The 122820-nt window shown below is 42.3% G+C and overlaps 4 protein-coding genes and 1 long non-coding RNA gene across 14 annotated transcripts; 3 read left to right on the top strand and 2 right to left on the bottom strand.

Annotated features, from left to right (window-relative positions):
• The first annotated feature begins 24782 nt into the window (after positions 1-24782).
• LOC117667916 (butyrophilin subfamily 1 member A1-like) lies at positions 24783-37319 on the top strand. 2 transcript variants are annotated; one of them, XM_034421533.3, is made up of 5 exons: positions 24783-24952; positions 25132-25213; positions 30563-30649; positions 32951-33025; positions 35266-37319. In XM_034421533.3, the coding sequence occupies exons 2-5, from the start codon at positions 25135-25137 to the stop codon at positions 35787-35789; spliced, it is 765 nt and encodes a 254-aa protein (XP_034277424.2). In that variant the 5' UTR covers positions 24783-24952; positions 25132-25134; the 3' UTR covers positions 35790-37319. The 2 variants fall into 2 exon arrangements, with proteins under 2 accessions (XP_034277424.2, XP_034277423.2); XM_034421532.3 differs by lacking the exon at positions 24783-24952 and having other exon boundaries at positions 24996-25213.
• LOC117667918 (uncharacterized) lies at positions 34867-43595 on the bottom strand. The gene is made up of 2 exons (XR_004592172.3): positions 43480-43595; positions 34867-37477 (listed from the first exon to the last, which is right to left on the bottom strand). It is a non-coding gene; the product is annotated as an uncharacterized LOC117667918 (long non-coding RNA).
• A 3524-nt stretch (positions 43596-47119) lies between these two features.
• Positions 47120-55378, top strand: LOC117667919 (H-2 class II histocompatibility antigen, E-S beta chain-like). Its single transcript, XM_034421534.3, has 6 exons — positions 47120-47316; positions 49739-50008; positions 52421-52702; positions 52846-52959; positions 53174-53197; positions 54155-55378. Exons 1-6 carry the CDS (start codon positions 47226-47228, stop codon positions 54166-54168), a joined length of 795 nt encoding a protein of 264 aa, XP_034277425.2. The 5' UTR covers positions 47120-47225; the 3' UTR covers positions 54169-55378.
• A 10899-nt stretch (positions 55379-66277) lies between these two features.
• On the top strand, positions 66278-78159 carry LOC117667921 (16 kDa beta-galactoside-binding lectin-like). The gene is made up of 4 exons (XM_034421536.2): positions 66278-66333; positions 70887-70966; positions 75042-75213; positions 77934-78159. Exons 2-4 carry the CDS (start codon positions 70890-70892, stop codon positions 78081-78083), a joined length of 399 nt encoding a protein of 132 aa, XP_034277427.2. The 5' UTR covers positions 66278-66333; positions 70887-70889; the 3' UTR covers positions 78084-78159.
• Positions 77758-120968, bottom strand: LOC117667920 (uncharacterized). 9 transcript variants are annotated; one of them, XM_060690776.2, is made up of 7 exons: positions 120836-120968; positions 119359-119473; positions 108814-108888; positions 104922-105023; positions 102159-102306; positions 100799-100902; positions 87886-95331 (listed from the first exon to the last, which is right to left on the bottom strand). In XM_060690776.2, exon 7 carries the CDS (start codon positions 95103-95105, stop codon positions 93816-93818), a length of 1290 nt encoding a protein of 429 aa, XP_060546759.2. In that variant the 5' UTR covers positions 95106-95331; positions 100799-100902; positions 102159-102306; positions 104922-105023; positions 108814-108888; positions 119359-119473; positions 120836-120968; the 3' UTR covers positions 87886-93815. The 9 variants fall into 9 exon arrangements, 7 of the variants coding, with proteins under 7 accessions (XP_060546759.2, XP_087744265.1, XP_087744264.1 ...); XR_015732713.1 differs by lacking the exons at positions 87886-95331; positions 119359-119473; positions 120836-120968 and adding exons at positions 77758-78118; positions 109836-110253; XM_087888139.1 differs by lacking the exons at positions 119359-119473; positions 120836-120968 and adding an exon at positions 113278-113462.
• Positions 120969-122820: the final 1852 nt, after the last annotated feature.

The raw sequence follows: 122820 nt of genomic DNA, 5'->3' as shown, positions 1-122820 counted from the left end.
ATTGACTCAATAAAAACTTAAAAATGTCTAAGAAAGATAGGCCCAACACCAGGGCCTACAGCAAAGAAATAGAAACAGAACAAGAAATAATCAACGAATCCACAAACGCAATTTCGAGAGAATCCGAAGAATACATCACTGAAGACGAAGAAATAAGAGATGAAAATGATGACCAGGAAGAAATCGAAATGGAGAATAACGAACTCAGGTCAGAGATATTAAAACTATTAAAAAGCCAGAAGAATGATGAAAGCCTCATCGCGAACCTCCAAGAAATGCTAAAGAACAGCAGAGCAGTGAGAGAGAAAAACATCACTAATGAGAAATCTAAAGACACAAAAATAGTGAGTAATACGACTGCAGAGAAAGTCATTACGAAGAAGAAAAAATGTGCTCCGGCGCGAAATTTTCAATGGCAGCCATCTTGGTTTCAACAGACCTCCGAGATGAGCGAAGCAGAGCCAATCAAAATGCTCAGTTCAAAATTTCTGGCGCGAAAAACGTTATCAGACAACGAAAATGAAAAAGAGGGTTCAAACTCATCGGAAGAGTCAGAAACAGAAAGTGAAGGTGACCCAACAAGATCCCAAGTAAAGTCAGCAATGAAAACGCTTTTTGCTGCATTTGGGCCAAAACTAAAAATTACCAAAGAGCCACCGAAGAAGCGAGCGAGCAAGCCGACACCTCAAGACCTGCCCGCTCCCATCCTGACTTCGAGAGCGACGACGCCCGAACCCAGAGAGCCTTGTCGATTCCGTCCTACACCACAGACCGAAGCAAATGCCAACGCCCCCAAAAGAAAAAGAAGAGCAGCCGCCGTCGTCAGAACTCCCAAGGCCGAACCAGAGACCGACTCGTCTGAAGAGGAGCGGAGCGAACGAGCCGCAATGGAGAGAACCTTCCACGACGACGCCGAAGAAGAAATGAACAACGCGCATGCGCGAAACTATGCAGACGGTCCGGGAAGACATGAACTGGCGAGAGAACCGCGCAGACTCGTTGCGAGCATCCCCATGCCGTTTTGCAATTTTCTACACTTGCGAGACCACGGACTACCTCAGGTTGTAAGTAATGGACAAAATAATGTGGGAAACTTACCCAGCGACTTCCCAAAACTAAGGGTTGATGGCATTAATTTGCAAGAATGGTATCAACAGCTCCAGGTTATATTTATGAAAGAAAATTTACTATTTTTTATCACTAGTCCCCCAAAAAGACCTTGGACTTTAAAAATAGATTGTTTACACCATAGGGCATTTTTCTTAATAATATCTAGTGTGTCTCCTGCAATGTATCATAGCATCAAACCAAACCTAACTGTTTCAGAAATTATTCAATGCATGTTTAATTTGTTTCACAGCGACAGTGTAGCCACCACCACAAGAATGTCTAAGGATTTCTTTTCATCTAGGGTGAAACCAGGGGTTTCTATAAGTGAGCATTTGATATCTTTAAACAAAATAAGAGCTGAACTGCATTTGAGGGGGGAGGTGATTTCAGACCAAACAATGAAAAGTGTTATTATCAATTCACTTGATTCATCATGGGATAGTTTTATGTCACATTTAGACACTATCAATCTAGGATATTTATCCATAGAAAGTCTATCCAACAAATTGATAGCAGAAGACAATTCAAGAAAAAATCGTACTAGCAATCACACAGAGCACAAACCTTTTAGGAAAGTAGCTTTCCAAGACAAATATAATGAAACACTTAAATGTCACAATTGTGGATCCAGGGAACACAATAGAAGAGATTGTCCCAAAATTTCAAAGGAAAGACATAGGTCAGAATATAGGAACAAATACAATTATAGACAGTCTTCCATAGATAAACATAGATATAGAAGCCCACCAAATTACAGAGAAAATAGAGGGGGCAGAGAAAATTCAAAGGATAGAAAATCTGGTTCACTGAATGGACTAAATAAACAAGACAACGCTAAAATACAACAAAATGAGAACAACAATTGGCTTATTGATTCTGGAGCAACTAATCACACCACTAATAACAAAAATATATTGTCTTCATTTACAGAAGATAAATTTGTAATAAAGGTAGCTAACCAAGAAAAGGTTCAAGTATTAGGCAGAGGGAACGTAACCTTGCCTTGTCTAGGAAAAATAGAGGGGGTATTATTAATACCTGAAATACCTCATAACATACTAAGTGCCATAAAACTAAGTAGAGACTCTGACATTAATATAGTTTTCTCAAAGGGAAAAGCGACTTTAGAGAAGAATAAAATAAATGTAGGCACTGTGATGATTAAAGGAGGCCTACCTTATCTGATAACAAAGGAAGAATGGTTGCATAACATTGATTCAAATATAGAAGATTGTATTGAAGCAGATGATGAAAATATTAGCAACAGTGACAATGATGAATGTAAAATATCTCATGATCATGCAGATGCACACAAAGAAAAAAAACCAAAAATAGGTAAGCCAATTCATGATGAGTGTGCTCACATCTTACATAGGAAGTTAGGACATGCCAGTTTTCCTGTAGTGCAAAAAATGATTGAACACGCAGAAGGTGTCAAAATAAAAAATTGTGAAAACTATTTGGAATGCTCAGTATGTAAATCTACAAAACTAAAAACTAGTCCCAGGCCAAGAAAATCTACTAGAACAACTAACAAAATTTTTGACTTAGTACACATGGACCTAGTTGGCCCATTAACTCCATCAATCACTTATAGAAAACGTTACTTCCTGACAATAGTAGACGATTATAGCCGCTATGGGTTTGTTTACACATTAAAACACAAAGATGAAACCTTTCAAAAATTTAAGGAATTTTACAAACGCATAGAAACACAACACAATATCAGAATAAAACAAATTATGACAGATAGGGGATGTGAATTCATGTCCAAAGAATTCTCCCAATGGTTAAAGGATAGAGGAATGCTACATTACACGTCCAGTCCATTTTCTGCGTTCCAGAACGGGATTGTAGAGAGGAAAAATTCCACTTTACAAACCATGATTAGGTGCACATTGGAGGATGCTGGCTTAAGCAAACAATTTTGGTCAGAAGCCTTACATTATTCAAATTACACACAAAATAGAACCTGGTCCAGTATTGTAAATAAGACACCATATGAAGTAATGTATAATAGGAAACCAAAATTAGCACACATGCACATATTTGGAGTCACTGCAGACGTACACATACCTAAACAGTTGAGAAGGAAGGGAGAAAACGTATCCAGAAGACTCAGATTTATGGGATATGAAACTGGCACCAAAGGGTACAGATTCATTGATAATAATAACAAATTTATAGTTTCCAGAACAGCTGTGTTCCATGAACAGGCCAACTGGTCTAAATTACATCTTAATGAAATATTTCCAAATAAATGCAAAGATACAAAATCTCATGAGGAAGGGACCATAGAAAAACAAAATATCAACAAATATAAAAGCAAAACCAAAACTTGGACAAATAGCCAACACAAAATAAAGACAGACACACTAACAAAAAAGGAAGCAAGATATTTGCATGATAACAATAGCAAACCTGAAAGAGCCATTAGGAACAACAGAAATCAAACACCAAATAAATACAGAGATTACATAATGCATATGGATGGTGAACCAATAACACCTAATACATATGAGGAAGTGTTAAAACTTCCTCATGAAGAAAAAGAAAAATGGGAACTTGCTATGAAGAAAGAGATGGAAAGTTTACAAGGATTAAATGTATTTACACCTGCAATTGCACCTAAAGATAAAACAATTATTGGTACCAGGTGGATATATAAAATTAAGAACTTAGAAGGAGGCAATACTCTATACAAAGCTAGATTAGTTGCACAAGGTTATGCACAGAAATATCCGGAGGACTATACTGAAACGTATTCCCCCACAGTAAGAACTGAGAGTGTCAAAACAGCTCTAGTGGTAGCATCAGCACTCAACCTTGATGTATTTCAATATGACATACAGACTGCGTATCTACACGCGAAACTAGATAAGGAAATATATGTAAGAGCACCTCACAGTCAGTACACCAACAAAAATGAAATTTGGCTGTTAAACAAAAGTTTATACGGATTAAAACGATCAGGTAAAAGATGGTATGATTGTTTAGTAAAAGTACTTAAGACCATGGATTTCAATGCTACCACTGCTGATAACTGTTTCTTTGTCAAAAAGGGTGATGATTACACTGAATTTGTGTTGATTTATGTAGATGACATTTTGTATATAGGAAAACACAAAGATAGAAGAGAAACTTTTGTAAATAAGTTAAATGAACATTTTTCGTTGAAATCTCTAGGTAAAGTGAACAAATATCTTGGTGTCCAAATTAATAAGACTAGAAAGGGATTCAAACTTACTCAGAGAGATAAGATTATAGAACTTTTAAATAAATGCAATTTAAACAATGCCAAACCTTGTGATACTCCTATGCAAACTGATTTTCTTAGAAATACTGATGAATCTTCTCCTGAATTCAAAGATAACACATTTTATAGATCAATCATAGGTTCACTTCTTTATATATCTAATTGGACTAGACCAGATATCGCCTTACCACTCAATTTATTATCCAGACACGTCAGCAAACCAACAATGTATCACTGGGAAGCTGTTAAAAGGATTTTAAGATATCTGAAATGTACACTAGATTTTTGCTTAGTATTAGAACCTAGTGATAATAAAGAACCAAAGCTTGCATGTTACGCAGATGCGGACTAGGCTGGCGACACATCATGCAGAAAAAGTACATCTGGTTATATTTTTTTCTTGAATGACTGTCCAGTTTACTGGTATACTGGTAAACAAGAACTAGTAGCCACTTCAACGACAGAAGCGGAATATGTTTGTTTATCCAAAGCTGCAAATAACCTTGTATGGTTTAATGATTTAATTTCAGATGTTTGGAAAAAACCTGCTTTGCCTTTTGTTATGCATGAAGACAATAAAGCAGCCATTGAAATATCTAGATCCGACGCCATTGGACAAAGGTCCAGGCATATAGATATAAAATTTAAACATGTGAGACAATTATCTCAGGATGGATTTATTAAAGCAGTGCATTGTGATACTTCAGAACAATTAGCTGACATATTGACAAAGCCTTTACCTTCTAAACAGCACAAATATTTAACTTCTAAATTGTATGTCTTGTATTGTCCTGAATCTGAATGTAATTGGTGTTGCATAACGAATCGGCATTTAGAGGGGGATTTGTCAGATGTAAATGCCTTATTCTATAATGTGTAAATAGTATATGAATGGGATATCAGGGGTTAACTTATCCTTCTATTCTTAATGTATTCATATTTCACCACTCCCTCATATAGCTCCACCCACTGTATATATAAGGAGCCACCTTCACCCTTTTCCTTGCTTCTATCTGTGAATATTCAGTGAATATAGAATGCCTATTGTAAATAAAAGGAAGTATATTTAAACCTTTAACTCTTACTATTATTATTGAGTCTGATCCTAAAAATATTGCAACAGAGGCATTGACTCCAACAATGACCTGGGTACCTTCGAGACCGACTTCTGCCATCAGTAGTCTCACACCGGCCAATTCGCTCCCACAGAGAGGGTCTCCTCAGGGTGCCATCGGCCAAGTTATGTCGGCTGGTGACACCCAGGGGGAGGGCCTTCTCTGTGGGAGCTCCTGCCCTGTGGAACGAACTGCCCCCGGAAATACATAAGATCTCCGACCTCCGTGTGTTTCACTGTGCCCTTAAGACCCTGCTGTTCCGCCAGGCAGGGCTATCTATGTAAATGATTTTAAATTGGGTGTTTTAAATTTTGGGTTTTAAATTTGGGCCGAAATTGTTTAATACTTTTAACTATTTTAAAACTGTTGTTTGTATCTTTTGTTTTTAATTGGCTGTACACCGCCCCAAGTCCTTCAGGAGAAGGGCGTTATATAAATTAAATTATAAATAAATAAAATAAATAAATACCCTGTTTTCCCCAAAATAAGACAACCCCTAACAATAAGCCCAATCGGGCTTTTGAGTGCATGGCAATAAGGCCTAGTGCTTATTTCAGGGTTGAAAAAAATATAAAACAGGGTCTTATTTTCAGGGAAACACGGTAGAAGATTGAATTGAGAAGATGATGGAACTGGCAGAGATGGCAAAATTAACTGCATTAATTAGGGAAAAGAACGCAAATAGGTTTGTTTCCACTTGGAAACCGCTTCTGGACCTTTTGCTCAAAGGAGAAAAAAAATGAAATTTTGAGTTTGAGTTTTGACAATTAAGTAGGTCATGGTTATAGAAACAGCTAGCATTTACTGTTTTAGATAAGTAAAAAGTTGATATTGTAATTGCGTTATGTATCTTACTGGACTGAAAGAAGTTGGAAATCACTGCTTTGTGTTTCCTTCTTTTCTGTAACCTTCCACACTTTATTCACACTTCTTCTTTCCTTTCCCCCCATCTTTTTTCTATTTCTTTTTATTTCTATTTGGCCCAGTATTCTTTAATATCTTCATCAATGATTTCATCACTTTAGAAAATGGACTCAAAATCAGGAAGGATCTTGACAGACTTAAACACATGGCCCTATCCAGAGGTGTTATTCAGCAGGTTCTGACCGGTTTTGGAGAACTGGTAGCAGAAATTTTGAGCAGTTTGGAGAACCAGTAAATACCACCTCTGACTGGCCCCACCCCATTCTATTTTCTGCTTCCCGAGTCCCAGCTGATCAGGAGGGAATGGGGATTTTGCAGCAACCTTCCCCTGGAGTGGAGAGGGAATAGAGATTTTACAGTATCCTTCCCCTGGAGTATGGTGGGAATGGAGATTTTATAGTATCCTTCCCCTAGAGTGTGGTGGGAATGGAGATTTTACAGTATCCTTCCTCTGTCACGCCCACCAAGCTACGCCCACCAAGCCATGCCATGCCCACCAAGCCACGCCCACAGAACCAGTAGTAAAAAATGTTGAATCCCACCACTGCCCCTATCCAATAAAATACAATTCAGTGGTATGAAAAGTAAAGTTTTATACTTAGACAAGAAAAACCAAATGCACAGATATAAAATAGGTGGCAAGTGACTCAACAGCAGCAACTGTGAGAGGGATCTAGGAGTCCTAATGAACAACACTTAAGTATGAGCCAGCAGTGTGCTGCAGCCATCAAAAAACCCAATGCAATCCTAGGCTGTGACAACAGAGTGATAGCATCAAGGTCATGGGAAACCTTTGTACTGCTTTATACTGTTTTGATGAAATCACTGCATCCAGTTGATGGAATACTGCATCCAGTTTCGGTTACCACAATACAGAAAAATAATGTTGAGACTCTAGAAAGAGTGCAGAGAAGAGGAACAAATATGATTAGGTGGCAGAAGGCAAAAACATACAATGAATGGTTGCAGGAATTGGGTATGTGGAGTCTAATGAAGAAAGGAATAGGGGTGACATGACAACAGTCTCCCACTATTTGGGGGTGGGGGGCTGTCACAGAGAAGAAGGGATCAACTTCAAAGCACTTGAGGGCAGGACAAGAAGTAAGAGCTTGAAAACCATTAAAGAGAAGGTCCAACCTAGAACCAAGGAGAAATAGCAAGAACAAATAATCAGCGGAAGGGCTCGCCTCCAGAACTTGTGGGTGCCTCATCAGATGACTTCCAAGGTCCCTTCCAAGTATATTATTCTGTATTTATATTGTATATTATTGTAGAATAGAATAACAGAGTTGGAAGGGACCTTGGAGGTCTTCTAGTCCAACCGCCTGCTTAGGCAGGAAACCCTACACCACTTCAGACAAATGGTTATCCAATCTCTTCTTAAGAACTTCCAGTGTTGGAGCATTCACAACTTTTGGAGGCAAGTCGTTTCACTGATTAATTGTTCTAACTGTCAGGGAAGTTCTCCTTAGTTCTAGGTTGCTTCTCTCCTTGATTAGTTTCCACCCTTTGCTTCTTGTCCTGCCCTCAGATGGTTTGGAGAATAGCTTGACTCCCTCTTCTTTGTGGCAGCCCCTGAGATATTGGAACACAGCTATCATGTCTCCCTTAGTCCTTCTTTTCATCAAACTAGACATACCCAGTTCCTGCAACTGTTCTTCATATGTTTTAGCCTCCATTCTCCAGTCATCTTTGTTGCTCTTCTCTACACTCTTTCTAGAGTCTCCACATCTTTTTTATATTGTGGCAACCAAAACAGAGGCACCTCTCAGGCTGATCATAAAAAAAAAAAACCCAAAAATGAACTTTGTAGAGTAATTAACTGGACCAAAGGACTCCTTGGTATACTAACTCATCTCCTTATCATCATCCAGCTAGACTACTGTAATATTCTCTCCTCAGGACTGCCCTTAAAAACTACTCAAACCTACATCTGACAAGCAAATCAATGGGGAAGCCAGATTCACTTACCAACCATATTACTAATTTAAGAACTGCACTGATTTGTTTAAAAACAGTGGTAAGAAAGGTCATAAAATGGGGCAAAACTCATTTAACGAACGTCTCCCTTAGCAACATAAATGTTGGACTCAGTTGTGATTGTAAGTTGAGGACTATGTGTATTAGTTCTTACTATGCGGATCCTGCATTGGCTGCTGATTGCTTTCTGGATACAATTTAAAACTCTGGCTTTAACCTATAAAGCTCTTTATGGCTTGGATATCTGGGTGGGATCATCTGCTGCAACTAGAACAGGCACAACTGATCAGATCAAAGAGAGAGAAATTGTTACTGACCCCCATAGTGTTTTGTTTTGTTTTGTTTTGTTTTGTTTTGTTTTGTTTTGTTTTGTTTTTTTTGCGATATTTGGGTCGCTGAAGCATGAAGGCACTGCTTTTGGGTGGCAGAATCAATTTTGTTGAATAGTAAGAGATCAGGCACAATTCATGCTGCCACCAGTAGAGGTCAGGCTTGCTCCTTCTGGGTTGATGTTGCAGAAGCTACTAAAAACAGAGTTGTTTCATCATCACTGAGTATCATCAACTTCTATTTTTATTCTTTGTATTCTTATGTTTACTTGCTGTTTTCCTGAAAGTTTGTACTGTGGGTGTTTTGCTCGGTTTTTATATTCATGACCCGGTGGTGGGTTCCTCCCGGTTCGGTCCGGTTCGGCCGAGCCGGTAGCGGTGACGATATGACGTCACCGAACTGGTTCTCCCCCCAGAGAACCAGTTCGGTTCTCTGATACATACCTGATATATATGTGAAATATATCAGGTATATTTCACATTTAAATTGCAAAAGATAAGCATACCTTGACATCATAATCTTATCCTATTATTTAACTATTCATACCACTTTCCCCATACTACATTGTGTTTTGATTTCTCGTCGTTATTTAGCTCGTTTGTTAGTTTTGACATTTCTGCGCACTCTAAAATTTTATTTATTAAAATTTCCTCTGGTGGTATGGTTTTATCTTTCCAAAATTTCGTGTAAACTAATCTGGCCGCTGTTGTAATATGAATTATAAGTTGGATTTTATCTTTAGTAAATCCATTCCTAATTATTCCCAAGAGAAATATTTCAGGGGATAGATCTAATTCCTCATCAATTATTTCCCGTAACCAAATTCAAATTCTAGACCAAAACCTTTTTGTCATTGAACAGGTCCACCACATATGATAGAAGGTGCCAACCTCCTTACCACACTTCCAGCAAGTTGCTGAAGCATTAGGAAATATCTTCGCAAGTCTGGCTGGCACTAGGTGCCACCTATGGAACATCTTATAATGATTTTCCCTATATGTTGCAGTTTTAGTCATTTTATAGTTTCTATTCCAGGCCTCTTCCCAATCGTTAAAATTTAAGCTATATCCAATGTTTTTTTCCCAGATATTTAATTGGTTTCTAGCTATATCTTCTGCCCTATCCTTGTCTAGTAAAAGGTTATATATTTTTGCTAACATTTTCTTTTCCACTCCCCACAAAATTTTATCTAAATTTCCATGTTTTGCATCTATGCCATATTGATCCCTATCCTTCTGGTACTTTGAGTTTATCTGTAAATAATTCCACCAATCTAGGTTAAGGCCTTGGTCTCTCAATGTGTCCAGGGATTTGAGGTTCCCGTTTTCATCTAGCAAATCCTTATATGTGCCAAATTTCGTAATGTCTCTTCTATTTGGTGATGTCAGGGCCTCCATAATAGAGCGCCAGTTTGGTACTTTAGTGTAGAACCGCTGCCTAATTACCTCCCACGTTTGTATAAGAGTCTCCCTTATTTTATGTTTGTGGAAATAAGATTTTTTCTTATTTCTTGGGTCCCACAAGTGGGCATGCCATCCTTCTTGTAAATCATGACCCTCTAAGGTCAGAATTCTCCTATTTTGCAGAGTGATCCACTCCTTAATCCAAACTAATTTAGCTGCCTTTTGATAAGCTTCCCAATCAGGGAGTCCAAAACCGCCCATATTTCTTTTCCCTTGCAATATGTTATATGAAATCCTCGCCTTCTTTCCCTCCCATAGAAAATTCCTAACACTTTTATTGAAATCTAAAAAGAATTTTTTATCCAGACTCACTGGTATGCTTTGGAATAAAAATATAATTTTAGGGAGAATATTCATCTTGATTGCTGCTATTTTGCCCGTGAAAGACAATTTTAACTTTTTCCATCTATCTAAATCCTGGTATATTTTTTGTAATCGTGGGGTATAATTATCTTCTTTTAATGATGAATACCTCGGTGTAATCCATATTCCTAAATATTTTATTTTCTTCACTACCTGGAGGCCTAAAGAATCTTCCAACTCTTTCTTATATGCTTCTGTTACGTTTTTCACTATTATTTTGGTTTTTGTTTTATTAAGTTTAAAGCTGGCAACTTCTCCATACTTCTGTATTTCCTGTAGTAATTTAGGGCCAGTTTCTAATGGGTCTTCTATTATTAGAGCCACCTCATCTGCAAAGGCTTGCGTTTTGAAAATTTCTTTCCTAATCTTTAATCCTTTGATTTCTTTATTAGATCTTTATTAGATCTAATCTTCCTAAGTAACACTTCTAACGCCAAAATAAAAAGTAGAGGGGATAGGGGGCATCCCTGCCTTACTCCCTTTTGAATCTGGAATGTTCGAGACTTGTCCCCATTTATTAGTATACTCGCCCTCTGTTTGTGATAAATATTCTCAATCATTTTCCTGAAGTTTGCCCCAAATCCCATTAAGTTAATTTGATTGACCATAAAGCTCCAATTCAGGTTGTCGAACGCCTTTTGGGCGTCCACAAACACTAGTGCCAGCTGCTTTTCGGAATGTTGCTCATAGTACTCTGTGACATTTAGTACCGTTCTCAAATTGTCCCTCATTTGTCTCCCTGGAAGAAATCCATTCTGGTCTTTGTGGATCCAAAGGTTTAAAAAAATTTTCACCCTCTCTGCTATTATACTCATAAACAATTTATAATCTGAATTTAGTAAGGAGATGGGTCTATAATTTGCAATTTGTTTCGGATCGGCACCTTCTTTCAGTATAAGAGTGAGATACGCTTCCCTCCATGTGTCTGGAATTCTTGTGCCAACCAGGACCTCATTAAAGATTTTTAATAATTCTAATTGGAATGCTTCGTCGAATTTTATATAAATTTCCCCTGGTAGTCCATCTGGACCTGGGGTTTTATTCTTTTTAATTTTGGTAAGGGCAGTTTTGAGTTCCTCTATTGTAATTTTATTGTTCAACATTTCCCTCTCTTCTTCTGTTATGTGGGGTAGGCTAGCATCCATCAAATATTGTTCCACCTTAACTGGCTCGATCTCTTCATCTTTGTATAAAGCTTCATAGAATTCTCTTGTTCTTTCTAATTTATCCTCTTCATTCGTCAGGAGGTTACCCTTAGAATCTTCTAATGCGAAAATTTGGCTCTTTTCATTCTCTTTTTTTAATTTATATGCAAGCCACCTTCTGGACTTGTTAGCGTTCTCATAATAGTAATGTTTTGTTCTTTTTATTTTTTGCGCTATCTCCTCCTGATCCAACATATTCAGCCTATGTCTCGCCATCATTCACTTTTGTTTAGCCACTTCATCTCCCGGATTTTGCTGTAGTTTATTTTCCACTTCTTCTAACCTTTTGGTATGGGACTCCCTGGCCTTCCTTTTTTCTTTATTTTTAAACGCCATATACGATATAGCCACTCCTCTCACATAAGCCTTCATGGTATCCCAAACAATTTCTCTAGCCGTACCTTGATTACCGTTTTCTATAAAAAAAAATGCTTTACTTCTTCATTTAGTTTAGCTATAAACTCTTTTTCATTCAATAGGTTCATCTGTAATCTCCATTTCTGTTGTTTTCTCTTCTTCATATACTGCCAGTTTATTTCGAGGAGCTTGTGGTCTGCCCAGGCGTTTGTGTTCATATCGACCTTCTTAATTTCCAATCCTAATTTTCTAGTGGCCCATACCATATCAATTCTAGACCAGGAATTATGCGCGTTCGAATAAAAAGTGTATTGTCTGTCAGAGGGATGCAATGTTCGCCACATGTCAATCAGGTTTAATTCATCCACCAGATCAAAAAAACTTTTTGGCAAGGGTGTTCTTTTATTTTTTTTAATTTTTCCACTTTTATAGTCTCTGTCTGGGTCTACAATGCCGTTAAAATTGCCTAACATACGTATTTCATTATGCGCCCATTTTCCTAGCTGTTCATGTAATTTTCAGTAGAATTGTCCCTGTTTTTTGTTCGGGGCATATACCCCTACCAACATCATTTTAGAGTTGCCACTCATTACCTCTATCATTAGGATTCTCCCTTTAGCATCTTTATATTTTAATTCTGCCTCTATTCCTCTTCTGACATACATAACAACCCCCCTTTTTCTTTTCTCTGCTAAGGACACAAATACTTTACCGAATTTGGTATATTCTAAAAAATTGGCCTCTTCTTTTTTTATGTGAACCTCCTGTATGCAAATTATATCCGGATTTTGTTTTACCAATTTTGACAATATTATCTTTCGTTTTTTATAGTCATTTAAGCCATTAACATTTAGAGAAAGGATTTTTATACCATTCATTCCTGACATTTGTATCGAATTCCTAGTTCTTTTTTGTTTTTAAGGTTACTGCTCTTACTGGTCTAGTTTTTTTCCCTTTTTCCTCTTCTTCTTCTCTTTTCTTCTCCTCTTCTATATCTTCCTTTGTGCTTTGTTCTTGGGAAGTTTCTTCTTCTGTATTTGCTGTGTCGATTTCCTCCTTGCTATTTTGCTCTTCTTCCCCTCCCCGTAACTGATCCAGGAAGTCCTGTGCTGCACTTAACCTGTCAATTTTAATTTTCCTTCCTTGCCATGAGATTAACATCCCCTCTGGCAGGAGCCATCTAAATATTATATTTCTTCTATTCAGTTGACTCATCAAGAATCTATAGTTCTTCCTCCCTTCCCTCACTCTTCTTGGTACTTGTTTTAAGATAATCACCTCCTTTCCTCTGAATGTAATTTGTTCCTCTCGCGCTATGTTATATAAGATGTCCCTCACTTTTTTTCTGGCGAACCTTACATGGACCTCCCTAGGGAGCCTGTTCCTTCTCGCATAATTTGTTTGAACTCTATAGACCTCCTCGAGCTCTCTAATGATTTCCTGTTTATCTCGCTGGAGAGCATCCACAATCAACTCAGCCATCTTATCACCCAGATCTTCTTCTTTATCTTCACCAATATTTTGAAAACGGAGATAGAATGAGGCCTTATCCATTTCAAGATGAATCAATGAATCTTCAATTTCCTTATTCTGCACCAAAAGGGTTTGATCTACCATATCCAATTTCTTTTCATTTTGTTCAATCCTTTGTTCTGCTTTTTGGATTCTTTTCTCATTATTAACGATTGAAGCTTGGATCTCGTTCATCTTTGAGTCTAGGACATGAATATCCAACTTTAGTTCTGAGTGGTTGTTCAGCAGTTTCTCTTGCATCTCTAACATGGTTTCTTGAATTAGTGAGAGAGAGGACTGTACAGTTTGTAATGTTGGGGTTGTTGGAGGTTTATCTATTTTCTGTAGGCCTTCTAGTGACTTCTGTGTAGCTGGGGACAACATTGCTAAGGTAGGATTGGATGGTACTTTTTTGCCGGTTTTCAGAATTGTTGAAGTCATACTTGCCATTTCTTTCAAAATTGACTTTTGTTCTCTTATTATTTTTTCAATATTTCTCCAAATAATCATTCAGTGGCACTTGCCACTGTTTTCCACTATTGGATACTTCTTGGATTCCTAATCAGGTTACTTGCTTATTGAGTATGAGGGGTCTATTTATTTAAAGATTCTTCCTTAAGTTCCTACCCTTAGCCTTCTTTAATTGATCCCAATAGCTTCTTAGTATACTTATTTCACTTAACAAGTAACACCATCAAACAATAAGTCTCTTAACACTTGTCTAATATTATAAGCCTAGCCTAAATCAATTAAGTAATTAATTAAATATAGCACTTATTAATGAATTATTAAAAAACAATTGAATTTAAAATTCCTAAGAAAATATACTAAGCTTCATATATAATTAGTAAATAAATAATTAATTAGCAAGATAATCACCTAAGGAACAATTGAGTATAGAAATATCAGGCAATAAATATAGATATACAAATATAAATATGAATAGATAAATATGAATCAGTACTATGCTACCTGATAAATACTATAAACGTAAAAAAGTATACAGTTAAGTTATAGGTACAATAAAAATGGAAAAGAGTAGATTCTATTTTTCACCAAAATATAAGTAAAGAGATCTTACAATTTAATTTGTTAATTTAGCAATTAATAGAATGTATATGTTTCTCAAGAGGGTTTTTGCCAGCAATCAAGAGAAGAGAATATATATATATGTATTTATATTGATTTATAACCAGTGTCAAATTTATTATTACTATGGGGTTCTTCCCCCTCTTTTCCAAATATCGAATATATAATGTTCTTTGAAGTTCTTTAATACTCAGCTTCCACACTCTTCCAAGTCTTGCAAGTCAGTTATTCTGACTGTCAGATGTAAATGCCTTATTCTCCAATGTGTAAATAATGTATATATGGAACATCAGAGGTTAACTTATTCTTTGGACTTTAATGTATTCATAACTTACCACTCCCATTCCTAGCTCCACCCCTTGTATATATAAGGAGCCACCCTCACCATTCTCGTTGCTTCTACCTTGAATATTCAGTGAATATAGAATGCCTATCATAATTAAAAAGAAATATATTTAAAGCTCTAACTCCTATTATCTTTATTGAGTCTGATCCTGAAAATATTGCAACAATCTGGTAGCAGAGGATGGTTAATTGACTCAATAAGTAATTAAAAATGTCCAAGAAAGATAGGCCCAACACCAGGGCCTACAGCAAAGAAATAGAAACTGATCAAGAGATGATCAACGAATCCACCAATGCGATTTCGAGAGAATCCGAAGAATACACCACTGAAGAAGAAGAACTAATGAGTGAAAATAATGACCAGAAAGAAATCGAAATAGAAAATAACGAACTCAGGTCAGAGATATTAAAGATACTAAAAAGCCAAAAGAATGATGAAAGTCTCATCGCGGACCTCCAGGAGATGCTGAAGAACAGCGGAGCAGCGAGAGAGAAAAACGTCATTAAAGAAAAACCCAAAGATCAAAAAACCGTAAGTGAGATGACTACTGAGAAAATAGTTGTTAAAAAGAAAAGATGTGATCCCGCGCGAAATTTTGAATGGCAGCCATCTTGGTTTCAACGAACTTCAAAAGAGAATGGAGCAGAGCCAATCAAAACGCTCAGTTCAAAATTTCTGGCGCGAAAAACACTATCAGACGAAGAAAGTGAGAAAGAAGTCTCAAACTCTTCAGATGATCCAAAATCAGAAAGTGAAGACGATTTAACAAAATCTCAAGTAAAATCAGCAATGAAAACACTTTTTGCTGCTTTTGGGCCAAGACTGAAAATTACCAAGACATCTACGAAGAAGCAAGAAATCAAACCGGCGACTCAAGACCTGCACGCTCCCATCCTGACTTCGAAAGCGACGACGCCCGAGCCCAGAGAGCCATGCCGATTTCGCCCTACACCACAGACAAGATCGAATACCAACGCACACAAAAAGAAGAAAAGAACCGTCGCCACCACCAGAACCCCAAAAACCGAGCCAGAGACCGACTCATCTGAGGAGGAGCGGATCGAGAGAGCTGAAAGGGAGAGAACCTTCCACGACGCCACCAAAGAAGAAATGAGCAACGCGCATGTGCGAAACTACGTAGACGACCCAGAAGGACTTGAACTGGCCAGAGAACCGCGCAGACTCATTGCAAGCATCCCAATGCCGTTCTGTAATTTCCTGCACTTGAGAGATCACGGACTGCCCCAGGTTGTAAGTAATGGACAGAATAATGTAGGTAACTTACCCAGTGACTTCCCAAAACTTAGAATTGATGGCATTAATTTACAAGAGTGGTATCAACAGCTTCAGGTTATTTTCATGAGAGAAAATTTACTATTCTTTATAACTAGCCCTCCAAGAAGACCTTGGACTTTAAAAATAGATTGTTTACATCATAGAGCATTTTTCATAATAATATCTAGCGTGTCTCCTGCAATGTATCATAGCATCAAACCAAACCTAACTGTATCAGAAATAATTCAATGCATGTTTAATCTATTTCACAGCGATAGCGTAGCTACAACCACAAGAATGTCTAAGGATTTCTTTTCCTCTAGAGTAAAACCAGGGGTTTCTATAAGTGAGCATTTGATAAATCTAAACAAAATAAGAGCTGAGCTACAATTGAGGGGGGAAGTGATTTCAGATCAAACAATGAAAAGTGTTATTATCAATTCACTTGATCCATCATGGGATAGCTTTATGTCACACTTAGATACCATTAATTTGGGATATTTATCCATAGAAAGTCTATCTAACAAATTGATAGCAGAAGACAATTCAAGAAAAAATCGATCCAGTAACCAAACAGACCACAAACCTTTTAGGAAAGTAGTCTTTCAAGATAAACATAATGAGGCCTTTAGATGCTACAATTGTGGATCCAGAGAACATAGTAGAAGAGACTGTCCCAAAGTCTCAAGAGAGAGACATAGGCCAGAATATAGGAGCAAATATAATTACAGACAATCTTCCACAGATAGACACAAATATAGAAGTCCACCAAATTACAAAGAAGGTAGAGGGGGTAGAGAAAATTCAAAAGAGAGGAAATCTGGGTCACTGAATGGGCTAAATAAACAAGACAGCACCAGAACACAGCAGGATGAGAATAACAATTGGCTTATTGATTCTGGTGCAACAAATCACACCACCAACAACAAAAGTATATTATCTTCATTTATAGAAGATAAGTTTGTGATAAAGGTAGCTAATCAAGAAAAGGTTCAAGTACTAGGCAAAGGAAATGTGACCTTGCCTGGTCTAGGGAAAATAGAGGGGGTATTATTAATTCCAGAAATACCTCACAACATACTAAGTGCCATAAAATTAAGCAGAGAATCTGATATCAATATAGTTTTCTCAAAAGGGAAAGCAACTATAGAAAAGAACAAAACAAATGTAGGTACTGTAATGATAAAAGGAGGTCTACCCTATCTGATAACTAAAGAAAGATGTTTACATAACATTGATTCAAATATGGAAGATTGTATTGAAGCAGATGATGAAAATGTCAGTAACAGTGACAATGATGAGTGTAGAATAACTCATGATCACAAAAATACATACAAGGAAAAGAAACCAAAAATAGGTAAACCAATTCATGATGAGTGTGCTCACATCTTACACAGGAAGTTAGGACATGCAAGCTTTCCTGTAGTACAAAAAATGACTGAACACGCAGAAGGTGTCAAAATAAAAAATTGTGAAAATTATTTGGAATGCTCAGTATGTAAATCCACCAAACTAAAAACCAGTCCCAGACCAAAAAAATCTAACAGATCAACTAACAATATTTTTGATTTGGTACATATGGACTTAGTTGGTCCATTAAGTCCCTCAATTACCTATAGAAAACGTTACTTCCTAACAATAGTGGATGACTACAGCCGATATGGTTTTGTTTACACATTAAAGCACAAGGATGAAACATTTCAGAAATTTAAGGAATTCTACAAACGTATAGAAACACAACATAATATCAGAATAAAGCAAATTATGACAGATAGGGGATGTGAGTTCATGTCTAAAGAATTCTCCCAATGGTTAAAGGATAGAGGAATGTTACATTTCACGTCCAATCCTTTTTCTGCATTTCAAAATGGAGTTGCAGAGAGGAAAAATTCCACACTACAAACCATGATTAGGTGCACATTAGAGGATGCTGGTTTAGGCAAACAATTTTGGTCAGAGGCATTACATTATTCGAATTACACTCAAAATAGAACCTGGTCCAGTATTGTGAATAAGACACCATATGAGGTGATGTACAATAGAAAACCCAAATTATCACACATGCACATATTTGGAGTCACTGCAGACGTACACATACCTAAACAATTGAGGAGAAAGGGAGAAAACGTATCCAGGAGATTAAGATTCATGGGATACGAAACTGGAACCAAAGGGTACAGATTTATTGATAGTAATAACAAATTTATAGTATCCAGAACAGCTGTGTTCCATGAACAGGCCAATTGGTCAAAATTGCACCTTAATGAAATATTTCCTAATAAATGTAAAGATACGATATCTTGCGAGGAAGGAACAACAGAAAATCAAAATATTAACAAAAGTAAGAACAAAACCAAAACTTGGACTAATAGTCAGCATAAAATAAAGACAGACACATTAACAAAAAAGGAAGCTAGATATTTGCATGATAACCATAGCAAGCCTGAAAGAACTATTAGAAACAATAGAAACCAAATACCAAATAAATACAAAGATTACATAATGCATATGAATGGAGAACAAATAACACCTAATACATATGAAGAAGTATTGAAACTTCCACATGAAGAAAGAGAAAAATGGGAACTAGCTATGGAAAAAGAGATGGAAAGTTTACAAGGATTAAATGTATTCACACCTGCGATCGCACCTAAGGATAAAACAATTATAGGTACCAGGTGGATTTATAAAATTAAGAACTTAGAAGGAGGCAATACCTTATACAAGGCTAGACTAGTTGCACAAGGCTATGCACAAAAATATCCAGAAGACTATACTGATACATATTCACCCACAGTGAGAACAGAGAGTGTCAAAACAGCCCTTGTAGTAGCATCTGCACTCAATCTGGACGTATTCCAATATGACATACAGACCGCATACTTACATGCAAAATTAGATAAGGAAATATATGTAAGAGCACCACACAGTCAATACACTAATAAGAACGAAATTTGGTTATTAAATAAGAGTCTGTACGGATTAAAGCAATCCGGCAAAAGATGGTACGATTGCTTGGTAAAAGTACTTAAGACCATGGATTTCAACGCCACCACTGCTGATAATTGTTTCTTTGTAAAAAAGAGTAATGATCATATTGAATTTGTATTAATTTACGTGGACGATATTTTATACATTGGAAAGCATAAAGAGAGCAGGGAAATCTTTGTAAATAAGTTAAATGAACACTTCTCACTGAAATCTCTGGGTAAAGTGAATAAATACCTTGGTGTGCAAATTAACAAAACTAAAAGGGGATTCAAACTTACACAGAAAGATAAAATCATCGAACTCCTAAACAAATGTAACTTAAATAATGCCAAAACCTGTGACACCCCTATGCAAACTGATTTTCTTAGAAACACTGATGAATCTTCCCCTGAGTTTAAAGACAACACATTTTACAGATCAGTTATAGGTTCACTCCTTTATATATCTAATTGGACTAGGCCAGATATTGCATTACCTCTCAATCTATTGTCAAGATATGTTAGTAAACCAACCTTGTATCATTGGGAAGCTGTCAAAAGAATTCTAAGATATCTGAAGGGTACATTAGATTTTTGTTTAATGCTGGAACCCAATAATGACAGAGAACCAAAAATTACTTGTTATGCTGATGCAGATTGGGCTGGTGATACATCATGCAGAAAGAGTACTTCTGGTTATGTTTTTCTATTGAATGATTGTCCAGTTTACTGGTATACTGGTAAACAAGAACTAGTAGCCACTTCTACTACAGAAGCGGAATATGTTTGTTTGTCCAAGGCTGCAAATAACCTTGTATGGTTCAATGATCTGATCACTGATGTTTGGAAGAAACCCACTTTACCATTTATTATGCATGAAGACAATAAAGCGGCCATTGAAATATCCAGATCCGATGCAATTGGACAAAGGTCCAGGCATATTGATATAAAGTTTAAGCATGTGAGACAACTGTCTCAAGACGGATTCATTAAAGCAATACATTGCGATACTTCTGAACAATTAGCTGACATATTAACAAAACCCTTACCTTCTAAACAACACAAATATTTAACTTCTAAATTATATGTATTATATTGTCCTGAATCAGAATGTAATTGGTGTTGTGTAACGAACCGGCATTTAGAGGGGGATTTGTCAGATGTAAATGCCTTATTCTCCAATGTGTAAATAATGTATATATGGAACATCAGAGGTTAACTTATTCTTTGGACTTTAATGTATTCATAACTTACCACTCCCATTCCTAGCTCCACCCCTTGTATATATAAGGAGCCACCCTCACCATTCTCGTTGCTTCTACCTTGAATATTCAGTGAATATAGAATGCCTATCATAATTAAAAAGAAATATATTTAAAGCTCTAACTCCTATTATCTTTATTGAGTCTGATCCTGAAAATATTGCAACACTGACACTGTTCTCTATGGTTTTCTGCTGCTAGATTGTCCAAAGTCAGCTTCTTCGTTGTCTCCTGAGTAATCCTTATAATGCCTACACTTCCTGTTCTTCTAGGACGCTCAGATCTCTCTCCCACTTACACACTCTCCAGTCAGACTGTGGCAATAAGCAACGAAGTAAAGATACTTCAAAACTCTTGTCTCTTGCTTTACTCTGTCCACCAAGCCTCTTCTTACGCCAATAATCCCAGTGATCGCTTTCCCAAGACATTCATAGAGAACTGGATCAGGCTTTTATTCTATATCAGGGGTGTCAAACTCGTTTTCACTGAGGGCCGCATCGGGGTTGTGTTTGACCTTGGGTGGCCACAGTGGGGAAATCCAATTTTTTTACTGCCAGTTCTGTGGGCATGGCTTGGTGGGCATGGTGTAGTGTGGCTTGGTGGGCGTGGCTTGGTAGACGTGGCAGGGGAAGGATAATGCAAAATCTCCATTCCCACCACACTCCAGGGAAAGGATACTGCAAAATCCCCATTCCCTCCCACAGAAAAGAAAACACCGGGACCCACAAAACCCTTCCCGTGCCTGACTATTTCTTGAGCAGCCACAAAACTAGCATATGTAGTTGAATTCAACGTTCTGTTTTCTTCCGAAACTTCTCTTTTCTTGGATTTATCCATGGTTGGCCTACTAGGGGTTGAAAAGCTCAATAAATCATGTCTCAGCAGGTGTCGCACATTGGCAGTTGTGATACATATTTTGAGCGACAGGGAGCCACAGCACAGGGGTGAAAGAGCTACATGTGGCTCCAGAGCCACAGGTTGCTGACCCCTGCCCTAGGCTAATGACTGCCTCTGTGTATAAAATAAAAAGACAAATATGCCAAGAAGCCTTCAGAATCACTTTCATGACATTCTTGCTATCATTCTCTTTGGGCCTAGTTTTCCAACTTCCCAACTTTAGACCACCTATGCCCTGGTGGTCTCCCATTCAGGCAGCGGGTAGCTGTGGTGGCCTTTCCATATCATGTGGCTCTTATGTACCGTGTTTCTCCAAAAAGACGACCCACCTTGAAAAGAAGCCCTATCATGTTTTTGAGTACATGTGATCAAATTAAGCCCCACCGACAAAATTAGCCCTCATTAAGACCCCGCCCACCCCAGGGTGCAGGGGGTGGGGTGAGGCCCACAGGTAAAAAATAAGCTAGGGCGGGAGGTGGGGGGTGGAGCTGCCCTACTTACCAGGCCTCGCACACCCCGACACCTGCCTCACCTTCTTCTGCGGCCGTTTCTTCTATGGCCGCTTGCCGCCACTCGCACGCATCACCCTGGCCTCCATTTTGCTTTCAGATGCTTGCCAGAATACATCTTCAGCTGATAACAGAGCTCCGGATTGACTGCACATGCAGGCATCTGAAGGCAAAGCGGAGGCCAGGGAGATGCATGCAAGTGGCGGCAAGCGGCCGCAGAAGAAGTGGGCCAGTAGCGGGTTCCTGCTGGGCGGGGCTGTCGGTGCCACCGCCGCAAGGTGAGTCAATAATTAGAACCTTCCAAAAAGAAGGCCTAGCTGTTTTGGGGGGGGTTAAAAGAAAATAAGACCCAGCCTTCTTTTTGGAGAAACACAGTAAATGACAAACCCAATCAGGTATAGTAAGAATTTTAATAATCAATAATTATAGCAGATTCTTTCTGTCTCGAATAGCTGACTAGAGCAAGAAATCCATATTGCAGTCAAGAAGATACATTTTAATAAAGACAGCCACAAAGATTGCTGAAAGCATATCTCCGCTAACAATCAACTAATATATAGTAAGTACTTAGGCAAGACAAAATTAACCAGACAAAATTAACCAGACCAAAAAAAAAATCCTTGTTCATTCACACATCCCCGAGTAGCAATAGCACTTAGACTTACATACCACTTTACAGCCCCCTTTTAACTGGTTTACAGAGTCAGCATATTGCCCCCCAGAATCTGGGTCCTCATTTTACTAACCTTGGAAGGATGGAAGGCTAAGTCAACCATGAGCTGGTCAGAATCGAACTCCTGCCAGTGAACTGAATTAGCCTGCAGTACTGCATTCTAACCACTGCGCCACCACAGCTCAACCAAACCCACAAATAGGCTTCCCAGACACCATTATGCAACCATGGCAAGCCGAAAGAGACCAGGACAATTAAGGTTGACATTTTGACAGAGTTACACACTACAACCAGCAGTACACACACCAGTGCCCCTTAAGCTCACACCAGGGGTGAAATGTAAAGTTTGTTATTACCGGTTCTGTGGGCGTGGCTTGGTGGTGGTGGTAATGTGATTGGATGGGCGTGGCCAACTTTTTTTTCTTTTAAACTTTTCAAAGCATTTTTTCTAATGCTTTGAAAAGCCTCTGCCAATCAGGCAACTCAGCTGGGATCGTCAGAGAGGCTTTTTAAAAAATACCTCTCTGCCGATCAGGCAACTCAGCTGGGATCGTCAGAGACTTTTCAAAGCATTTTTTTTACCACCTCTTCGGCCAAGAGGTTGCAGAAAAAATGCTTTGAAAAGCTTCTGACTATCCCACCTGAGCCGCGCGATCATCAGAGGCTTTTTTCTTACTTTTAAAAGCATTTTTTCGTCGGAAGAGGTTGTAGAAAAAATGCTTTGAAAAGTTTTTTTAAAAAGCCTCTGATGATTGTGCGGCTCAGCTGAGCATGGTGGGGGGGGCGCAGGGATTTTTGCTAACGGTTCTCCGAACCACCCGCCGCCATCGCTACCGGATCGGGTGATCCGGTCTGAACCAGGAGCATTTCACCCCTGGCTCACACCAAGGACCAATCCCCTATAAAATTACCTCTCTGGGCCCTATTTTCTCTGTAGAGAACCCCTTGGCTTTTGGGAATAAATAAATATCCTGTCCTCGCAGTTTGTTTGGGTTTCATTTCGATTTGTTCCTGCACAACCCTGCCTCAAGTTGCAACCCCAGATTAATTATTTGACACAAGGAAGGATGCATTACTCACATCAGATTGAGACAGGCTTCAGATGACATTGTTGACAAACTTGGAAAGTCTCATTGGCTGGGTATAGGGCTTGTCCTATATTTCAGGAGTGGCTTGACAAGTCCAAAAAAGCTATTCTACCTTTAGAAGATACTAGGATTTTCTCAAGCTGGTACGAGCCAGAGACACAAAGGCCTAGCTTTAGTTTTGTTCCATTGAGGTAGTTTTATTACACAAAATTAAAGCACAACTCTTTACTTTTAATCATATTGCTAACTCTATGGCTGTGCCTATTTCCCACTTATTTTCTTCTTGCCTGCCTTAATCTCCAGTTGTCCTATTGCTAGAATTCACACTTAGTCTTCTCTCTCATCCAATCTTTGAATGTCCATCTGTTCTGTTAAGTCTACTGTATGTTCGTATTCCTGTATTCTTAGCTTGAGTGGGATGTGGTTGCTCAGTGGCTAAGACGCTCAGCTTGTCAATCGAAAAGTCGGCAGTTCAGCAGTTCGAATCCCTAGTGCCGCATAACGGGGTGAGCTCCCTTTACTTGTCCCAGCTTCTGCCTACCTAGCAGTTCGAAAGCACATAAAAAATGCAAGTAGAAAAATAGGGACAACCTTTGGTGGGAAGGTAACAGCGTTCCATGCACCTTTGGCATTTAGTCATGCCGGCCACATGACCACGGAGACGTCTTCAGACTGCGCTGGCTCTTCGGCTTTGAAACGGAGACGAGCACTGCCCCCTAGAGTTGGGAACGACTAGCACATATGTGCGAGGGGTACCTTTACCTTTACCTTTATGTTTGTATCCCTGTATTCTTAGCTTGATATTTTCCTATCTTGAAAGCCTTTAAGTCTTTCACATTTCCCCAGGTTTTTAACTCTTGTAGCAAAACAAGTCCATTTTCATTTGAAAATCCCTTTTACTTTTTTTTCTATGTACTTGTAGGATGGACTTTTTTCTCTCTCCCTTCCTATCTTTCTTTGTGCAGCTGTTTGGTGAAACTCTACACTTTTTTTTTTAAACTGTAGAATTGTTTTGGTGGCCTCTTTGCAGATGCTGTTAGGAATCTCCTCCTCCTCCTCCTCCCATGTTTTGGCTCAATCCTAGCAGATGATTGCTGTTGAATTGCTTTCCTTTGAATTTAAAGGCGTTTTCCCAGTCTGTGTAGACTTGGAGACTTCACTTCCTCTTTCTCGACACATGTGCTGGGTTTGTGGTTTATCGTGAGAGGCATTCGCCAGTTAAGAAGAAGGTAGGACCAATTTAAAATTCTTTGCCAGATGGCACTGAAACCATTTGGATTCGGGAGGGAAGGAGAAGCACCCACTCATTTGGGGGCAGTTCCACTGAAGAGGAACTGACAACTAGTATTTAGGTTTAATGTTCAGGAATTAACTCATTTGTATGACTTGCTTCCTGTGGATTGCTTAGATTATGGAAGATGCAGAAGGTTACATGGTAATAGACCCTACAAGGCATGTCTACACAGACACTATTCCCAAGAAGATGGAAGGTAATGATTGAAGTTTCTGTTGGCTTTAGCTGGCTATTTAATGATATAGATATCATTGTATAGATCTTAATAAAGGGAGACCACTTGGGATGAAGAGTTACAGAAGCCTTTTCAATTTATTTAGTTTCCTTCTGGGTATGTTGTGATTACAGTAGGACTCTGGAATGTGGGCAGGGTAGATTAGAGTTTGAATAAAATTATGAAAGATGTAGGTTGATGACTGTCTCGCCCATGAAGCTCATCTTATGCTAATTCTGCAAGCAGCACTAAATTATGCTAGCAATGTATGAAGCAGATTGGTGAGTTTGAAGCTTACCTTAGACTATCATTGGAGTGTGAAGCCCTGATCACAATCCATAATTGTGGTTTGTTCATGTTTATCTTAGCCATAGTCTGATATGTCATCTGAATCCAGGTTAATGGCTAGGGAATGATTAAACTGCTCTTAGTCTTCTTAAAAAAATCTGTAGAATTCAGAAATTTAAAACATGGTTGTGTGTTTTGTATGAAGATGTGCTTAGCCTGATGTATTCAGTTCATTGATAGACTATCATTCACCTTTTCAAGTAGATCTACAATTATTGGCATTTCAAATCTTTCCAGAACTTGCAGAATTGCCAAAAATCATTCTAACCAAAGTTATTTTTGGTGAAAGGAGAGGCAGTCATTTTTAAAGTCAGTTACCTCTTTCTATGCTAGATTAAGTTTAGGGTTTCCCACATGTTACCTTCTGACAAAAAAAAAAAAATAGTTTGCAATACATCTTCGTCTTACAAGCTAAACCTACAAACCATAGTTTACAAATTACCTTGACTGCCAACAAGAAGCCACATGATTTCTTAATGTGCTGAGTACAGGTAGTCTTCAACTTAAAAACACAATTGAGCCCAACATTTCTGTTGTTAACAGAATAACAGAGTTGAAATGGACCCCAGAGGTTTTTTTTGTTTTTTTTTTGAAAAGTTTTAAAGAAAAACAACAATTTTCCCCAACCCCTTTTCCCACCCACCCACCCCCAATCAACCCCCCCTCTCCCCCCCCACTTCCCAGAGCAAAATACAAGGTATTTCAATTAACAATTAAACTAACCAACCCCCCCTTAACCCTTAACTCCACCATAAGTAACATAACTTTAAGATTTAACATTCACTCATAAGCTATTTGATATTTTCTAGTCTGATACTTATTTTGAATATAATCAATCCCTCTGCTCCATTCCAACATATATCTTTCTTGAGTATAATCCTTCAAATATGCTGAAATTTTTGCCATTTGACCAGAGGATAAAACATATGAAGAACGGTTGCTGGAACTGGGTATGTCTAGTTTAATGAAGAGAAGGACTAAGGGAGACACGATAGTAGTGTTCCAATATCTCAGGGGCTGCCACAAAGAAAAGAGAGTTAAGCTATTCTCCAAAGCACCTGAGGGCAGGACAAGAAGCAATGGGTGGAAACTAATCAAGGAGAGAAGCAACCTAGAACTAAGAAGAAATTTCCTGACAGTTAGAACAATTAATCAGTAGAACAACTAGCCTCCAGAAGTTGTAAATGCTCCAAAACTGGAAGTTTTTAAGAAGAGATTGGACAACCATTTGCCTGAAGTGGTGTAGGGTTTCCTGCCTAAGCAGGGGGTTGGACTAGAAGACCTCCAAGTTCCCTTCCAACTCTGTTATTCTATTCTATTCTAACCACTGCGCAACCATGGATCTTTGAATGGTCACTAAATGAGCTGTTACTAAACCAAGCACTATCTGTACAGAAGTACAGAATGCAAGTACAGTCCTTTAATTATTCTGTACCCAGAATAATCACCCTTCTATTTATAGGGTTCATACGTTGTGTGTTAAACCAGAACAAACTATATAGTATTTGGCTTGTTTGTTTGTTTTTCACTACGAATATTCTGGGAAAGTAGCTGTTGTGGTTTGTAAACTATGACTTATAGTTTACTGTTACATTACTGTGTTTCACAATGTTGGCAACTTTAATATGTGTAGACTTCCATTCCCAGAAGTTACCACCTTAAAGTTGCCATGGTTGAGAAACACTGCTATAGCATGTTTTTCTATGGCTCCATTTAAGCTGCCTCCCCAAAATGGGCGGGGGAATTTATATACACACATACATACATGTGTGTGTTTGTTTGTATATATCTATATATCTACATATCTCTATCTATCTATCTATCTATCTATCTATCTATCTATCTATCTATCTATCTATCTATCAGAGGTGGTATTAAGCAAGTTCTGACCAGTTCTGGAGAACTGATAGCAGAAATTTTGAGTAGTTCGGAGAACTGGTAAATAACATTTCTGACTGGCCCTGCCCCCATCTATTCTCTGCCTCCCGAGTCCCAGCTGTTCGGGAAGGAATGGAGATTTTACAGTATCCTTCCCCTGCCACGCCCACCAAGCCACACCCACCAAGCCGCATCCACAGAACCGGTAGTAAAACTTCTGCTCATAAGAGAGAACACTATGGCAGTTTATTGGAGCAAGGGGTGGAAACAGTGGGAAACTTTTTTAAAAAAAAAACTGCAAACTTTAAAATTGGTGAATAAAATAAAAATAAAGTAAATAAAATGAATAAATAAAGGTGAATAAAATAAAAGCAAGACAGGAAACAATGAATGGAAACTAATCAAGGAGAGAAGTAATCTAGAACTAAGGAGAAATTTCCTAAGAGTGAGAACTGTTAATCAGTCGAATGACTTGCCTCCAGAAGTTGTGGGTGCTTCAACACTGGAGATTTTTGAGAAGAGACTGGACAGCCACTTATCTGGAATAAGATATAGGGACTCCTGCTTGAGCAGGGGGTTGGACTAGAAAGCCTCCAAGGTCCCTTCCAGCTGTTTTCTGTTCTGTTCTGAATAAGTAGGCCAGAGGTAGCAGCAGTAAACCAGAAAGGGTATGGTATGAATCATGCCGGCAAGGAAGAATTGGATGGAGGCAAAGGAGTGGCCAGGCAAGAGGAGTCATCTGATGAAAGAATCTCGGGCTGTTGGAGCACAAGTTCTGTCCCTCTTGTATTAGCAGAGTTTGTGGTGAAATGACACAGTGCTCTCACCAAAATAGACACCCACAGCTATGCCAAAGGATTGAGAAAAGTGGTCTTTTCATAGCTGCATCTTCTTCTTGCCTAACTTTCCAGGAAGAAATGTACCCAGTTATGCAATGTTAAGAGAAACTTGAAAGTCTGTCAGACTTGAAATGATTTTGTCAGAACTGTTTCTTCGTTGACTAATCAATTTCGGTTCTCGCAAAGTTTCCTTCCTTTATTGGAGAAGCTTCTGCTTTTTAAAGCTAATTCTCAAGGGGATGAATAATTTCTTTTATTTATACATATACATATACATATACATATACATATACATATACATATACATATACATATACATATACATATACATACACATATTATATTTACATATATATATATATATATATATATATATATATATATATATATATATATTCATATATACATACATATTTATACATACACATGTACACACACAGATATATATATATATATATACATATGCATATACACATGCACATACACATACACATACACATACATATACATATAATACAGTGGTGGGTTGCTACTGGGTCGTACCGGTTCTTGCGAACCAGTAGTAACAGCAGCAGGAGGCTCCACCCACCTGCCCGGACATCATCAAATACCCTCTGCGCATACACACACACAAACACACACACACACACACACACATGTATATATATATATATATATATATATATATATATACACCTATGGATACATACATATCTACATATATATATATACACACACACACTTATACACATATGTGTGTTCTATATATGTATAGAAATTCTTCATTCCCTTGAGATTTTATATATATATATATATATATATATATATATATATATATATATATATATATATATATATATATAAGAGAGAGAGAGAGAGAGAGAGAGAGAGAGGGAGGGAGGGAGGGAGGGAGGGAGGGAGGGAGGGAGAGATAGATTGTTGTTAAGCCATTTTATTTTATTGTTGGAGACAATTGCCCTCTGTTAAAAAGCATTTCTACTACGGGTAGTCCTTGATTTATGACCACAATTGAGTCCAAAATTTCAGTGGCCAAGCATCTGAATGCTTAGTCATTAGTCACTTTTTTTCAGAGCAACTTTAACTTCAGTCGCTAAACAAACTGTTGTAAGTCAAGGTACTTCATAGTTTTCTTTTGGCTTCTCATCCATCAGAAACAATTCCATGGTTGAAAACGCTTCCTTAGTCTTTATTAGAGCTTGTGTTGGTTTTTATGTTGTTGGTAAAACTTTTAATAACATTTAGAAAGAAAAACAGATGGCCAGTAAGTAAGAGTAGAGTAGAGTAGGGTAGGGTGGGGTAGGAGTAGGAGTAGGAGTAGGAGTAGGAATGAATAACAAATTGAACAACTACAGATGTTTCCCCCGCCCCTCCTAAACAGCAACATCTTGAATTGTTATATTAATTCTTAAATAAGCATTTGTATTTTCACATAGTAGCAAAGCCACAACATAATGTTTTGGGCTTGTCACAGGGATAGAAATATATAGTGAAGCTCATGAGCTTCAGGCCTTCAGTCTTTAACAAAACAATTGGGGTCAGCTACAGCAGTGTCCGTGTGCACCCAAGTGGTACAATGGATAGATGTGGCTGGCAGGCAGGAACTGTGAAGATAAGTGCCAACTGCCAACATTGCTCGATTAGAGACTATCTTTTCCCCAATATAGCCACAATCGCCAGATATCTCCTAACTCTTGGTGTGCACAACCTTAACGTATTTTAATAGACTGCAAAGGGATTAGGGATAAGCCATTGCTCCTTGGCTTTTGCATAGCATATTGGGTGAGGCCAGCTGTTGGGGCATACAAACCATAGTTTATAGCCTGTTGTGATAGGTAATAGAAATAGCACTTAGACTTATATACCGCTTCACAGTGTTTTTACAGCCCTCTCTAAGTGGTTTACAGAGTCAGCATATTTGCCCCCAACAGTCTGGGTCCTCATTTTACCCACCTCGGAAGGATGGAAGGCTGAATCAACTTTGAGCCTGGTGAGATTCGATCTGCCAAACTGCTGGCAGCTGGTGATCAGCAGAAGTAGCCTACAGTACTGCGCCCTAACCACTGTGCCACCGTGGCTTTTATAATCCCAACCGATCATAGTTTTTATTTAACAAATCATGTTTAAGCATACCACGGGTTAGAACACAGTGAGAACCTGGTGACTGGGAGATTTTATGACTGTTTTTACTTTTTGTAACTTTGCAAATCTTTGGTGGAAGGTCCATAATGAAAGGTTAATTCCACAGATCCTTCGAAATGCTGCAAAATCACACTCTGGGTCATACTGGGAGGAAGCATTGCTGTGAATGTGGCCCTAATTGTTCTTCTGATAGGTAAGTATCTGAGGTCAGGAGGGGTCACAGAGATGGGTTACAGAGTGAGTAATGAGTTAATAGAGATGGGGAGATAAAAGTTCAAATCTCGACTAAGCCCTAGAGCCCAGCCCCACTCTTTCCACCAAATCCACTTCCCAGAGTTGGCATTTTGGGAATAAAATCTGGGGAAACCTCATGTAGCCCTCATTAGCTCCAAGACTGTTCCCAATCCAATCCCTTAGTCAGTGATGTCTAACCTTTTTCTTGTCGTGTGCCGAAAGCGTGCGCACATGCGTGCCAGCACCTGTAATGCAACGTGCACCCCTGAGCATGTGCGCACAACCCCCCCCACACGCTCCACATTCTCCCACACACCCCGTGAATGCGTGTGTGATCCCCTGCCCCTGTTTTTGGCCTAGCAGGCCTCCCTGCAGCTTTCTGGGCCAAAAAATGGGCTGCGGGGGGGGGCACACCGTACCCCCTGTGCTCCATCCCTCCCCCTGTGCATGCATGCATGACTCCTGCCCCCCATGCATGCATGACCCTCCGGTGCATGCACACGCATCTCACACATGCGCCCCGTCCCCACAGATCCCAAAAATCAGCGTTAGGCATGTGTGCACATGCGCGGTGAAGATGAGCTGGGCGACGGCTCGTGTGCCCGCAGAGAGAGCCCTGCGTGCCAGCTGTGGCAAGCTTGCCATAGGTTCGCCATCACAGCCTTACTCCTTCAGTTCCTCAAAAGACCACAGATGACGCTTTGACCATCAATGATTCATGTCAGGAAATGCTTCGTTGGTTGCATTTCTGGATGTTAAGCTGATTCCACCAGTGGCATTTCCCTCACATGATCTTCCTGTTTTCAACAAAACCACTGTTGTATAACTGTGCCTTGAGCTCCTCCCCTTTTACACACGCTCTGATGACACATTTTCTGTACAAAGTGGACAGCATTTATAATGTAATGGCACAATGCTGCTTTGTGAATAATCTCCGCCCCCAACCCCCCATTCCATTCTGATACCCCTGGCTGATTCCCACTAGGGTAGCTACCACTTTCCCTCTTAATATCTTCCCTTTTAAAGGTTCCTATAGCCAGTGCAAGAGTAGACTACATTTTGCAGACCAGGATACATAGTTTGTTCCATCCAGCCGGGTTATCATGGAACAATTTGCTGCTTGTTCTAGTGCCATCTTCACTTGGATTGTATATCACAACCACAGTTTGTTCTATTCATATTAACTCTCAGTTTGGCTTTTAACAATTCTAGTTAGTTCTGGTTGGCTCTGGGCCCATAACCAATGTTAAGGATATTGGTGTTGTGTTACCAACCAGCAGAGAAAATGCACAAGGAAATGTTGCTGAGAGCAATGAATAAGAGATATGCAAACTGGTTTATTAAAAGCTTACTTTATAGTAGAAAAACAGTCTCATAGTCTTTAAACGAATTCCAAGTCTTTGCCAGTTAAATCAGTCCAGTAGTTACAGAATCTTCTTACCCAACAAACAGTAGTTGGTTAGAATAACAAACTCACTCTGGTTCACAAACCACGATGGTAGCAGATCCATCAAACGATGATTAGCAGATAACAACTCCTCTCAATGGTAGCTTATCATAGCAGCTTCATCATCAAACTGAATACGTTACAATACCTTGCTTAAATACTCTCACAACCAGTCATTACCTAATTACAGCATGACTCAGCATTAAAGTCACATAATACATTTACAGATTAAAGTTACAGTACACTCATATTGCCTGGACAACTGTTAGGCTCAAACCATATCCTTAGCCAGGAAGATTGTATTTCCCTGAAGGTTTGGGGGAAACCAATCATTAACCCTTTTAAGGTAGAGCAGAATACAACATCGAAGTTTTGAATGCTAATATTACTTTTATTATATGGTTACAGCAACAGAATCTTGCAAAACTGAACGCACTTTCTCCCTTTCCTCCCTTTGTTTTCATAAGAAATAGGAAGATGTTTTCTCAAATTGCATTTATGCCTGGGATTTAGATTTCTTTATCTGACCATTTCTTACTACATATTCCCCTCTGTTTAATAGCTACCAGGTCTGGGTTGCAATTTTTTTTTTTTTACTGTTTCGATTACCTTTATTGGCATCAATTTCAGATTTATAAAGTCCTTTTTTATGATTGGGCATTTCTTGTAATCTTGCAAACCAAAGTTCTATTTTGTATTTTTGTTTTATATGCAAATTGAATGATTTATGCTCTACTTCTAAACTGAAATAATGATTTTGTGTGTGTGTGTGTATATAATTTCCTATCGTATAACCTAAGCTTTTTTAAAAAGTATTACAGACACAAAGTGTTTTCTACCCATCGACTTCAACCAATTCATGCGGATGGATCCCAGGCAGCTTAATAGGTAATTTTAAATTATTTATTTTCGGGGTTTTGTTGTTTAATTTTCTGAAATCAGGATTTACAATACCGATAACCAAAACAAATCAATCTGAGTTATTCTTAATATAGAACAGGGGTGTCAAACTCAAGGACCGGGGGCCGGATCCAGCCTGCAGGGTGCTTGCATCTGACCTGCGGGGTTGCCCTGGAAACAACAAAGGACTGGACTGCGGTGCCTCTGCCAATGAAAATGGAGCTTGGGAGGGCTGAGTGAAGCCCTCACGAGCTCCGTTTTCTCTGGTAGAAGGTTGCAGGAGGCCGTCACAGTCGAAAATGGAGCTCGGGAGCCCATTTTCAGTGGCAGAGTGCTTGGGCCACACAGCCCCCCCTCCTGTCAAGCTGGCCATGCCCACCCTTGTCACAACCACCCAGGGGTGAAATCCAGCAGGTTCTGACAGGTTCTGGAGAGTGGAAATTTTGAGCAGTTTGGAGAACCGGCAAATACCACCTCTGGCTGGCCCCAGAGCGGGGTGTGAATGGAGATTTTGCAATATCCTTTCCCCAGGAGTGGGGAGGGAATAGGGATTTTGCAGTATCCTTTCCCTGGAGTGTGGTGGGAATGGAGATTTTGCAGTATCCTTCCCCTGCCACGTCTACCAAGCCATGCCCACCAAGACACACTACACCATGCCCACCAAGCCATGCCCACAGAACCGGCAGTAAAAAAAAATTGGATTTCCCCAAGGTCAAACACAACCCCGATGCGGCCCTCAGTGAAAATGAGTTTGATACCCCTGATATAGAATAAAAGGCTGATCCAGTTCTCTATGAATGTCTTGGGAAAGACAGCCACAGCAACTTACACTTTACAATACCGTAGTAAAAAGCTGTAGTCACATGACACATGACACATTATTTTACTCAAGCTACCCTAATTTTTAAGTTTACACAACACACGCAAATCCAAACATTCACATTAGGACATCATGCGGAGGTTCTGTGAACTCTGAGATATCATGATCCCAAGAATGATAAATGGATTTGTGAAATGACCTTGGCCCCATAAATACAATGATTTCATTGAGATTATTAGGCCTGGAAAAGAAATAAACCTTCTTAATACCTAGATCATAATTGAATCTATACATCTAATAAAACAACTTTAGAATTTTAACAATTTTTTTTGCTTGCTTAAAATTCCTAACAACATTCCTAATATTTTCTGACAAACACACATTGAGACTGTTTTGCTTTTTAATAAACCCGCTTAAGGAATAAAAATATACATCATTTTCATCAAATACTTTTAAACCTTAGATTTATTTTTATGAACACTATTTGTAGCTTTTCTCTTAGAATCCAATAAAATCTTGCATTATTTAAATTTAAATAATGCAACAAAACTTGAACATGTAGGGGAAGGCGTGTCCAGGAATGTCCAATGTCCATTATAATTGAAATTACATTTATCTGCATGGAATTGCATCATTTGTGGCAATTTATATAATTTATGTCAACTACACATGATGCACCTTCCTCCCCCCCAAAAATTAACTGGCTCAACAGCTCTGGAAATAATTTTTTGAGCAGTTGGAGAGCCCACCAGAATGTCGTCTGCAGCCTCCACAGTAATGGTTCCCAACGTGTGTCCCATGCCTCACAGGGGGGCAATTTATTTTTAATGGGGGCAATTGGAACCTTGTTTAAATCAAGTTAATGGCCTTTTAGGCATGACTAGGAGTTCACTTTTTGAACAGTAAGAATTATATGTCACCGGGGGGCGGGGGGGGAGGCATCAGGATTTAAAGATGCTTAGGCGGTGTTACGTCCGGACACAAAAAGAGAGGCAGGACGATCGTAGTGAAGTAAAACAACCGTTTATTTCAGGCAACAAGAACAACAAAAATAACTACAAACTGAGGATTGCCCGAGGCTCCTTTTACAGGGAGCTGCTCAGCCTGTCAGCCACTGACACTTGTTCATTTTCCCACCGTGGAAAATGAACCAATGAGTGAAGGCTGATGTAAGACTCAGTCCTACTTGCATATTCAACACTCCTCACAATGAGTGAAGGCTGATGTAAGACCCACTCCTACTTCCATATACAACAGGTAGGGCATGGCCAAAAAATGGTTGGGAACCACTGCTCCAGAATCTGCTGAACAGAGACCTGAAGAACTGAGATTGTATCATGCAGATTTTGAAAGGAAAATAGTACCGAAGGACCGCAAATAAGTTAGCTGTTTTGCTTTTCTCTTGTAGCCTCTGTGACCTTTGACCCAGACACTGCTCATCGCCGCCTTGTCATCTCCAGGGATCGGAAAACTGCAACATGGGGAAAGGAAGAACAGCCACTTCCCGATAGCGATAAAAGATTTAACCCACGGGTGTGGGTTCTGGGCCAGAATGGGTTTAGGTCAGGAAGACACTGTTGGGAGGTGGAAATAAAACACGATGGAGAATGGGCTGTGGGAGTGGCTAGGGAGTCAGTGAAGAGAAAAGGATTGACCGATTTTAGCACCAACGAAGGCATCTGGGCCATTGCAGAATATTGGGGGAAAAGAAATTACGTAGCTTTTACTGCGCCACAACCCACCAAACTTACTTTAGGAAAGAAACCCCGGCGGATTCGTGTGTTTTTGGATTACGTCTATCAAGAGGTGGAATTTTTTAACGTAGAAACAAAGACGACCATTTTCTCTTTCTCGAACGCATCCTTCTCTGGAGAAAGAATCTACCCCTGGTTCCGGGTTTGGGACGGAACTGAGCTTACGCTTCATCCCTAATGCCCAGCACTTCATTTAAAAAAGGGAGCTCCTTCTCAAGCCGCTCTGCTGGCTGGGTATGGTGGGAGCGGTGTGGTCTCGTACATTTGGAAGGTGGCCCTGTGGGATGTACTACTTGGGATGGTGTAATCCTCGCTCTTGCAGAAGTGCTTACTTCAACCATTCATACAAGAGACCCTAACCTCCTTTTGCCTAATACCTTTCGAACATTTTAGGAATTGTAGATATGTCACCAGTTTGGGGAAGGCTCGTCTAGACTGTGTAAAAGGTTGCAACCTAGTTAATTCTGGGCAGTCATAAGAGTAAGAGATGCAGATATCTCCACAGATATGAGTAAGCTTTTGTAATTTCAAACTATGAGTCTTTCCAACAGAGGTCCATTGTATTCCCACAGTATTCCCACCCCTATGGTCCATGATAATCACACAGGTTGTTTGTGGGGAAGTCTCGCACAGGTTGGTTGTGGTGCAAACGGTGGTTGAAATCTCACAATATTTTGACAGAATTGCTCAGGATTTTGGTAGAGCATAAATGTTTTATGTGCCCATGAGTGACAACATGAGATCCGTGCATCACAGCAGTAGTGGGCATTACACTACCAACTTGCTTATGTAACAATTTGTGATAAAGTTTGCATAAAGAAAAAGGTCTAGGAATTGCCAACTATTTAAGTTTCAGCACCTTGAGTATTCAAGATGGAATTCCATCCTTGAATCTTAAGTGTTGTATGAAGATTCCTAATACTATAAGCCACGTCTGATTTTTCTTGAAGTTGGGAAGATATGTATTTGAAATACATTTTACCTAAACCGAAATGAAATAAACCACATCATGACTTAGGTGATTCGTGAATTCGACCATGTTCTAGTATTGCAGTGATTTCAGTAGCTTGAACCCAATTTTTGTCATATTTTTAATAATATTAATTTAGGGTGGCTTATAATAAAACCCTACCAGTCCCTTCTCCAATCATAATCTCATTTAGTTAAGTTAGTTCAGATTCCTCATGATTCAATGGAGATTTCTCCAAGATTGACAGAACTGCTTCTCTGAATCCTTGCATGCTCAATCAGGTGTCACCAGTGATAGTATCTACCCAACTTGTATCTGTTGGCCATTTCTCTTATTGATTGCCTTCCATTTTTCCAAACATCAGGAAATACTTCCATGAAGCTTACCTTTGTGTGATGTGCCCCCCCCCCACAAACTCTTAACATAATCTTTCTAGTATTGAAACATTCTTGCAGTCCAAGGTGTTCTCAACAATTCTCTCCAGCAAAATGTGGGTTCCTGCAAATGTATTAGGGAGTGTAACTCCCATAATTCTAGCCTTCCAAACAGCTACTGAAATCTTATATATATCTTATATATATCTTTTGTGGACAACTTTTGTCCCATTTGTAACATTCATTGGGTGAATTCTCGACTGTTAACTGAGGTTCTTTGTCAAGAATCTTTTCTGCCATTGTCCAGGCTGGCTCTTTGATGTATCACAAAGTTTGTAATTGCAATAAAACTTTTTCTGGGCAACTGTGTCTTTTCTTTGGGGATGGCGATATAAAAATGCAAGAAACTAGTTCACTATAATAAGTTTCCTGAGTCAGAAGGAACCTTCATTCATGATGGAAAGAGTCTATTGAAATGTTCAGAAGAGGCAGAATTATCTGTTGAAGAGCTACCCTTTTTACCTGCAACACAACCAAAAAAGGGTGAGGTTTTGATCATGTTCTTGCTGATATTCCTGAGTTATGGGCATTATTTTCTTCAACAATGTACACAGAATTCTGGGTTTAGAAAATTTAGAACTATGCCGCCTTCGGTATGAAGTAAGCACAACTCAAAAAATTATCTGCTACAATGTCCTGCCTGTCAATGACTACTTCAGCTTCAACCACAACAATACACGAGCACACAATAGATACAAACTTAAAGTGAACTGCTCCAAACTCTATTGCAGAAAATATGACTTCAGTAACAGAGTTGTTAATGCCTGGAATGCACTACCAGACTCTGTGGTCTCATCCCAAAACCCCCAAAACTTTAACCTAAAACTGTCTACTGTTGTTGTTTTTTTTTAAATTTGATTTATATGCCGCCCTTCTCCGGAGACTCAGGGCATTTTACAATGCGTTAAGCAATAGCCTTCATACTTTTGTATATTTATACAAAGTCAGCTTATTGCCCCCACAAACTGGGTCCTCAATTTACCTACCTTAGAAAGGATGGAAGGCTGAGTCAACCTTGAGCCTGGTGAGATTCGAACTTACAGTAATTGCAGACAGCTGGAGTTAATCACAATGCATTAGTCTGCTGAGCTATCCAGGCTCTACTGTTGACCTCACCCCATTCCTAAGAGGTCTGTAAGGGGCGTGGATAAGAGCACCAGCATGCCTACCATCTCTGTCCTAATGATCCCTTTAATTGTATTCATTTTATGTATTTAATTCATGCATATATATTATCTAATATGTACTGGACAAAATAAAATAAAGATAATTTTTTTAAAAAATTGTGGAGTGGGCAGGCATAACAATACAGTGAACCCTCAATGAGCTCATAAATGCACAACAACAGACTGCCCAAACAATCCATGTAGTGGTTTTATGTGTCACCTAGTTTAGACGTGACTAATTTACCCTTTAAACTAGTCATGTCTAAATCATGTGACTAGTTTATTGAATCACAAAATCTCCAGCCACATTTCAACAGGATTGTGCAATTCCAGAGACGTATGTTTGCATTTGCATGTGTTAATATTATATGCTTATATATTTGTGGAATTGCCTGTAATGGTCTATAATAGGAATAGCTTGAGCTGTAGAAGAAAGAACAACCGCAGCATATCTGGCCAGGGAATTTGAAAGTTAAAGCCTACATGTCTTCAAGGTGCCAAGATTGAGAAACACTACTGTAATCTGACAATAAAGATTAGTACTCAGAAATTTCATTTTTTGTCTAGGCCAGGGGTCGGCAACCTTAAACACTCAAAGAGCCTCAAAGGCCCTAACTGGAAGCCCCCCGTTCAATTCTGGAGCCAACAGGAAGTCCGGTTCGCCCACCATAGTGTCTCCTCCTAGCATGGCATCCTTTTTTCTCTGCTGACCGGAAGTCCAGTTCCCCTACCATAGAGTCTCCTCCTAGCGTGGCATCCTTTTTCCTCTACCTATCCTAACTGAATTGTGGAGCTGACTGGCGACAGGGAGCCGCAGCAGAGGGATGAAAGAGCCACATGCGGCTCCAGAGCCACAGGTTGCTGACGCTGGTCTAGGCTACCTCAAAGGGTTGACACCACCTATCCTTGAGATATCTGTCAGTCCCATCATATTGGATAGGGTAGGCTTGCTCCAGATCCTTTCCCTGCAATGTTGCCATCTAATGGGACCTTGGAAGATAGCTTTTGCTATGACAGACAATACCTTGTGGAACACCTCCCTCAAGTAATCTGGAAGGCAATCGGGACCTGGTTCTGAGGTAGAATAGTGAGACCTTATGAAAGGTTGTTGGGATATCCTAGAACAATGTTTCTCAACCTGGGCTATTTGAAGATGAGTGGACTTCAATTCTCAGAATTCCATAACCAGCCATGCTGGTGATAGAATTCTGAGAATTGAAACCCACATGTCTTCAAGCAGCCAAGACTGAGAAACACCGCAAAAGAATGATTGAGATACTAGATTTTTAGTTTCCATATAGTGGTGTTATGTTTTTGCAGCTTTATTATAATGAGCCACATAGAATTGTGCTCTGATATGAATGGTGATGCAAAATTTATAAAATATCCTGAATTTTCTGCAGGAATTCGAGGAGATTTACAAATATCCCCAGAACAATATGCCTGCAAGGTAGCTCAGGCTAAGAGACAAAGGTTTAAAAGGCTGAGGATGCAGTTGAAGCTACAACAGAGTCAACCAACATTATTCTACCATGGTTTTCTGCTAAAACAGGCTGTAACTGATCCTTAAATCCAGTAATGTTTGAATTGGGTTATACTTCCTTGATCCCAATCTAGATCCCTTCATTGTTCAAATGGAATAGGTCTTTGGTTATTCGGGTTTTCTCCCGCGTAAAATTGGAGGTGTCTTGACAACGTTTCGACAAAGTCGAAACTTCATCGAAACGTTGTCAAGACACCTCCAATTTTACGCGGGAGAAAACCCGAATAACCAAAGACCTACATACAAACACCTGCGAAAACCTCAGAAAACATATGTTTTCTGATGTTTTTGCGGGTGTTTGTATGTAGGTCTTTGGTTATTCGGGTTTTCTCCCGCGTAAAATTGGAGGTTTCTTGGCAACATTTTGACGAAGTCTCATTCATCATCTTCAGGCTGATGTCTTCGGTTTCGTGCTTCTAGGAGCACGAAGCCGATTTGTTCAAGAGTTCAGCAGTGTGTTTCCACTGTGAACCACACAGGTCAACAGCACTGGGAGAATAGTTCTGTTCAACATACTTCCACAGCAAAGCTGATCTAAGCTCTGAGAGTGCCAGTATTCAATGAATATCTCACTCCTGCTAAACCCAGGTGCACCATGGTGGCCCTGCCATACAGGAAGGGAAAGGGCATGTTTTCTTTCCAAATGACTCAAGGGGCTTTCTGACTTTAAAAGGACCATCGGGTTCTCCATCAGCAGGGGTGGGCTGCTGGGGGTTCGCAGGGGTTCAGGAGAACCTCTAGCTAAGATTCTGTGCAATTTGGAGAACCCCCAAATCCCACTCCAGGCTGGCCCTGCCCACCCCTGCCCCGCCCTTCCCAGGAGTCCCCACATGGCTCATTTTAGAGGGCCTCCGGAGCCTGGGAAGGCCGTTTTCGCCATCCTGGAGGTGCAAGAGAAACCTCCAGAGCCCGTGGAGGGCAAAAACACATGCCCCCCCCGCCAACTAGGCCACACCCACCATGGCCACGCCCACCCAGCAACTGGGCAGAGAACCCCTTGCTAAAATTTTTGAAGCCCACCCCTGTCCATCACCTATCTTCATTTTCATACCACAGACACCTTCCCTCTTTTTTTAATTGATCAGTTTTGTACTTATGATTAAGGTGACCAGACGTCCCGCTTTTGGCGGGACAGTCCCGCTTTTTAGCAATTTGTCCGCGTCCCGCGGCGTTTCAAAAAAGTCCCGATTTTTCATTCTGCCTCCTCAGTCCCGCTGCCTCTTGAGCCCCAGCTGATGGCTAGAAGAAAAAAAAACTGTTTAAACTCTTGCCCGGGGCTTCAAAAGGCCGCCCTACAGGCAATCAGTGTAAAGAGTTCCTGAAGCAGTTTTTTTTTCCCCTAGCTAAGCTGCAGAAACGAAACCGAAACCAGGATCTTTGGTGGAACGTGACAAAATGAGGCAGAGAGAGATTTATTTTTATTTTTATTTTTCCTCCCCAAAAAAGGTAGGTGAAAAACTGCAAACAATGGGAAATTTAGGAGGAGAGTTCAAGATTTTAAAACACAAAAGAAAAAAAAGCTGTATTTAACTAGGGAATTGTAATAATTGAATTGAGATACTATTAATTGTATATTGTGTTGAAAGCAGAAATGTTTACGTTGTGGTTCAGAGGAATATATGGAGGAAATTATTTGGTTTATTATTATTGGTAAATATAATTAATTGATTTGTAAGAAATTGGATTGCATGGAAATAATTGGAATATTCATGTTCATATTGATTAATATACAAAAAAGATAGTTTTATAACTAATTGATATATATTAAAATGTTGAATTTGTATTAAACAACTGTATTACATAATTACATAATTAAACAATGTGAGGATGGATATAAAAATAGATGACAATGGAAAGGGGTATAATATAGAATAGAAGGGAAAAATTGAATTTGATTAAGATTAGAGATGAGGATGAAGGGTAATATTGGTTTTTTAAAAAAAATAGATGAGGAATAAATATGGCAAAAAGGAAATATAGAAATTGTAAATTTAATTGAAGTGACTAAACACTGTTTAAATTTGTGAACCGGCCAAATACTCTGTTCAAAGAAAATACATTGTATGTTTGTATGTGTGTTTCTAATTACTGCTATTTATTCATATTTGTTCTCTTTTATTCTTTAAAGTTTAACCATTCATTCTTTATCTTAATATCTTTATATTTGTTTGGGGTTGGCTTTCTTCCCTTTCATCTTTTTTATTGTACAGCAATCTTTCTCCTCAAACCTACCACCTCTCTCTTTTCTTTCCTTCTTACTTTCTCTTCACCCCCTCTTCTTCTCCTCCCTACTTCCTCTTCCTTTCTCCTTCTCCTTCTCTCTTCCTCCCCCTCTTACCCTCACTCCTACTCTAATTTCCCTTCCCTTCCTTCATCCCTCTCTATTGCTGTATCCTTTTATGCATATGGACTACTCAGAGGGCTGAAAAAGTTATTTTTGACTGGTCCTCGCACTTTTGACCAGTCATCGAACTTACGACTGTCTTCACATTTTATGTTTTTTGCCCTATCTTATCATCATGGTGAAGAGAAGCAGTTGTGAAATGAGTGACATGGTTGTTAAGGATGCTGCATGGGCATAAATGTGAGGATGGTCATAAGTGTGAGGACCAGTCAAAAGTGCGAGGACCTGTCAGAAATCACTTTTTTCAGCCCTCTGGTTAGTCCTTTTGTGCATATGGACTACTCAGAGGGCTGAAAAAGTTATTTTTGATTGATCCTCGCACTTTTGTCCAGTCCTCAAACTTACGACTGTCCTCACATTTTACATTTTTGCCCTATCTTGTCATCATGGTGAAGAGAAGCAGTTGTGAAATGAGTGACATGGTTGTTAAGAATGCTGCACGGGCATAAATGTGAGGATGGTCATAAGTGTGAGGACCAGTCAAAAGTGAGAGGACCTGTCAGAAATGACTTTTTTCAGCCCTCTGGTTAGTCCTTTTGTGCATATGGACTACTCAGAGGGCTGAAAAAGTTATTTTTGACTGGTCCTCACACTTTTGACCAGTCCTCGAACTTACGACTGTCCTCACATTTTACGTTTTTGCCCTATCTTGTCACCATGGTGAAGAGAAGCAGTTGTGAAATGAGTGACATGGTTGTTAAGAATACTGCACGGGCATAAATGTGAGGATGGTCATAAGTGTGAGGACCAGTCAAAAGTGCGAGGACCTGTCAGAAATGATTTTTTCAGCCCTCTGGTTAGTCCTTTTGTGCATATGGACTACTCAGAGGGCTGAAAAAGTTATTTTTGACTGGTCCTCACACTTTTGACCAGTCCTCGAACTTACGACTGTCCTCACATTTTACGTTTTTGCCCTATCTTGTCACCATGGTGAAGAGAAGCAGCTGTGAAATGAGTGACATGGTTGTTAAGAATACTGCACGGGCATAAATGTGAGGATGGTCATAAGTGTGAGGACCAGTCAAAAGTGTGAGGACCTGTCAGAAATGACTTTCCAGCCCTCTGAGTAGTCCCTATACACATAGCCATGGCCACCCGGTCACATGACCAGCTAGCCACGCCCACCCAGTCACATGGCCTCCAAGCCACGCCCACACAATAAGTCACGCCCACAATGGTGTCCTTCTTACCAATGTTAAAATCTGTTCACCTTACCCTATACACATAGCCATGGCCACCCGGTCACATGACCAGCTAGCCACGCCCACCCAGTCACATGACCAGCTAGCCACGCCCACAAAATAAGCCACGCCCACAATGTCCCTCTTTACCAATGTTAAAATCTGGTCACCTTACTTATGATGGGAATCCCTTAATTTGTATCCTTCAAAAGTCTCCTTGTGGCTTCATTGGAGAGACCTTGGACACTTCCCAACTGCTTTCCTTGCAAAGCCTAACTGCCCAGTTGCTTTATTTTTCTTCCCAGCCAATCAGCTACTCTTTGTGTGTGACATCACAACCGCTAACTGTCAGTGCCAAACTGTTACCCCCTTGATGGACTATGGTGGATGGCAATGATTTGTCTTTGACAGTGCCACCAAATGTTTGCTTTTGAAAATGGCAGGAAGATTTGCCCTCATTCTGGTGCCATTTCCTTTGGATATACGCAACTTTTCCTCTTGACTGAATGCTCGTTGTACATTATTTTCACAAAGGATTTGTGTCCTTGTGTTTGAAAGTGAGTGCTTTCCCCTAAAAATAGTCTAGTGGCTTGAGATCCGGCTTCAAGTCACCACTCAGAACTGATTGGACGACGGTCACATTCTCTTGGCCTGATCGACCTCACAAGGTTGTTGTTATTAGGAACTCTCACAGAAAAGGCTGCTGCCTCAGAACTCAGGCACGGAGCTGTTAAGAACTTGATCCCTGAATTTGTCCATCTGTCTGTCTGTGTATGTGTGTGTGGGATACGTTGTCTACTTTGGAAATAAACAATCACCAGGCAAAACTTCCAAGGGAAAACAATGGTAATTTTATTCTTCACTTTGCAAAGCGGGTGGACCACACACACGTAGGTACAGTGGACACACCCTAAATCATCAATATATTTGCCTTATATTCTCTAGTACCTTTACAAATTTACCTCCCACCTCTTCTTCATTGACTTAGAAATAATGATGTCACAACTTATCCAAAGTGTCTAAAATGAATACATTATCTCCGCCTTTGATCCCACTACTCTAATTCTATCTCCTCCTGCCCTTATTTACAAATTTCCTTTTATGGTCCTAGTTCCTAGTGGTTGTCTCTAGAGCAACAATTATATCAGTAAAATCTGGTTATAGCTGAAGACCTTCAACAATTTATGGATAGTTTTAGTATGGCCTGTGTTGTGGCCCGTATGTGGCCTGTGCAGCTGGTGGCTGATTCGGACAGTGAGGAGGCTGGTGTGGTGCTGCGCCAGCAGCCTGTGCAGCTGGCACTCAAGTCGGACAATGAGGAGGCTGGAGAAGATGTGGTGCCAGAGGCAGGGATTCAGCCAGGGCCTTCAGAACCTCCAGAAGCTCCCTTAAGTGAAGAGGACGAAGAGGAGGAGCATCTTCTTGATGCAAGGGCGTGCAGAGCTGCCAAAAGGCAGGAGTGGCTCCTCAGGAGGAGGTCTCCTCGAGAGTAAGGCTTGGGGCTAATTGGCCACTCCCTTAGCCTATTTAAGGAGGAATGCTGACTGAAGCTATTTGCAGGGAACATCTTCGTTCACTCTCCTTTGTGCCTTTATCTTAGTTATCTGCAAATTGCTTCTGGGCTTTCTGCCAAGCATAGTAAGATTAAGATTATTTATTCTTCGGATTCTTGCAGGCTGTTAAGAACGTTCATTAACAGCCTTTGTTTGTAAAAAAAAAGAAAACTGATTTTATTTTAGTAAACTAAGGTTTGTACAGACTTTGTCTGTGCTGCGTTCTTTGGAGTTCGTAGCTGGGGCAGAACAGCCTGCCAAGACTTTGGACTAACAATCAGCCTGAAAAAGTCAGAAGTCATGGGTCAGGACGTGGATTCACCTCCCTGTATTACAATCTCTGCACAAGAACTGAAGGTCATCCATGACTTTGTATACCTCGGCTCAACTATCTCTGACACTCTCTCTTTAGATACTGAGTTGAATAAACATATTGGTAAAGCGGCCACCACATTTTCCAGACTTACAAAGAGAGTATGGCTTAATAAGAAGCTGACGGCACATACAAAGATCCAGGTCTATAGAGCCTGCGTCCTGAGCACTCTCTTGTACTGCAGTGAGTCTTGGACCCTTTACGCATGGCAGGAGAGAAAGTTGAACACCTTTCATATGCGCTGCCTCCAGGGATGAAATGCTCCTGGTTCAGACCGGATCGCCTGATCCGGTAGTGATGGAGGCGGGTGGTTCGGAGAACCGGTAGCAAAAATCCCTGCCCCCACCCCATGCCCAGATGAGCCACACAATCATCTGAGGCTTTTTTTTTTACTTTTAAAAGCATTTTTTCTACAACCTCTTCAGCGGAAAAAAAATGCTTTTAAAAATTAAAAAAAAAAGCCTCTGATGACTGCGCGGCTCAGCTGGGATCGTCAAAGCATCGTTTAAAAAAGCCTCTGCTGATCAGGCAACTCAGCTTGGATTGTCAGAGGCATTTAAAAGAAAAAAAAACCTATTTTTCTTTTAAATGCCTCTGACGATCCAAGCTGAGTTTTTTAAACTTTTAAATGCCTCTGCCGATCAGGCAACTCAGCTGGGATCGTCAGAGCCTTTTGAAAGCATTTTTTTACAACCTCTCCACCAAAGAGGTTGTAGAAAAAAATGGTTTTAAAAGTAAAAAAAAATGGCCACACCCACCCAGTCACATTACCCACCCACCCCCAAGCCTACTACAGAACCGGTAGTAACAAATTTTAGATTTCACCACTGGCTGTCTCCAATGAATTCTTGGCATCACCTGGCAGGACAAAGTTCCAAATAGCACAGTCTTGGAACGTGCTGGAATTTCTAGCATGTATACACTATTGAAACAGCGACATCTACGCTGGCTGGGGCATGTCGTGAGAATGGCTCCTGTATGGAGAATTAGTGCAGGGAAAGTGCCTCAGAGGGAGACCACAGCTGCAATATAAGGATATCTGCAAGAGGGACCTAAAGGCCCCGGACAGTCCCAGAACCAGTGAAATCTGGGGGCTGGGCAGGGGATAGAATCTATCTGCCCTCAGTGTGGAAGGGATTGCCACTCTCGAATTGGCCTTTTTAGTCACACAAGATGCTGTTTTAGGACCTCTTTCCAGAGCACGATACCATAGTCTCTTGAGACTGTAGGATGCCAATGATGAATGGTTATAGCTGGTTTCTAATATAGTAAAGGCCTCTAATCCTAGCTCCTACGTACAATCCTCAGGCTTCTGCCTAGCTCATGAGATTAGAAACATATACAATGTATTTTTTTCACAGGCCAACATGTCTTCTTACAATTCTGTAAAAACAATACAACTCTGTTTCCCACCTGTGTGTGTGTGTGTGAGACAGAGAGAGGGGGGGGAGACTTTTACCTTTGCAAAGGAGCTTAATGCTCACCCAAAAATGAATCATCAAGTAATTCAGGCAAAGCAGAAAGAATTTATTGAAGAGGGAGGGTCAACTTTTTCTAGAGTACATTTGATATATGTGCTCCGCAAGGAAGCAGGGTGATTGAACAATAAAAACATTGGTTAATGTTGGACTTGAACAACAGAAAACGTTCTGTGAAAACGCAGCTCTCTGGAAAAATGTTGGGAAAGGTGGAAAGGATCAGAAGAAGAGGACGATGAGCAGCAAGGTGGATAGGAGCCCCGTCCCACTTTCTCCACTTCTCTCTCTACTTCGAACTATCTTCTCTTGAGATGAAGTCAAGGCAGGCTCTGCCCGGAGACTGATGACGCTGCAGAAGGGAGACTTCCGATTGGTCCTTCCGCTTTTCAGGGTACTCCCAATTCCGAAATTCGAGGAAAACGCCTCCTCCAAACCCACCGATTCCTCCTGTGGGGTTGGGAGCATCCGTGCCTTTCTCCTCTCTCTTTGGGGGCGCTTGTGGGGCAGCATCCATGGGCTCTGCTGGGGTCCCCCTGTTGCTGCTGCTGGTGGGGACGCTGGCCCGGATGCCTGGAAGCGAAGGGGGTGGGGAGGAGACCCCGGGTAAGGAAAGGGATTCGTCGTGGGGAGGGGAGGGGTTGGGAGTCAGTGCTCGGGTGGTGGGGGGGGAGAAGAAAGTAGTGTGAAAAGGGGTGGAGGGCAAGAGAAGTTGGAGCCTGCAGGAATCTCGATCTCCGCGTGGTCTCCACCCCCTCCCTCGCCACATCCCCCCCCGCAGGATGAAGAGAGCCCCCCCTCTTCCCCGGTTGTGGCAGAGGAGGGCGGGGGTGGCGGGAAAGCAACCGATGTTGGATAAGAGGTATGGGGGGGGGCTCTCGCCTCCCCCCTCCCCCGTGGCTGGGTGGGAGTGGGACCTAACGGGACCTCGAATTACCGCCTGAGCCCCAAAGTTTCTTGCATCGAAAGAGACGGAAGGCGAAAGTGAAAGAAGGAAACTGAAGCATTTTCAGCCCTGAATCCACAAATGCCACCAAGAGTATAAGAAAAAAAAAAGACGCTTTTGGGCAAAAGTATTTTTTGCAACTTCAGTTTTTCTTCCGAATCTCCATTTTTTATTTTTTTTTAAGGGGAGGGAAGAGTTGAGCTTCGATTCCTTCTTGGGGGAGACTCTGAATTTTGAGGGGAGACTCAGAAACCTCCACCTCATATTCCCCCATTGCTGAATCGGGACCTGAGGGAAAAGGATATTGGAGGAGTGGGGGGGGGTCTGAATTGCTCCTCTGTGGCTCCCCCCAACCTATCCATTTTGGTGAGGGGGCTGGAGACCTTCCCTTTGACATGGCCTTGGGGGGCTGCAGGGGGACAGAAAAGAGGGCTGAACCCCCAAATCATGCAAAGGCAGCTAGTAAGGGGAAGAAAATTTGAGGGTAACCAGGGAATCTGGGGTTCCCTTCTCTCCCGCATCCCCAGACCCCTATGCCAGTTATGTCAAAATTGAGCAGTCGTCCCTCAACAGAGGGGAAGGGAAAAGACCCCACCCGCAATAGTTCTTTCAGCAGCCCCAAGAAGGCTCCATCCACCCCCATTTGCACCCTGATTCGGGGGACCCTGAGAGCCCAGATAAACCACTGATGGTCTTCAAGGACCCTCAGAGAACCGGGGACTGACTTTCAAACTGATCAGATGACCGCAAGGAATATCAATCCTTCCATCCTCCACCCTTCAGTCAGAACTGAAGAAGCTTCTGGGATGACAAGCGAAACGTTTTCAAGGAAAAACCAAGAAAGTCCAGCTGCCTTTTGGAAAAATCCCGTTGAGCCAACCAGGACCTGCAGGATGGAGACACCTAGATCCACTTGGCCCTTTCAAAATCTCGGCAGACCCAGCCTGGACTCACTGGGGCTTTAAAAGAGCTAAAAGGGACATCTAGTCCACCCCTACAGGCAGGTAGAGAAAGAATCACAGAATTACAGAATCGGAAGGGACCTTGGAGGTCTTCTAGTCCAACCCCCTGCTCAAGCAGGAGACCCTCTACCATATCAGACAAGCGACTGTCCAGTCTCTTCTTAAAATCCTCCAGTGATGGAGCACCCACAACTTTTGGTGGCAAACTGTTCCGCTGGTTAATCGTCCTCACAGTTAGGAGGACAATTGTGCCTCAATGCCACAAAGGCAGCAATGAAAAGGACACTCACTTTGAGGATCATTGGGGGGGGGCAGGCGCAAAAGAAGTCCACACTCCACCCCTGGCACAATCCCACCCCTGAAGCTGCAGCCCCCCAAGACTGAAAATCTTCCCTTCTCTCGCCTTCTCCGCTTCTATTGGGAGAGATATTGGGGGGGGGGTCTGAGTTGCTCTTCCAAACTCTCCCTTTAGTGAAGTGGGGTGGAGCCCCTCTTTTTGAAATGGTCATGAGAGGTTTGCAGGGGGGTCTATTTGGGAGGGGAACAGGAAAGAGGCCTTGAAAATCCTCCAAAGGCAGCAAGTAAGGCTGAAGATGTGGGGAGAAGAAAAGGGAAGGTGGGGATGGAAAGGCTGGGAGAGCCCAGGAGCATTGGTGTAGATCTTATTGTGACCCCTCCACATCTCTCCCCCCCCCCCCCGCCAAAGGAAGAGGGAGAGAAAAGCAGGAAAATTATTTTCCCCCAAGCTCAGACTTGACTGCTCTGCTCACATATTTCTTGCTGTTTAGGGGGGCAAAGAGGCCTCACCGAGATCCAACGTTCCCTGCAGATTGCTGGACCAGTTGAACTTCTGCCTGCCTTATTGCACCCTTGGAAGATGGAGGAGGTCCCTCAGGAAGCTCCTCCTGTCTCTCATTATCCTCCCCCCTCCAGACCTCCACCAAGGGGGAATCCCATTTGAACGAGTTCCCCTTCTGTCCTCCAGGGGGAGCCTTCAAGCAGTCTCACTGCAGGTTTCCCGCCTTTCCTTTTGACAAGCGTGGCTCCCTATCTGGTGGTGGCTGGGAACAATGGGCTCTGAAGTCCCTACTGACGGCCTTCTTCTTCCTCCTCCCTGCAGCCCATTTCCTGGCCCAGTGGAAGTGTGAGTGCCACTACCTCAATGGGACGCAGCGGGTGCAGTTCCTGTTCAGGTACATCTACGATCAGCAGGAGATCGTCCGCTTCGATAGCGACCTCGGGAGACACGTGGCCATCACGGAGTTTGGGCGGCCAGATGCAGACAAGTGGAACAATCCACAGTTCCTGAAGATGGCAAAGGCCCAAGTGGATCAATTCTGCCGATTCAACTACAGGGCGGTCCAGAGGAATTTTCTGGTTGGCCGGAGAAGTGAGTGTGGGAGGGAGAGTTCCAGAGAGGGGATCCTGGCACCCCATTTCTTTTCCTTTCCTTTCCTTTCCTTTCCTTTCCTTTCCTTTCCTTTCCTTTCCTTTCCTTTCCTTTCCTTTCCTTTCCTTTCCTTTCCCTTTCCCTTTCCCTTTCCCTTTCCTTTCCTTTCCCCTTCCCTTCCCTTCATTAAGAGTCTCCCGGATAAAAATTTAATCCTTGCATATTTTGTCCTCTCAGATCTGTGAAATTTATTCATTTGTATTTACTGATATTTATTGATATTTCCAAACTTCCCACCTCCCTCAAAGAGGGGCTCAGGCTGGTGTACAATATAGCATAACCCCTCAACAAAAATGTATAAAAAATAAGGAAAAGGGAATCGGTGGAGTCTCTTTCGTCTAGTGTGCCTTTTCTATCCAGAGCACTCTCACAGGTCCGAACCGGTAGCGAAGGTAAGTGAAACCCACTACTGATCTGGACCCCTCCCAGTTAGGATTCAGGCCGAATTATGGGATGGAAACGGCATTGGTCACACTGGTTGGTGATCTCTGGTGAGGGAGGGACGGGGGTAGTGCAACCCTCCTCGCTCTCCTTGAGCTCTCAGCAGCCTTTGGCATCATCAATCATGATATCCTTTTGAGTTTGGGTCTGGGCAGTGCTGGTTTGGCTCCTTTGTCTATGGAGAGTCTCGGTTATCCAGGTCACAGTTGTCCCAAAGATGCTTTTTTCAAGAGGCAACTGGACTTTCTTGTTTTTTCTCTGAAGATGTTTCACTTCTCATCCAAGAAGCTTCTTCAGTTCTGACTGAACAGTGGAGGGTGGAAGGATTTATACTCCTTGCAGACAGCTGGTCATTTGCATCCTTTCATAGGGTCGTTGAAGCACTGAGTGGTGCAAATGGGTGTGGAGCAGGGGTGGGTTCTAAATTTTTTTACCACCGGTTCTGTGGGTGTGGCTTATTTTGTGGGTGTGGCTTGGAGGTCATGTGACTAGGTGGGCATGGCTAGCTGGTCAGAGTCATTTCTGGAAGATCCTCGCACTTACGACCAGTCCTCGCACTTACGACCCGACTCATTTGTTTGTTAACACTGATCAGCTGTAGGACGGCCCTTTGAAGCCCCGCGGCAAGAGTTTAAACAGTTTTTTTCCCTCTAGTCATCAGCTGGGACTCAGGAGGCAGCAATAGATTGGGGGTGGGACCAAATAAAAGGTAAGAATAACGTGGGTGGGAGGGCGTGGGAGGAGAACCGGTTCGGTGATGTCATATCGTCACCGCTACCGGCTCTGCCAAACCGGACCGAACCGGGAGGAACCCACCACTGGTATGGAGCCTTCTTGGCTGCAGATGTTTTCCTTTTCTTGGGTCCCTTTACCGTTGGAGACAGGCACAGGCTGTTGGGCATGAGTCTGAGTTGTCTCCCATCTCACACTGAAGCGCTACTGGTTCCCTTAGTCGGCAATGTTTATTTTCTAGAAGTTCACAGTCCTGCACCATTCAAAGGGTGTTCATCCCAAAGGGCATGGCTAAAAGTCTATGGAGATTCTCAGCCATCCAGGTCATGGTTGTGCCAAAGGTGCTTTTACAGGAGACCGGGTGGCTTTGAGTGCAGGGAGCTTCAAGATCCAGGACTTCACCTAACTTAATTCTGGAGGGAGTGGCACTACCCCAGACAGACCCAGTTCGCAATTTGGGTATTCTCCTGGATTCATGACTCAAGGAGCAGGTGGCAGTTGTGGGTAGAAGAGCCTTTGCACAACTTGGTAGGTACACCAGTTGTAGTCTTTCCTGGATCAGGAATCCTTGCACTCGGTCATTCAAGCTCTGGTCATCTCATGTCTGGACTACTTACAATGCACTCTACATGGGCCTACCCTTGAAGAGCATTCGGAGACTTCCACTGGTGCAGACTGTGGCAGTATGGGCACGTCTTGGAGTCCCTAGGGGGACACCACTACTCCGCGAGATCCATTGGCTGCCAGTCTGCTTCTGGGCGCAGTTCAAGGTGCTGGTCATTGCCTTCAAAGCCGTTCTGGGTTACTTTCCATCTCCACCACATCTGGAAGAAGGTTCCTTCCATCTCGGAGCACTGAAGGCAGGACAAGAAACGACGAATGGAAACCAATCAAGGAGAGAAGCAACCAAGAACTCTTTTAACTGTAAGTCAGTTAAAACTGAAAAAACCTCTTGGATGAGAAGCGAAACATCTTCAAGGAAAACTAAAGGAAGTCCAGTTGCCTTTTGAAAAAGCACTTTTGGGACAACCATGACCTGGATGATGGAGTATCTCCATAGATATTCAAAACACAGAATATTTTTAGCAGTAAAAAAATAGGACCTTGGCCTGAAATAACCAGCCTGGTCTTCTGTTCTGGATCTTGTTGTGCCTCTCATATCCTTCTCCTTCCCTCCAGTCAAGCCCACCGTCGCCATCTCCGCCACTAAGATGGACCCCGCTTCCCCCAACACCATCCTCCTCTGCACTGCAATGGGCTTTTACCCCATGGAGATCGAGATCCAGTGGCTGAAGAACGGCCGGCCGGAGAAGGAGGGTGTGGCCTTCGGGGAGGAGCTCCAGAATGGAGACTGGACCTACCAGCTCCAGGTGATTCTGGAGACCCAGCCCCAGTGGGGGGACCTCTACACTTGCAAGGTGGAGCACGCCAGCCTGGAGGCTCCCATCACTGTCCAGTGGGGTAAGGCTCTCCCTCCCTTCCTGATCTGGGGGACACCATCCTGCCCTAAGAAGGGAGAAAGACCCTCCATGTAGGGGGAGCCAGAATGGACTCTCCTGGGGTCTGATCCCCCTGCTCAGATGAGGCTTCTTCTCCTTCCCCAGAGCCCCGTTCCTCCAACTCTGCCAGGAGCAAACTCTGGACGGGGATCGTGGGGGCCGTGCTGGGGGTGGCCTTCCTGTCTGTGGGGCTCTTCTCTTACCTAAAGAGCAAGAAAGGTGAGTCTGTGGAGCTGGATAAGCGGTTGTGGGGAGGGGACCATCTAGGGGAGGCCTCTCATCCATTTTAGCAGATGGCCAAAAGGGTCCCCTTGAGAAATTTTGTTCCATAAGTGAAGATCATGCAACCTATTACGGGCTATTGGAGGGGAGAGGGACCCCCTGAGTCCTCCAGCCCATGAAGGGTTCTGATTGGGTCTTTTTCTCCTTCCAGCAACTCCCATCCAACCTCCTGCAGGTGAGTTTTTTTCTATTCGCCTCAACCGAACCCCTCCCCACAAAGTTATAAATGAAATGTTTTAAAAAGTCTTTAAATCTTCCTTTAACAAAAAAAAAAAATGGATTTGAGCTAATTGAAACAACCTTGAAGTGATCCTGCAAAGCTGCTTGGCTGTGGATGAGGCAAATTTGTCAAAACTTTAGCTATCGTTTCCTTTCAGAGACTCTCCAAAATGCAGTGCAAGGAAACACAAACACTAAAATCTCATTCAGGATGTTTCCCAGATTTGGAAAGTTGCAGAAGGGAAGGATGGGGAGGGGCATCTCTGTCATTGGAGGGAGGAAGCGCCCCAAGTTCATGGACAACCCTTCCTCCCCCCTTCTCCCCCCCCCCCCATTGCATTTCACACAATTTCTGGCAAAGTGACACCAGGCTCCCTCCTCTCCTGCCACCCCAGTCCTAGCCCCATCTTCTTGGTTCAAATTCCCCCCCGCCTCCCGGTCTCTCTGAACGCCCATCGCTGGTTCGACCCTATATGTTTCCCTTCAGAAAATATACAATGTAGTGAATGATCCCTAAAAGCTGAATCTGACCATATAAAGGACCAAAATAAACAGGAAGTGATCAAACAAAATGAAAAAGACAAAAAACACACCCACACTTCCTCCTCCTACAAGAGACAACCACAAGAAGTACACACACAACAAAGAAAGGAACTTACGGGTATAGAAAACGACAATTCAGATGTTTCGGAGGTGGGGGATATTTCCTTGACCTTCCCCGTCCAGGCAGAGGCAGTAAAGGGGGCTCCCTCCCTCCAGTCCCTGCTTATCAACCACGCCCCTGCAGTGTAGGCCTGTGACGGGGTGTGTGTGCTGAAATAGAGGGGGAGGGGAGATTTTTCCAGCAGTGTCTATTTATTCTGCAGGTTTTGCTTTATATTCTAATTTTCTTCCCCATCTCTTTTTTCCACAGAACTCCTGGGTTAATCCTGCCCTCATTCCCGCTTTCTGAATGTGAAAGATTCCTGCCTTTGAAGGACATTGAAGGTGGCCGATTGGGGAGGGGAGAATAATCACAGCCTGGACCAGTAGTGGGATTCAAATAATTTAACACTGGTTCTCTGCCCTAATGACCGGCTGAGTGGGCGTGGCCATGGTGGGCGTGGCCATGGTGGGCGTGGCCAGGGGATGTGACAGGCAGCACTTGGCCTCTTGCACCCCCCTGAGAGCAAAAACTGGCCGTGGCGGGGGGAGGTGCGCCGCCCCCCCCCCCACACTTCATTTTTGGCCTACCATGTTTCCCCGAAAATAAGACCCTGTCTTATATTTTTTTGAACCCTGAAATAAACGCTTGGCCTTACTAACATGTGCTCAAAAGCCCGATTGGGCTTATTATCAGGGGATGTCTTATTTTGGGGAAAACAGGGTAGTAGGCCTCCCTGCAGCCTGCTGGGAGCAAAAACGGACCACGAGGGAGCCACACCGCACCCCCATGCCCCATTTTGTGCCTAGTAGGCTTCCCTGCAGCCTCCTGGGTGCAAAAATGGGCCACAGTGGGGCCATGCCACACACCCTGCACCCTGTTTTGGGACTAGTAGGCCTCCCTGCACTTACCTGGGAGCCAAAACGGGGTGCGTGGGGACTTCTGGAAGGAACAGGGCAGGGCCAGACAGCAACAACTGGTTCGGCCGAAGTGGTGCAAACCGGTTGAATCCCACCATTGGCCTGGACCTTCTCCTGCTGAGATTCAACAGCTTCCTTTCAGATCCTCCCTTTTAAGGAGTGGGAGACAGGAAGAGGGTGGAGATCATCTAGTCTTCCCCCTGGAACTCTTGGCCTGCCTGTCCCTCCAGACCCCTCAACCTCTCCTGCTCAGCTGAGTCCCCCATTCACAGCCACAGCTCCAACCATCCACCAGACAGCCACTTCACCTGAAATCCATCTGGTGATTAGTCAAGTGTGGAGATCCAGTGAAATCCCAGAATTTATGCATCCTGAGATCCACACACTGCTATCTACTGCCCTGGGAAGCCACCCTTGGAATTTCTGAATCCAGTTCTGGCCACCACAATACAAATATATATATATATATATATATATTGATACTCTAGAAAGAGTCCAGAAAAGAGCAGCAAAGAGAATGAGGGGTCTGGAGGCTAAAATGTACAATAAACAATATAATAAACAGTTGAAGGAAGGGGGTGTGTCTGGTCTAACAAAGAGAAGGAATAGGGGTGACACGATAAGAGCCTTCCAATATTTGAGAGGCTGCCACAGAGAAGAGGGGGACTTAAAGGCAAGACAAGAAGGAACACATGGAAGATCATTGCAGAGAGATCGAACCTAGAAGGAAGAAGTAGCTTCCTGACAATGGATGGATTTGCCTCCAGAAGTTGTGGGTGCTCCATCACTAGAGGCTTTTAAGAAGAGATTGGACAGCTATTTCTCCGGAATGATATAGGGCAGTGGTGGCGAACCTATGGCACGCGTGCCAGAAGGGGCACTCAGAGCCCTCTCTGTGGGCACCCTAGCCGCTAGACTATCTCGCTCACCTTCCCACAAGACAAAGAAAACAAGCTCTCAATCCTCGACCAGGGTTACAAGGAAAACTCCCTCCCTTCCTCCTTAAAAGCGGAACCTTACAATAGTGGCGCAGCATACAAGGAGAAGAGTATTGAGTAGGGGTCCTCAAACTACGGCCCACAGGCCGGATATGGCCCGCCGAAGCCATTAATTCAGCCCGCGCGGGACCCACATCGCCTCACCTACCTGCCGGCCCCCGTTTGCCTTCTGGAGGCCAAGGAGGCCAAAAACAGGCCCATTTTTGGCTTTCCCGGCCTCCAGAGAGAGGGAGAGGGAGAGAGAAAGGGAGGGAGGGACACACAACACACACACACACACACACACACAAATGCAGAAGTCCCTCTCACACACCCCAAGGCAGCCGCATCCCTTCACTAACCTGATTTCCACTCCCAGGAGCATAACAAATTAAAGTTTAATTTGTGTGTATTGTTTAATGGACTGCTAAATTGGCCATGCACACCCAGTCACATGACCAGAGGTGGGTTTCCACAGGTTCTGACCAGTTCTGGAGAACCGGTAGCAGAAATTTTGAGTAGCACAGAGAACCGGTAGTAAAAATTGTGACTGGCCCCGCCCCCACCTATTCTCTGCCTCCCAAGTCCCAGCTGATTGGGAGGAAATGGGGATTTTGCAGTAACCTTCTCCTGGAGTGGGGTGGGAATGGAGATTTTACAGTATTCTTCCCCTGCCATGCCCACAAAGCCACGCCCACAAAGCCACATCCACAGAACCGGTAGTAAAAAAATTTGAAACCCACCGCTGTAATGTAAATGAAGCGGGCTCTGATAGATGACCACTGGATAACTTTCTATTCACTCTATTCTAAAAAGCAATGCATCCGGTTGGAAAAAGTACAAACTCAGCCAAAATCCTTTTGGTTCCTCTAGGAGGCCTCTAAGTTGTCAAAAGAAAGGAACATTCTAATGACATACAGCTTAAAGGTTGGTTAGGTCAAGGGGATCCATATGAGTTAAAAGTTGTCTATCGTCAGAAGATGATTTGAATCTATGCTTCAGTAATCTACAAAAAGAATTATAACTTTTGCAAAGAAACTCAGTAATTAGGAAATGTCAATTAAAAATGACAAATGTATATGACCATATGAATTGCTGAGTTAACAGAATCCTTTGTCTAGAAGGGTATAAAACCATTGTACCTAATTTCTGTCTTTGTTCAACGCTTCATGTACAGAGCTTTGAACCTATTGCGCAATATATAATTTGTCTCTGATTAATCTAAAAGTTGTGTTTGTCTTATTAAATCCACAACAACTGCACATAACCACGTAGCCACACCTAACCAGCCAGTCTGGCCCCCCAACAGTCTGAGGGACCGTGAATTGGCCCCCTGTTAAAAAAGTTTGAAGACACCCTGGTATTGAGCATCGGCCCAACACCCAAGCCACGCTTGCCAGGAACGGCCGTTTCCTCCACTCTTCTCGAGGAATTTTGCACACTGCTCTCCCCCCTCCCCTCTGGCGCACACCTTTTACGTGCCGCGGTCCTTTCCGTTGCCCCGGTGTGGAGGAGGAAGCGGCGCCTGAAAGATTCACGTGGAATCTCACCTCGAGGTTCCCTTTCATTTTCAAGTCAATTCAGTGGCGGGACTTTCCTGCAGAAACCGAATGGGGGGGGGGAGCAATTTGGCCGGCGAATTGGGAAGAGCGTGCCTAGGCTTGCCTCCCCTGTGCTGCTGCTCACAGCTCTTGGGAGCAGCCGGGAAGCCCCTGAAAAGCTTTGGGAGAAAGAAGGTGAATGCTCCATTTCCACTCAGGTGGGTGGGTGGGTGGGTGGGAAGAGGTGGTGAAATAATGACTCTTCTTCCCCCACTGTCTCTCCATGTGCCCAGCTTGGCTCTTGTGTTATTCAATAAGGTTGTGAGGAGGAGTCCCAGTTATTGGTTAGCCGAATTACCCTCCTGATCAGTAACTTGGTTTTTCCCCGCCTGCTCATAAGCCCGTCCTGAAAGTTACCTGCAAAGCCTGAATCAAAACTGTTCATAGCTTGTCTCTAAAAGTCTACGGTTCGCTGCGTTATCTTACATACACCACACCTATAACACAGAAGCCTTGACTCTTTTAACTTTGCCAAGTTCAAAAGCATGGCAAAGGCAAACTTTTACCTTTCAATAAAAAGTTGTTTGTACCATTGAAAGCTCTGTTACTGTGTTTTTCTTTTAAAGACAAAAGATGTTAATGTATTGAGTTGTTTTTTTCTAAACTAAAACCTCAGTATTCAGGTTAAATTCCCCCTGCTTAGACAGGAAACCCTACATCACTTCAGACAAATGGTTATCCAATTTCTTCTTAGAAACTTCCAGTGTTGGAGCATTTATAGCTTCCGAAGGCAAGTTATTCCACTGATTAATTGTTCTGTCAGAAATGTTATCTTAGTTCTAGGTTGCTTCTCTCCTTGATTAGTTTCCACCAGTGGTGGGTTTCAAAAATTTTTTACTACTGGTTCTGTGGGCATGGCATGGCTTGATGGGCATGGCAGGGGAAGGATACTATAAAATCTCCATTCCCACCCCACTCCGGGGGAAGGATATTGCAAAATCCCCATTTCCTCCTGATCAGCTGGGACTTGGGAGGCAGAGAATAGATGTGGGTGGGGCCAGTCAGAATTTTTACTACCGGTTCTCCGAACTACTCAAAATTTCCACTACAGTTCTCCAGAACTGGTCAGAACCTGCTGAAACCTCTGGTTTCCGCCCATTGCTTCTTGTCCTGTCCTCAGATGCTTTGGAGAATAGCTTGACTCCCTCTTCTTTGTGGCAGCCCCTGAGATATTGGAACACTGCTATCATGTCTCCCCTAGTCCTTCTTTTCATGAAACTAGACATACCCAGTTCCTGCAACCGTTCTTCATATGTTTTAGCCTCCAGTCCCTTAATCATCTTTGTTGCTCTTCTTTACACTCTTTCTAGAGTCTCCACATCTTTTTTACATCGTGGCGACCAAAACCGGATTCAGTATTTCAAGTGTGGCCTTACCAAGGAATTATAAAGTGGTATTCACTACTTTGGATGCAGCAGGCCTCTTATTATTACAAAGGGATGCAAAATGGTTTGGTCTGTTGCATCCAAAGTCTTTTAAATGAGATCCATTGACTCCAAGTCTCACTTGTATATGGTTCTGTGTGCCTAGCTGACTGTGCATTTCATTGAAGCAGGTGGCATCCACCAACGAAGTATATGCAATAAATTCATTTGATAAGTCATTTCTTAACGTTAGCCTGCAAAGCAGCTGCTCTAGGCAGGCCTAAATGTGTATTGTATTTCATCCAATTGCTGATACTGTGCCATCTGGGTAGCAAGGAAGACAAGGCAATTTATCTGTTATGCAGTGTGAAATGTTTGGCCTTTTGCCATTATTTATTTTAATTTCAGCCATATTCCCTTAAGGCTTTGTGTCACTACCTCCTCACAGCTTATTAAGAACTCCGTATACCTTTAGAAGGGGGAATATGAAGAATCAAAGAAGCAACCACTTAATTATTATGATTATAAGTGTCTCAACTTTCTCAAGGAGAAGAAAAGAAAGTTGGAAAAGAACAAAGCAATCAGCCGCCCCTGGCAACTTTGAAACGCGCTGGAGGCCCCAGGGATTGTTTTAAGCACCAGGTTCTTCATTTCAGTCATTATATTGTCATTACTGCAGGTGTCAAAGGAAATTGCTGTCCCGGGGGAATGTCAGTTTGAGAGCACAGAATTTACAAATGCAGAATGAGGATCATTATTATTTTTTTTAAAGACCTTAAAACACCTGATCAGTGTCTGGCTCAACTTTTGTTAATATAGTTTGTTAATGCAGGGAATGTAATTGCACCATCAGGTTGACATAATCATAAGAAATATAGTGATGGATCTCTGGAAAGACAGATATTTTGTTCCCTTTGGCGCCAATCAAAACTGCCTCTGGGAAATCTATGGATGCTCAATTGTACCTCCTGCTGGTGTAACTCCAGAAACTGCACCAAAAGGCACACTTTCTTGGACCGGAGTAAAATAACAACAACCATAAACAGAATCATATATTGGGAATCACAATGGATTTATCTCTTTGGGGTTGCATGGAATCCCTGAAAGAGTTGGGGAATTCCTCAAGGGGTCTCCAAAAATTCCTGTTGAATTGTAATTTTTTTTAAACTAAATTACATTAAATATTTATCCTGCTCTTACTGCTTTTTGGAGTTCACTCCCCACTATCGCCCCCCCCCTCAAAAAAAAGTTTGGTTTTAGTCTAAGCCAGGGGTGGGCAACTGTGGCCCTTTTACAACCTGTGGACTTCAACTCCCAGAATTCCTGAGCCAGCCAAGCTAGTTCAGGAATTCTGGGAGTTGAAGTCCACAGGTTGTAAAAGGGCCACAGTTGCCCACCCCTGGTCTAAACTGTAGACCATCACAGTACAAGTAATCCTTGCCTTATGACCATAACTGAGCCCAACATTTCTGTTGCTAAGTGAGACAATTGTTCAGTGAATTTTGCCCCATTTTATGACCTTTCTTTCCACAATTGTTAAGTGAATCATTGCCGTTGTTCAGTTAGTAACACAGTTGTTAAGTGAATCTGACTTCCTCATTAACTTTGCATGTCAGAAGGTGGCAAAAAGTGATCATGTGACTCCGGGACATTGCAACTGTCATAAATATGAGTCAATTGCCAAACATCTGAATATTGATCACGTGGCCATGGGGATGCTGTAATGGTTCATCCTTAATCCTTCAAGTCTCACATATCCATCATGCCTTATAATCGTCAGTGTGAATAAATGCTTACATGGCTAATATTCCTTATTATAAAAATTCTCACCCTGGTCATCACTTCTTTACCCTCCTACCATTGGGAAGGAGATATAGAAGCATAGCCAGCTGCACAAACAGGCTGAAGAACAGTTTTTATCCGTGGGCTGTCAGACTCCTGAATGAGAAAAAACATCATAACTACATAGAATGATGGAATGCAGGGCCGGCGCAATGTATAACATGTTCACGCTGGTATAATAGAACTAGGTGTTTTGTTAATATGATTTATTGGGTTAGGGCAGGGGTGGGCAACTGTGGCCCTTTTACAACCTGTGGACTTCAACTCCCAGAATTCCTGAGCCAGCTTGGCTGTCTCAGGAATTCTGGGAGTTGAAGTCCACAGGTTGTAAAAGGGCCACAATTGCCCACCCCTGGGTTAGGGATTTTCTGTCTTCACTGTGAGTTGTATTGTGTTGGGGTGTGTGTGTGTGTGCACTGAGGGAGCTCAACCAATCTCATTATATATATGTTGTGCACTGACAATAAAGATTTGAATTGAATTGAATTCAGTACATGCTTACTGAAATTGAAAACCTGCAGTTTTGAGTCTAGTACAGGTAATCCTCAACTTACAACCATTTGTTCAATGAACTTTTGAAGTTCTGAAAAAGTGGATCAGTCCTTATGACCATTGCAGCATCCCCATCATCCTCTGATCAAAACCTGGGTGCTTGGTAACCGGCATGTATTTACAATGGTTGCAGTGTTCTGGGGGGTCACAGCATGGCCATTTGCGACCTTTCCAACTGGCTTCCAACGAACAAAATCAGCTTAGGAATCCAGACTCATTTAATGACCACACGGTTCATTTATCAACCATGACAAAAAAAAGAAAAAGACCGTAAAACAGGGCTCAACTCACTGAACAACCAACCACCTTGCTTAGCACTTAAAAATTCTGGTCCCAAATGTGATCGTAAATCGAGGACTGCCTGCGCTTTATTTATGAGATTTGCCTACCGTTTTTTTTTTAGCAGCTCTCATATAAAACGCAACACAAAAGCAATGTAATAATTAAAATAAGAGCTCCAGTCTCATTGGCTACTAAATTGAATAGTAAAAGAAGCCACCAGCTAGAATTCATTTGATAGAATTTGGCACTCTTGGTTGCGGTTAATCCCCAAAGGCCTTCTAGCACAGCTATGTTTTCACTTCTTTCTAAAAGCCCACAAAGGGGTTGTCAGGCCTGGAAGCCATCTTTTGTATTAGGCCTTCAGACTTGCCACGTTTACTACTGTGGGAAACTGGGAGGAGGGATTGTATGGAGCCAAGGTGATATATACCCTGTTTCCCCGAAAATAAGACATCCCCTGATAATAAATCCAATCGGGCTTTTGAGTGCATGTGCTAAAATAAGCCTCCCTCCCAAAATAAGCCCTCCCCAAAAATATTTAAACGCAAAGCTGGAAATCCGGTAAGACGGCAAGAGGAGTCCCATCTTGCTCCACGCGCCCCAAAATAATAAGATCTCCCCGAAAATAAGACCAAGCACTTATTTTGGGGTTTAAAAAAATATAAGACAGGGTCTTATTGTCGGGGAAACAACGGTAATCATAATAACATTCCTTTCTCAAGAAGTCAAGGACAACTTGCCCTGCACCTGGAAGACTGGAGCTGGGAGGCATCTCCAGTTAGAAAGATGTTTGATTGGACCAAGTGATGGACTTGTGGGTGTTGGGCAGAGACTTGAACTCTTTTTTTTTTTATTGCAAAAGTTTTACAATTACATTTTCACCCCATTTTTCCCCCCAACCCACCCCATACTCCCCACCCTAACCCCCCCAAACCCCCCCTAACCCTCCCCCCTGACTTCTACAGAATATAATCCCATCAAAATCCCCTTTTTATAAAACCTGAACCCCTCAAAGAGTTCAGACTTGAACTCTTGAGAAAGGAATGTTATTATGACTATATATCACCCGTGCTCCATACGATCCCCACTCCCAGTTTATTTTTATTTATTTATTTTATTTTATTGTCAAGCATATATAACAGGTAAAAGTATAAACATAAGTTGAATACATGAAAAGAGTAAGAGTGAAAAGGAATATTAGGACAGGGATGGTAGGCATGCTGGTGCACTTATGCACGCCCCTTACAGACCTCTTAGGAACGGGGTGAGGTCAACAGTAGAATCTTTCAGATAGAATCAGTGGTGGGATTCAAAAATTTTTACTACCGGTTCTGTGGGCGTGGCTTGGTTGGCGTAGCAGGGGAAGGATACTCTAAAATCTCCATTCCCTCCCCACTCCAGCGGAAGGATACTGCAAAATCCCCATTTCCTCCCGATCAGCCGGGACTTGGGAGGCAGAGAATTGATGGGGGCGGGGCCAGTCAGAGGTGGTATTTACTGGTTCTCCGAACTACTCATAATTTCCGCTACCTGTTCTTCAGAACTGGTCAGAACCTGCTGAATACAACCTCTGGAAAGAATAGACAGAAACATTTGGAAAAGGCAGTCCCAAAAAACCCGTCTTGAGTCATGGTAGCAACCACAGACTTGGTTCTCATTCTTACAATCTAATAAACTAACACACGGTTTAATTGTTTGGCTGAACCCTATTAGCATTTGCATCAATTGGGATTTACAGTTTAAGGGCTGTATCAGAACCCAGACAATTCTGACTTAGCCAGAAAACTGTGTGTTAACAAAAACATGGTTCAGTGTGAACGTATGAATGTGGAATAACACTACGATCCTTACTTGTCTTTCAAAAGTAAATCCCATTGACCTTAGCTTCTTCCCCCAGTAAGGCAGCCCTCCAGATGTGGTGAGGCCCAAACTCCGAGAGCTTACATGATCATTTGCTTTGCTGGCTGGGAAGTTAGGAAACAGTTGTTCCAGTATAGGTGGAAATCCACCTGGTTGAAAAAGCTTTTAGAAAAAAGCTCCACATTAAGGACTATAATCTTGGGAATAAATGCCAGGGAATACAGAAGGATTTGCCACTAGCTAGGTTGGCCTAAAGTACTAACCATTAGCAAACCTAATTTTAGCCTAGAACTGTGATGGTGAATCTATGGCATGCATGCCAGAGGTGGCACACAGTGTCCTCTCTGTGGGGACGCGAGCTGTCGCCCCAATTCAGCTGCGCCGCGCATGCGTGCACACCTCCCGCAGGCCAGCTGATCTTCGGGTCTCTGTCAGGCATTCGTGGGGGGGCGGGGTGCATGCAGGAGGTGCCTGCAGATGTGCAGGGTGTAAAGACGTGTGCGGTGGTATGTGCATGCACGGGGGCAGGGCACATGCACAGGGGGTGGGCTGCATGCACGGGAGGAGCCCGCACATTGCATTTTGGGAGTTTGGCCACCTCTCACCAGCCAGCTGGTTGCGCCTCCCGCCAGCCAGCTGGTCTTTGGGTCTCTGTTGTGCATGTACAGGGGCGGAATGCATGCGGGGGGGGGCACACGAGTGCATGTGGGGGCAGGGCACATGCAGGGAGCCGTGTGTGCATGCGGGGGGCTCATGCAGGGGGCTGCGCACACCTGCATGGGGTGGGGCACATGCATGGGGGTGGGGCGCATGTGCAGGGGGCATTGCATTTGGGGGGTTCGGGCACCTGTGCATGCATTCACATACATGCACACACACTTTTGGGCAGTTAGTCCGAAAAAGCTTAGCCATCACTGGCCTAGAATGTTGTACAGAATAAGCCAGCATGCCTAGTTTAAGTTTCAGTGCAAACTCGGAATTAACGCTGATTTAAATAAAGGACAAGTATGTGCATTGTAGAAAGATAGTTATAAGAATATCCAATGAGTTATAGTTCCTGCTCAAAAATATCACTGAAAAACATGCTTCCGCGGTACCTGGATGAAGCTGTCTATCTAGATCCGCTCCAGTCCGGCTTGAGGCCTGGGCACAGCACGAAAACGGCATTGGTCGCATTGGTGGATGATCTCTGGAGGGCTCGGGATAGGGGTTGTTCCTCTATCCTAGTCCTGTTAGATATCTCAGCGGCTTTTGATACCATTGACCATGGTATCATGCTGCGCCGGTTCGAGGGGTTGGGGGTGGGGGGCACCGTTTTACGGTGGTTCTCCTCCTATCTCTCTGGCCTGTCGCAGTCAGTGTTGGCAGGGGGGCAGAGGTCAACCCTGAGGCGCCTTACTTGTGGGGTGCCGCAGAGATTGGTCCTCTCACCCCTCCTATTCAACATTTATGTGAAGCCACTGGGCGAGATCATCTGTGGTTTTGGACTGGAGTTCCATCAGTACGCTGATGATACTCAGCTGTACACCCCAGGTCATCCCAATGATGTCCTTGAAGTGATGTCTCGGTGCCTAGAGGCCCTGCTGGTCTGGATGGGGAGAAACAGGCTCCGACTCAACCCCTCCAAGACCGAGTGGCTGTGGCTTCCGGCGTCCCAATATAGCCAGCTGGTGCCATCGCTGGCTATTGGGGGCAAGTTACTGGCCCCCATGGAGAGGGCTCGCAACTTGGGCGTCCTCCTGGACGCATGGCTGTTTTTAGAAGAGCATATGAAGGCCGTGGCCAGGGGGGCTTTTTATCAGGTTCGCCTGATTCGCCAATTGCGTCCCTTTCTGGATCGGGACTCCTTACGCACAGTCACTCAGGCACTCGTCATTTCCCGCCTGGACTACTGTAATGCTCTCTACATGGGGCTCCCCTTGAGGAGCATCCAGAGGCTCCAACTGGTGCAGAATGCGCTGCGCAGGGGATTATGGGAGCGATGGGGCACTCCCATGTGACACCCCTCCTGCGCAAGCTGCATTGGCTTCCGGTGGTCTTCCGGGTGCGCTTCAAGGTGTTGGTCACCTTTAAAGCGCTCTATGGCTTAGGGCCTGGGTACTTACGCGACCGCTTTCTGCCACCGATAGCCTCCCACTGGCCTGTACGCTCCCACACAGAGGGACTCCTCAGGGTGCCGTCGGCCAGACAATGTCGGCTGGCGACCCCCAAGGTGAGGGCCTTCTCTATGGCAGCACCTGCCCTCTGGAATGACCTGCCCCCGGAGATATGTAAGCTACCAGATCTCCGTGCTTTTTGCCGTGCCCTTAAAACTTTTTTATTTCATCAAGCTGAGCTGGCGTAACACCCCCCCCCTTAGATATTTTTAGATATTTTTAGATATTTTTAATTGTAAATTGATTTTACTTGGGCAGTTTTAAATTTATTGGGCCAAAATTTGTTTAATTCTTTTAAAAATTTTAAATTTTGTATGTGATGTTTTTATTCTTGGCTGTTCACCGCCCTGAGTCCAGTAGGAGAAGGGTGGTATAAAAATTTAATAAAATAAATAAAAATAAATAAATATCTTCTTTTTTTTAATGGCTTTTCTTCCTTGTTCTACACTTGACTTGTACCTGCCCTTATGTCGGGCATAATAAACCAGGAGTCAGAGCATATATGAAATTCCAATTAAACTGATTTATCAGTAATCATGCCTATGCTCAAGAATCTAATCATTAATATCTTGGCATTAGATAAGAACCAACAGAATTCAAGAGCAGTTGGATCCAGTCCATTTATGGGTACTTATTGACTCTAGGCTGAGTCCATCCAGGTTCCACCACTCCTTCTTCCACACCTTGTCTGCAAATGACATAAACTATTAAGCCATATGGTAGAATGAATTCAGTTTTTCAAGGGTCAGCCCATTTTCTCCTGATTGTCTATGGACTTACATCTCATTGGCTGGGGAAATGGCAATGCCCCTTCAAGCCATTATTTAAAATTTAGACAGGGGACACACCTTGGTCATTCCTGGACTCTTCCTAGAACTGAATCATCAAGCAATCAGTAAGTTGTCTTTAACTGGGCAGATAGGCTGTTGGGTATAGCAGACCGTTGAGTACTTAGTAAGCTTCCCTTCCCTTAATATATTTGTATAATGATAGGATAGATTGCATGCAGTTGATATTATGCCGGGAGACCTAGAGATCAGATGCTCTTGAGACAAAGTTTTGTGATTCTTCAGATTTCTGGGGCATAGAAAATGATAACTTTTTGCAGTTCATTCTAAGAATTCATTTTTTTAAACTATAATGTTTTATTTTGGGATGATGTGGTAGTAAAATATTCTTATTAAATAGCTAAAATTCCTACTGGAAAAATACAAGTAAGTGATACACTCTTAGTCATTTGTATATTTTCAAGGACACTCCAAGCATAATGTGATAAACCAGATTTTAACTAGCTTGTACTTTGTTCACAATGCTAAGGCAAAAATCATGGTTTACGAACCATAATAGCCAGATTCACAGATCCTGCTATGCCATAATATAGTCTGTTTGTTTTTGGAGTATATACGTCGTTAGCCAAATGTCAGCTTCTATAGGCTATCACAATATGTTTTATTGGTATTTTTTTCATGTTACAATACTTGAGAATTTTCAGATGAGTTAGGAAGCACAAGTTAGGAAGCATAAGTTAGGAAGCATTTAGAAGAAAAAGGTAACCAATTGTGATATTTAATACATGTATATAATACTCTGTCTATGGCACCTGACTTTTGGTCCAGTCTGTATATGAATCCATTGTACTGTGTTATGACTAAAGCCTATAGATTGGTTGGTCATTATGAGCAAGAATGAAACTTCCTACTAGCTCCGTATTACCTACAATGTTTATTGTGATCAATAATCCATCTAAAATAAGATATGAAATTATATAAAGACCAATAAGAATATGGTAATCATGGATGTTTGATTACATGTCCAAGCTGCTTCCATGAAAAATTATCATGATATTGGTGATACTGTCCTTGGGATCAGAAATTAAGAACTTTGTATGTTAAAGTTCTTAACATACAAAGGGATGTTATGAAGGGATGTGGTGGCTCAGTGGCTAAGATGCTGAGCTTGTCGATCGAAAGATCGGCAGTTCAGCGGTTCAAATCCCTAGTGTTGCATAATGGGGTGAGCTCCTGTTACTTGTCCCAGCTTCTGCCAACCTAGCAGTTCAGAAGCATGTAAAAATGCAAGTAGAAAAATAGGGACCATCTTTGGTGGGAAGGTAACAGGGTTCCGTGCACCTTTGGCCTTTAGTCATGCCGGCCACATGACCACAGAGATGCCTTTGGACAGTGCTGGCTCTTCGGCTTTGAAATGGAGAGGAGCACCGTCCCCTAGAGTTGGGAATGACTAGCACATATGTGCGAGGGGAACCTTTACCTTTACCTTTTATGTTAAAGTTCTGTCTGGGTGTTGTTGCACGATGGGTAAAATGAATGAGTTCCTCTATAAAAATTACAATACATGAATGGTGGTTTTGATTTTTCCTGAAATGCCTAGACAAGTCTGTTCAGATAAGGGTTTTTAGAATATCTGTTCAGCACAAAAGCTGATGTTTTACCAAAAAGCTAGGAATCACCATTCTTGATCTGCAAAGCCAGACTTTCTTGCAGTTGACAGAGGGGTCTGTCATGAGAGGACAGCAAAGTATTCATTCATTGTTGGAATAATTGAATCAGTAGGCGACTCAACCAGCCAGCCTTGGATATTATAATATTTGGGATGATTGCAGTGCTAATGGTCTCATTTCCCTCAGGGCAAAATATCTGACCTAACCCAGCCCAAATTTACTTTTGCATGTAAGATGCATTCCCTCAGACCAATGACGTTTTTCTAGGTCATTAACTCTTGCCTGGCATCTGCCTCCTAGTTGGAATGACAGATTGTTCATGCGAAGGGCAACTATATCTGAAGATAGATATTTAAACTTCTAAAAGATGTGGCTCTACCTAGGATTCCCATAACCGGACTGTAAAATTCTTAATGGACAATAGATGACAGCAAAGAGTTAGATGATCATCTAACAATCCCACTCAAACGTACTTTGCGTGACATGTAAGAGATTCTAGAATTTTCAGACTTAGTAGTTCTTTTGTCTAGTAGTGGTTGCACAAGGCTGTATTGGCATAGATTAACAAACTTGACCTTGAGGTGTAGCTCTGAATTTCAGGCTACAACTATAACTTCAAAGACCAAGATGAGCTAAGCATTTCTCGAAACAAAGTCTATTGTGTGAGAAACCTTGCTGATGATGCGTAGTGTCAAAGGCCGTCAAGCAAATTGATGGTTCTTTACTGATTAACCATTTGGAGATAAGGTTTATTACAAAGACCATTTGGAGATAAGGTTCATTGCAAAGTCCAAATAGAAGTTGGAATCTTACCTAAGCCAGGCAAATTTCACTCCTCAAATTTCAAATTAACCCAATTCACACATTCACAACGATTAGATTTCCTTGGTTGGGTTTACTGCTTGTTGCATGAATTCAGTTAATTATAAGGTTTTCAGAAAATCATGGGTAACAAAACATGCTTAGTATTAGAGGTAGTCCTCGATTAACGACCACAAGTGAACCCAACATTTTTGCTGCTAAGCAAGACAGTTGAGTTGTGCCCCATTTTACAATCTTCCTTGCCACAGTTGTTAAGTAAACCACTGCAGTTGTTACGCTAGTAACACAGTTGCAAAGTGAATCTGGCTTCCCCATTGACTTTGCTTGTCAGGAGGTCAAAAAAAGTGATCACACGAACCCCAGATACTGCAACCATCATAAATATGAGTCAGTTGCCAATAGTCCAAATTTTGATCTCATGGCCATGGGGATGCTGCAATGGTTGTGTGAAAAACAGTCATAAGTCATTTTTTCAGTGCCGTTGTAAATTCAGTCACCAAACTAACTGTTGTAAGTCAAGGACTACCTGTACAGAACATACTTCACACATTATCCTAGTACAGGTTTCAGTACAATACTAGTATACAGTACGGTACATTATATAGATGTACAGAATCCGGATGTAATCTGGCTTCACACACTATATACTAAGCTATGAATTGTTGAATAGGTGGGATTCAGGTATTTCAGTAACATAGTGAAAAATCTGAAATTGGTTTGAAAGTTTACACGGGCCTTTCACTTTCATCAACGCCCTTCAGATCCTAAGGATCTGGGGATGAGATAAGGGACATTGCACCATGATACATATGACATGTGTCAACTCGCAAAGCATCCCTGGCCTCAGGGGTGAAATGCTCCTGGTTCGGACTGGATCGCCCGAACCGGTAGCAATGGTGGTGGGTGGTTCGGAGAACTGGTAGCAAAAATCCCTGCCCCCCCATGCCCCCATGCCCAGCTGCGCAATCACCAGAGGCTTTTTTTTAAAAGCGTTTTTTCTACAACTTCTTTCGCTGAAAAAATGCTTTTAAAAGTAAAAAAAAAAGTCTCTGATGATCATGCGGCTCAGCTGGGATTGTCAGAAGCTTTTAAAAGCATTTTTTCTACAACTTCTTCGGACAAAAAGGTTGTAGAAAAAAATGTTTTTAAAAGAAAAAAAGCCTCTGCCGATCAGACAACTCAGCTAGGATCGTCAGAGGCTAAAAAAAAAGAAAAAAAAAGCCTCTGCTGATCAGGAAAGTCAGCTGCAAACTTCAGAGGCTTAAAAGAAAAGAAAAAGCCTCTGCCGATCAGGCAAGTCAGCTGGGATCATCAGAGGCTTTTTAAAGCATTTTTTTTACAACCTCTTCAGCTGAAGAGGTTGTAGAAAAAATGGTTTTAAAAGTAAAAAAAAAGTTGACCACGCCCACTCAGTCATATTACCCACCACCACCACCAAGCCACACCCATAGAACTGGTAGTAACAAATTTTAGATTTCACCACCGCCTGGCCTGCTCTCGAGTTGTCATAAGCAAGGGAGGGGAGGTGGGAAACCGGCAAAATGGCACAGCAGCCAAAGACAGATGCACATTCTATGCTTATCTCTCTCAAGGCTGTATCCCAGTCTTACTTACAGCAGCGATGGGAATGACCGCTACAACCTGCAAAATTGCTTCATTGGCGAATGTGATTGATGACACACCCTGGGGGGAAGGGGGAAACAGGGTCATGATTGGAGCATAGGACACACAAGGAACAAGACAAATTCCTTCTGTGTCCAATCACACTTGGCCAATAAAAAATTCTATTCTATTCTATTCAATAAATTACGTAGGGTCAGAGCTGGCTTCATTTGGGAACGTGCCGACATGAAGCTCCTAATAAATATCTGGATTTCTTCTGAAACTTGGCTTGAGATTCATGATTTCATTAGGGCATCTGTAGGAACCCTGACAACATGATTTTGACATCATGATGTTTACCAGATCTACCAATACTCACATTCCTTGACATTTTTTGCAACAAGTTCTGGGTGGAGAGGTCCCAACACACCTGAAGACATCCAGGGGATTTCTTGGTAGAGCATTCATAGTGGAAGATGTTTCCTATTGAATTTGTAGGGATTAAGTGTTTTGGTCCTAAAAGCCATGGACATCACAACACACACACTTGTTCGTTTCTCTTTCAGATCATGAGAGTCTTTGATTTGTCGGTGAAACCTGGTGACTGCATCAAACTGAAAGGGAAAATCCATCAAGGGGCCAAGAGGTTTGTATGATTAATTGGCTTTAGGCAGGTCTGAAATGACATTAAGTCAGTGATGAAATTAATTTTTTTTACTACTGGTTCTGTGGGTGTGGCTTGGTGGGTGTGGTATGGCTTGGTGGGCGTAGCTTGGTGGGCATGGCAGGGGAAGGATACTGCAAAATCTCCATTCCCACTCCACTCCAGGGGTAGGATACTGCAAAATCCCCATTCCCACCCTACTCTGCAGCCAGCCAGAGGTGATATTTGCTGGTTCTACAAACTACTCAAAATTTCTGCTACTGGTTCTCTGAACTGCTCAAAATTTCCACTACCGGTTCTCCAGAACCTGTCAGAACCTGCTGGATTTCAGCCCTGCATTAAGTCCTTTCTGGCTTTGGGTAAATTTAAAAGTCTTCCTTTCCCACTTCTGTTGCTCATATAAATATTATTAATGCAGTGTTTTCATTGGCAGTGAGCTTAAGAAATTCCGTTTGTGAACAGAATATCTTAAAATGACCAACAATTGATATGAAATGACTTTGGAATGACTGAAGCAGGATTCCAGCACCATGACAGGCAACATGGTTTGCTGGTGTGGAGATAGATAATGAGCCACATTCAATCTGTTTTCAACAATGCAGCCTTTTTTAATATCCCAAGGTTTCCCCAAAGTCATTTTTGTCTTGCAAATCCTTGTAAACATTGGGGGGACGGGGGGCGGGGGGGGGAGGAGAGAAAATGTGATTGAGTTCACATACTGTACTGTGATTTGGTGAATAAACTATAATACCAGGGGTGAAATTCAGCAGGTTCTGGAGAACTGGTAGTGGAAATCTTGAGTAGCTCGGAGAACCGGCAAATACCATTTCTGGCTGGCCCCAGAGTGGGGAGGGAATGGGGATTTTGCAGTATCCTTCCCCTGGAGTGGGGTGGGAATGGAAATTTTGCAGTATCCTTCCCCTGCCACACCACACCACGCCTACCAAGCCACGCCCACAGAACCAGTAGTAAAAAAAAAATGAATTTCACCACTGTACAATACCCACAACACTGATCTATCTTCAGCAGGAAGTTATCCCCTAAATTTAATTTTGGCCCCATCCACTGCAATTCATGGTGAAATGTCTGAAGTTGACTTAGGAAACTGCTAGTAGTATAGTGTTTCTCAACCTGAATAATTTTAAGATGCATGGCTGTCAACTCTCAGAATTTGGAATTCATATCCCAGAATTCAGCCAGCATCAATGGGAATTGAAATCCACAAGTCTTCACATTCAGTGGCCCCTAACCTTTGGGGCACCAGGGACCGTTACATGGATTTTTTTTCTGCGGACTTGGGGGGGGTCATGATTGTGTATATTGTCTGTATCCTGCATGTACGCAGATGGGGCTTCGTTCGCTTGTGTGGCCCAGTTCCTGGTGGGCTATGGACTGGAGCTAGGCCTGGGAGGTTGGGGACCCCTGTTAACATAGGATAATCAGCCTAACACTCCAGTGTAGAATTTCCGTTGGGAGATTCCCTGGGAGCAAACCTCACTTTCAGCTTGCCTGATTATGAAGGGCAGCAATATTCATGGCTAAAGCTGAACCTCCCCATCCACAAACCATTCTTCACCATAGTAAGTTTCTCTCACATTCAAATTGATGGTTCTTCTCCTTCAACCGAGACATAGCCAACTCACAATCTTCAGACTCTACATTATGTTCAGCCCAACTTCTGTGCCCCGTTTTTTAAGGGCAGATCCAGACACTCTGCTCTGCCCATCAGTAATATGCCCCCTATCTCCTAAATGCAGAAAAAGATGTCCTTCTTCCAACCCCAGACCACTGCAAAGGTACTTCCCACTTCCCCTGCTCCAGTTGAATTTTCTAGCTCTGATTCAAAATGGATGCTTTTCAACAGGAGCCATTTTAAGCCCCTCAGGTTGGATAGTGTGTAGGGCTTCCTTCTGACTGAGATTCATTTACAGCATCAGTTGGCTGTTGTCAGGCTCTAAAAACTAAGAAAGACACACTAAACCAGGGCTGTCAAACTGGATTTCTTCGAGGGCTGGATCAGCATTGTAGTTCTCTGCGGGCCGGCCGGGGTGGAGTGTGGTGGGGTGAAAGAGATGGCTGCCTCCTGCAGCACCCTGCTGGCAAAAATGGAGTGGGGAAGAGGCTGCACATGGCCCCTCTTGCGCCCCATTTTTGGCCTGGATTGCCTCATGCAGTACCCTGCTGGCCAAAACAGGATGTGGGGGGGGGCATATGCACCCCCGCGTGCCCCGTTTTCGGCCTAGATGGCCTCCTGCAGCACTCTGCCAGCCGTTTTGACCAGCAGGGTGCTGCAGAGGCTGTCCAGGATGAAGAGAGGTCACAGGGGGGCCGTGCGCGCTTCCCCTGTGCCCCATTTTGGCTGCCAGAGGCACCATGGGCTGGTCCTTTGCTATTTCCAGGGTGGCCCTCTGGGCCAGATTTAAGCACCCCATGGGCCGAATCTGGCCCGCGGGCTTTGAGTTTGACACCCCTGCACTAAATCTATACTCTGAGAACTTCTAGGGAGGTGCTTTCTTAACTTTCTTTCTTCTACATTAAACTTTGCTGTCTTTTATTCCTCTGGAATACACTCCCTTTCTCCTGGGAATCTGGACTACATTCCACCACAGCTCCAGGGCTTGTAATATCCCTTCTCCACCAGCAGCTGGTCACTGCCCTGAGTAGCCATTTTGTGCTGGGTTGCTCTAAAGTTGCGCTATTATCTTTTTTAAAAAAAAATATTGTATTTAATAATGCCCATTAAGTCAACCAACTTTCCTTACCAATGATTCTAGACCCTGTCTAAAAACTCTATTCAGCATGCCCAATGGGCATTCCCCCCCCCCCCCATTTTAGGCAAGAGATTTAGTCCCAGTATTTTCCTTTGGTTTTGCAATTAAGAAGAAGTGGATGTAATGTAGGCTTGATGTTTCGAAGGTTTGTTAACCAAAGTCCTGCTGAATCTACTGCCATCATGGTGGTAAAACGCTTGAGGTATACTAGGGTCTGCTGCAATGAAATTATGATGTTTCAGAAGAAAATGAAAAGAAAATTAAGGGGATTATATCCGGGTTAAGTGAGAGAATGCAGGAAGGAAGACATGCAGGGCCTCCATCAGGGAACCACAATGGACCTGGTGAGAAGAGAACACTTCCTAGAAGGAAAAGCAGGCACTGGTAGACCAGTTCCTCCAGGAGTCAACCCCAAGGCTTGCCTTATCTCCACGCAGGGGTGGAATTCAGCCAGTTCATACTGGTTCGGGCGAACCGGATGTTAATTTTAATCTGGTTCGCCAAACTGGGAGTTGCAAGGATTGGCTGACCCCGCCCACCACTCCCTGCCCCTCCCAGGAGTCTCCATGCAGCCTGTTTTGGATGCAAAACAGCCTCAGCCCATGTGGAGACTCTTGGAGGGCGAAAAATGGGCCTACCGGAAGTTCTGGAAGTCCAGAAACGGGCCCATTTCCGCCCTTCAGAGCGCTTCCGGAGCCCAGGGAGGACATTTTTGCCCTCCTGAAGGCTAGAGAAAAGTCTTCAGAGCCTGGGGAGGGTGAAAAATGGGCCTACCGGAAGTTTGAAGTCTGTTTCTGGCCTCCAGAGCCCAGGGAGGCCATTTTCGCTCTTCCGGAGGCTCAAGGAAAGCCTTTGGAGTATGGGGAGGGTGAAAAACGGGCCTATTGGAAGTCTGAAAACGGGCCCGTTTCCGGCCTCTGGAGAGTCTCCAGAGACCTGGGGAGGCCGTTTTCGCCCTCCCAGAGGCTCGAGAAAAGCTTCCAGAGTCTGGGGGGGGGGCAAAAACACCACCCACCCCGTGGTACAGGCCGAGTAGGCCACGCCCACCCAGCAACCAGGCAGAGAACCGGTTGCTAAAATTTCTGAATCCCACCCCTGCCTACATGAATGGGAAAGGCAAGAAACAGGGAAAGAATGAATCCAACCTTGTGATGGACAAAGTCCAGTCTGAACACCAGCCCAAGCACCAGCCCAGCCTTGCTGCCAAACCACTGAAAAATGGGACTGCAATGTTTGAAATTGGCTTACGCAACGTGTGTTCAATGTGTCGCCCTTCCCTCTCTTAGTTTTGTCATCAACTTAGGTCGTGATGATTCAAATCTGGCCATTCACTTGAGCATTCGCTTTCAAGCCCATGGAGACGTCAAGAAGGTGGTGTGTAATTCCAAATCGAATGGCCAGTGGGGTGCGGAGGTACGGCCATCGATATTCCCGTTCCAGGAAGGAGCTGAAATCAAGGTCAGGAAGAACATTTAAGGCACTGAAGTGTCAGTTCAAAAGATGTGGGATCTCTTTAAAAAAAAAAACATGGCTGGGTGTTAAAAGAGTTACCTTTTCTCAATCACTTTTTTTTTTCCTCCCAAGGTAGTGAGGACTCTTAGGTTGTATCCACTGCTTAGATTAAAGTGAAGTTGAATAGCAATAGCAATAGCAATTAGATTTATATACCACTTCACAGCCCTCTCTAAGCGGTTTACAGAGTCAGCCTATTGTCCCCCAATAATCTGGGTCCTCATTTTCCCAATCTCGGAAGGATGGAAGGCTGAGTCAACCTTGAGCCGGGCAGGATTGAACTCCTGGCAGTGGGCAGAGTCAGCCTGCAATACTGCATTCTAACCACTGAACCACCGCGGCTGTTCATATTGCCCTTTTAGTCATGCAATTCGATTGGTTCTTTTTATCCATTAGAGTTATGTCCCATTTATTTAATCTGGGCTTCTCCATAGAATCTGAGTGCTGCATTATAGCCTCCTTGAATCTGGGAAGGATAGATAATTCCTAAACGGCAAGTACAGGTAGTCCTTGACTTACGATCAAAATGGAGGCCAACACTTCTGTTGTTAAGTGAGACCCATTTATGATCTTTCTTGCCACAGTTGTTAAGTGAATCATTGCAGGTATTAAGTTACTAAAACGGTTGTTAAGTGGATCTGACTTCCCCATTGACTTTGCTTGCCAGAAGGTCCCAAAAAGGGTTCACATCACCCCATTACACTGCAATCGTCATAAATATGAATCAGTTGCCAAACGTCTGAATTTTGATCACGTGACTGTGGGGAAGCTGCAATGGTCATAAGCAGTGATGGGATTCTGCTGGTTCTAGGCGGTTCGGCCGAACCGTTTGTTAAATTGTTGGCTCGCCCTGCCCCTTGCCCCGTCCCTCCACACCAATTGGCAATAAATAGTGGTGGGCGGAGCGGGGCAAGCGAGCCAGCAATTTAACAAACAGTTTGGTGTTTTTTTGTAATTTATTGGCCTTGCAGCACACCGAACCATTAATTAAATTGCTGGTTCGCCTGCCTCTCACCTGACCCCGCCTCCCACCGCACGGCGCCAGCCTACCCTAGCCAGGGGTGGGCAATTGTGACTCTTTTACAACCTGTGGACTTCAACTCCCAGAATTCCTGAGACAGCTGTCTCAGGAATTCTGGGAGTTGAATCCACAGGTTGTAAAACAGCCACAATTGCCCACCCCTGCCCTAGCCCATCCAGTCGCTGGGAGAGACGCGCAAGTTTTCTCCGCCCTGGAACACTGGCTGCCCAGGCTGCAGCCGAAGCTCCGCATCGTAATGGCCTCCAGGAGGAGGAAGGGCGCTGTCTGCCCCATTGCGAAGCTCAGTAGGAGCAACAAGAGCCGGGCAGGCGCATGCGCAGTGGGGCGCAGGCTTAAGGTGCCGCCTCCAAGCCGAGGGGTGACCCGATGGTGTGGTAGGTTCACTGCTGCCACTGCCCAGACGGGAGAGGAGAAAGAGAAATGAAGGAGAGAAAGGGGGGGGAGAAAGAGAGGTGAAGGAGAGAAGGGGGCGAAACAGATGAAGGGGAGAAAGGGGGAAGGAGAAAGAGATGGAGAGAAAAAGAAATGAAGAAGAGAAAGTGGGGGGGAGAAAGAGATGAAGGGGAGAAAGAAAGAGATGAGAGAGATGAAAGAGACACACAGAGATACCTGTTTAAAAGAAAATACTGGGAGCCACAAAACCTGGGTGGGAGTAAGTGATATGGAGTTGGTAATGCCCACCCAGGTTTAAGGTTGTGTTTAAGTGTTTACATGTGTTTAAGATTGAGTGTTTAAAGTTGCAGACCCCTGACCTACCCCATCCGATCGCTTCACCCTGCAGCCAGCCCTGTAGGCCTGTGCCCGCCTCCCACCTGGGCAGCAGCAGCCTACCTACCCCGGTTGTATCACCTTGCCCTGCAGCCGGCCCGAACGCCTGCCTCGGACTGCTCCAGCAGGTCATTTTTATTTAATTAATTTAATTAAGAATGCTGCAATGGGCATAAATGACCGGTCAAAAGTGTGAGGACCTGTCAGAAATGACTTTTTTCAGCCCTCTGGGTAGTCCCTATGTGCATATGGACTACTCAGAGGGCTGAAAAAGTTATTTTTGACCGGTCCTCGGACTTTTGGCCAGTCCTTGAACTTACGACTGTCCTCACATTTTACGTTTTGCGTCCTATCTTGTCACCATGGTGAAGAGAAGTAGTGGTGAAATGACTGACACGGTTGTTAAGAATGCCGCAACGGGCATAAATGTGAGGATGGTCATAAGTGCGAGGACCGGTCAAAAATGACTTTTTTCAGCCCTCTGAGTAGTCCCTATACACATAGCCAGGCCCACCCGGTCACATGACCACCAAGCCACACCCCCAACTAAGCCAGGTCCACAGAACCGGTTGTTTAAAAAATTGAATAACACCACTAGTCATAAGTGTGAAAAGCAATTGTAAGTCACTTTTTCCAGTGTCGTCGTAACTTAGAATGGTCATTAAATGAACTGTTGTAAATCAAGGAATATCTATATATTTATTCCCATAACTGGAGCAATGGTGACTATGTATTTAGTCATCCATAGGCAAAACTATGTATATATTTCAAATATATGGAGTGGTGGAGGAAGAATCTGGATTTTTCACTTCCTGTAGCTCATGAAGGAATTAACTCGTTGGCCTGTTCTTAACAGATGTGCCTCTGCTACCAATCTGGGGAGATAAAGGTGAAGATCGATGGACAGGAAATCAGCTTCCCCAATCGTCTTGGCCTGAATTCTGCCCAATTCTTCTCTGTTGATGGAGACATGACCCTTCTGTCTTTCAAGTGTACCAAGTGTTGATGAAACATAGTCATAACTTCCACCCTGTAGATTTCCTGAATAAGATACAGAAAGGGCGAATAAATAAGTCATCTGACTTCTGTCTCAGTTTCTTTTTTATTCCTTTTAAAATAATAATATAAAAGAAATAGCACATTAATATAATTATCGTAAAAATGTATACATTGTCAAAAAGAAAAAGCTTTTAAAAAGTGGGAAAAAATACAACAGAAAAGAACAAAAAATGTATCATAATAGTAAATTTATTACTCTAAATATACTTATATAATTCCAATATTCAGGTCTATATTTCTAATATATACCTATATGTGTGTGTGTGTGTATACATATTTATGTATATGTATGTATGTAAGTATGTGTGCATGTATATATATATATATACACTGTGTTTCCCCGAAAATAAAACCCTGTCTTATATTTTTTTGAACCCTGAAATAAGGGCTTGGCCTTATTTTCGGGGGGGGGGTGTCTTATTATTTTGGGGCCCAATTTGGGGTGGCACAGGGGTGAAATGCTCCCGGTTCGGACCGGCTAGGGCGAGTAGGTAGTGATGGCGGAGGGCAATTTGGGGAACATCCCCCATGCCCAGCTGAGCCGCGCGTTCATCAGAGGCTTTTTTCTCTTTTAAATGGCTCTGACCAGCCAAGCTCTGACAATCCCAGCTGAGTTGCCTGCTAATCAGCTTGGATCGCCAGAATCATGTAAAAGAAAAAAAAAATTTCTCCCTTACCTTAGCTGCGGGTCGTAACGCAATCCATTGCATCAGCAAGCAACTGAATCTCCCTGCCTGCAATCAAGCTCATCGGTGAGCAGCTCTATCTGCAACTTTAAGACTTGTGGACTTCAACTCCCAGCAAAGCTGGCTGAAGAATTCTGGGAGTTGAAGTCCACAAGTCTTAAAGTTGCCAAGGTTGGAGACCCCTGTTCTATTGGGTAAGTTTTTTTCCCCTTTGAGAGCTTTAAAAAAATAGTTAATTGGGTTTTTTTTAGTTGTTCTTTTTTTAGACCTAGCCATTTAAAGTTTAGGAAGTTTTAAATTTAGCTGCTTTTATATAAAAATAAAAATAAATAAAAATAAAATAATATTTGTGCAGCTTTCTGAGATTTAGTGTGTTTCTGTAGTGTTTCACTCTAACTACACAAACACACAAAATCTCACAAAGCTGTATGTGGAATTTTGTGTGTGTAAAGTGTGAAAGTTGGTTTTTTGGGCTTTTTGTGGCTGTGTGAGGTTCTTGCTTGTTGCGGGGCCATTTTGGGTCTAGCACAGCTGCTTTTACATTATGGGTGAGCCAGTTGTGTTGTGTTGTGTTTTGTAGGTTAAAAAAAGGCAAAGAAGTGACATTGACTTGGCCACGCCCACCAAGTCACCTTACCACCAAGCCATGCCCACTAATTAAGCCATGGGTGGCAGGTGGGGTGGGGAGGAGTAGAAGCGAGGGGCAAGAAGCCCTGCCGTGCCCAGTGAGGGAAGAGACGGCAAGAATCACGGCTGCTTTTGCAGCTGATTGAGGCTGCAAAAGCAGCAAGAGAAACAGTGGAAGGGAACCAGGAAGATAGGGTAGATGAGATGCCAGGCAGTGAGGGCGGTGGCTGTGGAAGTACCCACTGTGCAGGGGCGGCTGAGCCTGCATCGCGCAGCTGGCCGGGGTGGCCACAGTTTCCTGAGAGTGAGCCTTTCCCGGTCACTGGAAACCAGGCCCTCCCCACCCTCCGCTTCTGAGCCAGGAGGCTGTCCTTGGCGGGCAGAGTGGCAGCTTCCTCCTCCTCCCCGAAGGCCCGCCCCGCTTAAAGGCCCAGTGCGGCACTTCCCCTAGCTCGCCCGCCCCTCTCCAAGTGCTCCGATCACACAGCCTCCCCACCCTTGAGATAAACTGGCCAAGAGGCGCACAGCAGCGAGCTGAACCCATCCTGAGCCTCGCCGCTTTCGGTCGCTGCCTCCCTGGCCCGAGGCTCCCGCAGCACGCCCGTTCACGGAGGCCAGGAGCCCTTTACCCAGCGGTGGGATTCAGCCAGTTCGCACCACTTCGGGAGAACCGGTTGTTTAACTTTCTGGCAAACTGGTTGTTGGAAGAAATCATTAGGGCAGAGAACCGGTTGTTAAATTACTTGAATCCCACTACTGCCTTTACCCCTGGTTCTGCCTTCCGGGCTCTTATCGGCTGGCCCCCTCCCCACACATCCCTGGCCTGCCTGTCAATGTTACAGAAGATGCAACGCTGCACACTGCCCATAAGCAAAGTGCAGCCTCTCACAGTAACGAGAATTGCCTGCAATTCTCCTTACTGTGAGAGGCTGCATGTTGCAAAGAAGAACGAAGCAAGGCGGGGGGGGATGGAGGACAAAGCAAGGCAGGGCCTGCGGAGCTGCCCCAAGGCCCCGCATCGGCTTACCTGAAGGCCCTTCAGCCAGGCCACCCATGCCAAACCCTCCCCCTTCCCCCCCCCAGGGCAGCCACATCCCTTTACTAACCTGCTTTCCAACTCCATTCTCCCCTGCCCATAGTCTGTTGGACTACGGTAAAAAAAAAACAACAAAAAAAAACCCAGACCTTCCAACTTCTGATGAAGAAAAAAAAAGGCTCGCGAAGTTGGAAGGTGTTTTTACCGTAGTCCCACAGTACTGTTTTTACCGGTGAAGAACGGAGCTGGAAAGCAGGTTAGTGAAGGGATGTGGCTGCTTTGAGAGGTTGGGGAGGGTGTGTGTGTAGAGAGAGGGAGGGACGGACGGACGGAGAGAACGTTGCTGCCAGCCCTGGATAACTCTCTGAGGTTGGATAGGATCTCTCTCTTTCTCTCTCTCTCTCTCTCTCTCTCTCACATACACACACACTGTTCTTTCTCTGGGATCACAGCACAGACGGTCCTTCCAGGATGGCAAGGCTGAAAACTTCGGATGAAGCATTTTGGGGATGTGTGTCTGTGCTGCGATCCCAAGTAAAGAAAGTGGCAGGAAAAGAGGGAGGAGGCCGGCAGCTGGGGAGGTGCTCTGGAGATCAGGGCCGAGTTGCACAGCCCTCGCTGGCTCAGCGGGCAGCAATTAAGGGGCTGAAACTCCAGGTGGTGACCAGGGAAGGGCTGCCTCCTGTGCTGGCCACGCCCACCCGTCACTAGGGCTTATTTTCAGGGGAGGGCCTATATTTATGCCCACCCCAAAAATCAGGCTTGGCCTTATTTTCAGGACATGTCCTATTTTGGGGGAAACACTGTATATAGCCACGATGGCAAACCTATAGCATATTCGTGGGCACATGACCGTTGCCCTAGCTCAGCTCCAGCACGCATGCATATGCTGGCCAGCTGATTTTTGGGCCTTCTGGGCCCACCAGAAGTTGGCAAATGGGCTTTTTTCTGGCCTCCAGAGGGCCTCCGGGGGGGAGGCTGTTTTCACCCTCCCCAGGCTCCTAGAAAGCCTCTGGAACCTGGGGAGGGCAAAAAACAGGCCTACTGGGCCATCACATGCCAAAAGCAAGGGGAGCATGGGGGGGGGAGGTCGTGCGTGCATGCGTGGGGGGCACGGCGCATAGAATTATGGGTTTGGGCACACACGCGTATGACCACCCCACACTCCCCCAGCTTTTGGCACGCGATGGCAAAAAGGTTAGCCATCACTGGTATATAGCAATAGCAATAGTACTTAAGACTTATATACCGCTTTACAGTGCTTGACAGCCCTCTCTAAGCAGTTTATAGTCAGTATATTTCCCCCAACAATCTGGATCCTCATTTTACTGACTTCAGAAGGGTGGAAGGCTTAGTCAACCTTCAGCCTGGTGAGATTTGAACTGCCAAATTGCAGGCAGCCAACAGTTAGCAGAACTATAAACATATCATATCTATAACTTATTGTGTTTTATATAAATGAGTTCCATATGTCATACATTTATCTATACAAGGTCTACATCTATTGTCAATGCACTCATAAGAAGCAGGTGCAATCAAGTCTTCGATCCATCAAGTTAATAGGATCATATATTTTTTCGATATTGCAAAATCAGTCTTTTGGCCATAGTAAGGGTGCACACAATTCATTTACCTTAACCAGCTGTCAAATCCCATGCACCACACATATAGCTCAAGAGAAAACTGAAAATGTTATTTCTTTATTTGTATCCTTCCTTTATTATTTGTAGAAACAACTTCAGGCAGTGAATAGGTTTTACATATCTTCCTCCTCCTATTTTCCCTACTACTACAACAACAACCCTGTGAGGTGGACTGGACTGAGAAAAAGTGACTGGCCCAAAGTCACCCAGTTGATTTTGATGGCTAAGGTGGGACTTGAACTCACAGTCTCCTGCTTCCTAGCCTGGTACCTTAACCACTAGACCAAACTATCTTTTTTTAATCTTTTGTCACTCAGTCAAATTTATATAATCCACCACTTTCCCCACAAATCTAGCAAGTATAGGACATTGTAAAAACAGGTGCTTGAAAGATCTTCACACTTTCCGACCTGCCCTGAAGACCTTTCTGTTTCAACAAGCAGGGCTAGCATAAACATCTAAATTCTATGCCAAGGTCTTAGCAGATACACTAAGTTGACTCAATTTATTATTTACTGTTTATAAAAAAAAAAATATTATATGTATATGAAATCTTATTCTGTTCACCGCCCTGAGTCCTTCGGGAGAAGGGTGGTATAGAAATTCAATAAATAATAATAATAATAATAATAATAATAATAATAATAATAATAATAATAATAATAATAATAATAATAATAATTACATCTCCAATAAAATGCTACTGCTGACAATCCTTTTTTATATATACCAAACGAAGTCCAATAAATTCTAAATATTTTGTTTTGTTATATAAGTCATAGAACTTATAGCCACTGACACTCTTGTTACAGATATCCTCAATTTACCATCACAACTGGAGCCAGAATCTCCGTCATTGAGCAAAGCGATTGTTAAGCAATTGTGCAACGGTGCTGGGCTGGGGAGAGGTCCTGGGAGGCCTGAAAACTGTCACAAGCCCATAGGCCTTCGCTGGCTACAGGGTCCACTGAAGACCATGTGGGATGGACTTTGCAATATTTGAAAAATTGAAGGTCTCAGGTTGGAATTAGGGAAGTTTGTTAAAGGAATAGCCAAGGCAGAAAGTTGCAGCCAAGATGAGTGTAATAAGACCAATGGCAACAAAAAAGCTATAAAAGTTAGAAAGACGCTATTAGAAGGATACAAGCTAAGGCACGTAGACATAAACTTTGCTAACTCTTAGAGCTGTGGCGGTGCAATGGTTAGAGTGCAGTATTGCAGGCTACTTCTGCTGCCTCCTGCCAGCAATTTGGCAGTTCGAATCTCACCAGGCTCAAGGTTGACTCACCCTTCCATCCTTCTGAGGTTGGTAAAACGAGGACCCAGATTGTTGGGGACAAAATGCTGACTCTGTAAAGCCGCTTAGAGAGGGTAGTAAAGCACTGTGAAGCGGTATATAAGTCTAAGTGCCATTGCTATTGCTGTTGCTTCTAGAAACTAGGACTTGGCCAAGGGTAAAAATGTGCAAGAATGTAACTGTGTTTATTAGTCCTATGTTGGAAATACTTTAATTAACAGTATGCTAAAATATATTATAAATAAAAAAAAAAATCCTTACTACTGCTCCTTATTTTCCCAGCCCTCAGAGATCAAAGTGGTACACAGGGGGCTGTATTTATCCATTTTTGATGCTTTTTTTATGTACAAAATGGTTCCTATTGATTTTATAGCCAAATACGGATCTGATGGATACCTGTGTAGCTTAGAGGTTAGGAAGTTGGTCTATGAAGCCATTAGATGATTGTCTTGATTTTCATTAAGTAAATTGGATGCAAAACCTTCCAATTTGCGGGCAAACTTTTATTTCTCATAAAAGCCAAATTCAGCATTAATGAACCTTTACCTTTATTTGTATAATTTAATCATAAGAGACTGCCATCTACTGGGAAGATTTTAGAACTGTGATCAATCAAAAAGCTTTCCCCCCAAATGATCAAATCTGCAAAAAAGGCAGAGAATATAACTATGTCTTAGAAATATTAATACAGAAGAATATGCAAAGTGTGTTCTCTGGATGGTTTAAAGTAAAACATTTATTACCTCTGACCATTAGCCATCTCTGGAGGATCTAATTTGATTAATTGCTTTTATAGCTTGCCTTTCCTGCAGAAGTAAAATCTCTCAAACAAAACACTCCTTTATTTTAACAATTAATTGGGTACAATATATTAAGCTGGGAGATAATCTTCCTTTCTCAGATGTATATTTTCTTCCCCTTTCCTAACAGTTCAGTGTGATTACACTGCCATTTCCTTTATTTTATTCCCATAAAAGCAAACGGGTGAAATTATGGATAGAGATTGGAGGACCAAAACCACCCAGTGAGTTGCTCAAGTAGAGATGCTCCTTGATTTATGACTACAATTGAGTTCAAAATTTCTGTTGCAAAGCAAGAAAGTTGTTAAATGAATTGTGCTGTCCAACTCTGTAAAGGGGCTCATCAATCAGTCAATCAATAAACCAAAAAGGGAGGAAGATTTAAAGTCTTCTCATGAGCTGAAATATAAAATAAATTCTGTAGGATTCTCAGCTTCTGAACTTTTTTAGCTCTAATGCTATTACACGTTGTATTAGAGAAAAGGAGAAATAATGTACATTGTACATAATATTAATTTAATTAATGATATATTAATTATGTGATCCATTATATAATCATGTGTATTGGTAGCTCCCTATGAGGCTCAGTGGTTAAGACACTGAGCTTGTCGATCAGAAAGGTCGGCGGTTCGAATCCCTAGTATAGGTCTCCTGCATGAGCCAGGGGGGTTAGACTAGATGACCTCTAAGGTACCTTCCAACTGTTACTGTTACTTATCCTGGGTCTCACTTATAAATGTTAGTGTTGAACTACAGCTGTAAAACAACCTATCTAACATTTAGTATGCTTATTATCTATACGACCACAATAAACTGGAATAGAATAATTCTATCAGTACTTAAAATGCTGTTCACACAATGCAGCTGCCTGCATTTGCATAAAAATGAATATACATCCTCAGATCGTAACCCCGAGAATATCCAGCATCCCACTTGCAAAATCCGGGAATCACCTTCTCATTGCGAACCCTGGAACACCTGGCATTCGTCCAGCTTCCAAATGGAACTGAGCATGCGCTCCATGCCGGTTAGCATTGGCTGATAGACGGAGAGGACGTGTGCTACGTAAGGGGAGTAATAGAGGCGGGGAGAGGAAACCATGATCGTCCGCTGGAATTTCTCCTGTCTAGGAAGAAGCGCTCTTTTATTTTAACCCTTCGAATGACCGGCCCCGTGAGAAAAGAAGAAAGAGTAAGAGAAAGAAAAAGAAAAAAAAAGAGTAAAGTCGCGGTGTGTCTTTGCTTTCAAAACAAGTGACTGCCGCGTTGGCTCTCCGGAAAGAAAATACCAAAAATTAAGTGAAGGCGAATATTTAAAGGGAATCTGGATGGTGGGAGAGCTTGGGAGGGGAGAAATCCTCTTAAGTTCTCTTTCCATGTGTGGTGCAAGAAAGAAAAGCGCAGGGTGCAAAGTCAAAATCTGCACGTTCAGGCAGCCCCATAGAAGGGAGAGGATCCCTCCGTTTCTTAGAAAAAGAGGAAGAGATTTTCCCTTGCCAAGTCCCCAAGGAGCAAAAAAGGGGGAGAGGAAACTCCTTGTGACTGTTATAACTAATTTGCAGGCTTCGTGCATGTTCACTCTGGTGCAAATAGGACTGGGTGTTTTTGTTAATATGATTTATTCGGTTAGGGATTTTCTGTCTTCAGTGTAAATTGTATTGTGTTGTGGGTGGGGGTGCACTGAGGGAGCTCAACCAATCTCATTGTACATATGTTGTGCACTGACAATAAAGATTTGAGTTTGAATTTGAATTCATAGTAAGATCAGCTAAAAGCGTCCCTGAAACTGAGGGGGGGGCCTCCCCGAATTACTTTGGCGTTTGCAGCGAAACTAACTTTTGTGGATTTGATTCAGGCGCACTGCAATGTTTATTCTTTCCTGCCGCAAACTCTTAATTCGTAAAGCTATACAGATCGATCCCTTGATTGTCTACAGCAGGGGTCTTCAAACTTGGCAACTTTAAGATTTGTGGACTTCAACTCCCAGAATTCTCCAGCCAGCATAGCTTAAAAGAATTAAGAGACTGTGTCTCTGCAACATAAAACAGATTTTTTTAAGGTCTCTGAATCTAAAAAGTCGTTTAGCCTCCCCCCCCCCTCCTTGTATGGATATTTATCTCTGTGTTGACAGTGTGAATGTTCATGGAATGGGGGAAGAGGAGAAACTATGCGGCCAGAAATTATATTTTCCAAAACTCTCAAGTTTTAAATCTCAATGTGTTGGATCGTTGAATTTTTTTAATGTCAGGGAAAGACTTATTACCATAACAAAACTATTTGCAACTATTTGCAACTATTGAATACTATTTGAGTTCAAAGGCCCTGAATGACAACTCCGGAAAAAATATCAACTCGTTTGTTCCCCAATGTTTGTTTTTTTTTCCCCAAGAGGCAAGTGGAAAAAAACCCCTTTGGGGACAACCGTGACCTGGATGACTGAGAATCTCCATTTACCAACTCGTTTCGCTTTTAATGTAGCTAAACCGAATAAAAAGTCTGTAGAGATTTTCAGTCATCCAGGTCATGGTTGTCCCCAAAGGTGCTTTTTTTTTTTTTCCCAAGAGTCAACTGGACTTTCTTGTTTTTTTTTCTTTGAAGACGTTTCGCTTCTCATCCAAGAAGCTTCTTCAGTTCCGACAGAATTCAGAGCTTCCATTCCCCACTATCCTGTTAGAGCTGAACAAACTTCTTGGATGAGAAGCGAAACGTCTCCAAAGAAAAAAAAACCAAGAAAGCCCAGTTGCCTCCTGAAAAAAAGAAAAAGCATATTTTGGGTAAACCGAATTAAGCTGCTACCGTAGTTCTCCTCTTTTGAACCCTAAAGTCCTGGCAGCAGTCTAGCTTCAAAGTCGAACGGCGCATGCGCTCTTCTGCCAGGCTGAAGTGGGATTTTGAAGGCGAGGGCAGGAAGTGAGTTACACTAGGAGTGTTGCCGCTCTAGGGCGAAGCCCTCTCGTTTCATCCCCTGGAGTGGAATGGTAGCTCGGGAAGTTGCTGCGGGAATAAGCTTGAGTGAGCGTAGATTTTCTCTTCTCGAAGCCATGCGCCCGTCCTGGTGCCTCCGAGGGAGCAATATCCCCAACGATCAAATGCTCATCTCCAAACATAAAAATTATCAACATATATAAAATATGGTTTTTTATCTTTGATCGTTGGGGATATCAAAAGCAATAACCCCAACGATCAGATCAAATTCTGGAGTCTGATCAAATGATCAGATTCCAGAATCTAAGCTTTAGGGACTGGATGCAACCGGGAAGGGACATTCTTTATTTACTAGCAGGGGTGATGCCAGACCTCTTGCAAGAGAAATAAAATTTCTCTATTGTCTTTGGGGACGGAGAATGCTGTTTAAGAGCTAAACCCACCACCTGCAACTCAAGAGTGGCAAGGGAAATAATTTGGAGAGGTACTCTTTTATCATTTCAAACAAATGATTGTCCAGTCTCTTTTTTGATCTCTTCTTTCAGACAGGTATTGGAACAATGCTATCATGTCATCTCTAGTCCTTCTTTTCATTAAGACTAGACATACCCAATTCCTCCAACCATTCGTCATTTGTGGTGCAAATAAGCCAACTAATTTTTCAGATCTTGGCAATATAGTCAGTTGAGTTGTGGGGTTAAAGGAAGGATGAAATAAAAACTGAAACATTTGGAGATAGGTGCAATGAAGTATACTTTATTGAAATAACGCTTACAGCAGGAAAGTGATTCCAGAGCAAAATATCCTTCAGATTATATAGGTTTGGTTAATTAACATTTGAAACAGTAAGAATACAATAAAACTGCCTTCTTCTGAATGCTTTGATGAGCTATTGAAGTGATTTCTTTATTATACTTCATACTTGCAGAATCTTTCCTGATACTAATACAAAGTATTAGTTACTTTTTATTAGTTACCCTAATACAAAGTATTTTTTAAAAAATATATAAAATAAAAAGTGCAAAAGGAAAAAAAGGGGAAGGGAAAAAATGTATACATAAGGTTGCTTTTTTAGTATCATTGATATTATCTATGTGTACCTTAAACTGCAATATTGTGGTCTCTTGTTGCACTACTTTATTGCTCCTCCCTAGAAGGATAACTGTCTGGATTAGGTTATAGCACAGGATACTAGTAAATATAAATAAATATTTATTTTAAATACCGCTGCCTCTAAGCCGCGATGATGCAGTGGTTAGAATGCAGTATTGCAGGCTAATTCTACCGATTGCCAGCAGTTCAATTCTCACTATCTCAAGGTTGACTCAACCTTTCATCCTTCGAGTTTGATAAAATGAGGATTGTTCCCCCAGATTGTTGGGGGAAATATTCTGACTCTTAAACTGCTTAGAGAGGGCTGTTAAGAAACACTGTGAAGCGGTATATGAGTCTATGTGCTATTGCTATGTTAAGCATCATACCTAGCAATGGGAGCATGTATTTTAACAGATCATATAGATTCTTGCAGATAAGCCCATCCACAATAAACTGACCCTCAAATTTTTCATGCTTTAATTTTCACGATTAGCCAATCCGGTGTGTGTGTGTGTGTGTGTGTGTGTGTGCATTTTTCATGGTTATTTGGTTGAAAATGTGAAGATTGACTTACCTGCAGATGGGCTTTCCCCGTCAATCCTGTCTTTTCTTGGCAAGTTGTTTTTTTTTAAGAATTAGTTTGCCATTGCCTCCTTCCTAGGGCTGAGAGAAAGTGATTGGACCAAGGACCGAAACCCATGTAGCTTGGTGTCGTCAACGAAGTGGGATTAGAACTCAAGTCTCCTAGTTTGTAGCCTAAAGCCTTAACCACTACACCAAATTGCTCACTGCTGATGAGATTATATTTAAGTATATATGAAAACTTTTTAAAAATGTATTATGGTATTTACTCACAGATGAAGCTCAACCATGGATAAGCCAAATCCAATGGGGGGGGGTCTACTTTGACCCTCAAATTCTTGACTTATCTGTGACTAAATACAGTAATTTGATATTTGACATTATACCACAGGTGTCTTACTTGCAGCTAATTTTTTCCCCATTTACTTGCATTAATTTATCTTCCTTTATTCATAACTGTGTTCTTTGACCTTGTGTGCATACTAACCATTAGTAAGGAGGCACAGAAGAAGGGAGATCTTGTTAGCTGGAATGCTTTAGGAGGTAATCGTTATGTGATTGAATTGGACTTGGTGGCAATTCCTAAATTTCACATCTGGAAGGAATCCCATTCATAGTATAATTTAGTATTTGAAATGACCAGATTGATCTATCTTTCTTTCTTTTTCATTCAGGGCAGCAAAAAGCTATCTCCCTTCTCCCCCCCCCCCCCCATTACTGAGCTATTGATTTTAATAGGCAAAAGAAGAAAAATGTAATGGAGAAAAAAAGTTACATTGATCCAGGACTCAGGAAGAATAAAGTGGGAAGATGTTTAGGTAAACATAATCTTCTTAAGTCTTAGAATGGCTCACGAAGGTGGAGTTGAATTGGTAGCTTGGAATCAACAGATAGGAAAAACATTGAGACAAATAAAATCGGGGAACAGTTAACTATTTAGAACATAGAATGTGGAATCAGCCTTTAAGGGACCTCAGAGGCCTTCTTGTCCAATCCCCTGCTCAATGTAAGGAGTCCTTTCATATTTCACATGAAGTTTTACTTTAATTTTTTTAAAAAATTAATTTAATAAAACTCAGTGGGGATGATGGGAGGAAGTTTGGAAGTTGCAACCTCTCCCACCTGGGGTCATTCTGTTTTTCTGTTTAGAAATGATGACCCAGTGATCTAGTAAATAATAAATTTAAACCAGGTAGAATTAAAATAATCAGCATAATGCTGATGTCTTTATTTTGATATGCTTTTCCAGTGGCACAGTGGTTAGAGTGCAGTACTGCAGGCTACTTCTGCTGATCACCGGCTGCCAGCCGTTTGGCAGATCGAATCTCACCAGACTCAAGCCTTCCATTGACTCAGCTTTCCATTCTTCCAAGGTGGGTAAAATGAGGACCCAGATTGCTGGGGGCAATATGCTGACTCTGCAAACCACTTAGGGCAGTAATGCACTATGAAGCGGTATATAAGTCTAAGTGCTATTGCTCTAAAACGGGTCACCAACCTTTTGGATCTTAAGGACCACTAAATTCATAATTTTAAATCCTGCGGACCACATATGTGATCTGCCTAATGATTGGCTGGCAAAATGGTCATGTGACTGGGTGGGCGTGGCCAACTCGATGTCACGTTGAGGGGCGCCTTGCCAGCCTCTACTCACTACTACTTGCTTGCCTGCCCGGGCTCCTTAGGGCCCCAACAGGAAGCAGTTGTTGGAGCTAAATAGCAGTCATGAGAAAGAGTTGGCAAAACAGCTGGCTCAGTTCAAATTGGATCTGACTGAGAAGGAGGTTCAGCAGAAGCACCTCATTGAGGACTATGAGCATAGGCTTTCCAAGCAGAGGGAAGACCTGCAGGAGTGCAAGGCCAGGTATTGGTGCCTGGAGGCTCAGCAGGCTGAGATGGTCAGCCAGTTCCAGGCCATGATGCAGTCCCACTGGCTCTTCGCCACCAGCGGCGCTTCCCTCCAGTCTTCACCCAAAGCCCCGCACCAGGAGGCCGAAGCAGACCCCAAGTTGGAATTTCTGCCCCACTCCAATCCACACAAAAAGACCTCGAAGGGAGAGACTCTCTGCAGCAATGTTCATTGCAAGTCTCCATCCCAGGGAGCATAGTTTGAGGACCCCTGATTTAGTGCAATATAAAAAATGCAAATAATTTTTCTGTGGACCACCAAAATTTTCTTGTGGACCACCAGTTGGTGTCCGCTGCTCTAAAAGGTCATTTAGGTTATATCTTAGATTTAAATACCATTTCTAAAATACTCATTGAATTTTCCTTAATTTTATTAATAACTGATTTCAGTGGTTTTCTGTTTCAGATTGATAACCATAAAATTAAAGGTAAAGAAACTTTTATATCTGATTCCTGTATGTCTTTGAACCTATCAAAGAAGTTTACGTTTTTAATATCATTTTTAAAAATGCTTGAGATTCTCCCTACTCCATCTCTGTTAGAGATGAAATTAACCTAATTTCAAATTTAACCATGGTTATAGTAGCTTGTATTCTCATTTTCAGGATTGCGGTGAAATACAATATTTGACATATTTGAAATCATGCACTAGCCAAATTTTCTAAAATTATTTGTAATTGTTCTCCTGCTTTAGGAATATCCCTAATACAGAAATATTTTAGATAGTATGTGTTATCAGCTCCCACTCCTGAGTCTTTAAAAATTTTAAATGGTTGAAGAGGTTATAAGTTCGGAATTAATTTTAGGAGTACACGTTTACCAAATTTTAAACAAGTTCAGAAAAAAAATTATTTCAGCTTCAGTACTTTATAAATATTTTGGTAAGAGGAACAGAAGTGGAGAAAACAATCCTTCTCTGAAGGAGATGGGCAGTTAAAAAATAGGAAATGTAAATAAATAAAAGTTTTTCACAAAATTATGTGGTGGAGGCTGGATTTATTTTTGTTTACTCCTGAAATCTCTCTTTTTACCTTTAACAGCTGAAAACTAGTTTTTGTACTGCTGAAGAAAGCAAATAAAAACTTTACCTGAATGGATTTTTTTTTTCTGTTTCTCTTAAAACTTTGTAGTCCAATCCATCAAATAGTGACTATGCTGGAACACTGCTAAATCATGGTATAGAGGGAGTTTGGTTAAAAAGGGAAAATATGAAATAAGCAGAACACACAGACTGTAAAAAGTTAAAGGTTCCCCTCGCACATCTGTGCTAGTTATTCCCGACTCTAGGGGGCGGTTCTCATCCCCGTTTCAAAGCCGAAGAGCCAGCGCTGTCGGAAGTCGTCTCCGTGGTCATGTGGCCGGCATGATTAAACGCCAAAGGCGCACGGAATGCTGTTACCTTCCTATCAAAGGTGGTTCCTATTTTTCTACTTGCATTTTTTACGTGCTTTCGAACTGCTAGGTTGGCAGAAGCTGGGACAAGTAACGGGAACTCACCCTTTATGCAGCACTAGGGATTCGAACCGCTGAACTGCCAACATTTCAAATGACAAGCTCAGTGTCTTAACCACTGAGCCACTGCATCCCTTACACAGACTGTAGCCTGATACAAACAGGAAGGGACCTACTGAATTAGATTATAGTAACCTTATGAGTTGACATAAGCAACTAGATCTCAAGTTGATCCAACCTGGTCCTTATCAAAAGGGAAGGAAAAAGTATCCACGCAAGTCACAATTGCAAGGAATTCTGTGTAGACAATACATGCATGTTTAGCTACTCATTATCAAGAGCCAGTATGTTGTAGTGTTAAGGCATCAGACTAGAAATCAGGACACAGTGAGTTCTACTCCTGCCTTGACCACAAAGCCAGCTGGGTCACCTTGGGCCACTCACTCTTTCTCAGCTCTAGGAAGGAGACAATGGCAAAGTACTTCTGAAATCTTGTCAAGAAAACTGCAGGGATTAAATCCAGACAGTTTCCAGGGGTCAAAACTGACTCCAAGGCACATAGACACACTCATCAGTTAGATGAAAATTAGTACAATATATATACATAAAGGCAGGGGTGCTATTCAGCAGGTTCTGACAGGTTCTGGAGAACTGGTAGCCGAAATTTTGAGTAGTTTGGAGAACCGGCAAATACCACCTCTGGCTGGCCTCAGAGTGGGGTGGGAATGGGGATTTTGCAATATCCTTCCCCCTGGAGTGGGGAGGGAATGAAGATTTTGCCATACCCCTGCCATATCCACCAAGCCACACCACGCCCACCAAGCCATGCCCACAGAACTGGTAGTAAAAAAAAATTGAATTCCACCACTGCATATAGGGGTCTTTCTTGAAATGAATTCCTCCAAAGATAAGATTTTAGTTTTGTCCAGAATGTATCCTAAAGTTCAGCCTTAAAAGAATAATTACCGTATTTTTCGGAGTATAAGACGCACCGTAGTATAAGACTCACCTACCTTTTTTGGTGAGGAAAAGAAGAAAAAGAAATCTCCCTCTGCCTCTGAGCAATTTTGCCTCATTGCAGCAAACAGCCTGCTTTACTTTCATTTTCATTTTCAACATAGCTTGATTAGCACAAGGAAGAAAAAAAATCTGCTCCAGCAATTTACCTCTTTGCAGCAAGCAGCAGAGCCCTGCGCAAAACAGCTGAGAGTTGGAAGGCCGATCCAATCAACTTGTGCTAATTAGGTTGTGCTGAAGCTAAAAGGAGCTGTTTGCTTGCAAGGCGGTAACTGCTGCAAGGCAGAGGCCAAAGGGTGGAGGCCAGTGGGTGGGCGGGGCTACATTCAGTGTATAAGATGTACCTAAATTTTTACCACCTTTTTGGGGGGGGGAAGGTGCGTCTTATACTCCGAAAAATACGGTAAATTGATTGGGTCAATTTCGAGTACCTAAGCACGTACATCCTCCGCCTATTGGGAAAACCAACTGAGTGAGTTTCTGGTAGAAAAAAATTCTAATGCAGATTTAAAACGTGGCAATAATGATGTTCCTACAGCAATCACTGTTCAATACAATTTAACCCTCATTGAAACAGCTTTATCCCAAGTAATGGCCTCGATGAAAGGGACATCACAAACAAGATAGAACCAGTCGTAGTATTATTGGGATTATAGGTGGTAAAGCTTTTGGAATGTGTTTATGCAAACTCAGTATGAACGTTAACCAAGTACGAAATACCTTAGAATCAATGATGTCATCTGTGTAGAATATTTCGATTTTGTTCTGCCCTTTGCCAGAGATGAAATCCAACTCTCCACCGTCACACTGAATAACAAGGTGAGCATTCTTTTGCAAATATGATGTTTCCTCACAAAATACATTTACTGCTTTGTTGAAGGTGTCATTGACACGCTTGGGTACTGTTGACATGTTCCGGACTTGTGTCCGCACTTCTTTCAGTTTTTCCACAGTGAGCTCATGTGGTTTGCCCTTGTTCTGCTTTAAAAACTGTTCCCAAATTTCTGATTTGAAGGTAAAATCTACTTTTCCGTCATTACTCTGTGCGTTGATCTTCCACTCTTTGGAGTTTACAGATAGGCGTTGCTCATCGCAGGTGAAATCAATCTGGAGATTATTCTTAATGATACATTCAGGCAATTTATCCACAAGGTGATTAAAACATGATTTTAGGCTGTCGGTAAGCAAATCCAATTGGGCTAATTTACTTTCAATTTCCCTCAAGTTACCAACGTCCAGTGTCTGAAGGGAACACGAGAAATTCTCTAGTTTGTTGTCTGAACTTACATGTAATTCACTGTACTGAGGTTGCCCACTGGAATAAGTAACGTCCATTTTGTAATCTCCGTTCCCTGAGATGAATACATATTCCACATTTTCTCCATCCGTATCAAAGATTAATTTTATCTGGGCATTATTTTGTATTTGATCCGGTTTCTTGGAGAACCGCTGGAGTACCATCTCAAAGCAACTGTTCTCAGCTGGAGTCAATGGGCCAAATGTCTTCAAGTCTTCTTCTACCTTTTTTAAACGTCCAGTGCTAAGGGGTTGCTGCCGAAAGCGTAATCTGGCCAGATATGCAGATTTTGATGGGGCTTTCACACGGAACTTGTAGTCTCCAGCAGAAACATTGATTTTCCATTCTTTTTCTCCTGAAGCAAAAGACAGCACTTTCCCATCATCTCCCTTGAGAATCATCTGAGCATTTTTCATTACCCATGAAGGCTCATTTGGAAAGTTCTTCATTACTTCTTTGAAACATTTTCCCATCCCCTCATCCATTCCTAAATTCTCCCAGCTTTTCTTCACGTTGTTTAAACTGTCAATATTCAGCTTATGGGTCTGTGACAGTAATACTTTCTTCTTCCAAGTGGAAAGTACCAAAGAAAAAGTATCGGCCATGGTCTTCCCACTCTAGAATAGCTCCAAATTATTTGAATGCACTACATTCCAAAAAATACTCTTTTTCTAAGGCTTGATTGTTTGGGGGTCATTTATTAATTCATATCAAAATATGTATAGTCCCTTTTGTCTGAGATTTCTGGCCTTAGGTTTCAAAGGATAATCCTTCATACTGATTGTAGATCAATGCTCACAGTTCAGGATGAACATTTAGCATGCTGTTTATCTGGAATTGTTTTTTTAAAGGAAGAAAAAAATATTTTATTGATTTTTTTTTAAAAAAAATACATGTTTATTTAGCTGCTTATTGATTGAATGAAAAGACGATAGCTAGCTAGCTAGCTAGCCAGATAGATAGATAGACAGATGGTATAGGCAGACAGACAGACGGACAGACAGTATAGGCCTGTGATGGGGAACCTATGGCACGGGTGCCACAGGTGGCACATGGAGCCATATCAGTGGGCACGCGAGTGTTGCCATAGCTCAGCTCCAGCATACATGTCTGCGCCGGCCAGCTGATTTTTGGGCCTTTCGGTCCCACTGGAAGTTGGGAAATGGGTGATTTCCGGCCTCCGGAGGGCCTTCGGGGGAGTGGGGAAGGCTGTTTTCGCCCTCCCCAGGCTCCTAGAAAGCCTCTGGAGTCTGGGAAGAGTGAAAAACAAGCTTACCAGGCCCACCGTGCCATCATGTTCTAAAAGCAGGGGGCGCACGTGTGCACAGGTGCAGGGGTGAGGCGCATTGAATTAGGGGTATGGGCACACACATGGGCAACCTCCCCGTGGTCCCCCCACTTTTGGCACGCGATGGCAAAGAGGTTAGCCATCACTGGTATAGGTAGGTAGGTAGATGGATGGATGGATGGATGGATGGATGGATGGATGGATGGACGGACGGACGGACGGTATAGGCAGATGGATGATAGATAGATAGATAGATAGATAGATAGATAGATAGATAGATAGATAGATAGATAGACAGACAGACAGACAGACAGACAGACAGTATAGGCAGATAGAGAGAGAAAGAAAGATAGACAGACAGTGCTTGACTTACAACAGTTAATTTAGTGACCATTCAAAGTTACAACAGCACTAAAGAAAGTGACTTATGACCGCTTTTTGACCATAATCATGTGATCAAAATTCAGATTCTTGGCAACTGCTTCATATTTATGACCGTTGCTGTATGCCAAGGTTCAATTATCACCTTTTGTGACCCTCTGACAAAAAAAAAAAAAAAGTCAATGAGGAAGTCAGATTCACTTAGCAGTCAAATTAGTAATTTATCAACTGCAATGATTCATTTAACAACTGTGGCAAGAAAGGTTGTAAAATGGGGCAAAATGCACTTAGCAAATGTCTCACTTAACAACAGAACTTTTGGGCTCCATTGTAGTAAAAAGTCGAGGACTATCTGATAAATATAGATAGATGTAGATGTAGATGTAGATATATAGATATACACACACATTAAGTTTTCTGTATTTTACTCCACAATCATAACCCTGAGCTATAGGTGGGGCTAAAACAGAGTGACTGTACAAAGTAACTGTCAAGTGTAGGAAATCAGGAGTCCAGGCAGATTAAATGAATATAGGTTTATTGTATGCTAATGCTCGCATGAAGAGATTCAAGACTGATATATCTCGACTGAGAATATCCCTCCTTCCTCATAATAGCCTCTTATCTCTTCTCAAGCAACTTGTCAGGCTTCGATGCTATCTCAAAATAAATGAACTTCCAAACTGCCAATCTTTAAGGAAATTTTCTCTTTATTCAAGTACAGTAACCGGATCCTGGCTCTTCGTGGTCAATACTGACCTTTGCCCTCCAATCCCTCCCTTTCCGATCCCCAATTCTCTGCTTCACATTGGCTTTCTTCCAAGTCACTCTCCTGATTCCTTTTCCCGTCAGTTCACTGGAATGCTTCCCCCCTCATCTCCAAGGAGACCGAATCTTCAAAGGGATTTAGCAGGCAAAAGTTCAAGCTTCATCCTCCCTTTTCTATGTCAGTGCTGAGACGCTGACACAACTCATGCTCACAAGTTGAAACAGTGAAACTGTTTAGTAAAAAATATTCAACATTAAAATTGTGAATCATCTATCTGTACTAAGAACTGCAGGCGCTATTCCAGGCAATTATTAGGAATCGAGACTTGACTTGAAAGGAAGCCCGCCAAAAAGAGAGGGAGCAAGAACGTAATCGATCTTAAAGTCAATCAGTCAGAATAGAGCTGGAAGGGATCTTGGAGGTCTTCTAGTCCAGCCCCTTGCTCAAGCAGGAGACCCTACAATTTTATACAAGCGATTGTCCAGTCTCTTCTTAAAAACCTCCAGTGATGAAGCACCCACAACTGCTGAAGGCAAACTGTTCCACTGGTTAATTGTCCTGACTGTTGGGAAGTTTCTCCTTAATAATCTTGTGGAGTTCCTTAATATGTTCAGGGAAGTGAATGTATACATTTAGTCATGTATGAAAAGTCTGGGAGATATTTCAGGAAGTATACATTGGGATTTAGGATGCTGTGGTGAAACCTAAATGGTTGAAGTAGAAATTCCTAGGTTGGTGATAATTGCATTTTACCTTCCAGTGAAAGCAAGAAAACTGATGGAAGATTTTGAGGGGACATTTTATGACATCCTGAATTAACCTGAAGTCGAGAGAAAAATATTTTGCTAGAAAGCATGAGTTTGATTGGTGAGCACAAGATAGGAGTGTATTGAAAAAATGATCCTAGAATGAATAATCATTATGACTGGTTGAGGACTGGCTCAAAAACATAACTTTTGAAGACATGGTTTAGGCAGAAGTACAGATGGCAAAGGAATGCAATTAAGTCACCACATGAGGGAGTTGATGGTTTATGTAAAAAAAAAAATTAAGGGAAACAAATTAAAATGCAAGGATGATAAGAGATTCTGAATGAAGGAAAAACAACTCTTTTCTCAACTTCTGAAGTTCCAGTATTTCTAGCCAAAGTCCTTGCTGATCTCTAAAACTACAGTCTGGTCCACCAGCCAGTTCATTCTGTAGATGGCCCTCTTGGCTAGTGGACTTCAACTCCCAGAATCCCCCAGCCAACTATGTTGAAGTCCACATTTCTTTAAGCTGCCAAGGTTGAGAAACACTGTTCTTGGCTCTCTTTAGCACCTGCTGAACCTCCCACTGCAAATTCAGGGATGTTCCGTATGGCAGGCAACTAAAACACAGAAGGCATACCTCCTGGATCCCGCTAGATGGCGCTGTTTAATGGAAGGAACCCAGAGAATATGTGACCCTAGGCGTGAAGCTGGTGAAGCATAAGGTGAACAGATTTTAACATTGGTAAGAGGGACACCATTGTGGGCGTGGCTTATTGTGTGGGCGTGGCTTGGAGGCCATGTGACTGGGTGGGCGTGGCTAGCTGGTCATGTGACCGGGTGGCCATGGCTATGTGTATAGGGACTACTCAGAGGGCTGGAAAGTCATTTCTGACAGGTCCTCACACTTTTGACAGGTCCTCACACTTATGACCATCCTCACATTTATGCCCGTGCAGCATTCTTAACAACCATGTCACTCATTTCACAACTGCTTCGCTTCACCATGATGACAATATAGGGCAAAAATGTAAAATGTGAGGACAGTCGTAAGTTCGAGGACTGGTCAAAAGTGCGAGAACCAGTCAAAAATAACTTTTTCAGCCCTCTGAGTAGTCCATATGCACAAAAGGACTAACCAGAGGGCTGAAAAAAGTCATTTCTGACAGGTCCTCACACTTTTGACTGGTCCTCACACTTATGACCATCCTCACATTTATGCCCGTGCAGCATTCTTAACAACCACATCACTCATTTCACAACTGCTTCTCTTCACCATGATGACAATATAGGGCAAAAATGTAAAATGTGAGGACAGTCGTAAGTTCGATGACTGGTCAAAAGTGCGAGGACCAGTCAAAAATAACTTTTTCAGCCCTCTGAGTAGTCCATATGCACAAAAGGACTAACCAGAGGGCTGAAAAAAGTCATTTCTGACAGGTCCTCACACTTTTGACTGGTCCTCACACTTATGACCATCCTCACATTTATGCCCGTGCAGCATTCTTAACAACCATGTCACTCATTTCACAACTGCTTCTCTTCACCATGATGACAAGATAGGGCAAAAATGTAAAATGTGAGGACAGTCGTAAATTCGAGGACTGGTCAAAAGTGCGAGGACCAGTCAAAAATAACTTTTTCAGCCCTCTGAGTAGTCCATATGCATAAAAGGATACAGTAATTGAGAGGGATGAAGGAAGGGAAGGGAAATTAGAGTAGGAGTGATGGTTAAGAGAGGGAGGAAGAGAGGAGGAGAAGGAGAAAGGAAGAGGAAGTAGGGAGGAGAAGAAGAGGGGGGGGAAGAGAAAGTAAGAAGGAAAGAAAAGAGAGGTGGTAGGTTTGAGGAGAAAGATTGCTGTACAATAAAAAAGATGAAAGGGAAGAAAGCCAACCCCAAACAAATATAAAGATATTAAGATAAAGAATGAATTGTTAAACTTTAAAGAATAAAAGAGAACAAATATGAATAAATAGCAATAATTAGAAACACACATACATACAATGTATTTTCTTTGAACAGAATATTTGGCTGGTTCACAAATTTAAACAAGTGTTTAGTCATTTCAATTAAATTTACAATTTCTATATTTCCTTTTTGCCATATTTATTCCTCATCTATTTTTTTAAAAAAACAATATTACCCTTCATCCTCATCTCTAATCTTAATCAAATTCAATTTTTCCCTTCTATTCTATTTTATACCCCTTCCCATTGTCATCTATTTTTATATCCATCCTCACATTGGTTAATTATGTAATATTACAGTTATTTAATACAAATTCAACATTTTAATATAAATCAATTAGTTATATAACTATCTTTTTTGTATATTAATCAATATGAACATGAATATTCCAATTATTTCCATGCAATCCAATTTCTTACAAATCAATTAATTATACTTACCAATAATAATAAACCAAATAATTTCCCCCATATATTCCTCCAAACCACAACTTAACCATTTCTGCTTTCAACACAGTATACAATTAATAATATCTCAATTATTACAATTCCCTAGTTAAAAAGAGCTTTTTTTTCTTTTGTGTTTTAAAATCTTGAACTCTCATCTTTTGCCCTAAATTTCCCATTGTTTGCACTTACCTTTTTTGGTGAGGAAAAGGAAAATAAATCTGCTGCCTAATTTTCCAACCTTGCAAGCAAACCGCAAAGCCAACAGCCTGTTTTACTTTCAATTTCGTTTTGAGCTTGGTTTGCACAAAGAGGAAAAAAAAACTGAGCAATTTAGCAAGAGCAGAGCCCTGTGCAAATCAGCTGAGAGGGGGAAGCCGAGCTAATTAACGTAGGGCGGCCCTTTGAAGCCCCGCGGCAAGAGTTTAAAGAGTTTTTTTCCCTCTAGCCATCAGCGGGGATTCAGGAGGCAGCCGGAAACCAGGAGGCAGAATGAAAAATCGGGACTTTTTTAAAACGCCGCGGGACGCGGGACAAATTGCTCAAAAGCGGGACTGTCCCGCCAAAAGCGGGACGTCTGGTCACCTTAGTGAAGCAGGAAGATAAGCAAATCGAATAAAAGACGAAATTCCTGTCTAAAGCCTCCCTCCCCACTAAAATCCCACCAGCAGCTGCCAGTCTTGACAATCAACTTACCCACAGCCTTCTTTATTAGACTGCCCGGCGCCAAGTCTGGATCCAAAGACAACTCAAAGAACAGGCAGGCTTCTGGATCAATTTTAACCCCCAAATCTATGCTCCTGTGCAAGTAAGGAAAAGCAAATCTATATCTATATATTTAAGTATACTTTATTAGTTTTATGGTTAAAAACATCAAATCTCTACTAAAATCAGAAGTGCAGTGTTTGTACATATTTACAAAATATACATCAGGTATACTTCACACTTAAATTGCAAGAAATAAGCATACCCTGACATCATGATTTAATCCTATTGTTTAACAAATCTATATTATAACCACTAAACTTTTGTCCTTACTTTAAATTTACTCGGTCTCTGGGTATTCTAAATACAGGTAGTCCTCAACTTAAAACCACAATTGAGCCCCACATTTTTTGTTGCTAAGCGAGACATTTATTGAGTGGCTTTTGTTCCATTATACGACCTTTCTTGCCACAGTTATTGAGTGAATCTGCAGTTGTTAAGTTAGTAACATGTGTTGGGGTCCTCCAGCAGCCTGCGGAGCTGGCAGCAGAGTCAGACAGTGAGGAGTCTGGAGAGGAACATGGGCCGGTCCTTGAGTCTGGGGAAGGCTTGGACAAGGGCTCTGCGTCAGAGGCAGAGATGGGGCCAGGGCCATCTGGGAGTTATGTGCTGACTTTGGAGCCTCCAGACTCTGACGTCAGCGAGGCAGAGGAACAGGGGGAGCCTGTTCCTAGTGCACACATGCGCAGAGCTGCCAGAAAGCAGGAACAGTTAAGACAAAAGGGGCGACTCGGGAGTAAAACTTGGAGATGATTGGCCCCTCCCATAAGACATAAAGCACGTGAGCCTTTGCAGGAAGCAACTTTGTTTGTTCTGGTCGGTTTAAATTCTGAAGCTCTGTTTTGACTCTGTGCTTCGCGTGGCCTTGCAAAGCTAATTGCCAATTAGGTCTTTGGCAGCGTGTCAAGGGAGATAAAGGCGGGTGCTTATCAGCCTTATCCCGAAGGACTGTGGCAGACTTCTGTCGGACTCTTTACAAACTATTTGTGACTCATCACGGGCTGGGAATGAACAGAATTCACAGCCGTTGAAATAAAAAGAGGGTTTTGGGGACTAATTGTGAGCTTTTTACTATCTCAGGAAGCCTAGGTCAGAACAACATGGTTGTTAAATGAATCGCCCCCCCCCCCCATTGACTTTGCTTGTCAGAAGGTCTCAAAAAGGGGATCGCATGACCACAGGACACTGTAACCGTCATAAATATGAGTCAGTTGCTAAATGTTTGAATATTGATCACATGACCATGGGGGTGCTGCAATGGTCTTAAGTGTGAAAAACAGTCATAAATTACCTTTTTAATCTTATAACTTCATTTGCTCACTAAATGAACTGTTTTAATCAAGGATTTGCTGCTTGAGCAGGGGGCCGGACTTGAAGACCTCCAAGGTTCCTTCCAGCTCTAATTCTGATTCAGATTCCCGAGGATTATCTGTATGTGACTAAAACATCAGGTTGTCAATTGCTTTCTTATTAAATATGGTCATGTGACCGGATGGCCATGACTATGTGTATAGGGACTACTCAGAGGGCTGAAAAAAGTCATTTCTGACAGGTCCTCGCACTTTTGACTGGTCCTTACAGTTATGACCATCCTCACATTTATGCCCATGCAGCATTCTTAACAACCATGTCACTCATTTCACAACTGCTTCTCTTCACCATGGTGATAAGATAGGGCAAAAAACGTAAAATGTGAGGACAGTCGTAAATTGGAGGACTGGTCAAAAGTGCGAGGACCAGTCAAAAATAACTTTTTCAGCCCTCTGAGTAGTCCATATGCATAAAAGGATACAGCAATAGAGAGGGATGAAGGAAGGGAAGGGAAATTAGAGTAGGAGTGAAGGTAAGAGGGGGAGGAAGAGAGGAGGAGAAGGAGAAAGGAAGAGGAAGTAGGGAGGAGAAGAAGAGGACGGGGAAGAGAAAGTAAGAAGGAAAGAAAAGAGAGAGGTGGTAGGTTTGAGGAGAAAGATTGCTGTACAATAAAAAAGATGAAAGGGAAGAAAGGCAACCCCAAACAAATATAAAGATATTAAAATAAAGAATGAATTGTTAAACTTTAAAGAATAAAAGAGAACAAATATGAATAAATAGCAATAATTAGAAACACACATACATACAATGTATTTTCTTTGAACAGAATATTTGGCTGGTTCACAAATTTAAACAGTGTTTAGTCATTTCAATTAAATTTACAATTTCTATATTTCCTTTTTGCCATATTTATTCTTTATCTATTTTTTTTAAAAAATAATATTACCCTTCATCCTCATCTCTAATCTTAATCAAATTCAATTTTTCTCTTCTATTCTATATTATACCCCTTCGCATTGTCGTCTATTTTTATATCCATCCTCACATTGTTTAATTATGTAATATTACAGTTGTTTAATATAAATTTAACATTTTAATATAAATCAATTAGTTATATAACTATCTTTTTTCTATATTAATCAATATGAACATGAATATTCCAATTATTTCCATGCAATCCAATTTCTTACAAATCAATTGATTATATTTACCAATAATAATAAACCAAATAATTTCCCCCATATATTCCTCCAAACCACAATTTTACCATTTCTGCTTTCAACACAATATACAATTAATAGTATCTCAATTATTACAATTCCCTAGTTAAATAGAGCTTTTTTCTTTTGTGTTTTAAAATCTTGAACTCTCCTCTTTTGCCCTAAATTTCCCATTTTTGCACCTACCTTTTTTGGTGAGGAAAAAGAAAAGAAATCTGCCTCTGCCTAATTTTCCAAAGTAACAGCCCTGCTTTACTTTCAATTTCGTTTTCAGCTTGATTTGCATAAGGAGAAAAAAAAATCTGCTCCAGCAATTTAACTCTTTGCAGCAAGCAGGTGAGCCCTACCCAAAATAGCTGAGAGCAAATCAGCTGAGAGTCGGCAGTGCTAATCAACCCACTAATTAGCCTATGCTGAAGCTGAAAGGAGTTGTTTTTTCTTACTGTTTGCTTGCAAGGATGTAACTGCTGTGAGGCACAGGCCAAAGGGTGGGGGCCACCCTCCTTGCCACTTAGTGCCCCCCCGTCACCCTCTTTTGCCTCTAGTACCCCCCCTGCCACCATCCTTGCCTCTTACTGCCCCCCTAAGGCATGGTACTGCCCACTTTGGGAACCACTGGCTTAACTACTTAACTACTTAACAACCGGTTCTACCAAAGTAGAATCCCACCACTAGGTCTACCCATTTATTTTTGCAGACACCGGTCTACTCATTTGTTTTCTTTTAACACTATCAGCTGTAGGGCAGCCCTTTGAAGCCCCGCAGCAAGAGTTTAAACAGTTTTTTTCCCTCCAGCCATCAGCTGGGACTTAGGAGGCAGCAATAGATTGGGAGTGGGGCCAAATAAAAGGTAAGAATAACGCGGGGGGGGGGGACCGGTTCAGTGATGTCATATTGTCACCGTTACCGGCTCGCGGGAACCAGGAGGAACCCACCACTGAACTGGTTGTTAACTTTCTGAGCAGTTTAGTGAACTAGCTTTTGGAAGAAATCATTAGGGCAGAGAACCGGTTGTTAAATTATTTGAATCCCACCACTGAGGAAGACCCATCGTCATCGGGGCACTTGGTATCATGTCCAAGAATTTTACAAAATACATCAAGAAATTGCAGCTTCCTGCAATAACACCAGCAGAGCTGCAAAAAACTGTGCTACTCAGAACATCGTACATTTTAAGAAGATACTTGTTTGATATCTATGATGCTGGCAGCAACCCGTATCAACCATCCGTGCCAGTAAATATTTGTGATACATTTTTAAATGTTTCAGTTGACTGAGCTTCATGTTTAATGAACAAAGGTTTATAATAATAATAATAATTCTAGCTGGATGTACACTAGGTTTTACATGATCTCTTGTGCCACCCATCTTTTCTGCTAAACTCAAAAATACAAAGCATGGTAGTCTTTCCCCGTAAAACTGCACTCTATTTCTGAATCATGTCACGTTGATAACATAGTTCATTGCTCTACAACAACAATCGCCTACAGCTAAACATTCTCATGTTGATTGCAAATACATACCTCAGGCATCAGATCAGCACTGCAAGTGTGGCAGAAGAATAGGTGAATAGATGAACCATCATGCTTGGTGAAAGTTGTTGAAGTTTGCACGGCTGTTCCTACCTGTGCAACGGCATAAGTGCGCATTGAGATTTACAGGCAAAGCACTCTTGGAGTGCTGTGATGTTTCTGCACAATGGGCTGTGTTCGTTTAAACAAAGCAAAAAATTCCTCCTGGGGCTTTACCATTGCAGATTACTTTTAATTTTCCTCAGTGTTCAAGGCAGGAAGCATGAGTGAATCGGTCCACACCCTGCTACACTTCCTTTGGGGATTTTCCAAGGAGCAGATTTTCGAATTTGATAACGTCGCATTCAGCAGCAGGGACCAGGCAGCTCCTGAAGCTGAGAATAATTCAGCTGAGAAACCCATCTACCCCTGACAATCCCTGACACTCAGTCCTAAAATCCCTAGGATTGAAGCATTAGACAGACAATTAGCATTAGATAATAGTCTGTATATGTTCTCAGTCATCCAGGTCATTTCGAGTCACCCAAAGGTGCTTTTTCAGGAAGCAACTGGACTTCCTTGTTGTTGTTGTTTTTGAAGACATTTTGCTTCTCATCCAAGAAGCTTGTTCAGCTCTGACAGCTCTTCCATTCCCCATTATCCTATCAGAGCTGAAGAAGCTTCTTGGATGAGAAGCGAAACGTCTTCAAAAGAAAAAACAAGGAAGTCCAGTTGCCTCCTGAAAAAGCACCTTTGGGACAGCGTTAGATAATGCGCATAAATGAAAGTACCTTTCCTTGGAGCCTGGCTTGGTTTTACTGATTTAAATAATGCTTCACAGGTAGTGCTTGACTTACGACTACATTTGAGCCCAAAATTTCTGTTACTAAGCAAGGCAGTTATTAAGTGAGTTTAGTGCACATTTCATCTCATGTTGGCTGCCAACACAGTTCTAGGCTGCATAAACAGAGGGATAGAATCAAGATCATGTGAATGCCACTTTATAATGCCTTGGTAAGGCCACACTGGGAATACTGCATCCAATTTTGGTCTCCACAATGCAGGGTGGGTTCTAAATTTTTTTACTACCAGTTCTGTGGGCGTGGCTTATTTTGTGGCCGTGGCTTGGAGGTCATGTGACTGGGTGGGCGTAGCTAGCTGGTCATGTGACCGGGTGGCCATGGCTATGTATAGGGACTACTCAGAGGGCTGAAAAAAGTCATTTCTGACAGGTCCTCGCACTTATGACTGGTCCTCATTCTTAGGACCATCCTCACGTTTATGCCTGTGCAGCATTCTTAACAACCATGTCACTCATTTCACAACTGCTTCTCTTCACCATGGTGACAAGATAGGGCAAAAACGTAAAATGTGAGGACAGTCGTAAGTTCGAGGACTGGTCAAAAGTGCGACGACCAGTCAAAAATAAATTTTTCAGCCCTCTGAGTAGTTCATGTGCACAAAAGGATAAAGGAATAGAGAGGGATGAAGGAAGGAGAAGAGAGATGGAAGAAGGAAGGAGAGAGAGGGAAGGAAGAGAAGGAAGGAAGGAAGGGAAATTAGAGTAGGAGTGAGGGTAAGAGAGGGAGGAAGAGAGGAGGAGAAGGAGAAAGGAAGAGGAAGTAGGGAGGAGAAGAAGGGGGGAAGAGAAAGTAAGAAGGAAAGAAAAGAGAGAGGTGGTAGGTTTGAGGAGAAAGATTGCTGTACAATAAAAAAGATGAAAGAGAAGAAAGGCAACCCCAAACAAATATAAAGATATTAAGATAAAGAATGAATTGTTAAACTTTAAAAAATAAAAGAGAACAAATATGAATAAATAGCAATAATTAGAAACACACATACAAACATACAATGTATTTTCTTTGAACAGAGTATTTGGCCGGTTCACAAATTTAAACAGTATTTAGTCATTTCAATTAAATTTACAATTTCTATATTTCCTTTTTTCATATTTATTTCTCATCTATTTTTTAAAAAAACCAACATTACCCTTCATCCTCATCTCTAATCTTAATCAAATTCAATTTTTCTCTTCTATTCTATATTATACCCCTTCCCATTGTCATCTATTTTTATATCCATCCTCACATTGGTTAATTATGTAATATTACAGTTATTTAATACAAATTCAACATTTTAATATAAATCAGTTAGTTATATAACTATCTTTTTTATCTATTAATCAATATGAACATGAATATTCCAATTATTTCCATGCAATCCAATTTCTTACAAATCAATTAATTATATTTACCAATAATAATAAACCAAATAATTTCCCCCATATATTCCTCCAAACCACAACTTAACCATTTCTGCTTTCAACACAATATACAATTAATAGTATCTCAATTATTACAATTCCCTAGTTAAATAGAGCTTTTTTCTTTTGTGTTTTAAAATCTTGAACTCTCCTCTTTTGCCCTAAATTTCCCATTTTTGCACCTACCTTTTTTGGTGAGGAAAAAGAAAAGAAATCTGCCTCTGCCTAATTTTCCAATTTAACAGCCAACACCCTGCTTTACTTTCAATTTCGTTTTCAGCTTGATTTGCATAAGGAGAAAAAAAAAATCTGCTCCAGCAATTTAACTCTTTGCAGCAAGCAGCTGAGCCCTGCACAAAATAGCTGAGAGCAAATCAGCTGAGAGTCGGGAGGCATCAAAGGGCTAATTAGCCTATGCTGAAGCTGAAAGGAGTTGTTTTTTCTTGCTCTTTGCTTGCAAGGAGGTACCTGCTGCAAGGCACAGCCCAAAGGGTGGGGGCCACCCTCCTTGCCACTTAGTGCCCCCCTGTCGCCCCCTTTTGCCTCTAGCACTCCCCTGCCGCCGCCCCCTTGCCTCTTACCGCCCCCCTAAGGCATGGTACCGCCCACTTTGGGAACTACTGTCTTAACTACTTAACTACTTAACAACCGGTTCTACCAAAGTAGAATCCCACCACTGGGTCTACCCATTTATTTTTGCAGGCACCGGTCTACTCATTTGTTTTCTTTTAACACTATCAGCTGTAGGGCAGCCCTTTGAAGCCCCGCAGCAAGAGTTTAAACAGTTTTTTTCCCTCTAGCCATCAGCTGGGACTCAGGAGGTAGCAATAGATTGGGAGTGGGGCCAAATAAAAGGTAAGAATAACGCAGGGGGGGCGGGGGGGGCAACCAGTTCGGTGACATCATATTGTCACCGCTACCGGCTCGCGGGAACCTGGCCAAACTGAGAGGAACCCACCACTGCCACAATGTAAAAAAAGATGTGGAGACTCTAGAAAGAGTGTAGAGAAGAGGAACAAAAATGACTGGAGGCTAAAGTATGGTTGTATAAAGAACGGTTGCTGGGACTGAGTCAGTGGTGGGTTGCCCCGGTTTGCACCGGTTCTATAGAACCGGTAGTAAAACCGGCAGGAGGCTCCGCCCACTGATCCCGACATCATCAAAACGCTTCTGCGCATGCACGCAGCCCCACTGTGAACCGGTAGTAAAGGTAAGTAGAACCCACCCCTGGACTGGGTATGTCTAGTTTGATGAAAAGAAGGATTGGGGGCTGCCACAAAGAAGAGGAAGTCAATCTACTTCTACCTCTACCTCTACCTCTACCTCTACCTCTACCTCTACCTCTACCTCTACCTCTGTTCTATTCTATTCTATTCTATTCTATTCTATTCTATTCTATTCTATTCTATTCTATTCTATTCTATTCCATTCCATTCCATTCCATTCCATTCCATTCCATTCCATTCTATTCTATTCTATTCTATTCTATTCTATTCTATTCCATTCCATTCCATTCCATTCCATTCCATTCCATTCCATTCTACATTGTGCCTTAGTCAAACTGGGGGTTGTTTAATTCACAACTTCAATGAAGACAAGAACTTTGGACTTTGCTACAAAAAATAAGTTGTGATCACATACCTGAACCGATAGTATAAATCCACTCTCCTTCCAGAATTGGGGGGGAAAGGCCAGAATTACAGCTTTTGCCTTTTTCTGCAAAAGGAAAAGCAAAAAGAGAGAGAGAGAGAGGGAGGGAGGGAGGGAGAAAAGATAACTAATTTATAATGTATTTCACAGAGCTTTGGTGGGAAGAAAGAGATTAAGCCTACTGCTGAAATGCTTATCAAATAGGGAGTGTGTTCCCCAAATATAATCATGTTTATACAGCACAACACAGAACAGGACATCTGTTTCCTGCCAGAAATGGCACAATTTTTCTTTCTGTTTCTCGGCTCCAGGCAGCAAATATCTTTAGCCAAATGACACAGTAGACAAATAAATATCAATTATCTATATACTGTATTTACTAATCCATCCTTGAATATTAAAATAATCTGAACAAGCCTAGAATGGAACAAACAAGCATGCAACTCAGTTATGTGAGATGGACAACTATACAAATTGAAACAAACAAAATTTCTGCATCAAGTGTATATAAATGTAAGGAGGTACTTTTAACTAACTGTAATAAAGAACACAAAGAAGAGGGAGTCAAGCTATTTTCCAAAGCACCTGAGGGCAGGACAAGAAGCAATGGGTGGAAACTAATCAAGGAGAGAAGCAACCTAGAACTAAGGAGAAATTTCCTGACAGTTAGAACAATCAATAAGTGAAACAACTTGCCTGCAGAAGTTGTGAATGCTCCAACACTGGAAATTTTTAAGAAGAGATTGGACAACCATTTGTCTGAAATGGTATAGGGTTTCCTACTTAAGCAGGGGGTTGGACTAGAAGACCTCCAAGGTCCCTTCCAACTCCGTTTTCCTTTTTCTTTTTCTATTATTTCTATTTCTATTCCTATTCCATTCTATTCATAGAATACTTTTGGCTAATCTTGTCAGGAAAAACAATCTCCTACCCATACCTTACATGCACATTAATTCTGTTTAATAGGAATTGTTTTTTCAAAGTATTGCAAACAAAGGGAAAAAAATACTTGCCTCCAAGTGCCACAGAAAGAAGTTTAGAAATCCAATCTGAGTTAAAAAAATAAAACCAATTTCTGAACTGATGAACAACAATATGTATATAGTAATGGTTTTCTGTTACATTTCATATTCAAAGTATCCTGAATGGAAGTGAAATGAATATCATATGAATTGTTTCTATAAAAAATCCTTTTCCCCTCCTTTCTTTTTCCCCTCCCCTGATGGTGTCATTTACAGACTTACACTAACAAATGAGTTAATTTTAACTCTTAGTTCACTGCAATACTCCCTGGTGATTTTAGAAGGCTAAGGGTATTATGCCTTCTTGTATGCTTGCTTGTCTCCTGTCAAAAAAGGGGACTCATTATCCTCTGAAGTGATTTGATAACGGACCTTGGATCTAAGAAAGGGTAATAGGCTAGTAGCTGGAAGGGACCTTGGAGGTCTTCCAGTCCAACCCCCTGCTCAAGCATGAGACACTATACCACTTCAGACAAGTGGCTGCCCAATGTCTTCTTAAAAACCTCCAGTGATGAATCACCCACAACCTCTGAAGACAAGTTGTTCCACTGGTTAATTGTCCTCACTGTTAGCAACCTTAATTCCAGGTTGCTTCTCTCCTTGATTGGTTTCCATCCATTGTTTCTTGTCCTATTCTCTGGTGCTTTGGAAACTAAGTCACCCCGCTCTTCTTTGTGGCAGCCCCTCAAATACTGGAAAACTGCTATCATGTCACGTCTAGTCCTTCTTTTCTCTAGACTAGCCAAACCCAAATCCTGCAACCATTCTTCATATGTTTTAGCCTCCAGGCCTTTAATCTTCTTAGTTGCTCTTCTTTGCACTTCTTCCAAAGTCTCAACATCTTTTTAGTAATGTGGGGACCAAAACTGGATGCAGTATTCCAGGTGTGGCCTTACTAAGATTTTATAAAGTGGTATTAATACTTCACGCGGTTTTGATTCTATGCTTCTGTTTATACAACCAAGGATTGTATTAGCTTTTTTGGCTCCTCCACATTAAAATTCGTTTTGTTGGATAGGGCCCATTGTTCAAATCTGTCAAGATCCTTATTCTTTCTTATTCTTGCATCCAGGACCTGAGCTTGTCTTTTGGGGTGTTGGGTATTCCTGCCAGCCTACTGTCATCTGCAAATTAGTGGACTGACTGTTTCCTTGACATTTTTCTTATTATAAATAAGTTGAAAGAAACTTTTAAAATTATCTTTGACTTTTGTTGCAAGTCTATTCATTCTGAACTTTGCTTTCCTGTCTTCATCTTTGCGGATTCAGGCTATCTGCTGATATTCTGCCTTAGTTATGTGTCCTTCCCTCCATTTATTTTGTACTTGTTCTTTTTGTCTTTCAGTTTATCAGAGAGATCTTTGTGCAACTATACTGGTTTCTTTTTGGATTTCTTGTTTTTCTTTTCCAGTCGCATTGTGCTGGACTGGCTTTTATGATCGTATTTTTTCAGTTTCCCATGCTTCTTGAATTAATTTCCCCTGTAGGATTTTCATCCATGGAATCTTTCCTAGGATCTCGCTGAGTTTGTTAAAATCAGCTCTTTTAAAGTTTAAGACACTGTTTAGATTATGTTCTGTTGCTTGTGTTTGCATTATATTGAACTCCAATATGATGTGGTCACTCTCACCCAAGGTTCTAGCAACTTTAACTCCCTCTATTGTTGTAGAAAAAAGTGACAGACTAGGCCAAGCTCTTTAATGCAGGAAAGAGTTTATTGCGCAAGGTTCAAACAGTCCAAAAGGTCTGAACAAAGATGGCTGATTTTGACCAGATATTTATACAGTATAAAGGCAAAGTTATTACGAAGAGTGCGACATTTCACACGTAGAAGTTACCCTTTAATCTATCTCTAGGAAAGACATAACAGCCCTGTTCCCACAGGCTCAGGTTTTCAGCTCCGGAGCTCAAGACATAATAAAAGGATATAAGGGGCTCAAAGGCGCCTCACAAGCAGTAAAGAGGACAGTAAGGAAAGCAGTATTTCTTCTCTAGAATCTACATGACATTTGGGGTGCAATAAACATTAAACAACAGGATGTATCTGTTTAGGGTCAGTTTGCCCTTTTACAATTCTGTACCTACGTCAAATACCATTTGTCATCTCAGCACATTGGCACGGAAGAGGCACTTCTGTCTTGACCAAAGATTTGGCTTTCTAATAATTGAGTTTTATCCCAATATAGAATCTTAGCCTGGCTCACTATCACTTCTTCTCTATAAATAACAATTAGGTCCAGTATAAATTTTCTGCTAGTTCCCTCCTCTACCTTTTGTCAGCTAGGTTGGTTAGGAATCTGTTGGATCTCCCACAGAATTTGTCTCCCAGTTGATAGCCGGGTAATTAAAGTCTCCCATTACTACTGTGGTATGTTTCCTACATACATTTGTTAACTGGCTGGCAAAAAATCCACCCATTTCTTCTGATTGGTTGGGTATACACCTATGGCAATGTCACTCTTTTATATTGACCTATCTGTATTCTAGCGGGTTTTTATCTTTGATCATGTGCATTTCTGTAGATATGTAGTGATCTCTTACATATTGAGTGGTGGCTAGGTGGCTCAGTGGCTAAGAGGCTGAGCATGTCGATCAGAAAGTTCGGCAGTTCGAATCCCTAGTATAAGTTTCCTGCTTGAGAGTAGGGGGTTGGACTAGTTGACCTCCAAGGTCCCTTCCAACTCTGTTACTGTTACTATATAGTGCAACCCCACCTCCTCTTTTTGTAGAAGTTTTTTTTTAACAATTTATATCCATCCATCAGTACATTCCAGTCATGGGTTTCGCCCCACCAGGTTTCTGTAATGGCAACTATGTCATACCTACCCTCCTGTATTACTGCTTCTAGTTCACCCTTTTTGTTCCCCAAACTTTGAGCATTTGTATATAAGCATTTGAGACTTTTCTGCCTGTCTATGGGGTATGTTTCCTGCCTCTCCTACTTGGTGTTTGAGATTTCCCTCCCCCCTCATCACTCCCTACCTCATTGTTTGATTTCTTTTCTTGGGGTTTATGATTGGTTTTGTGTTCTAGAGACTCTAAAGACTGGTCACCCACCCCCCTCAATTTTAGTTTAAATCTCTTCTGAGGAGTTGGGCCAGTCATTTTCCGAGTACATTTCCCTCTCTGTTTTCATGAGGTGCAGTCCATCCCTTGCCAAGAATCCTTCATGTAGGTCATGCAGCCCATGATCCAGAAAAACACGGGTGAAATCCAGCAGGTTCTGACAGGTTCTGGAGAACCGGTAGTGGAAATTTTGAGCAGTTCAGAGAACTGGCAAATGCCACCTCTGGCTGGCCCCAGAGTGGGGTGGGAATGGAGCAGTGGTGGGTTCCTCCCGGTTCGGGCCGGTTCTGCTGAGCCAGTAGCGGTGACGATATGATGTCACCGAACCGGTTTTGCCCCCCCCGCACCGCCTCCCGCATTATTCTTACCTTTTATTTGGCCCCACCCCCAATCTGTTGCTGCCTCCTGAGTCCCAGCTGATCGGCTAGAAGGAAAAAAACTGTTTAAAACTCTTGCCGTGGAGCTTCAAAGGGCCGCCTACATCTGATCAGTATTAAAAGGCAGTGTGGTGGTAGACCGGTGCCTCTAAAAACAAATGAGTAGACCGGTGCCTGCAAAAATAAATGAGCAGACTGGTACAGCTCTGCAAGCAGCTAAAAGCCTGGTAGACCAGTACCTCTGCTAAATCCTAAAGAATTGTCACATGACCATCAAGCCACGCCCGCAAAATAAGCCACGCCCACAGAACCAGTAGTAAAAAAATTTAGAACCCACCCCTGGAATGGAGATTTTGCAATATCCTTCCCCTGGAGTGGGGTGGGAATGGAGATTTTGCAGTATCCTTCCCTGCCACACCCACCAAGCTACACCACGCCCACCAAGCCATGCCCACAGAACCAGTAGTAAAAAAAATTGGATTTCACCACTGCAGGAAACCAAAGTTTCCTTGGTGACACCAACCCAGCAGTTTATTTCTCGAATTCTTCCCCCCCCACCTCCTCAATGGTTGTTGACCTTTCTTTGGGATTACTGATGGTTTCTTCCTGAAAACACGTCCCAACATTTTTATACTCTTTATGAGGCCTTCTTGCCTATTTATAAGTTTGCTTTCTCATCGGTTCCAGCTCACAGGTTCAATACAGTGAGATTCTCCTCACGTTTTACTTTTTTCAGAGGTTTGTTTACAGACACATAGCATAACTTTTGCACACTTCTGCAAATTTCTAGATGCTTCAATATTCCTCCCAAATTTCTAATCCTGCCTTTTCAGAAGAAGGCAGCTTATCTTGGTGTGTTTCTTTTCCTTTTCCTGGCATGTCCTCAAATCACCATAGCTACTTCTTATCTTGCCTGCATAACATACCGTACATCCAGGCCAATTTCTCTCTGTGTGTTTATACCCTTCCTTATCTATCCTACACACTCAGCCTTACCTCACTCATTTTTTTAAAAGAGAAACCTAGCATTTAATAATAACACATAATAAGAATGGACACATTCTTATTCTTGTGTCCAGGCCTGAAGCAGATAGAAGTTGTTCTCCGCCAAGTTTCTGGCTGTCCCAATAGGTGGATGTCTGGAGCAAGCCTATTGTTTACAGTATCCCCTGATTTACAGCTGAATCAGGGGTGAAATCCACCAAGTTCTGACAGGTTCTGGAGAATAAGTGGGAAAATTTTGAGTAGTTCGGAGAACCAGCAAATACCACCTCTGGATGGCCCCAGAGTGGGGTGGGAATGGGGATTTTTCAGTATCCTTCCCCCAAGAGTGAGGTGGGAATGGAGATTTTGCAGTATCCTTCCCCTGGAGTGGGGTGGGGATGGAGATTTTGCAGTATCCTTCCCCTGGTGTGGGGTGGGAATGGGGATTTTGCAGTATCCTCCTGGAGTGGGGTGGGAATGGGGATTTTGCAGTATCCTTCCCCTGGAGTGGGGTGAGAATGGAGATTTTGCAGTATCCTTCCCTGGAGTGGGGTGAGAATGGAGATTTTGCAGTATCCTTCCCTGGAATGGGGTGGGGATGGAGATTTTGCAATATTCTTCCCCTGCCATGCCCACCAAGCCATGCCACGTTCACCAAACCATGCCCACTGAAGTAAAAAAAATTGAACTCTACCACTGAGCTGAACCAAAAGGATTCAATCTACTCTGTAAAACCTGATCAATCCTCAAATAGGATTAGGCCCCAGGTTGGCAGGTGTGCTAGTCTCCTGCATAAGTGGGGAAAGCGACTGTCCTCTTCAGAAGGCAGCTCCAAAGCAGACAGTGTGACATATTGTGGAACAATGGCCTCTCAGCTCATATGAGGGAAACCTCAGAGACTTTCTGTAGCATTACGTATTGACTGTATGAATAGTCTACCTTTGAATCTGTAAATAGAGTAAATAGTTTCATATTTTCTCATTGAGAATGTACTTGCGATGTGCTTTTTAACGTTTTTGCCATACGCTAAATAAGTAAAATCATTATTATTGCTTCAGAACATTATGGTTGGCCCTGGGTTAGTGTTGGATGATAGATATTATGTCATAATGTGGCTTTATGTTTATAAAGTTTTCTATAATTTCTGAGTCAGACCCTTGGTGAGGTATGAGTACACCGACAGGCACCCTCTCTTCCCACCTTTGGATATGACTTGGAAAGGGTTAAACGACATAATTTTTAATTAAAAAATATTATTAAAAAATAGTACCTCAAGGGTGTCCACATTGATGCTTTGAAAAAAAATATCAAGAAGGCAATAGCAACCATATAATCAAGCATCCCTTTTAAAAACATTTTAGATCCCTGCTTTTTTCCACTGCCTCGTGAAGGCAATTTTATTGTCTTGGGTTTTATTATCTGTATCAGTTTTGTTTTATGAGGTGAGTCTTTTGCTGTTATTTTGTTACTGTGATATTGAATGGTATTTGCCATCGCTCTTCATTCTTCACTCATAGTATTTCCTGAATCCGTCTTCTCTGCTGCATTCTGTGTTCTACTGCTTCATTTTCTTAATAAAATGTTTTTATAGATTCACAGAAGGAGGAAATCTTCTCTTGAAAATATTTGATAGCTGGCAATAGGAAAGCTGCTCTCTCAGTGGTGAAATTCAATTTTTTTTACTACTGATTCTGTGGGCGTGGCTTGGTGGGCATGGTGTGGCTTGGTGGGCATGGCAGGGGAATGATACTGCAAAATCTCCATTCCTACCCCACTCCAGGGAAGGATATTGCAAAATCCCCATTCCCTCCCCACTCCTGGGGGAAGGATATTGCAAAATCTCCATTCCCACCCTACTCCAGAGAAGGATACTGCAAAATCCCCATTCCCTCCCCACTCCTGGGGGAAGGATATTGCAAAATCTCCATTCCCACCCCACTCCAGGGAAGGATATTGCAAAATCCCCATTCCCTCCCCACTCCTGGGGGAAGGATATTGCAAAATCTCCATTCCCACCCTACTCCAGAGAAGGATACTGCAAAATCCCCATTCCCTCCCCACTCCTGGGGGAAGGATATTGCAAAATCTCCATTCCCACCCCACTCTGGGACCAGCCAGAGGTGGTATTTGCCGGTTCTCTGAACTACTCAAAATTTCCACTACCGGTTCTCCAGAATCTGTCAGAACCTGCTGAATTTCACCCCTGTGCTCTCACTTGTTTGACTAATTTGGGAATATGAAAAGTTTCAGCGATGGGTACTGCCCATCAGATGTAGGGGTGTGTAGTTCATAACAGCAACATTTGGTTCCAAAAATGTTTCCCCACCCCCCACTCCAGCTGCATTCAGCTTCGGAAAAGAAAATCCTAAAACTGAGATACTCAGCGTTGCATCTGATAAAACTCCAAGGTTAGGCCAACTTTCGTTTTAAGGCCATAAAAAGGAAGTTGGAATTTTTCAGCGGGACCTTTGCCAAACCTTTTGTTTTTATTTCCACGGGGAAGAAGCTGAGAAAAAAAATGAACTGTTTTACAAACACACAGGAAACTCCCTCGGAGTAGGTTAAGAGTACACTCTAACACACCCTCATTTTTCCTTCCTTTGCTACAACATTAATCATCTCTGGCAACACAGCCCATGCTTACAGTGTCTCTACATTCTTTATTATAAAAGTCAGCCGTTTATTTCAGAAAGCTGTCTTTTAAATTCATTTAATTTCAATATTTATAGTCTTGATTTTGCTCTTGAATTTTCTTTTGTTAAAGCAAAGCTAAAAACACAAACCATCAATGTTTCTGTTAACCCTTATGGACGCTTTTTTACGTTTACTCCTTTGTCAGGTTTATTTTTTCCAAGACGATATGGTCACTGTACCCATGCTACTTGCTACCTTAATGGATAATAAGCCTGTTCCTGCCTCCATGACTAACCTTATCCTGAAAGTGGGCTTCATACCAGCTGTAGATTTCAGATATTGTTACCACCGGTTCGGCCCGCGCACACACACTTGCTTCGCACACATGTGCACCTTCCACGCACTTTCTGCGCATGCGTTTTGCTCGCACACACACCTTCAGCACATGCGCCCGGCCTCAAAAACGTGGCTAAATAGGATGGCATAGCGCTGGGGTGGGGGAGCGGGGGGGGGGCACCCGCCATCTCTGCTACCGGTTTGGGCAAACCGGTCTAAACCAGCTGTATACCACTTCTGCTTCATACCTTTATAAATTCTAACAACAGGCTGAGATTATTTCAACCCTCAAGTCACTTACTTAGATTTCATTGTACTGCATATGCTCCCCAGATGATGCTCAGACTTAATAGTGCTCTTAATTTGTTCTGGCAGGTCAGATAGCAGTAGCAATTGCACTTAGATGAATATACCACTTCACGGTGCTTTACAGCCCTCTCTAAGCGGTTTACAGAGTCAGCATATTTGCCCCCAAACAATCTGGGTCCTCATTTTACCCATCTCGGAAGGACGGAAGGCTGAGTCAACCTTGAGCCTGGTGCGATCCGAACTGCCAAATTGCAGGCAGCCGGCAGGCAGCAGAAGCAGCCTGCAGTACTGCACTCTAACCAATGCACCGCCATGACTGAGATGAGGAGCAAATGGTTCTCCTTGGTGGACAACCATGATTTGGCAATCATGCAGGGCAGCTAAATTGTGTGAATGTCAACAGCTGCAGTTGCTTTAGTCAAATTGACAAAAGCAGAGTTTGTGTTGCCACATTAAAGTTCTACCTCTTCAGGATATGTGTGTGTGCGGTCATGACACATATACAGTACAAAAGGGATGGGGCTTTTGCACCATGATAACAGGATGTTGTTTTTGTCAGACTAATTGTTTGGGCCCCCTGCCTCTCCCTGACACTGCTGTTAGCTCCTGTGTGGTACTGTTATCTCCATATAGAGACTAAGAATTGAGACTCCTCACTGTTCCAACTCAAAAATATTTAATCTATGTATCGTTTGTTGGTGAATTTGAATTCTTTCTGTTCTTGTTTACATTTGGCATTGCACATATAAATATTTCTTTTCTGGACATGTTGTTAGGTTGGTTTATGACCCAGTGGTGGGATTCAGCCGATTCGGGCCAGTTCAGGCAAAATTGCTGGCTGGCCCTGCTCTGCCCCTCCCCACCTGGCCCCTTCCAGGAGTCCCCACGCGCCCCGTTTTGACTCCCAGGAGAGTGCAGGGAGCCCTACTAGGCCCAAAATGGGGTGCACACACCCCACAGCCCTTTTTTGCTCCCAGGGGGGTGAAGGAGCCCGAGTGCTGCCTGTCACACCCCCTGGCCACGCCCACCCAGCCGGTCATTAGGGCAGAGAACTGGTTGTTAAATTATTTGAATCCCACCGTTTATGACTATAATAAATGTTCATTGTTATGCCTGCTATTTTCCTACCAATATTTTCATGATTTTAGTCAACATCTGTACAAATTCATTTATTTGCTCCAGTTATGTTCATTTCACTTGTTTTGCATGCCATCTTTTTTTCCCCCAGGAACTCAGGATGGTATACAATGGATTCTTGTTTCACTTTTTTCAATCCTGGACAGGACAGGTGTTGCCAAACTGGCAGCCAGCGGGCCGGATATGTCACGTGTAGGCCACGCCCACCCCAGCCCACGAAGGGAAAAGATATCGCAATACCTCATGTGACAGCAACGTGATGCCGTGAGGTTGACACCTGTGTGCTAAGAGAAGATGATCTGGTCCTGTTCTGCCCCAGCCACGGAACCCAAGAAATGTAGCACACACAAAACTCCGAACAACTCGGTTTACTACAAACATAGTCTTTTTCGATTGCAGGCTATTACCAAAAATGTCCTTAACAGCCTGCCAGAAATTCCAAAGATTACATAAAGGCTTACAATAGTTGGTAATTAGCCCAGAAACCAGGTTTGAAAGGAAAATTCACTCTCAAATGCTCAACGACGACCGGACGAACACACGTTGTTTCCTGCAACGTTTGCCAGCTACAGCCCTAGCAGCCAGCAGAAAAATCTTGGTTACGTAGGAAAAACCTGGCTAAAAGAAAAACACAGATAAAACGTACGAAGAGTAAGAAAATAGATAGTGTACCTTTACACGGAGGATACATGAGATGTGGGTGTGGCTTACTGATGATGGCTAACGAGCCAGAAATAGATCTATATAAGTCTCTCACCAGGCAGCATCACAACACAATAGGATCCATCTGCAACACAATAGGGACAGAAACTCACCACATGGCACCTGGGAAGATTACATCAGCCAGCAAGGCTAGCTAAGACTCCCACCCCCTGGGAGTCTGATAACCAATCAGGATACTCTTTCAGGGCCCCAGGAAGTTCAAAGCCAAAGAGAGCATAAAAACCCGGAGACTCGCTGTATCTGCCCTTTTCTGTTCAGGAACTCAAGCCATGTGATCCTGTCCACCATTAAACCATCTTTCCAAGCAGTCTCCATGCTTCCAGTGTCTTTTTCTCCACTTGGAGCTGAACCCAGAAGGATATTTCTTCCTACATTTCCTACATAGATTTGTTAACTGGTTGGCAAAAAATTCACCCATTTCTTCTGATTGGTTGGGTATACACCTATGGCAATGTCACTCTTTTATATTGACCTATCTGTATTCTAGCGGGTTTTTATCTTTGATCATGTGCATTTCTGTAGATATGTAGTGATCTCTTACATATTGAAAGGTGGCTAGGTGGCTCAGTGGCTAAGATGCTGAGCATGTCGATCAGAAAGTTTGGCAGTTCGAATCCCTAGTATAAATCTGCGTGAGAGCAGGGGGTTGGACTAGTTGACCTCCAAGGTCCCTTCCAACTCTGTTAATGTTACTATATAGTGCAACCCCACCTCCTCTTTTTGTAGATCTGTTTTTTTTTAACAATTTATATCCATCCATCAGTACATTCCAGTCATGGGTTTCGCCCCACCAGGTTTCTGTAATGGCAACTATGTCATACCTACCCTCCTGTATTACTGCTTCTAGTTCACCCTGTTTGTTCCCCAAACATTGAGCATTTGTAGATAAGCCTTTGAGACTTTTCTGCCTGTCTATGGGTATGTTTCCTGCCTCTCCTACTTGGTGTTTTAAGATTTCCCTCCCCCCTCATCACTCCCTACCTCATTGTTTGATTTCTTTTCTTGGGGTTTATGATTGGTTTTGTGTTCTAGAGACTCTAAAGACTGGTCACCCACCTCCCTCAATTTTAGTTTAAATCTCTTCTGAGGAGTTGGGCCAGTCATTTTCCGAGTATATTTCCCCCTCTATTTTTGTGAGGTGCAGCCCATCCCTTGCCAAGAATCCTTCATGTAGGTCATGCAGCCCATGGTCCAGGAAACCACGGGTGAAATCCAGCAGGTTCTGACAGGTTCTGGAGAACCGGTAGAGGAAATTTTGACCAGTTCAGAGAACTGGCAAATGCCACCTCTGGCTGGACCCAGAGTGGGGTGGGAATGGAGCAGTGGTGGGTTCCTCCCGGTTCTGCTGAGCCAGTAGCGGTGACGATATGATGTCACCGAACCGGTTTTGCCCCCCCCCCCGCACCCCCTCCCGCATTATTCTTACCTTTTATTTGGCCCCACCCCCAATCTATTGCTGCCTCCTGAGTCCCAGCTGATCGGCTAGAAGGAAAAAAACTGTTTAAAACTCTTGCCGTGGAGCTTCAAAGGGCCGCCCTACATCTGATCAGTATTAAAAGGCAGTGTGGTGGTAGACCAGTGCCTCTAAAAACAAATGAGTAGACCGGTGCCTCCAAAAATAAATGAGCAGACTGGTACAGCTCTGCAAGCAGCTAAAAGCCTGGTAGACCAGTACCTCTGCTAAATCCTAAAGAATTGTCACATGACCATCAAGCCACGCCCGCAAAATAAGCCACGCCCACAGAACCAGTAGTACAAAAATTTAGAACCCACCCCTGGAATGGAGATTTTGCAATATCCTTCCCCTGGAGTGGGGTGGGAATGGAGATTTTGCAGTATCCTTCCCCTGCCACACCCACCAAGCTACACCACGCCCACCAAGCCATGCCCACAGAACCAGTAGTAAAAAAAATTGGATTTCACCACTGCAGGAAACCAAAGTTTCCTTGGTGACACCAACCCAGCAGTTTATTTCTCGAATTCTTCCCCCCCCCCCACCTCCTCAATGGTTGTTGATCTTTCTTTGGGATTACTGATGGTTTCTTCCTGAAAACACGTCCCAACATTTTTATACTCTTTATGAGGCCTTCTTGCCTATTTATAAGTTTGCTTTCTCATCGGTTCTAGCTCACAGGTTCAATACAGTGAGATTCTCCTCACGTTTTACTTTTTTCAGAGGTTTGTTTACAGACACATAGCATAACTTTTGCACACTTCTGCAAATTTCTAGATGCTTCAATATTCCTCCCAAATTTCTAATCCTGCCTTTTCAGAAGAAGGCAGTTTATCTTGGTGTGTTTCTTTTCCTTTTCCTGGCATGTCCTCAAATCACCATAGCTACTTCTTATCTTGCCTGCATAACATACCGTACATCCAGGCCAATTTCTCTCTCTGTGTTTATACCCTTCCTTATCTACCCTATACACCCAGCCTTACCTCACTCATTTTTTTAAAAGAGAAACCTAGCATTTAATAATAACACATAATAAGAATGGACACATTCTTATTCTTGTGTCCAGGCCTGAAGCAGATAGAAGTTGTTCTCCGGCAAGTTTCTGGCTGTCCCAATAGGTGAATGTCTGGAGCAAGCCTATTGTTTACAGCATCCCCTGATTTACAGCTGAATCAGGGGTGAAATCCACCAAGTTCTGACAGGTTCTGGAGAATAAGTGGGAAAATTTTGAGTAGTTCGGAGAACCAGCAAATACCACCTCTGGATGGCCCCAGAGTGGGGTGGGAATGGGGATTTTTCAGTATCCTTCCCCCAAGAGTGAGGTGGGAATGGAGATTTTGCAGTATCCTTCCCCTGGAGTGGGGTGGGAATGGAGATTTTGCAGTATCCTTCCCCTGGTGTGGGGTGGGAATGGGGATTTTGCAGTATCCTCCTGGAGTGGGGTGGGAATGGGGATTTTGCAGTATCCTTCCCCTGGAGTGGGGTGAGAATGGAGATTTTGCAGTATCCTTCCCTGGAATGGGGTGGGGATGGAGATTTTGCAATATTCTTCCCCTGCCATGCCCACCAAGCCATGCCACGTTCACCAAACCATGCCCACTGAAGTAAAAAAAATTGAACTCTACCACTGAGCTGAACCAAAAGGATTCAATCTACTCTGTAAAACCTGATCAATCCTCAAATAGGATTAGGGCCCAGGTTGGCAGTTGTGCTAGTCTCCTGCATAAGTGGGGAAAGCGACTGTCCTCTTCAGAAGGCAGCTCCAAAGCAGACAGTGTGACATATTGTGGAACAATGGCCTCTCAGCTCATATGAGGGAAACCTCAGAGACTTTCTGTATGCATCACGTATTGACTGTATGAATAGTCTACCTTTGAATCTGTAAATAGAGTAAATAGTTTCATATTTGCTCGTTGAGAATGTACTTTACGCACGGTCACTCATGCCCTTGTCACCTC

This window comes from Pantherophis guttatus, chromosome 2 (assembly GCF_059756535.1).
Source record: "Pantherophis guttatus breed Tessera chromosome 2, ASM5975653v1, whole genome shotgun sequence".
Taxonomy (NCBI): domain Eukaryota; kingdom Metazoa; phylum Chordata; class Lepidosauria; order Squamata; family Colubridae; genus Pantherophis; species Pantherophis guttatus.
The sequence above is the reverse complement of the archived record's forward strand: the minus strand, read 5'-3'. Positions and strand labels throughout refer to the sequence as shown.

What these genes read in the sequence shown, in the direction of transcription:
- LOC117667916 (XM_034421533.3), top strand. Translation starts at nt 25,135, where the DNA reads ATGGAAGATGCAGAAGGTTACATGGTAATAGACCCTACAAGGCATGTC. An exon ending in TATTCCCAAGAAGATGGAAG is followed by an intron (nt 25,214 to 30,562) that starts GTAATGATTGAA and finishes TTAATTCCACAG; the next exon opens with ATCCTTCGAAATGCTGCAAA. An exon ending in GATCCCAGGCAGCTTAATAG is followed by an intron (nt 33,026 to 35,265) that starts GTAATTTTAAAT and finishes TTTCTCTTGTAG; the next exon opens with CCTCTGTGACCTTTGACCCA.
- LOC117667920 (XM_060690776.2), bottom strand. Translation starts at nt 95,105, where the DNA reads ATGGCCGATACTTTTTCTTTGGTACTTTCCACTTGGAAGAAGAAAGTA.
- LOC117667921 (XM_034421536.2), top strand. Translation starts at nt 70,890, where the DNA reads ATGAGAGTCTTTGATTTGTCGGTGAAACCTGGTGACTGCATCAAACTG. An exon ending in ATCCATCAAGGGGCCAAGAG is followed by an intron (nt 70,967 to 75,041) that starts GTTTGTATGATT and finishes TCCCTCTCTTAG; the next exon opens with TTTTGTCATCAACTTAGGTC. An exon ending in AGGAAGGAGCTGAAATCAAG is followed by an intron (nt 75,214 to 77,933) that starts GTCAGGAAGAAC and finishes TGTTCTTAACAG; the next exon opens with ATGTGCCTCTGCTACCAATC.
- LOC117667919 (XM_034421534.3), top strand. Translation starts at nt 47,226, where the DNA reads ATGGGCTCTGCTGGGGTCCCCCTGTTGCTGCTGCTGGTGGGGACGCTG. An exon ending in TTTTCTGGTTGGCCGGAGAA is followed by an intron (nt 50,009 to 52,420) that starts GTGAGTGTGGGA and finishes CCTTCCCTCCAG; the next exon opens with TCAAGCCCACCGTCGCCATC. An exon ending in TTACCTAAAGAGCAAGAAAG is followed by an intron (nt 52,960 to 53,173) that starts GTGAGTCTGTGG and finishes TTCTCCTTCCAG; the next exon opens with CAACTCCCATCCAACCTCCT.